This window comes from Eumetopias jubatus, unplaced genomic scaffold, assembly GCF_037043125.1.
Source record: "Eumetopias jubatus isolate StellerSeaLion01/CBP00866 unplaced genomic scaffold, mEumJub1_p1.0 scaffold_11, whole genome shotgun sequence".
Classification (NCBI taxonomy): domain Eukaryota; kingdom Metazoa; phylum Chordata; class Mammalia; order Carnivora; family Otariidae; genus Eumetopias; species Eumetopias jubatus.
Genome location: NW_028274817.1, coordinates 122233571 through 122377749, shown reverse-complemented (window position 1 = coordinate 122377749; position 144179 = coordinate 122233571). Strand labels below are relative to the sequence as shown.

The 144179-nt window shown below is 41.5% G+C and overlaps 1 pseudogene; it reads right to left on the bottom strand.

The window, feature by feature from the left end:
• Positions 1-72543: 72543 nt before the first annotated feature.
• LOC114218056 (trifunctional enzyme subunit beta, mitochondrial-like) lies at positions 72544-131490 on the bottom strand (annotated as a pseudogene).
• Positions 131491-144179: the final 12689 nt, after the last annotated feature.

The window sequence follows — 144179 nt, the reverse complement described above, 5'->3', positions numbered from 1 at the left end:
TCCCTGAGCCTCATTGTCTCGTCACAGATGAAGGTGTCCTCAGCTCACCCTCTGCATTTTAAACCTGCTGGCCCATACAGAATCTAGTCCTTACAATTTGAGAACTGATGCCCGTGAGACATGCCTTATCTTAGCATATCTGCCTAAACGTAGAAGTAAATGCCTTGGGGCTCCTTGCCATACTACTCTGTGTCTTATATTTTACTTGATGATTGCATAATAAGATGGTTCATACCCTCATTCGTTAGACGACACTTAGCAGGGTGTGTGTTGAATGCTGTGTATTATTTTGATTTGCATATGGCTTCTGAGGGTCCATTGGTTTTGTTCTTAAGATCTTGCCGTAATGATTCCTTTTTTTTTTAAATATGGAAGATATTTCATTATTTGCACACATGAGGAAAAATATCAGAGTCTCAAGAATGCTTGTGTTTTTATTTTTCATTGAATATATTGACATAAAATATTAGTTTGAGGTGTACGACATAATGATCCTATGTCTGTGTATACTGCAAAATCCTCATTGTGCTCTCGTTAACATCCATCACTACAGATTGTTACCATTCTTTTCTTGTGATGATAATTCTTTTAAGTTTTTATTTTAATTCTAGTTAGTTAACATGCAGTGTCACACTAGTTTCAAGTGTGTGATCCAGTGATTCAACACTTTCACACATCACCCAGGGTCCATCCCGACACGTGCCCCCCCAACCCATCACCCATCCCGTCCTCCCTGGTCACCACCAGTTTGTTCTTAGACTTAAAAGACTCTGTTTCTTGGTTTGCCTCTCTCTCTCTCCTTTTCTTCCTTTTGCTCATTCGTTTTGCTTATTCCATTCCACATGTGAGTGAAATCAGCTATTTGTCTTTCTCTGACTTATTTCACTGAGCATTGTAATGTCTGGCTTCATCCATGACCTTGCAAATGGCGAGATTTCATTCTTTTTTATGTCTGAATAATATTCCATTATATATATGTGTGTATATATATGTATGTATGTATGTATGTATGTATGTATGTATGTATGTATGGCTTTATCCACTCATCAATCGATGGACTCTTGGGCTGCTTCCATATCTTCGCTTTGTAAATAATGCTGCAGTAAACGTCAGGGTGCATGTGTCCCTTTGAATTAGTGTTTTTGTATTCTTTGGGTGAATACCCAGCAGTAAGACTACCGAATCATAGTGGAGTTCAATTGTAAACTTTTTGAGGAACCTCCATACTGTTTTCCAGAGGGGTTGCACCCGTTTGCATTCCCACCAAAAGTGTAAGAGGCTTCGCCTTTCTCCACATCCCCGCCAACACCTGTTTTTTCTTGTGTTACTGATTTTAGCCATTCTGACAGATGTGACTTCTCACTGTGGTTGTGATTTGCATCTCCCTGATGGTAAGTGATGTTGAACATCTTTTCATGTGTCTGTTGGCCATCTGGATGTTTTCTTTGGAGAAATGTCTGTTTATGTCTTCTGCCCATTTTTTAATTGGGTTATTTGTTTTTTGGGTGTTAAGTTGTATCAGTTCTTTATATCTTTTGGATACTAACCCTTCATCAGATATGTCCTTTTCAAATATCTTCTCCCATTCAATAGGTTGCCTTTTAGTTTTGTTGATTGCTCCTTTTGTTGTGCGGAAGCTTTTTATTTTGATACAAACCCAGTAGTTTATTTTTGCTTTTGTTTCCCTTGCCTTCGGAAACCTATCTAAGAAGTTGTTATGTCCGGTATCAGAGAGATTATTGCCTGTGTTGTCTTCTAAGATCTTGATGGTTTCCTGTCTCACATTTAGGTCTTTTATCCATTTTGAGTTTATTTTTGCATATGGTGTTAAAAAGTGGTTCCAGTTTCATTCTTTTGCATGTTGCTCTTCAGTTTTCCCAACACCATTTTTTGGGACTATCTTTTAACCATTGGATATTCTTTCCTCCCTTGTCAAAGATTGATTGACCATATAATTGTGGGTTTATTTCTGGGTTTTCTGTTCTGTTCCATTGATCTATGTGTCTGTTTTTGTGCCGCTACCATACTGTCTTGATGATGACAGCTTTGTCTTAGAGCTTGAAGTCCGGAATTGTGATGCCAGCAGCTTTGGTTTTCTTTTTCATCATTCCATTGTCTATTCGGGGTCTTTTCTGGTTCCATGCAAATCTTAGAATTATTTGTTTCAGTTGTGTGAAAAAAGTCCATGGTGTTTTGATAGGGATTGCATTGAATGTGTAGACTGCTTTGGGTAGTATAGACATTTTAACAATATTTGTTCTTCCAATCCATGAGCATGGACTGTCTTTCTTTGTGTCATCTTCAATTTCTTTCGTCAGTGTTTTATGGTTTTCAGTTGCGGTTATAACTTTCAAAAATTTGTTCCGTTGGTAACTTTCTAAATAAACAATACAGTATTATTAACTATCATCACTATGCTGCATATCATAGCCTCAGGATTTATTTTATAACAGATAGTGTGCCTTTTGACCCCCTTCACCAACTTTAGCTACCCCTACTTCCTATCCTCGGCGGCTCTGTATATTGGAATTCATTGTTTTTTGTTGTTGGGTTTTGTTTTTTTTTTTTTTTTTAATTTTTGGGTTTTGCTTTAGATTTCACATATAAGAGAGATCATGTATTTGGCGGTTTGTGCCTGACTTATTTCACTTTGTGTAATACCTTCAAAACCCGTGCATTTTGTCCCATAAGGCAGAATTTTCATCTTTTCATTCTGTTGCGTATGTAGATCCCATTGGCTTTACCCATTTATCCATCGATGGACACTTACGTTGATTCCATCCATAATTGTTATTCCTGAACTATTACTGTGATGCTGTAGCTAATGTCTCGAAGATATTCTGAGCTCCAGTGCTTGCCAGTCAGGTGGCCCTCGTCAGTTTACCTCCTCAGGACGTTGGAGGGTTTAGAACAGTGACTAGTGTGTTATAAGCTTCATGTTGGTGCATGCTTATGCTCTCACCCATGTATGCATTCATTCATTTGTGGATTTGATAAGCATTTGTTGTGTAACCTTTATGAGCTGGTTATGAAGATTAGACTCTGTGCTGTCTTTGAGTTTGTCATGTTGGTGTAGGGAGGATGGTCTTACAAGTGGTGGGTAATGAGGTGACTGTAATGTCAGCCATGTGGCAAAGCCTTGGGAGTTTTATGGAGAGGGCTATGATATCCACCTGTGCAAAGGGGCATCCCCGCAGAAAAGGGACCATTTATGAGGCACCTGGAATGATCAGTCTGGATTCTCCACATCCTCTCCCTCTGTTGAACCTCACGGGAAATCCTCTTGTCAGATTTCTGTCAGTGCCACAGCTGAAGTGGCTTGCATTGTTCAGGGAACGATTTGACGTGGCATTCACTCGGGTCAATTCACTGTCCCAGTCATTCAGTGCAGAGGGGCTGACTCAAGAAAGATTTCCTGAATCCCGGTGTCCAGGAAAACAGGCTGGTCGAATTCGTTTATCAATAGGAGCATGGTGTGCCATTCAGACGTATGCATTCCTGGTCTCTTTCATGCCTACATTTTATGCATCCCTTGATACATAAATCTTTTTCTCGGATCTTGTTCTAAATAAGAAAAGGGTCTTTCTTGGCCAGTACTTTGGGAAATATTTGGGGATTACTTTTCTGTACTACCAAGCAATGATGCTGTTTGTTGATGGATCAGTCGATCTATCTTTTTATCTATTTTTTTTTCTTTTTTTTGGTACAGAAAACAAACTTCAAACAGAACAAGACATAACATGGCAGAACAAGGAAAATGTCATCCAAATCTGTGACAGTAATGCAAGTATCTTTAGTTTGACAAACAATATATATTTCTTAAGAAAGGACAAAAGCCAGGGCATCACAGTCACTGAGTCTTTGTTCTCAGTGCAGATATGGTGTGTGTCCGCAATGCTGCCCAAAGGTCAGTTCAAATGATAACAACTGGCTCCTTTATTGTTCCTTTTCCCCATCACCTCCATCTTTGTAAATGTTTGTGGGTTGTTTTTTTTTTTTTTGCAGTGAGGAACAAAATTCAGATAGTGGCTGAGGAAGTAGTCCTATGAATCAGCTAAATAGAGCGGTCTTCCCAGGGATAGAGCTGTGAGATGATTCAAGCCCTTTGCAGGAGAGCAGTCCTGTCGATGGGGACTGGGGAGATAAATCTGTGCAGGTTTACACCTCCATCATTTTGAAGTTGTAAAGAAACAGGCTTCTGACCTTTTGAAGTAAAGCCAACTCATCAGTCAACCAAAACAACCCATGTACCAACTCCAAACTGGCACCCTCTTGTCTTTTGTAGGGAGGGAACCATTAAGAATCTTGTTTGCGTTTACCACCCCCTCCCCAAGATACTTTAATTCCTCTCAAGGTATATAAACTAACCTTTGTAGATATTAATTGTGGAATATTCACTCTGGAAGGCAGTTTAGAAATCATTTTACTCAGGCTTCTCCGTTTACAGAAAGTTAGATGTCATTAAAATAAATGTCACAGGCAATGTAATTTCTTGGGGTAAATCGTGTCAAAAGAACCTCGGTTAACTTGGCAAGGCCAGCTTAACCCTTCGGGACTGTGGCACCTACACTTTAATCAGCCATCATGAAGTGTTGCCCACTGGTATTTACTTCCAGATGGGCTTTTGTCAGCATGTGAAGCTTTTCTGTGGCTCAGTGTCTCAGGGCCAGTGGTTCATCGGCGGACTTACTGGTGTAACTGGGGAATGGATTCTATTCCGGTGTCCAGCCCCTGAGATGTGCTCGTGAATGGGTAGCTGACATTTCAGGGGTACGGTGATTGCTTCATTCTCAAGTACCAGTGTCCTGCGCCCTGTGCCGGGTTGGTATTAGTGAATTTCGCTTCTATAGGTTCAGGATGTAGCTTGTAGTCCTGGGCACTTGTGACATTTGGGGCTGGGATATTTTTTGCGGCGGAGGAGGGCAGGGACTGGTCTCTACATAGTAGGATGTGTAGCAGCATCCCTGCCTCGAACTTTAGGTGCTAGTTGTGCCCCACCACTCACGGTGTGACTGTCAAATACGTCTCCAGACCTAGTGTAAGCAGTGCATCATCACACCCAGTCGGGAACCACTGGTTTACCCCCATGTGACCAGCTGTTGTTTATGTTCTTGGACAAGTGATATATTAAAGCAAACAAACAGAATCACAGAAACTTCTGTTCTAACGTTTGGAAATGTAAATTGTGCGCAGACGTTTGCTTTGCAGAATGGAGACTCTGTTGCATACAAAGACGTACATGTTGTGTGTATGCGGGTAGGGATGAACAGGAATAATCTCTTTTCCTGTGGACAACGTGTTGAGTAAATGATGCTCTCATGTGTGAATTACTCCATCATGTGAAGTTATAAAGGGGTTTGGATGAAACTGGTTATATACAACCAGCGCTCCCCAAGCTACTGTGTGCTAGGTTCTTAGGAGGGAGAGTGAGGATTATTTCTGCAGCCCGGCTGACTTGAGAGAGTCTAAAAGTTGACATTCCTTCCTCTGTCTTCATGTTCGAGAACTACTATGTCTCCTGCCAGGAAGAATTACACTGGGTGCTACTCTATTTCCTGTGGGTGCTTTTGTTTCTTTCTGAACTCGGTGTTTTTAAAAATTATCACGGTTATTGCTAGCGCTCCCCCATCCGTGTCTCTGTAACGGTCATGAGCACGCTCTGAAGGCGCACACACAAGTTGTATCTTCCCACAGTGTAAGCCCCATTCAGTCCTAAAGCAAGGTTAACATAAATATAAAGCAGGTTCAGCACTCTAGACTCAGTGAGTTTTCACCATGTGGTTAACCTGGCTTCTTAACTTTCACACAGTGCAGGACATAAGACAAGTTATACAATAAGCAAGGTAACAGACTTAAGGAACCACATGTGAAGTCAGTCTGTGGGTGCCCAGTTGAGATACTGCCTCAGTCCGGTCCAGGTCAGCCCTCGACACTCACTGCTTACTCTGAGGATCTCAGTTCTGTTTGGAGATCCATCGGCACAGCCTTTCAGGGACAGTTGCCTTTTCTAAATGAGCGGTGATGCCTGAAGACTTGGACGGTTTGCTGCAAAAACCCTTCCTTTTGGGGGCGCCTGGCTGGCTCCGTCAGTGGAGCATGGGACTCTTGATCTCGGGGTTTTGAGTTCAAGCCCCACATTGGGTGTAGAGATTATTTAAAAATAAAATCTTAAAACAAAAACAAAAACCTGTAGTCTCCATTTTTAAATGGATTTAATCAGTCTTGGGCCCTTGCCGGCGTCCTCTTCCTATCACGGGTTCTGGGGTGTCGGCTGTTGCTGGTTTTGGCGATAACCTCCTACCTTAACAGCTTGCGTCATTGCCTGACATAGACCCCCTGCTTGACATGAGGGACTACATCTTGCTCTCTATGTTCTCTCTCTCTCTCTCTCTCTCTCTCACAGACACACACACACACACACACACCCCCCAAGATCCAAGGATCTTCTGGGTTTTCTCTTCCAGTGGAAGAAAATTAACTGGATAATCGTGTCAAAGTGAGATCTTAGTGATAAAGCATCAGTCGTTCCAGGGTATTGTTTGAAAAGTGCTTCAAGGCAATTCTTAGCCAAGGTTAGGTTAATTCAAGCAAATAGGTAGTAAGTACGTACCTTCTTGCACACATGAAAAGCAAAGATCAACAATGCCTGGAATTACCTGTTGTTAGAGTTGCTCTGGTGTGGGGATGTTATGCAGCAGGTACGTTTGCCGGAAGCAGATGAAGGTGAGCACTTGGTCCCCCGAAGCCTAAGGAAGGCTCTAAATGAAAAAGGGGTGGACGAGGAATTGTGAACCAATGTTTTGAATATAATGGAGTGTCAGAATTTTAATTTCTAAACAGTACAGTGTTGCCCAGGAAAACCTGCTGCTTGTATTTGGTACAGTGGCTATTTAGATGATGCTTTAAGCAACTGGCTGTCTTGTATCAATTACTTGTACATTGTCTCCCCTCTGGTCCAGTGTAGCAACACGGCTTTGTTTCCCATTTGAAAGCAGTTGGGTCTATTTTGAATTTGGATTTCCGTCCCCTAATTGTGTGATGTGTGTATATGTGCCTGTTGTTTTCAGAAATGGAAGCAGGCCAGGTTTGTACATTCAAATTAAAGGCCAATAGCGTGATCACTCGGGAATTACGCATTTTTTTTTATACAAGCAGTTCACGAAGGAGTCTTATATAATTTAGTACTGCCTGCATCTTTTCTCATTGCACAAAAACAAATGTTATGCTAGGTCCTGTTTGTGAAGTGTTTTGCCTAGTCGTCTCTCCTCTACTGAGAAGACATGAAAGATCGTGGCCCCTACTCAGTTAATGCAAATGTGCTAGCTCAGCCAGCTTGACCAGAATAGTGCCTCAGAGCAGATGGTTCCTTCCCACTGAAGACATTTGTCATCACGGGCAGGATCTAAGCACGGAAAAGGAGCATCAGAGTCATGCAGCGTTTGGGGAAAGGATTGAGGTGCACACATGTCCTCACAACACATGTACATGCATGCACACACTTGGGCACATCTATGCACATATCACACACAATATAGCCAATGTACAAGGCATGCGCGTGTGCGCGCGCGCACGCACACACACACACACACACACACACACACACACACACACACTGCTTTTTTCTCTCTCCCCTTAAAGGATTCTCTTGAACATAGAGAATCTTCTACCTGCTAAGTTCAATGGCTAGAGCCATGAATCAAACACATAAAAGGTTAACAAGAGGGAAGAAAAGATATTTTTAATTCATTTGCATTCACAAAGACAAATGTGGCACCCGGAGCCATCCAGATAATTGAGGTGTGATGCACCATTTTAAGGCTGAACAAATAGGTTAGGGCTTGGGTGGGGGAGGCAGGTTTGCGGGAGGGGAGGAAGCAAAATCTGGCAAGTAGGGGCTGCCTTGTTATGCAGAATAGAGTCTCTTCAAGGAGAGAAGAATTGTCTCCTGGACTAGCTCATCACCTGGTTTGGAAACATCTTTACAAATGGAAATTTCCTTTATAAATGGTAATTTCCATTACCAAAGGGGAAATTGAGACACCCTATACTGAGGCTGATGGAGGTAAAATCTTCTCCTGTGTTTCCTGGGTCTCAATTGCCCTTAGCCCCAAATAATCCCAAAGCCAAAGAGGCATGAATCTATGGGGGTGGTTTATTGTGGTACCCTTCAGACAGAAGGAAAAAGGTATTTTCAGGTGTACCATGACCTTCCCAGGAAAACACAGTAGAAAATACCAACTGTAATTGTTTCCAGTTTTAACAAACTCTGGGGGGAGGCCTGGAGGGGTCGGCTGGCTGGGGATCAGATTGGGACCGAAATAGCTTAGAAGAGAAACAGTTGGAAACGGACATCATGAAGCTTGGTTGTGAAGAAGGGTTGTTTTGTCATATGCTGAACTTTGAGCAAACACAGAAGGATTGAGTTTGTTCTACAGTTAACCGTGAGAGCTACTTGGCCCTTTGAAGGCACGCCTGTGGTTGAACACGGCAACTTAGAACAAGAAAATAACAGCTAGTTGGCAGAGCAGTAGGCACTCCTACCATAATGTCTTTGTTTTTACAAGGACTTTGTATTTTTCTGAAGCTTTTGCTCTACCTTTCAGGATTGACATTTAGTTACCATGTGCAATCCTACCCCACTGCTGCTTTTACTGACATTTTGAATTTTCCCGTTGGCCTCTATCTGCCAAGCTTTTAAACAAAAGCATGGAGGACATTCAGGCAGGGGGTCATTGGATGTTGGAAATTTTGGAATACAGCAACACGGGGAGGCCAGGATGCATGGTTAGAACAACGCGTCCAGAGGGTCTATCAGCTGCAAGGTATGTAGAGGCAGGTTATATTGGTGTCAGCCTCAAGGAGACTTCCAGAACCTTAATCAAAGGTCATTCAGGACTTGACTCCATGGCTTGGAAGTTGTGTCGCACCAGAGTTTCGGAGTAAGGAATTCAGAGAGAAATACTTCAGGGCTCAAAGTTTGGCTCTGTCCTATGTCATCCGTGTATGAGAATAACCACTTCATGTAGACTGGTAGAGGAATTAATGAGACGACATGCTAGTGACCATCACATTGTCAATGCTAAGTAGATCCCATGTTTGCTGTTGTCATTACCGTTTGGGTTATTAAGTCCCCTGTCTGTGGTCATTGAGGATGGTCGTGGTAGTTAGTGCCGTCAGAAGATAAGCCCTCCAGGGGTTGTCAGGGACTTCAACTGACACCACGCTGTGAGGATACAGATCCTGGCATTACGGTAAAGCTGCTAGTTAGCAGCCCCGCAGATTTCGGAAGGTCGCTCTAGATGCACTGGCCCAAGACTTTTAAAGTTGCCTCAAGCTGTACCCACACCTGGTCCAGATTTAAACGTCTCTCTGCTTAGAAGCAGGAGAACTGATGAGGTTCTTTTTTTCAGCAATGGTTTGATTGCCAAAGGTGAGGTGCCAGGCGCAATATGGAATAAGGAGGGATTTTGTTTGTTTTGTTTGGGGTCAAGTCGGAGAGGAGTGTGGGGTTTCCAGTGCCCTGGGGCGATCGCATCAGGTTGTGTGGTGGAGGATGGATTAAAACGTTACTGTTTCAAACATGTTAGTGTAGCATAATGCTAATCATAGATCAGAGATTCATTCCTACCTTCTGGTCAAAGGAATACTCTCAGATTACAAGCAGTGTGTCTTCGTAGGCTCTCAATACTGCTTCGTTGGAATGTCTCTTTGTTACTGCAAAGCAACGGTCGAGAGAGATGAGAGTAATGTCTTCCTACCTTTAATTCTGGTTAAGGAGTAAATAGAAAAGGACTAAAATGACCTACTTCAAGAGGAATTAAATGAAAAAAAAAAAAGTTTTCCAAGTTGATATTTAAGAGAAGATTGAAGAAAACACAATTGAATGGGGCTTTTCTATTAGACCTTACATTTAGTGTGAGAGATGCCAGGAATGAAAAAATTCCTAAGAGGACAGTTGGGGAATCAGAAGAAAGTCGTTAGCCAGGGAACACAAAGAAGGTGCTGGTGAAGATGGCTAAGCTGTTAGCCGTGGCGATCCCACGGAACCTACCAGGACAACGACGGCCCTTTAGTATAAACTGGTACTCGTGGGGTCTGCTTCCAAACTACCTGGACAACGGGAACCCTTCAGGAGGAACTGCTGCCCGTGGGGGACAGCTTGGAGCCCGGCAGGACGCAGCTAGAACTCCCCGGGATGGCCTGATACCCATGGGGACGGATTGGAATCTACCCGGACAACTAGAACCCTCCAGAAAAACCCGACACCCGTGGGGATTTGCTTGGAATCCACCAGGGCAAATTGTAGACCACACTTCTCCAATGCTCCATCTAAACTTGAGAAGGCTGGGATCTGCAGAAGCCGGTACTAAGTGTTGGTTCTGTGTCCAACCACACACGGTTTCACGGAAACGTAGGTGAAATGGTCCCGTCTTGTTATTTGTTTCTTTATTTGAGAGATGTATTTGTTTTGAAAGATTTTATTTATTTATTTCAGAGGGAGGGAGAGAGTGCGAGTGTACAAGAGTACCAGGGAGAAACAGCCTCCCCACTAAGCAGGGTCAATCCCAACACCCCGGGATCATGACCTGAGCCCCCTCAGCCAAAGGCAGAGGCTTAACCAGGGGCCCCTAAATGGTCCTGCATCCATCCTTCCAGGTGGACGTGCCCATCGTAAAGGAGTCCTTCTTAGAACAGGGGACTCTGTGCTGTGTTCACTTGAAGTACAGACCAGGACTTTTCCAGGGTCACTCATGTGTTCCTTGTGCTAGTGACTCACACACCGGGGTCCCCTCTCTATTAAATGGGGATTATTCTTTTTTATTCTGTAGCGTCAGGTATAAGTAAGCTTGCTGAAATACAGTGACGGTTTTTTTTTTTATTCTGACGACTGAGCACACCATGTTTATTAGCATTCCCTTGTGTTCAAACTCTAGACAAACATTTTAAAATACAGGGAAAAACAGGCCAGGCAGATATTACCTATCCACACTTCCTATAAAGACTTTACCCACCCACAGATTTTTTTTTTTTTTTCTTTCGGGGAAAGAGGTTTTGCTAGCAAAGTCTGACTCTCTAGGTGATGCTGGTCTGTTGCTTTAGGGATAAAGATATTGCAACAGAAAGTGAAATAAAAGACACTAATGGCTTCTCTCTGTAACTTTGTTTTTTGAAGAACTAATTATTGCAAAATTGGACATTCATAGTAACTTAATATTCTGATTTGATCACACTTTAGACGGTTTTAAGAGAAACATTTTTTTTTTAAGAATTTGTTTATTTATTTGACAGAGAGAAAGAGGGAGAGAGCAAGCCCAAGCAGGGGGAGTGGGAGAGGGGGAAAGCGGGCTCCCCGCGGAGCAGGGAGCCCGATGTGGGGCTTCAGGGGTCATGACCTGAGCTGAAGGCAGACGCTTAACCGCCTAAGCCACCCAGGCGCCCCTAAGAGAAACATTCTTAATGTTATAAAGAAATGACCATCTTGAAGGCGCTGTAGAGATTTGCCTCCAGATGTGTTCATTTACAGAACATGGATTCAGCTACCCACAATCATTTCATACTTAGTATTTGATTCTGGGCATGCTGAAGGAACAGAATTGTCTTCTTGCGTCTGTAGTCTGCCCTGTGTTTGCTAAATGTCTGAAGGTAATGAAAAAGTACTTTGTGTCACAAATGGCATCCCATGATTCCTCTCTCTCTCTCGTTGCGGAAGGGGGCCAGGTAGTACCTACTTAACGTATTCAGGTACGTAGCATCTGAATAGAGCATCCCATATTTTGTCTGGTAAACAGAAAAGGGAAGAGGGTTATTAGGATACAGTTTTGTGAGTTTTTGACAAACAGCCTGATTCGGCACATATTTTGCCAGGTCTGTCCGTTTGAAATACTTTTGCAAGTGGAACTCGCTATATTTTATGTGCGCTTAGTTTAAAAGTGGAGTGGGTTTCCTTGAAATATGATTTCCAAGTTTTGAACTCGTTATGCGTGGATGCACTCCATTCTCCCAGAGAATGCCCTCCACCTGAGACACTGATGCACACAAGATGGGGGCCACTCACGTGGCCAATCTCATCTGTCTGGATGAGTCAGTATCTCCATGGAGATACCGTCTTATGAACGGTAATGTCATCTTTACGATAACTCTTCTGCAGTGTTGTTTTTCTTCTTAATACTCTTCCTTTTTAGACTGCATGGGAGAAACCATTACCCCCCTCTCTTTTTTATGCAATTACAAGATTCCTGGCCTCAACGATTAAATTTTCTTTTTTATCCCCTTTATTTGAGTCAGTCTCTTAACATATGACCATGATGAAGAGTGTAAACTATGGGGACACCTGGGTGCCTCGGTCGGTTAAGCGGCCGGCTCTCGATTTCGGCTCAGGTCATGACCTCAGGGGTCACGGGATGGAGTCCCAGGCCAGGTCTGTGATCAGAATGGAGTCTGCTTGTCCTTCACCCTCCCCCACGTCCCCTCCCTCCTCACTCGCCTGATCACGCTTTCTCTATCTAAAAAATAAATAAATCAAGTCTTCTTCTTAAAACCTGTAAAGTGTGGGGGCAAAGATTCTCTCCTTCAGCAAACTCTGACCAGACCCTTTTGAGTCCAGCTAGGCTCCGTGCTTGGGCATGTCCTCCAGGAGCCCAGTATTGGTATAAATCATTTGGTTTAGCCAGGATCCCTCATTTTCCATGTCTGTTTGACCTTCTGCATCCCCATCATTCCCCAGGGGCTGTGTGATCCCCCTGGTCTGCTTGTAGTAAGAATCCGGTTCGGTCACTTTAGCAAAAATTGCCCTGCCTCGTCCGTAATTTTCTGCCCACCGCTGCCCCCTCACCCGTGCCACCCCACCATACTTTCCTGGTATGTGAACTTGAGTCCAGTCTCCCTCCTCTCTCGCAAAACCCCATTGCCGTGGTTTGTACCCCGATCACGGCAGTCCTGAGTAACGTCTCCCTTACCACTGTAACACATCTCAGGAATAATTTTGTTTTTCTTTAACAATCTCTATTGTCCTAACCCATCCTAACTTGGAACAGAACAACCATATCATCCAGCCATCCCACTTCTGGGTATATGTCCAAAGGAAACGAAACCGTTATCTCAAAAGCCTATCTGCACCCACATGGTCCTGGCAGCATTGTTCACCATAGGCAAGGTTTGGAAGCAAGGTACATATTTATGGACGGATGAGTTGATCAAGAACATGAGAGAGAGAGAGAGAGAGAGAGAGAGAGAGAGAGAGATGAGCAACTATGATCCAGCCTTAATATAGAAGGATATTCTGTCATATGCAGGCACATAGATGAACCTCAAGGGCATTATGCTACGTGAAGTGAGCCAGACAGAGACAGACAAATGCTGCGTGATGCCACTTATATGTGGAATCTTTAAAAAATAAATTAAAAAAAAATGTTAAACTCGTAGGCACTGACAGTAGAATGATGGCTGCTAGGGGCTGGGGGCGGGTGGGGAAACAGGCAGATGGGGAGTAAGGTCTGAGGATCTAATGGTTAGCGTGGGGACCTTTTGCATCACTGAAGTTTGATACCAGAGTCGATCTTCAGTGTTCTCACGCACATGAAAAGTAAATATGTTTGTGATGTATGCAGGGGAATCCTTTCAAAAAGTATTTGGTATCAAATCATCATGTTGGAAGCTCTAAATATCTTACAGTTTTATTTGTCACTTATGCCTCTGCGAAGCTGGAAAAAATACATTTGTGTCGTATTGACTGCATCTACTAGAACATTTTATTTCTCACTGTAAACAGTCATTTTTTTTTTTGAGTCAACATAGAAGAGTAACTTACATTCAGCATTGATTTTTCGACTTGAGAAAGAGAGCAAAATTACAGCCTTACTTCGGGGAAAATCAAAGATAAAGACAAACAAGCTGCTTCCAGATGACACATGCTGTCTTTACGAAGCCACTTATTTCAAAAGCACAGGTGTCGCAGACGGTGTCTTCGAGGGCTGGATGTGAGGAGCCGTTTTATTCAATTTATTTACTTACCTGTTTCCTTGAGGGCAGCATAGAGTATTCGTTTTGTATACTCAGTCTCCACACTTAATATATAATAAATGATTCTTTTTCTTTTTAACTCAACGTACTTTAGGAGCTGTTCTCATGAGCGTCTTCTGCCTCGAGTACGTGTTGGGAGTTTAGCCTCTACCATCCAGGTTGAGAGTCTCTTGAAATTGAGTGCTGAGCATGCATACATACAGAAGGGACTCAGTCCATGTCATTCAAATGAAGAAGTGGCTGATTGGAATCCGAGGCAGGGAGAAGAGCCAGCGCAGAATGATGGCGGCCTGAACCAAGGCCATGTCTATACACACGAATTGGAGGGAGCAGGTACGAGACCTCATCCACGGGAGAAAGAATAGACTCAGTTCCCGCTTTTCGTTTATCAAACGGGGGGTGGGGGTGGCGAGGAAGAGAGGAGTCCGTGATGAAGCCGTGGTTTTTCCCCAATCTGTGTGAAACGGAGATGCTTTCTGTCCAGTTGGAGAGCGGGGAAGGGTAGCCACGTGGAGCCCCCCGTGATTCGCATGAACACGACCTCTCGGCATAACTTCAAACATGGCTCCCAAGTACAGGGGAGATTTTGGGGAAGTTGGCCGTTCACCAGCTTGTAGGCTGAAGAAGCTGGTCAGCAAGACAGCAGGATGACGAGAGGATCAGAACAGAATACCGTGAACCTGCATCCTTTTGGAGGATCTGGGAAGCTTCATGGGAAGAGGTGGATGGAAGGGAGGGCCAGGCAGGAAACTGAAAAACGACCAAAGTAGGTTTCTTTCTTTCTTTCTTTCTTTTTTTCTTTCATTTAGTTTATTATGGTATAATTTGCGTAGGGTAAAATTAACCCTTTTAAGTGGTCTGTTTTGTGAGATTGATGTGCAACACTACTCTGTCAAGATACAGAACAATTCTGTGAGCACTCCTACCCCTTCCCCACCCCACCCCACCCCCCCAAATGTCCCTGTAAGCATCCGCAACCCAGCCCTGGCCACCACAGGTGTCCGGTCCCTGGCCACCACAGGTGTCTGGTCCATCCTCCAGTGGAAGGACATGTGGGCTGTGTCTGGGCTTTTGACCCTTGAGTCACAAAAGTGTCATCGGTAGCCCATGCGGAAGCTGTTTCAGTGCAGGGGTTGAGATGAGACCAGAGTGAGGTAGGATGAGCAGCTGATGGGCAGGAGTGAGGAGGAGATGCTTGTTAGAGATTCATATCCTAGGAAATTTGGTTGTGAAATGAGAGATAGCCAGAGAGCCGTAGTTCTAGTGATAAAGACAGTGAAAGGTAGATTTTGTTATTTTTATTGCAGGAAAAGGAAAGGTATTTGAGGAAATGGTTACCTTAAGGGCAATTACAAAGGTTATTTGTTTGTTTCCTGGGTGTTTTTGTTGTTTTGTTTTGTTTACTATTACATGGTACATACACACCTGAAAGATCAATCGAGCAGTCCGAAAAATTGTCCGAAAAGAGCAGGGCTCATGTGAAAATATGTCAGGAACATCTTTCTCAACGCCTTTGGTACTCTGCATCCTGAGTAATAACAAAAGTAAATAAAATGATAGCAAGACCACTAGGAAATAAAAGACATTGAAAGTGCTAATTTTAAACAGATGCAAAGATGAGTGTAGAATATTATTGAAAATTAAAGAATGATATCTTTTTTTAAAGATTTTTATTTATTTGAGAGAGAGAGCGCGCACAGAGGGAGAGAGAGGGAGAAGCAGACTCCCCGCTGAGCAGAGAACCCGACGCGGGGCTCGATCCCAGAACCCCGAGATCCTGACCTGAGCTGAAGGCAGACGCTTAACCGACTGAGCCACCCAGGCGTCCATGAATAATGATATCTTGATGGGAAAGGATGTAGGGAAGGATTTGGAAGACTAGAGTCTGGGAGAATGAGTTGATCAGCATGTCTGGCTACCTGGGCCAGAAAGAGAGTTTGGGGTGAATGGAAATTGTTTACAGCTCTCCTTTTTTCCTGTGTGGTTGGTTGCTTTCCGCTATGTTAGTGTACTTTGTATTCTTTTGCTGAGACTCAGTGGTATGAAACATTAATCTCTGGAATAAAATTCATATGAACCAGCGCAACTTCTACATTATACTGGCATTCCTCCAATGATCAGTGGCATACAAGCTAATTCATGATGCGAAACGGTGTGTATCGGTAGAAAGAATGATGTTCAAGGTATAGGCGAGAAAAGTTTTGAGTGAAGTTGCAAATAATTCAGGATCTGATAGAGTCCGTACCAGTAGTTGTGATTAATTCTTTAACTCTGAAACCTTCCTAGGAAGCTTTGAGGTCAACTCTCGATTTTACAAATGGATGATGTTCAATAACTTAGAGATTGTCACGTTTACCTCCCACGGTTCATAGGCAGCATTTTCCACGGTCGAATTCGGTATCTACCGTTTTTCTAAATTCTCGGTACATAGCTCATCACTGCATGGATGCAATGGCACACAATACACACATGTTGGAGAAATCATAATGTGATGAGGATGGACAGATCATTTCATTATGATCCTCTCTAAATGAGACTTTCCATTTATTCTATTTCTCACATATCTTCTTCAAGAATAAACCTGCATTATCACTGCTAGCTTGTCAGGCAGAACCAGGCAGCCTTGTTCAAAATACAACACACCGTCTCAAGCCGTGACCCCAAACTGCCTCGGCCACAGAATGAAGGGCCGTGACTGGAGTGAGGTTTATCATAGATGTGGCGATGTGTTGTCAGTTTCGATCTTGGCTCCAGGAATTTCCCTGTTCAGTCTTCAGGATTAAATCTGGAATACTGTTTCATAATGATCTGTTCATGCATTGACATTGCCCATTAAAGATGCACTTCAAGAGAGAAGGATTTTATCCCCTTCATCTTTGAATTGAGGCTCTAGTCCCCTGCCTGGCAGCTAGAAGTTGATGCACTTTGTGCTTATTAGATGAATGTACGAACAGGAAAAGCCGGATCCAGTTGTTGTCCACTTAGTGTTAATTCATTTAGACTGAGTGAGTGCGTTCCACCTTCACCACACCTGAGCACCGTTGGTAGGCATGAAATGGAGAGAAACTGGGGCTATTCGAAGAAATGCAAATAGAGTCTGGGGCTATTCAAAGAAAAGCAAAAGCCAGCCACTTGGTGCCGACATTCGTACCCATGGGCGGTATGAGAAAGAGGCTCAGGTTCCAATCATGACGGCACTGGTGTTCAGCTGCGGGACTTTGGGCATGTCTCATTGTCTCCTCCTCAAAGTTCGGTCCTTGGAACGGCAGCATCTGCATCACCTGGGAGCTTGTTAGAAATGCACACTCTCCGTCTCCACCCCTGATTTGCGGAAAGAGAATCTGCAGGTGACCTGTATCCCAGGTGATGTGTGTGCACAGATATTTTGAGAAACATGCCTAGACTGTCTTCGCTTTAGTTCCTTCATTGGTAAAACAGAGGAAAACATGGACCTATAGAGACATGAAGGTTACAGAATTGCATGAAATGCTTAACACCTGGTGGTAGTATAAAAATGAAAGCTATTAATAACAAAATAAGAGTAAAATGTTGCAGTAAATGTGTTACATGTTGGAGTTGAACAGAACTCTAGGGAAGAACAACCCCCCTTTCTCTTCTCTCTGCCAGACGATACCCATCGAATTCTAGACTTGTATTTATCTTCAGTCATGGCAGTGGCTGTCCATTGGAGGGCATTTCGGCCAGGGGATCTCTGGCAACGTCTGCAGATGTTTTTGGTTCCCATGACTGGGTGGACTTAGCATCTAAGGGGGTAGTGGCCAGGGATGCTGCTAAAATAAACATCCTATAACACACGGGATATTTACCTACAACAGAGAAGGACCCAGTCCCAAATGTTCGCAGTGCCAACGATGAGAAATCCAGAATTACTATAATCTAGAAACATTTCTTTGTAAAAAAAAAAAAAAAAGAAAAGAAAGAAAGAAAAAAGAAAAGACACATTTGCAAGTAAAGGTCTTCGAGTAGGGACACAAATAATTTCTAAATGTCCTCAGTCATCAACCATGAATAGCATCATGCACGTTCCTTTGTAAAAGGAATCGAGGAATGAATCAGAACAGTCATGAAATAAATTTTTCCCCATCTCCAGATACAGGCTGTTCTGTTGTTTCAACAAGAAGGTTAACGTGGTAGATTTCTTGTGTGCTAGGAAATTCTGGTAAAAGCCTGGGATCGAATATTAAGGCATTTCATGTGGCATGTGTCCAACGCTATGATGTTACCCACCAGAGCCTGTGAATGAAACACTGAGGCCATATTTCAAACGAGGACTTGGTCCTTTAAGCACAGCATACTGCTAATGATAAAGAAATGTCCAACTTGTATGTGGTAGGAAAATATCAAGTGGAGAACTATTTCATTTACAACAAATGGTCACATTAGTTCTCTGTAATAAAACACAGTCTGGGTCATAAAAACACACGTCAGAAGAAAAATTTGCCTTAATTTATGACCTTAATTTTGTGTCCAAATTTCCCTTGCTATCCCTTTTTATTAATTTTATGTTTTTTATGGTTTATTTATAAGCAGAATGCTGTCCCCAAATAGATGACCTTATTTACTAGTCAATCAGTAAACTGTACACATTGCTTTAAAATAAAGAATTTTGTTGGGAATAAATCTAGGTCTCCCAAGAGAGCATTGGTAGGTTACTTCAGCTAATACAAACCGTGCACCCATGAATCAATAATGTTTGCTGGTTTATGAGCCTTGCAGAGCACACACTCTCGTTTTTCCTGCTCAGCACATCGCTGTCGTAATAAGTTGGTAATTGGTTTGTCCTATTATACTCTTTCTCTAGTACTCTTGGCAATAATCACATATAAATCCATAGGCTTATGGTTTCCTTTATTAATACATTTTTCATTAGTTTAACTCATCTTTCTTTTCTTCGTTGAAGAGCACGGGCAAAAATAATCCCAACATTCAAACTTAGCACAGATAATGTTTGTGTTTTGTATTCACATTTCTTTCTTCTGTTCATTAGTCTTACTTATTTCATTAGTCCTTGTATTATACTTACCATCTAAAAAGACATGATTTTTCCTTCTGCAAATGATTCTCTGGAATAAAGTCCCAGTACGGAGCACTTCCAAGTGCCAAGTGAAGAGTAGCATCACCATAATATAATGATCCTTTAAAAGATGAAAAAGGGTGTTGGGAAGGAATTTGAATAATTTTTGTACAAAGTAACATTTCTACCATATAGGACACCCGACACATACATAACAAGTGAAATGAAATGTGTATTAACATAAATGTAAAAAGGAATTGCAGGATTTTAGGTAAGAATATGTAGCATTTTGCAAAGGCTCACGATATTTCTCTATCAATATTCCCCCTACCTTAATAGCTTAATAATCTTAATAATCTTCAAATTACTGGGTGCTTTTATTTATTAGATTCTGCCTGTCTCTCTGTCTCTCTGCGCATGACAGTCCCTAATGAAACATTCAGAAAATGTCTGTTTTCCTGGCTTGATTCCTGACTCTGAACTTGTGTGATTCAGACATTGGACTACTAAATGTTGAAGCGACTTCTGCGCCGAATACGCTTTCAGCAACACTCTTGTGAGGCTAAGTCTTCCTGTTTACCTACACTGGGGGCTGTCGATGGTCATGTTTTAGGTGTTGAGGGTGCTTCGATACTCATGGGGAAATGTGATCCTGGTGGTCTCGGTGAATGGAAGACAGCCTACCCCCGCCTGGGCGTCCCTTACAGGGTTCAGATTGCTTTCATAGCCTCTTCCACCAAGGAGAGAACCCCTGTGAATACATGTGCTCCCTACGATATCGAGAGTCTTGAATAGGTGGTGAAGGAGGCAGGTGAAGAACATGATATGTCACCTGCAGGTTCCACCTGCTGTATTTCCCGTCTCGTTCTGTCTTCTATAGTTACGCTTTTTAATTAATGCCTTATTTCCTTGTCCTTCCTTCTGACATGGTAGGCCAAATTGGCCGTGGTGGTTCAGTGTATCCAGTACTTCCTGTGTTGTTGAAGATCAACACGGGATCCAAATAAAGCCAGAGAGGCAAGGGCCATCCGTACAACATCCACGTGATGAGGCTCTAAGTTGTCTCCTCCCAAAGAGGAATTATGCAGGCTTTTTTTTTTGTACATGAACTTCAACATGCTGAGGTCGGGGAGAATTTTAAAAATGTGTATATGAAGACAGGGGTTTTTCTGGATAATAAGATGCAAGAAGTTTATTTTATTTTATTTTAAGTCATCTCTACACCCAGTGTGGGTCTCGAACTTACCACCCCAAGATCAAGAGTTGCATTCTCTACTGACTGAGCCAGCCAGGTGCTCCCAGAGACAAGGACTTCTAGATGAACTTTTGGTTTGGATCACATATCTATTTTACCTTATCCCACTCCCGATGAGACCATCCTGACTTTTTTGGGTGGAGGGGGTTGCATTGGTATCATGGAGGAGTGAACGTGTTGTGTAAATTAGAGCAGTTGGATCAGCTCTTTTGGAATTCTGGATGTCAAATAGAGCAGGAAAAGGGCCTCAGCTGATCATCCCAGGAACGGCCCTCAAATGAAACACTGAAATAGTCAGTCCCTGCTGTTTGCATTCTGGAGATGTCTCTGTCCTTGTGGGATGCTGGCCTCAAATCTCTCCAGGCTACTAGTTAGCTCACTGGTTAATTTTTTTTTTTTCCATTTCTCCCTTAAGATAGCTAGCATTTTTTTTTTTTTTCTATCACCGCAACAAATGAGTAAATCCAGATGGACAGCCCTCATAACTAATTTCAACGTATCTTGGTTAGGTGTGTAGGAAGTACTTCAAACGGATTTTCAATCAAGTTGAAAACAGTGGACTGTGTACTTTCCTGTTGCATTTCTTTTCCACTGTTAAGGGGATCCAATACAGAATATTACTGCAAAACTTGTATTTATTATAGGAATTGTATTTGTAACTGTAAAGGTTTAAAATAAAAATCAGAGCATCTCTATTATGTATATTCTCATATCAGATGACTCAAAGCAGAAGACACGATGATTTCTTTAACACTGAAGCGTTGCATTTCATATGGGAAATCCAATTAGTATTCTCATGTTCAGGTCACCCACAGTAGAGTGTGGTCGGGCGAGGCATGAAGTCAGAGGCAGAATAACGGGCCTTCTGGTGATGGGAAGGACAGGAATGATGGAATAACGGGCCTTCTGGTGATGGAGGGGCCAACTGCTTGTGACAGGTTGTCAATGAGGCCGTGGTGATGTACATGGTCCCTGAGAGAGGACCATCACCACTGGTTACACTTGAATCAGAAAACCCCTGTGTGTGCATTGACCACCACATGGTCAAGAATTAGATAAACATACAGATGATGGATTCATGTTGTCCACAGCCCATGATAACTGATTTCTATGCAAATCGGTTTCATGATGGCTAAGTACATGGAGCTGATTGATAAGGATGGCTTTTGTCTTGGGAGTTTTCACCTGATGTCGTTCTGTTTTACAAACATCCCCCCGCCCTGCGAACGTTTGGAAGGCTAGGCCCTCTGGAGTTGCTCACCCTGTTCCGAACTGAACCAATAGGAAACGAGCTTGGTGAATGTTAGTTCTTGGAGGCCATCCCCTATCACTAAGGCTGGCTACCAGCCTTCTTTTGGGAATGTGTTCCCCCTTGCCCCAGGAAGAGCTACAGTACTGTTCCTGCCAGCTCTTCTATCCATGATTAATGACCAGGACAATGCCCCAGAACTCACAAGGAGCATGCATTTATTTTAGGAAACAGAATGCTACAAAGTTAAGGTGCTCTCCTCAGGAATGCGCCCTCTCTAAGAAATCATTGTCCGGTGATAATAAAATGAAGAGTTGAAAATGTCAATGTGAAAAGTGCAATTGACTGCTGATAATTGGATATTGATGAATTGATTATGATGATACATGGGCCGCAGAAGTGTTCTTTCTGTTCTGCCGCAAAACCCTGGAACCTAGGTCTCTTCCCCTGTAGTGAGCGGTATGCAGATGAAGAAGTTTACGAGGCTTTCCTGGTCATTATTCACTTGGGTATCGTGACATATGTCAAGCGTATGTTTAATTAGGTCAATTATAACTAAACACAGATACACACACACACACACACAAAGAAAAAAATCTCTGATTAAGCAAGTGTCCACTTTAGAAAACTAAGGTAGGCTTGCGTTTGTCATCTCTTTCCATTTTATAGTTGTTTGGGGTTACCTCTAAAATTTTGTCAGATTTTTGCCTCATGAAAATTAACGTCTCCTCGTTTAGTATTTTTTTTTTAAACTAAAATTCCCATGACCCCTATGAGTTATGAATCTGTTTCTTTGTACTTCCTCAAATGGATGTAACTTTCTTGATTAATACGTAGGGCATCTATTTTCTTTAGAGTTAAGACTCGTCAAATTTTAATGTTTATGTGAGTCACCTGGGGTCTCCTAAAAACCCAGATTCTCCCACTGGTAGTTCTGGGGCTGGGCCTGAGATTCCGTGAATCCATGTTCTCTGTATTTCCCTGCTGGTGCAACCAGGTCCTTGTTGGAGTGGGGCTTACGTCGGGATCAGCTCACTTCTTCTGCAAAGTGCCAGATAGTCAACATCTTCGGCTTCATGGTACAGATCCTCCATGTCCTCACTCCGTCTCTCTTTGTATCCTGCAAAAGCAAACAAATGTGGCTGTATCTCAGGTTTTATCTAAAGACCCCCAAAATTTGAATTTCACAGAATTTTCACATGCCACAGAATATTATTCTTTTAAAACATTTTCAAACACTTAACAATGCCAAAGAAATAATAATAATAATTCTCCGCTCGTGAGCTGTGTAAAATCAGTCCGTGGACCAGATTTGGCCCCGGGGCCAGAGTCTGCTGATCTGTGTTTCCTGTCAGCATTGGGTATTAGACTGAGCTGTTTGCAAGAAAGAGAACAGGCCTGTCTGAATAAGGAGCCCTGTTTTCTGCTGTATCTTCAGATGCTGCAGTGTGTTGAGAGTCCTCTAAGAAGAGCCAAGGAAGTAAAGGATGCCATGTATATTTTTACAAATATTATCCTCATAATCTGTCCTGGGAGAGTAGACACCAAGACCACACATTCGTATTTCCAAATGTTTAACTTCTAGATATCATGTTTAATGCAGATATCCACCATCTGTTGAATTGTTGCGTATCTTTTTATGATGCTGCAGATGGGTGGGACATAAAAAAATACATTTACCAAGATTTATAGAAATTAGTCATTGTCTAAACAGGATGTAATTGGCGATTTAGGAGCTGACTGTAATTCTTCATCACATTTCCCTAGGTTCGTACTGCTACAGCTAAGGACAGAACTAAACCTTTCCGTAAAGCATTCTGGAAAAACTTTGAGCCTCAGGTGGTGCACTTGGCGTGGGGAAATTGGAAGGTTCTGTTGTGATGTCATGGCAGCGCTGGTTGTTAACTTCCAAGGCCACGTAATGTCATGGCTTTCCAGGGGTAATGTAACTCGGAAGTCTCAGGGAAGAGTGTCCTAATCCTGGAGGAATAAAAACCGTGTGGCAGTTATAATCCCAGTATCCAGCATATGGCATGCCATGCCATCAAACCTAAAATGGCACTGATTGCAAGTTGAGCCTTTATTTTATATACCACGAAGAAATTGTTTTTAAAACCTCACTTGGACTATCACAAGTCCTTCCGTTTTAAGACACGTGCTAATTTTAACTGCGTTCCTTAGAATCAATGAAATATAGTATTTAAATGCCAGGTGATACACAGGTGAGAGTTATCTAATTTCAAATTCGTATGAGATTATGACCAGGGTAATCCTGATTATGGCACACAAACCGTTTTTATTTTCAATGCTTTATTTCCTTCTAGTTGTACTAATATGATTGTTTCTGGGGAGTATATGGCATAAGACACGTCGAATATCTTATTGGAGCTTACACAGTTATTCCGTGAGCTGCCAAAACACATGTGAACATATGTATCGAATGCTTTAAAGACCACAGCATGTGCGCCTGATCGGGCAGGAAGATTTTCCCCACGGAGGACTGGGGACCCAGAGGCTCTTATGGAAGCACCATCTTCCTCGCGAATGTTCCAAGCTCTCTGTGCTTGGGGCTTCAGGTTGGTAGAAGTTGAAAGAGCATGGGAGGTGGCTCATAGCGTGGCTCAGCTCTTTGGCTTCCATCCCTTCCTCTGGCCCTTGGTCACATGATAGCCAGCAACGCGAGGTTGGAATTGGGTCTTGCCTTTCACAAACAAAAAGAGAAAGGTGTTTCCTCCTCAAACTGGAATCCTTGAGGTTTCTTTCCTCTCCTCCTTAACCGACACGCTTCTCATCTACTCTTTCCAAATTCTATCCCAATGGGAAAAGATTACCAAGATTTAGATGATCATGGTCTTTTCCTGCCTGGATTTCCATACTTCTTCGTCCCTCTGCAATGTCTTTTAAGTTCAGTGACAAGGGATGGGCAATTCTGAACTTCATTCCCTGTGAGTTTATGATGGCACTCTTTAAATTACTCAGAGTAATACTTCTTCTCACACTGGGAATATTATCCTTGTTTTAATCTCCTAGCCTGTTGTCGTTCCTGATGGAACTTGTAATATTTATCAGCTCGGAATTTCAGTGTCATGGGCCTGATGCCCGTTTAAGTTTAAGGGAGGAGGTGTTTTCGGACAGTGTGCACACACGTTCATGCATTCCATCCACGCTTCAGGTTAAAACCCCATGACTGTGAGAGAAACAGCAAGCTATAAATAGCCAGCCCTGGAAGAAAATTGGCTCATTTTAACAAGTTACTTGTAGAATAGATGAGACTGCCAAAAATTCTGGAGCGCTTTTGCCTTCTCTTTTCCCCATGGTGCTTTCTGAATACATTTTATGTTTCTGATCCTGGGATGCGAATAAAAGCCCATCATTGCCAACAGGTGGGGAACCAGCCAGGCACGCAGGCAGGAGTGGTTCTCCCTGCTTTACTTCATGATTGAAATGTCCCACTGAAAGGCTCTGAAGCCTCAGCCATCCCAACAGCTTGGGATTGTGCTAATCGCATTCAGCCTGTTGCTTGATTTTTTTAAAAAAAATAATGAATCAATTATGCAAATGTCTTTGTAGGGCTCTGCATCACAGAAATCGTGTCTCTTGAGGCACCACAAGGACAAGTGCATTAACGCAACAATGAAGTGTAAAAAAATGCAAGTGTTGATCTTGTATGTAGAAAACCCTAAGAATTCCATGCAGACGCTGTTAGAACTAACAAATGGATTCAGCAAAGTTGCAGGATGCAAAATCCAGACACAAAGATCACTTGATTTCTGTATACTAACAATGAATTCTCTGAAAAGGAAATTAGGAAAATAGTCCCATAAACCAAAGAGATGGAAGGTTTGTACACTTCAAACTGTACACTTCAAATTGTTGAATGAAATTAAAGAAGACACAAATAAATGTAAAGTCATCCTGTGCTCATGGAGTAGAAGCCAATATTGTTAAAACGTTCATACTACACAAAGCACTCTGGATTCAGTGCAATCCCCATCAAAATTCCAGTGTACAAGTAGGACATCAGGGGCACCTGGGTGGCTCAGTTGGTTAAGCGTCTGACTTGATTTTGGCTCAGGTCATGATCTCAGTCAGGGTTGTGAGATCGAGTCCTGCATCCAGCTCTGTGCTGGGTGTGGAGCCTGCTTAAGATTCTCTCTCTCCCTTGTCCTCTACCCCACCCCCACCACTCACATGCTCAATCTCTCCCCCTATCCCTCTCTTATAAAAGAAGGGAGGGAGGGAGGGAGAAAGAAAAGAAAAGAAAAGAGAAAATAAAGGTAGGACAATGAAACCTAAAATTAATATGGAATCACAAGAGACCTCAAGTAGCGAAAACATTCTTGATGAAGAACAAATTTGGAGGAGGACTTCCTCACACTTCCTCATTTCAAAAACATATTACAAAGCTACTATAATCAAAACAGTGTGGTCCCGGCTTAAAGACAGACATAGAGCAATGGAACAGAATTGAGAGCCCAGAAATAACCTGGTGCATATGGTCAAATCATTTCCAACAAGGGTGCTAAGACCACACAGTGGGGGAATGGACGGTCTCTTTTTAACAGACTGTGCTGCAAAAACTAGATATCCCCACGGAAAAGAATGTAGTTGAAACTGTTTCTTAAACCCATATGCAAAAATTAGCTCAAACTGGATTAAAAACTTAAACCTAAGACTTAAAACTATAAAACTCCTAGAAGGAAATGTAGAGGAGAAGCTTCATTACATTGCATTTGGTAATGATTATTTTAGCTATGGCATCAGAAGCAGACGAATTAAATGTAAAAACAGACAAATGGGACTACATCAAACTTGTAATCGGCACATCAAAGGATACACTCGACAAAATGAAAAGGCAACCTACAGAATGGGAGAAAGATTTGTAAATCATACATTTGATGAAGGGTTAATGTGCAGAATATATAGGGCTCCTACAACTCTACATTAAAAATAAAACCCAAGGGCGCTTGGGTGGCTCCGTCAGTTAAGTGTCCAACTTGACCTCAGCTAGGTTGATCTCAGGGTTGTGAGTTCCAGCCCTTTGTTGGGCTCCACACTGGGCATAGATGCTACTTAAAACAAACAAACAAAGAAAAACCACACCAATAACCTAGTTGAAAAAATGGTCAAAAACTTGAATACACATTTCTGCAAAGAAGATACACAAGTGTCCAATAATCATATGAAAGGGTGCTCAGCATGACTACTCATTAGAGAAATGCAAACCATAACTACAATGAAATATCATTGCATGTCCATTACGGTGTTCAATATTAAACAAACTCACCGAAAAAGTCTTCAAGTGTTGGGGAGGGTGTAGGGAAATGTGAGCCCTTTTGCGCTGTTCAGTGGGTGTGTAAAGTGATGCAGCTGCTGTGGAAAACGGTATGGGGAAACCTCAAAAATTAAAAAAAAAAAAAATAGAAACATCGCCTGATCCAGAAATCCACTTCTAAATATTAATATCTAGCAGAATGGAAAGCAGGATGTCAAAGAGATATTTGTACATCCATGTTTATTACAGGATTGTTCATAATATCCAAGATGTGGAAGAAATCCAAATACTCATCAATAGATGAATAGATAAAGCAAATGTGTTGGCTAGAGACGCAATAGAATACTCTTCAGTCTTAATAAAAAGAAAAATCCTGTTTCATGCTTCAAAATGCATGATCCTTGAAGTCATTATTCTAAGTGAATTAAGCTGGTCACTAGAGACAAACGCTACATGAATCCACCTATATGCGGTGTCTCAATGAGTCCAATTCAAAAAAAAAAAAAAAAAAAACAAAGTCAGGTTGTGGTTCTGACGGGAGGGGTACATGTCCAGTGGGAATAGAGTTTACGTTTTGTAAGGTGAAAACTTCTAGAGATCTGTTGCACGACAGTGAATGTACTTTACATATATATGGCACTGTCCCTGTAAAAATATGTAGCAAATAATACAAAATACTAAATAATAACATTGCAGCCTTCACACTCTGTTTATTTCGAAGTACCTTTTTGAGTCACACAAGGATTCCACACTTGTCTTTGGAAAAAGGTTTAATTATTTAATTACCATGGGAGTCAGACAGGTCTTTGGGGTATGTTATTGAAGTCTTCAGCGCTTTCCTGAAGTCTGCAGTTCTTTCTGGAGAGCGAGATTGCTAGTTTCTACCTGAAAATTTGTGATTCTGGGCACTGTAGCACGCACTTGTCTTTAAAGGCTTCTAACAATGCAATTTTTTTTCCAATCTTATTGAATTTACAATAAATACGCCAATTCAAAGTTTTACTTTTGATTTTTTTATGATATGTCTTTATGCAAATATATAACTAATTTTGAGAAGAATAGTTTTTCTGCATCTACTTAGCATGACCAGAAAGTAAAAACAGAATTTCTTATGTCAGTTGTGAGGGGGAGATATTAGTATGTATCATTTGCTTTAGTTTGGGTTTCTCCATAAGTACACATGTTGATTAGTGTTCAGATGAAGGGGGTTGATGGAAATCTAAGGCTAGGTGAATGAAAAAAAATGAGACAGGGCTGGAAAGGCAATTGGTAAAGCTGTATTGTCTATAGATAAATACTGAGAATCAAATCTATCATTTTATTTAAAATTTTCTACTCCCTACATTTTTTAAGTATAGAAAAAACCCCAGGGAAAACGTTTAATTTTTTTTTAAAGATTTTTATTCATTTATTTGAGAGAGAGAGAAAGAGAGCATAAGCATGGGGAGGGGGAGAGGGAACGGACTGGTAGAGGCAGAGGGAGAAGCAGACTCCCCGCTGAGTAGGGATTCCCAACTTGGGACTCAATCTCAGGCCCCAAAATCATGACCTGAGCCGAAGGCAGACGCTTAACTGAACTGGGTCACCCAAGTACCCCTGGAAAATGTTTAGTTTAATAATACAGTTTTCTTAACCTAGTATATCTAAAATACTATTTCATCATGTAATCAACATAAAATTATTGAGGTGTATCATGTACATTTTCTTTATATTAAGTCTTCAACGTTGGTATGCATTATTTTTTTTTTAAAGATTTTATTTATTTATTCATGAGAGACAGAGAGAGAAGCAGAGGGAGAAGCAGGCTCCCCGCCGAGCAGGGAGCCCGATGTGGGGCTCGATCCCAGGACCCTGGGATCATGAGCTGAGCCGAAGGCAGACGCTTAACCATCTGAGCCACCCAGGCGCCCTGGTGTGCATTTTATATGAGAAGCACGTCTTGGTTCAGATGCTGCGCGTTTCAGGTGCTCGGTCGAGTTGTGCTTTGTGGCTACCCTGTTGGGTTTCACAGAGTAAACCAAGGTGATGCTCAGCCACCTGGCTCCATGGAGGTCTGCAGCTTTACTCCTTCTGCGGAAATGCTGGGATCTCATGTTAGAGTTGTCCTGTGAGAGGGAGCAAGGGGGCTCTGCTATCCATTTCTCCGGCCCTGCTTTGTAAACAGTTATGCAGGGTTGAAGATAACCACGTATGCCTTTGGAGAACACTTTCATTGTTTAATTGCCGTTGGAGCAAAATAGCAGTGCTGCGCACCAACTGAGGTCTGTAGGGCCATTTTAGACCCATTACTCATGTTCTTTCTGCAGAAATGGCCTGTTTTTTTCTTATTTTAAGATTCCTAATTCTGAGGACTATAGTACCCGCTTTCCTTTGGGGGCTACCAACAATGCAAACTTGTTGCAGTTCTATTAGAAGTGCAACAAATACGCCAACTGAACCTTTTTTTCTTCTCATTCTTTTTCATGATAGAGTGAATCATAAATTGGGCTCACAAATAATCTTTATATGGTTTTGTCTTTTAGTGCATATGTCCAAGTGACACAATCTCTTTAAATAGATAGAATAACAAACCAAAACACTAGGTCATAAGGCTGAGGCTGTGACATCTCATATATTTTAAAAACAACTATCGGGGACGCCTGGGTGGGTGAGTCGGTTGAGTGTCTTCTGCCTTCGGCTCAGGTCATAATCTCAAGGTCCTGGAATCGAGCCCCACATCGGGCTCCCTGCTCGGCGGGGAGACTGCTTCTCCCTCTCCCACTCCCCCTGCTTGTGTTCCCTGTCTCGCTGCCTCTCTCTCTCTGTCAAATAAATAAATAAAATCTTAAAAAATAAATAAATAAAGACAACTGTTAATTTGCACCTACAATTCTTAGTGGACTTTTGCGGCAGCTCCATTTCATTATTTACTTACTTACTTACTTACTTATTTACTTATTTATCGAGATGCTTGGGAGCAATTGGTTGTTTTCCTTAAATGATGTGTAGGACCTTCTTTTATGCATGCCGTCTAGTTTTCCTCATCCATGTTTAACGGAGAGAGACAGAAGAACCAAGTTTCTTAACCCAGAGCTTCCAAAAGCAAACCTTAGGCAACATGTGGACTGTCGCTTTCTTGCAAGCAGCCGTCCAGGCCGTGGAGGGAATAGCTGGAAGGAACAGAGGCAGGCAAGGTTGAGAAGCAGGTTATTTTTTGCATTGTCACCTTGCCTTCTTTGTGCCCCCAAGACACAGGGCTGGAGACAGAGTCGAACACCAGCATGCCCCAGGACCCGCAGGACACGTCATGTGGACATCATGGCATGTTTGTGTTTGGGAACAGGTGGAGAAGGTTCTCCTGATGTCCTCCCTTCTCCTGTCTCCCACTAGTCCGTGGTGCCCCGTAGAGACGTGCCCTCCGCATTTCCGGATTGCTTCACTGGCCCCTTGAGACGCTGCTGGGCCCCGAGGCGTCAGCCTCATCTGGATACGTGGGCAGTGCCTGAGATTGGGCACGTGCCTTGGGGGTCAGATGGTGGGATCAGCCGTGTCTACCAAATGTTCGGAAAGGTCTGGAAGATGCAGAAGGCTTGAGGACGTCTGTGGGAGCATCACGGGAGTCTTCCTTTCTGTCACCCTTACTGCTGCTTGCAGCGTATTTGGCACAGGTTAGAAACGGAGGGTGCTCTGGCTTAGGGTTAGCGTGTCATGTGGACTAGCTCCCTGTAATGTTTGCTTTGCTGTAACTGGCATCTGTTTCACCTGTAAAAGAGGCTTACATAGGGGGTTAGGTACAGGATTCTGAGAGGATGCAGAGTGAATACGTAACGCGATGAAAACGCGTTTTCTTTTTAAATGTAAAGGAAATACAAGATAACAAAGATGTATTTTAGACAACAACATAAATTATTATCACATCTAATCCTGTTCTAAGATATTTTCACAGTGGCATGCTAATTTTTACTCACCTGAGTATTAAAGTTGTATTTTACACCTACTCCGCGATTCAGAATTTCCGAGGAATGTTCTGAAAATATTCTCAATTTGCTTTGGATTTCCTCCAGTGAAGCCAGTAATTAGGGCTTGAACTTTCCAGTCAGGTTTTGGCTTGATTAAACAAGTTTTGGGGTTAATTCAAATGTGTCAGAATATATCCCCCATCTCCCTCTTTTCCTAGGTTAAATGATATCTAAGACCAACAGGAGATTAAAATCTGACATTATCAGACTTTATTAAACTATATTTCATGTCAGGCATGTGTCTTGGTCGCAGTTTTTTTTTTACTATAATTAATAATTTGTCCATGAATATCTTCACTTACTAAGACACTAAAATAATTCCTTATAATGAATCATCTTCATTTTGGAAATTAAGATGTAGGTTTGCCTGTTGATGTATATTTTCCTGATGAGCACATGGCATTTTGATTTTTAAAGACCTTTAATTGACCTTCTAACATCGTATTGTTTGGAATATCTTACTGCTGTAGATGGAATTTGTTGGAGGAAAAGAGGAGTCAAGACCTTCAAAGTACTCACCTTAACAGCGATATTCCCAATCCATTTGAAGAGCTTTGTCATTGACTTTGCTCATGACTGCCTCCCAGGTAGGGACTAAGGAGAGTCACACTCCATATCCACTTATGCATCCGAGAAAGAAAGAAAAAGAATCACGGCCATATCGTAGAGCCCATTGGATTCACTTATTTGGCTCATTTCCCCTTATCCTTAAAATGGGTCTTTGGGAAACTGTAAATACACCTACACATATCTGACACATGCATACTGTCCACATGCACATTCCAGCCTGCCCACAGCAGAGCCTGGGGTCCTCTGCAGAGGAAGCATGGCACCTGGCCATATGCCTGAATAATAAGCCCTCTAACTAGCATCATCCGTTACAGTTTACAAAGTGTTTTACCATGCATATGGGTGAGCATATGTATCCATTTCTCTCTAGCTAACCTGCTTGCAAATATCTTGCCCGCTGTCCTATTCTGTGCTAGAGGGTATAAATCTGCAGGTGAGGGAATATATCCATCGCTGAAACCCCACACAGACCCTATGAAATGGTATCTGAGGTAAGGAATTTCTTCCTTGAATCCTAGAGAAACCCTATGAGTCAGTCTCTTGGTTGAGGAATCTTAAGTTGCACTGAAAGTACGTAACTTGTCCAAGTTCACCTTGCGTATAAATGGTCACCGAGGGAGTTAACATTGGATTTCTGTCTCCTGATTTGGCCATTTCGGTGGGACTAATCTATACCAGTGAATTGTGACATAACAGTTAATAAGAAATCATCATCCCAGTTAGAATGAATTCTGCCACGAAACCAAGACATCCCTGATGACAACTTAAGTCGGAAGATGGACTTGGAAAGCAGAACTTCCTTTGAAGTGAGGATGCAGTGGGATGACTGCCAGGCATGAGGTTGTCCCTAAGGATGGATGTGTTTCCAACGTCCTTTTAGGATTGAATCTGGACTTGCTTTCACTATAGCTTCTGGTTCACCCAAGAGTTCAACAGAAGTTCAAATCTAAATCTAAAGAGGTGTAACAGTGCCCGGAAATCATACCCCTGAACGCACCACGAAATGTCTCACACTGGTGCATCCATGCTGGATGGTACCAATAGCTTTGATGACCTCTGTGTGAGCAAGCCAGTGATTGAGACTATCTAAAGACAGAGTACTGTCCAGTATCTACCGCCACAGTAGAGCTATGGTACTGTTTAATTCACCACCAGAATCAGATGGCAGAAGTCAGACGACCCAAAGTCTGGGAGTTACCGACCAAAGAGGAGCTAAACATTCTTTTGAAGGGGCTGCTTGGTGAACCACATGTCTATAATGTTGGCCTTCCTGCCAAGAAGAGAGGTAACCTCTTCCCAGGCATTGAACTTTTCAACTCCTGCCACACCTAGGGATAGCGATGGACAGCTAAGGCACTGTGTCCTATCAACTGTTTAATCCGCAACATATTTCCAGTCAGATGTAATATTTTAATCTGGCAGTCACAGGCACCGCCAGGATTGTCTCAAAAGGCTAATAATTGGAAAGTTTGCTTATGTAGTCATTTGCATCATGGAATACCCAGGTCAAATCTTGCACGCAAGGAGTAACACTTACAGATCTCTTAATTTAGTTCTGACACCAAGTGACCTCCCATTTTGCAGAAATTGCAATATTTATGGGAAGGGTGGATTGTAGATTGAATAACTCTACTGTCCAGCTGGGTAGCGGGAGTACTTGTAGGAGATAGAAAAGCCATATCCTGGCGCTGGGATGAAGTGTATGTGGTAAAATGATATGACGAAGGGTTTGGTGTCCAGGCCTGAAGGCTGAGATGTTAGGAAGATGCTTTGTGAAGGAATTTCCCGGCCTTCTGATCTGCAGTTAAGCGGGAGGTCCTAAAAGGCATGGATTTAGGAGTTGGCCAGGCCTGCAGTTGAATGTCATTCTCCATCCTGGTTGGGGCTGGGGACTGCCTAGGAATGGGTTGCTGTGTTGTCAATAGATACCCATTCCAGATTCTTGGTGATGCCAAATTAACGTTGGCCATCCCTCAGTGGTGCACACTTGCATCCGAGGGTTTCAGAGTTTTCATTCCCCTCTACCCTTGAGGCTATGTTCCTCATTGGTATTATAAGGGTAGTGGTACATCACAGGGTTGTTGGTGACAGATGGAAAGAGGAAAATATATCCATGCCACTTCATTGCGGAATGTGATTTATAGCTGCCATTCAGTAACGTTGGGGCACTTTCTGATTGTTTCATGTGCTTTCACGGCACATTGCACACCCCCTGGAAAACCACTTATTTCAATCCATTGAGGTTCTGTTATTTACAAATGAAAAGCTTGGTTTCAGTACGTACCAATGTCTCTTTCTTTCTATTCATTATTTGTGTGGGACTTAGTAAAGCCATTTAATGGCCATCCTTTGAAATGAAAGATAAATGGCCTGAATTTATATGAGTACATTTCACTATCTTAGGATATTAAGTCCTATAAAAATTTGTCTGTAATAGTTGTTTCTTTATAAGGAAAAAAATTAAATTAATAAATATCATTACAATGAACTATGCCAGACATATGATTTCATACCATGACTGTGTCAAACTACAATTTATTTATGTGCCCTCTTCTTTGAATGGTCATTTTTTTTGGTGCTGTAGATTGAATAAGTGTGTGTCCCACCCCCCCTTAAGGTTCATATGCTAAAGTGTGACTCCCCAGTGTGACGGGTGGTGTTCGGAAATGGGGAATTTGGGAGGTTTTAGGGTTCTACTACGTAACTGTTCTGGGGTGAAGCCGTGGGGTTGGATAAAAACACTTCTAAAGAGAGGAAGACAGAGAGGATCGCTCTGTCTCTTGGTCTCTTCTCCATCATGTGTGGATACGGCATGAAGGCAGTCACCTACCAGCCAAGACTATGTCCCTCACCAGAACTTGCCCTTGCTGCCACCTTGATGCTGGACTTCAGCCTCCAGAACTATGATAAATGAATGCTTGTTGCCGAAGTCACTACTAAGTCTGTGGTATTTGCTATAGCAGCCCACGCAGACTAAGACAGATCGCTTTCAGCTTTTTTCTGTTTTCTTTATGGTGTGCTGTTAGGAATAATGCTGCATACAGCATTATTTATTTGTTTATTCGACAGAGAGAGACCCAGCGAGAGAGGGAGCACAAGCAGGGGGAGTGGGAGAGGGAGCCGGACAAGCAGGGGGAGTGGGAGAGGGAGAAGCAGGCTTCCCGCGGAGCAGGGAGCCGGACGCGGGGCTCGATCCCATGACTTGGGATCATGACCTGAGCCGAAGGCAGACGCCCAGCGACTGAGCCACCCAGGCGCCCCTGCCTTGTCTACTTTAGATAGGAGTTCATATCTGCTAGTCCATACCCACCCTTGTCTGGGAGGATTTTGGTGATTCTTGGTCCTTTTTACACTTTCAGATAAATTTTAAACGATTTCACTGAGTTCTATAAAATCGCTGTTTTTTCCTTGCCCCCCTCAGTCGTTTTTGTACTTGAGATCTTCCTTCTGGGAGCATTTTTCCCTCTTCCCTAAATACTTCCTTTAGAGATTTCTTTAGCGGGTCTCTATGATAAATTGTTACAGTTTTTGTGACCTAAAATCTGTTTCTATCTTGTCCTTGAGAAGATTGTTCTGTTGGGAGTGCAATTATGGGTTGTAGTTATTTCCTGGGTGATGTAAGGCATGGTTTTCACTCTCCTCTGGCTGTCCATGATCCTACTGAGAAGTTGGTTGTCAGTGTGCAGTAAACACCTTGTTGGTTAGTGTGTGTGTGTGTGTGTGTGTGTGTGTGTGTATGAGAGCCTGTTTTAATCTCCTCTTCGACATTGGTGCTTGTGGCGTCCGCCATTTTCATTACTCTCTCCAAGTGTGAATTTCTTGTCTTTTTTCCTGTGTGAGTTTTGTTGGTCGTCACTGAATCCGGTAGACCGTGGTGCGTTTCATCATCTGTGGGAAACGCCTGTCATTGTCCTGACAGTCCCAATTCTCTGCCCGCTCCTCCGGGAACTCCATTCCCTGTGTAGTAGACCTTCCCATGCTGTCTTGAACCTGTGCCACACAAATTTCATTGTCTGCGTTCCTTTCCATGCTATCGCATCTCTCTTCCATTTTTAATTTTTACGTCTGTGTCCTTTGCTTCTTGGATGCAGCCGTCCACAGATTATATTTTGCATTGGTTAGGAGGTCAAGACCTCATGTTATGGTGCAGACAGCTGGATTTCCTATCCTGGTTCTAATACGTATTAGCTGTGTGACTTTAGGGCAATTACTATCTATCCCATAAGGCTGTTGTAAGGATTACATGAGTTAATGTGTTAAAATTCTTAGATCTTTGTCTTGCATGTTGTAAACAATACAGAATTTTGGCTATTGCTTTCAGTTTCAAATATATATATTTGTATAATTTTGAAGCTTCTTTCAACTCCTTTAGTTTTTTTTTTCCATTTTAATACTACTTGCTCCTTATTCGTGAGCAGAAACATTTCTTTTTGTTTAATGATACTGTTTATTTTTTATTACTTTGTATTGGGTTGTTCCAATATCTAAAGTATTTGATTCTGCCATTTGTTCATTTTCCGGACTCCTGCTCATTCACCTGGTTCCTGCTTGTATTCTGTGGCTTCTGACTATGACCTGTGTTGGCTGGAACTTTATATAGGATAAGTCTTTGTGGACTGTGATTTTTAGTCAGCTTCTTTATGGAAGATTTGTGTTTACAGTTGTCGGGGTCCTGGAGGTGTTAACAACCTAAACCCACATCAAATTATATTTCTGAGCTTGAAGTTTTTTAACTATACAATTGGTGTGAATTCACACCAGAAACCTGTGGGAATTTTTAGGGAGGACACCCCCCCCCCCCACCTCAAATGCACCAAGGCCTATCTCAGAAACAGAAACATTCTGTTTTCCCTTGATTCCAATTTTTTGTTGTTCTGACTCACTGACAAACTGTTCACTTTTTTTGCTGAGATGGATGCATTTCAAGGGTTCTGGCCTTATCCTTGTCAGGACCTAAGACATTCTCTCCATTACCTCTGCAGACACTAAAATTAAGGCTCTTCCTTGCTGGGATGCACAGATAACCTAGTGGCAGGGACAGGGATTAGCACTAATTTACTTCTCTTGATTTTTTTTCTTCTATTTTATTTTATTTCGCTTTTCAGAATTAATCTTTTCTGTAAACTCATGTGCATTTAAAAGGATGCATTAAAGTATTTTATCTGGTGTTCCTGGATGCTTTATAATAAGAGAGAGTTTCAAAATATGCACCATATCGCTAGAATTGGAGCATCTAATAATTGAGTAGAAATCCATTAAAATATTTGTTGAATTTTTATTGAGTTTCCCATTTTTCTCTTCCAGCAGTTCTCCATCGTGGGCATATGTTCTGATTCTTCTTCCCGATTTTGTTCTTGTTGGCTGTTGGTCCCTTTAGATGGATGTCTGCTTTTCTCTGTAGGCTTACTGGGCTTCTTCAGGTGTGTTCTTGAAGTATCTGCCCTTGGACGATTCAGCAAATAGTGGAACAATCAGGAACATTTTAGACAGCTCTTCAAGGTTTAGATAATTTCTCTACAGGTGAAAGTCTGCTGACCTTGGGGTGAAATATAGCATGGTTTTCATTATTTAATGTGCTTGCATGTCACCTAGGGGTCTTGTCAAAATGCAACAATGATTCGGTTGATCTGGAGTAGACCCTAAGATTCGGTGTTTCTGGAAAGGTCCCAGAGGTTCTAAACTTCTTGGACCAGGCAGCACACTTTGCATAGCAAGGGGTTAGCAGAGAAGGGTAAAGCCTTAGGGAAGCTGACTCTCAGGGAAAGACATTGTTCCATGCTACCGGAATGGGGATCAGAACTGACCTCCACCAGTAAGCAGGATAAGCAGTGTAATATAATGAAAAGGGTAAGAACCCTGAAGTGAGGCAAGCCTGGACTAAGGAGATATTACAATTGGCAATGGACATGCTTCCTCTACGCCCTAGCAAAGGTGAAAATTCCACTTCTTTATCCTTGTCAAGTTATGCCTAGCCCTGTGACTTATCTTAATTGATAAAATGTTGACCAGATGCCTCTCTCTCTCTCTCTCTCTCTCTCTCTCTCTCTCTCTCTGTTTAGGATCACATTCTTGCCACCCCAAAACTCCTGTTTCATAAGCTTCATTGTGACGAGCTCCCAGATGACTTACATGTGTGTTAATGTACAGAGGTGACATATGATCCAAGCAGGTGGTCTAGGCAGCTGCTGGGAGGAGCTGAAGAATTGCCTCAACTTTCCATAGGGAAGAATTAGATGTGTGTTGGTTGAACTGCTGAGATTTGAAGATTTCTTATTACCATAGCACAGTCCAACCCATGCTGATTCACAGACCCAAAACTACTAAATCTGAAGCTTCACCTGGAAGGGTTGAAGATATTAACTGAGTCAACTGAGCTCAATCCTTTTGGGAAATGGAGTCCGTGATCTTACCAGGTTGTTATGGAGACTAGTGTATTTGCACAGGTGTATAGATACATAATAGATATATAACAGGATAAAAAATATAGTAATTATTTTTAAGTTGCTGTTGTTCTGTAAATGGTCAGAATTCTAGGCCATCGGTCAACAAACCACAACCTATCAGGCCAAATCTGGCCCTTTCCTTGTGTATGTACAAAAACGTTAGTGAAATACAGATTCTCCGATTCATTATAAATCATCTATGGCTGCTTTGTCATGACAGCATCAGGGGTCAGTAGTCAAATCCTATTACCCACTAAGCCAAAAATATTTACTTTCTGAACTTTTACCGAAAATCTTTGGTGACTCCTCTTCTAGACCTATGTCCTATGGCACAGGGGTTACGTGTGATTTTCTTGCCAAATGGACATCTGGACTCCTTCTGGTTGGAGGAAGGTGGAACGTGTGATGTTTGTCAAAGAGAATTGGGTGAGGCCAGGACACCAGAGATTTAACAACCCTGGGTCACCTCTTGGGTTAGATCTGATATGGTATTTATGTAAAATGGGGTTTACTCACCGTGTCCTCTGATACGTGAAATATGATGCATGGGTTTTAGTATAGGAGGGAAGAAACATCCCTCCTTACTTAGATGCTCCTTCCCGAAGAAGAAAAATCAAGAAATTGACAGCCCACCTTATCCCTCCAGATGGCAGATTTCTTTATAATAGTTATTTTGAAAGCCACGATTCTATTGTTTTCCTACTCTAAAAGACAAGGGCTCTTTAAAAGAGCCATTAGCAGGCTCTAACACTAAGAACAGCAGCAAAGATTTCTTGAAGGAGCTGTATCAAAAATATGGCACAATTTTAGCGTTGTGAAAGCAAAGAGCAGTAATTGAAAACTACAAAATTAATGGCAGGGGACATGCCTTTGGGCATCTCTCTCACACGGGCGGCTGGACTTCCTGCTGAATCAGCTGAGTCCTTCCCGTTCCCACAGTTTATGGCCAAAGAAATAATGATATGTAATGCCAAATCTAATGGAGGATTAAAATACAGCTGCAAGGGGGGGAAATGGCAGAAGGGGGTAAGTTCCTTCCAACCTTGTAGATTGGATTTGTGTCCACAACATGAATCCTGGCCATTAGCCCCTTGGTGTGAACAATGCCAGCCAACATAAGGAGATAGGATTTTGTTTTCTTTCTTTCCTCCTTTTTTCCCTTTATTTCATTTTTTCCGGGGTCTGTGTGAGGGGAGAATTGCATATCCTAGAGCATATGCAGTTCTTTTTTGGGCTGTGAATGTAAATGGCCTTCCCATCCCTTATCAAGGAATGAGCAAGGATGGAGGCTAGACGTGTGGTATGCTCCCCTAGGACACCGAATCCTGTTTAGATTAAAGGATGAGAGTGGGTTGGCGTTCACCTGAACAGCAGTATGGACATACAAGAGAAATTATTATCTCTTGCTACAGAGATTCTCCAGAGCCGCCCTATGCATTTTTTCTTTTTGGCCCTGAATTTTTGGTTATTCCTTGAATTTCATGAACCATGACCAATTCTTGCCAATCACTTTTCTTTTGCTCTTTTGTAGTTGTGAGTGGTTTTACTTTATTGGCTTACCAACCAATGATTCCTATCTGACACGCATGGGTGTCACATTCTTCGATTTTGTTCTTGTTTCTTCAGTTCTGTGGTCTCTAGGGCCAAAGTGTACACATACATAGCCACTATTATAGGCTGAATTGTATCCCCCCAAATGCATATGGTGAAGTCCTAACCCCCAGAACCTCAGTATATGACTGTGAGGTAATTAAAGTAAAATGAGTTTGCTAGGGTGAGGCCCTAATCCAACAGGACTGGCACGTTTATAAGGAGATGAGGTTATAACTCAGAAGTGCACAGAGGGAAGATGATATGAAGACCCAGGGGAAAGATGGCATCTACTTAGCTGAGGAGATAGGCCTCAAGAGAAAACAACCCTATCAACAGCTTCATTTCAGAATTTTAGTCTCCTCATCCATGAGAAAATAGATTTCTGTTGTGTAAACCATTTAGTTAGCGGTATTTTGTTATGGCATCCCTAGAATTGTCTTTAGTATAGAAGTACTTACATTAATGGTACAGGAATTGAATTAGGAGAAGTGTGTCAAAGGATCATACTGCTGTCATGCACACTTAATGGTCCTACTTCTAGTATTGTTGATGTGCCTGTGTAGTTCTGGCTTACATCGGAAATGAGTGTCTCAGTGGATGTCATGCTAGTGCCGTGCGCTAAGGTTCACAGCTATCAGGAATTCTGTGGTGAAATGAAAGTAATTCTCTGTGTGAGTAGAAGGCTTCTGTGTGAGTTCCTTGTTCCTTTCCCTTACTTTAAAAAAAAAAACAAAAACAAAAACACAAACTCTCTGGAAAATAGTGTGTTTTATCCTGGCTTCACTGGAAAACAGAGCCAGGAGAAAGGATGATGTTTTGATGTTTTATTTTGAAGGTGCATCCCAGAGCAGGGAAGGTGAGGGAAATGAGGATGACGACATTGCAGGATGATGTGTTAATGCACTGGCATCTGCTCCCAATAAATCACGAGGCTGCGTAGATGACAACTTGCGTCTTGTTAGAGGTAATGAGAGAATTTTAAACAGGTGACCTTGCTCAACCTGGTTCATAGTCTACAGCGGGCAGAACACAGAAGCCAAGGAAAGACTGCACCGTAGGGAAAACATGGGGAGGAATTTATCCGTTGAGTTTCTGTCTTCTCTCTTTCACTGGTGAACATGTACCCCGTGGTATAGAGTTCACTTTATCATCTAGCCACGAAGAGGTGAACTCTGGGAGATATGCACTTGCTTCCGTTCTCACATAGCATTCTTCAAATGTTGCTAGGACTGAAGTAGAACAAGAAGGTGATGATCCACGAGACCACTGAGGTCACCAGAACCTGGAGAGACACACAAGATCTGAAAGGTAAATAGCAGAATTCAGCGTTTTCAACATCACTTATATTTGAGTCGTGAATGTAGTTAATTAAAGGAGTAGGCAGTATAGTTTCTACAGAAAATTTTTAAACTAGAAGCTTACAAACCAAGTTCTAAGCCTGCCTCTAGAAATACTGCTCATCCTTTCTGACCACATTCTGTTTTCCAGAACTTCACCACATGTCACGTGGCTCCTCCTAATTGTAGGAGTCATGTCATGGCTTTGGGCCTGTATGTAAAAGCCAACAGAGTTTGGAGGACACATTACTATCCTTCTGCAATAGCAGCGTTACTAGGATATTCTCTGTGCTGTACTGTACGTCATACAAGTTGTAGAACAAAGAGGTTGGTTGGAAATACAATGGCATCTCTGGGTAGTGATGTTCTTTCATATTTATAGAACTCTGTCCAGTTTATGCTACCCTCTATAGAAGAGCATTAATGCCATTTGAGAGGGTTTAGGGAAGATTACTAAAGAAGATTAAAGGGGTAAATTACATGAAGATCATTAAAGGAACTGGACCTGATTAGCCCATGGTTAAAGAAATGACAGAAGGAGAGATTTTCAGCTCATGATAATGTGAGCAACAAAATTTAACTTTTTCTTTTTCAAATCCAATGAAAATGGCCAATGTAAGAGTAATCTATTTCTAGAAAGTGGCTATTGGTCCATCTCACATAGAAAAAAACAGATAAGGAAGAAAAATTTCCATCAAACTGCAGTTCACTTGCAAGGGAAGCCTTACCCTACACACAATCTTTTATTGCCTAGTACAAAAGATATTGGTTGCAATCCAGTTATGCCTGAGAGTACACAACACAGGGGAGGAAAATGCCCATCTGATGGCATTTTGTGAGGGGAACAAAGCAACAGACTCTGCAGGGCATGATTTTTACCCTAAGGTGCATGCCTAGTGTATTATATTAAGAGGCTGGCAAAGCTTTCGAGTTGGGACATCGTCAGTCTGGCTCCTTGGAAAGCTATGGTGCCAGTTACATAGGATGTTCTCCATACCCTCCAACCACCAACAGAAACACCAAACTAACAAAATTGTTCTTCATCAGAGAGGCTACCTCAGTCTATAGCAATCCCTCCTTGTTCTGTGGGAAGACTGCCACCATAGGTCAAGAACAGGGGAGATTAAATGGAAATGGTGTCTGAATATTTAAAATTATAATTAGAACAGGGAAGTGTATGTTAGATGTGTAAAAAGGTGGATTGGAAGGTGAAATCTAGAAATTACCCTATAATTCAGATTTTCGAAAAATAAAGAGGTGCAGTTGGTGAGAGGAAGATGTGTTATAGACTGCATCCAGAAACTCAACATCACAGGAAAAAAAAAAAAAAACAAAAAACGATGCAGTAAGGATTAATAGAACCAAAGGTGACTGAGTAGGAGGAGACCTTTAGTTTTTATAGTTAGGTGGGCAAAATGAAAGATACCAATGTATCCCAGTGATTTTCATTTTTAATATGTGCACTAAAAAAAAGGATCCAATAATAAAAGCTTTTTGGCAGGGTAGAAATATCAATAGAAGATGGTACAGAGGAAGAAACTAATCAGACTTTTTTGATAGTAAATTCCAGAACCCAATATAGCAATAGGATTGTGAGAATAAATGGATACGACATTAGATTTCAATACTCATTTTAAGATGCTCATTTATAAGGGTAATAAAAACATGTTCTTAAAGTTTAACAGTCACATTTTTTTGTTGTGAAAGCTACTTCAGAAAATTCTGTAGCTTGTATATATTCATGATAGATCAAACCACTCATTTATCAAGGTACTTTCTTGACTCCAGTAATACGATTATGGAGATAAATTGCATATAGAGCCATAGGAATCAAAACACAGAAAAATAATGACAAGCCAGTGAGGGCTTAATATTTTTGGAAGCTAAAAATTGTGCATAAATCATAATTTATTAAATACAGATCTTCTTTGGGGCATCTGGTTGGTTTATTCGGTTGAGCAACCAACTCTTGATTTCCACCAGAGTCATGATCTCAGGGTCATGGCTTTGAGCTGCATTGGCCTCCCCACTCTGCAGGGAGTCTGCTGGAGATTCTCTCCCTTCCTCTCCCTCTGCTCCTCCTGTTCATGCACTCATGCTCTCCCTTTATAAAATAAATAAATAAAAAATAATACAGGTCTTCCTTGACTTATGGTGGGACTGTGTCCTGCTAAAACTCACCGTAAACTGAAAATATTCTAAGTCGAAAATGCCTTTAATACACCTAACCTCCTGAACACCATAGCTTAGCCCAGCCTACCTTCCATGTGCTCTAAATACTTACATCAGTCTACAGTTGGGCAAAATCGTCTCACACAAAGCCTATCTTATGATGAAATGTTGAATATCTCATGGAATTTACTGAATACTATACTGATTGTGACAAGCAGAATGACTGGGGACAGAATGCTTGTCATTGTATCAGTTGTTGGCCCTCATGATCACGTGGCTACTGGCAGGTGCAACCTCTGCCCAGGGTCACAAGAGAGGATTGTACCACATGTCATCGGCCTGGGGAAAGATCCAAATTCAAAATTCCAAGTATAGTTTTTACTGAATGTATATTGATTTTTTTCAATTCTTCTCTCTTTGTGTTTCTTTCTGTATAGTTTTATTGCTATGCATCAACTTCACTAATCTTTTCTTCTGCAGTGTCTAATCTGCTGTTAACATGCCCTGGTGTATTATCTCTGACATTGGAGTTTTCATCTCTTGGAATTCAGCTTTTTTTTTTCCATTTTGCATCGTTTTTAATCATCAGTGTAACAAACTTACTTTTTGAACATGTGCAATGCAGCTATAATCACTGTTTTAATGTCTTTTTCTCTTGTTTGTTATGGGTTGTCTTCTATTGATTGATTTTTTTTTCCCCATCATTTTCCTCTTCTTTTCTTCTCTCTGACAATTTTCTTCTGTTCTACTTATGCATAAATATGAACAAGAGATAAAACTGTGATTTGAAAGTTATGCTCTTGATTATCCATGCAATTTTGTCTTATTTATCAATATTGAAATAATTATCCCCATAATATATGTAATTGTTAGAAAATATGTAATGCTGAAACATACATTTGACCTTTCAGGAAATACCTAGCCCTGTTCCCCCTACACATACAGCACCCCACAATGCAGTTAGAATTTAATTCTGTGCATGATCATTTCTTTGAGAAGGAACTGTTTACTTGGGTAGGAAATACTGGTCCCTTCCATTCGTTCATAACTCCCCCTTGGATATAAGTCAATATCTTTTTCATTTGACATCTCCAGAGCTTTATTTTATTAACATAACATCACTAAAATCAAGAGCCGTACTTGAAACTGATGTAACTTCAACTCATGACAATAAACTCTAAAAGCAAATTTATTTTGATCTTATAACACAGAACATGTGTGCATTGTAATCATGGATGGTGTGTTTTTAAATTATGAAACAAGTTTTATCAATACTATTTATATTACTTTATATTTTATAACTGGAAAAGTGTATTTAGGAACTGTCTTTTCAGGTTGGCAATGATCGATTCACTTTATTTTGGTAAACTCAATGGAAATATTCTTTGCTTCAATGAAAATATTATAGTGTACGTTAATGTTTGTACATTTGAAAAGAAGTTGTTCTACTGGGGTTTTATTCATTCTGTTCTCTCATCTGGCATTTTACAGCGTTTGCTTTCTCTGGGATCCTTCGGAAATTTTGAGGGGTGTTTTATGGGAGAGTGTATGAGGCCCTGGCTTTTCTTGTTTGGGAAGTAACTACCCATTCTTTTCTCTATAGCCCTGAGAGTGCCCCCCATGTTCTGCTGACCTCCTGTGGCTTGCTTATTCTTGAAGTTGTTTATTATGCCTTCAGATCACCAGCTATCTTTCCTTGTCAGTCTCTAATTCTGTGATCTTTTTCTCCAATCCTGTACTCTGTTTCTTGCCCCTCCCCTTGTGGACTGACAATTTAGATTCATGAAGTATCTTGCATGCATTTCACCTTGCTTTGAACTTGGAATGCATTTTCTTTTTCACCCATACTTCTCACCGGGGAACTCAGCCATCAAGTCCCCTGTTATTTTGGCTTAGATACTTTAAATTCCATTCTTTACCATGGCTTATTTTTTTCATGTTTTGTAATTTGTTCTTAAAACTAAACGATGCCCCCCAACCCTCCTGATGACCACCTCCACACGCTCCCTACCTATAACCACTGTCAAATCTGCCTCTCTAGCATTATGTTAACCATGCATTCACTTGGAGGATTCTTCCACTGTCCTGTTTTCAACCCTAATTAAGACTGAGTTGCTGTTTCCTCCTGTTCAGTCTTATCTCCGTAGACCAATTTTCAGTTCCAAGTGCTCCATATGGAGATACATAGCTGCACTTTGGTGGTGGAAATGTAAAATGTAATGTATGTAGCCCTAAGAATCTGGATGTCAGAATTCAAGACAGGTTCCTATATAAAGCCACGCAGACTTCTGCCCTGACACTTTCTATGCTTGTAAATTCCCCAAAACTTTGGAATAGAGATTCCATTATCTTTTCCTTACTACTTGTCTGAAGTGATGATAAAAATAGGTCTCATTACATGCAAGAAAGTAAGCTGTTATTACTACCAGATGGCTCCCCCTGATTTGCTCTCAATTCACACCAATTTTCTTCGAATTTATGCCCAGCCCTCAACCCCCACCCCATCTTCATGTCTTTATACACCATTACTAGTCTGTAGAACAGCCTTACAAGTTCCACTGTTAATCCTGAATGGTAAACTGAACATAAACATGCTTTTTCAAAACTTTTCTTCTAGTACCATTTTGTAAGAATAATTTTTCAACAGTATATTTTCCCAACTCTTTAATGTTGGCATCTAAAAATTTTTATGTGCTAAGTGCTGGCAAGGGATTTTATTATCAGCTATATTTACATGTAGCTATTGTGTGTCTGTATCTACAACCTATTTCTATAGAAATATTGGACCAGCAGATTCAGCTTTTGTTGATGAAAAATGTATATTATATACTGAAACTTGTAAAACCGGTCCTCCCGGTCTGACCAAAAAGCCAGATTGGACCTATTTTCTATCAAAACGTGTGATTCCATTTTTCACTTTGAATAAATGTGTTGATGTTGTGAGGGAACACTCTCAGTCTTGAGCACTGTTTGAGCGATGAGTCCCTTTATCCTCAAGGTGAAGGAAAACGGTGCCATGAGAAATGTGGAGTGAAGGGGAGATGATGAGGTCTGTCCAGGGAGTGATGATCAGATTACTGATGCCATTTTTATATTCTGCATGGCACTTGGGGAGTTGTGTGGAAGGGGCTGTCTGTGCCAGATCTTTGCTCTGAAAGAGCTGAATTTCCGCTGATTCAATCTGAATGTCCCATTGACAATTCAAGCCGACTCTTCCCCTAACTAAAAGTTCCTAGCATCCTTCTTGACACCTTGACATCAAAAATGACAGCTCAAACATCACCTTGACTAGATGACCAAGTCAAATTCATAGTAAAGATCAAGGTCATTACCAGTGAGAAGTTAGGGTGCTGGCTTGTACTCAATGATATGATGTGAGCAGAAAAGTCCTTCACCTCTGTGGTCTTTAACCCCTGTCTAGTCATGCGGGAAAAAAAAATCGTACAAGCTGGTAATAAGAAACATACTACAAAATACCTGCAGAGTACTTCTCAAAACTATCAAGGTGATGAAATAGAAGGGACATTTGACAAACTATAAGAGACCAGAGGAAACTAAGGAGACATGCAAACTTAATGCAGTGCTGGATCCTGGAACAGAAAAGTACCACAAGTGAAATCCAACTAATGTGTGCTGTTTAGTTACCACAAATGTGCAATGGCAGTGTTTTTCATTGTGATACGCATATCATAGTTATGTAAGATGCTGACATTAACAGAAATGGGGAAACGCATGTGCTAGAATTTTCTGCAGTATCTTTCCAACATTCCTGTAAATCTGAGTTTGTTCTAAAATAAAATGATCATTGAAAAAGCAAACCTTGATTCTTACCTTAGGCATCTCCCTAAGTTTTGCAGGTAGTAGCTTCCCACCCGCCTGGGAGTTGTTTCTCTTATTCCATCATCAAATTGTGACCAGTTGAGTTTCCACACATCACTTGGGGCATTTGTTCTCAAGCTTTAGTGCCACTTAAAGCTCCATGCGTCCAGAGACAGTTGGCTTTTTGCTTTTTTAATTTGGTAACTGCCTCAAAGGATGCGCTCTCTTTTTCATTATCACTTGATGTCCATAGTTTACATTAGGGTTCACTCATGACATTGTGTATTCTGTGAATTTGGACAAATGTCTAATGACATGTATCCACCATTACAGTATCATACAGAATAATTTCACTGCCCTAAAAATTCTCTGTGCACCAACTATTTTTCTCTCTCTTGCCCCCCAACCTCCTGACAGCCACTGACCTGTATAGGTTTACTTTTTCCAGAATGTCCTATAATTGGAATCAGGCAGTGTCTCACCTTTATAGATGGGTTTCTTTTCCTTAATCATATGCATTTAAAGTTCCTCCATGTCTTTTCATGGTTTGGTGGCTTGTTTCCTTTTAGTGCTGAAAATACCCCATTGTCTGGATGTAGTGCAGCTTATTTAGCCATTCACCTACTGAAGGATATCTTGGTAGCTTCCAAATTTCGGCAATGATGAATAAAACTGCTATATACATCCATGTGCAGGTTTTTGTGTGGATTTAAGTTTTCATTTCCTTTGGGTAAGTACCAAGGAGTGTGATTCGTGTGTTATGGTAGGAGTATGCTTTAGTTTTGGAAGCAACAGCCTAGTTCTTTCAAAGGGTCTCTACCATTTTGCATCGTATTTGCTGTTGAATATACTTTTAAATCAGGACCTTGAATGGCATCTGGCACACAGGATACTAATAAGTATTTGTTCAATACTGAAGGATCAGAAGCACCTGGGCTGTGTATTTAAAGTGTTTATTGCCCAGCCAAATCCTTAGAGACTCTGATTCAGTAGGTCTGGAATGGGTCCCAGGAATCTGCCTGTATAATCAGTACCCAGGGAGTGATCAAACCCACGCTTTGAGAAACACTGCTTGATGAGGTCATTCTGTCAACCTTCCCTCTGTTGCCTAGTCACAGAAGATGGTTTTGCCCACTTCTGAAAAAATGGCAGTTCCTAGTTTACCCTATTAATATATCACTGTGTTCTGAGATTGCTACTAGATTGTCTTTAAAATAAAATAGGCTGCTATGCTGGGAGTTGGTTCATGAACTGTGGTTCATTTTAGCAAAAATATTTACTTGAATGAAAATCAGTGTAACCCTAATGTAAATTCTGACTGTAGGATTTTGGGTAAGCATGCAAGACAGCAAGATTGGAAGGGATATATTTTTCATAATATAGACACGTGAATCTTATTCAAGTATTTGACTATGCTTTCCTGCAACAAATTCAAGACTTTACACAGATAAAGGCCATAGGAATAATAAATAGTAAAATAAGGCATTCTCTTATGTAACCGTATGTAATGCATATGATGAAAATCAGGAACTTAACACTGATCCAGTGCTATTCTCTATCTAGAGACCTACTATTCAGACGCTGCCAGTTATAAGAATAATGTCCGATAGTATCCCTCAGTGTCTCTGTTTCTTTAGTTTTCTTTTTTTAATCTAGAATAACTCCTGAATTTTTCCTGTTATGTCACGACATTGGCACTTTCGAAGAGTGCGGGTCAACTATTTTACTGAATGACTTCGTTTTGAGCTTGTCATGATGTCTCCTGATTAGGTTCTGGTTATGCCATTAAAAAAAAAAAAAAAAAAAAAGACTGGATTTTACAGGCAATGTACTTTCCCCTTGACTCAAGGTAGGTAGTGTAAGGGAAGATGGATAGCTGAAATGTGTTGGAAAGCTTTCAAGATGAAATTCTGATTTTCTGTAAGGGGAACAATTTTGCTGAGGAATAAAAGGATTATGTAGGGTACGATTCTTTCTTCATTTTATCTGTATCCCAAAGCGAGAGCATAGGGTGTGATATATCACTGAAATACATCTTTTGGTCTCTTACCTTTTATTTGCCCTCCCTTTGCCCTTTGCCACGCCATCAATTTGTTGGGGAAACCATGTCATTTCCGGTAGAATATCAACATTCTAGAAAGAATGCTTATTACTGTTGTTTTTTTAAAACGGAATTCCTCCCAATAAAGTAAACAGTGCATGAGTAATAGAGATATCAAATCCTGGGCCAAATTCTAGAACAGTTTCTTAAGCACTTGTCATTTAAGCTTTTACCAAAAAAAAAACCGGCATTTGCAAAAATTCGACATGGATTCACTCGACACATTTTGCAAGGTTCTGTTCATTTCTTTTTCTTAATCCCAGACTGATAGTCCCAGAAAATCCCTTAGTCATAGTGTATCTGGTTTTCAGAAGAAGGGTTGGCATAAGCTTCCTGTTTGTTTGTCATGATAGCATCCACCTTTTCTTTTGTGCCTCTCGTATGTGAAGAACTTTATAAATACCATCTGGATCTCCTGATCCTGCAAATCAGAACTTAGGAGCTGGGCAAACTTAGATGCAGTTCTCAGTTTTGCCTCTTTCTTGCTGGGCGAGCTTGGGTGTGTGCATAAACTCCTTGTGTCCCAGCTTCCTTATGTGTAAGATAATGATAATTATTAGATCTGCTTCAGACAGTACACATTTAGTGAGGATTAAGTATTTTGAAAATTAAGTGCAGGTAAAAATCTTCACATGGTGCCTTGCATGTAGTAAATTCTCAATAATTGCTATTAGTTATCACTACCCCCATTGTACAGATGACGAGACTGAGGGTCAGAGAAGCTAAATCTCTGGAATAAAATCTCTCAGCTCCGAGGTCCACTGCCAAGGTCATTTCCATAATACCACGTTGCCTTGTTATGGACTGTTGAAAAGAAAGTATTCTGGAAAACAATTTGATTACACAGTTTTGTTTCCAGTTGGGTAGCTCCAGAGGTTCTAAGATGAAACCCACCAATGCTGAAAGTAGAGTATGTGGTCTGTAATGGTGGTACTGGATCCTTACAACCGTTTTAGTTTTGTGAAAGGGAACTTGGCTGAAATTAGGGTCATTTTTCAAATGCAAAATTGAAAGAAACTAGATAATGCCATAAAGGAATTAAGATTTTAAAAATACAAATAGATTTAAATAAAAACTTAACTTTCAGTTATGAGATTCAGTTATCTAAACATGCAAATTTCTGACTTATTCCCATAAAAATAAAACTTTACAAATACTAGCTAGATTATTTTTAGATTTTGAACTTGCTGTGAAATGTAATAGGGGATTTTTGTGCAACACTGTGAAACCCCTGTCTGCCCTTCAGGGAGTTCTTTGGTCCAGAGTAGGAGAGATTATGGATTCTGCATATGCTATGGGTCCCAAGCACAGGGATTTAATGAGAGTGATTGGCACTGGAGGCCTCCGTGTCTATGGTCATGGTGTAGCGCTGAGCAATAAAAAGCCCCCTCAGACTGTGTGCTCTGATGCTAGCCGCTGGGGAACAACCAGAAAATATGGTTCCATGATGCTGTGTAGAGACCTGCTTGAATTGGGGCTTGATGGTGACTCTACCCTCCATCCTCATAACTAGCAGAATTATATATGGCCTGTCAAGGAGAGGAGAAGCAGACTACAGCATCATCATGGCCACCCAGTGAAGGCGCAGCTGAGGGCTCCTCTCCTTCCTCCCTGACTCAGCGTGAGAGGAACTTGTATTGTACTTGGAAGTTACGCAACGTAAACATGTTCTTTGTGTGCATGGTGGAGGATAAGACTGTTCCAGCCAATGCAAGTGATAAAGGTAGGGAATTAGACTGTCTGAGATGATGTTGTAAGAATAAACTTCTCTGGTGGGCTCAGTCATGTGCCACCATGTCCCTATGGTGTACCCTGATTCCTAGTATTTGAGAATGAGGCTGTATTTAGGGACAGGGTTTTTCAAGAGGTGATTAAGATAGAATGAGATTATTAGTGTAAGCCTTATTCCAGTAGGACTGTCTTTATAAAGAGAGATGAGGACACAGACACGCACAGAGAGCAGACCATATGGGGACGCAGGAAGAAGATGGCCAGCTACAGACCAAGGAGAGGGGCCTCGGGAGGAACCAGCCCTGGCCATGCCCAGATCCCAGACCTTTAGCCTCCAGGATGTGAGGACCCATTTCTGCTGTTTAAGCTGTCCAGTCTACGGTATCTTTTTTATGAGCCACCTAATACAACTTCTTATGTGGCAGTTTTCATAAACACAAAATGATGCCAAGTTTAAACCCCAGTGAGTGTAGGCAAATGGGCATATCAGCTGATTTGCTCATCGAGTACTAAAGCCACATGGACAAAATCGGGGAGGCTGCTGCTAGAGATGAGTAGTAAAGGAGCCTCTATTCCTGTCCTTCTCCCTCACCTCCTTTTCCCCATACTTGCAGGCTCTACGGATGTTTTGCAATATGTGATAGTCACTGATCTAGAGGACGTGGCTGCAAACTGCACCCTGAAGGCCTCCCCCGGCCCCTCAGTTATCAGATGGCCTGGGTGCATTCCACTCAGTTGATTTGAGGATCCTCTAAAGCTTCTAATTCACATTTGTAAAATACTACTCTGGATTAGTGTGTTAGGGAAGCCAAATATCCTGGATACATGACGGAGGGATTTCCATCACTAGACCATCACAGACAACATTGCTTATTTGCACAAAGCAGTGTTTTCACCCATGATGAGTGCTCAAGAGGGGGAAGACGCTTTTCCCACGAATGAAGGTCACACTAGATCTGAGGTGGTAACAGCCGGAGCACATGCAGTCTTCCATTCACGAGGCCAGGGCATTCCTCATGAGGGTAAATGTGGATACATTCATCTCGGGACCACCACTACTGAGCCTTGGAGCATCATTGCCGAGTAATACCAAGCAATTTGATTGTCAACCGTAGAAATGTATAAGTTAATATTCACCTTGGACCCTTGGACCCGGGGCAATAGATTAGTCGCCTAGAGTAGCTATTGCCCTGGACTCTACTGGCACGGGATGTGCTTCACATCCTGTGCCACCCCCTTGGTCCCTAACACAATGGCTGACTCATAAATATATCTCAAATGGGGTCCCATACTACCATGATGAGAAGTTTCCCACATTATGTTTCTATCTCAGTCCTATGGGAGGAAAAGCATGCTGTTGATCCTCAGGAAAGTGCTGTATTTCCTCGTAAACCTCTACAGGGATTACATTCTGACTGTCAGCTGTCACATTCCATGAGCTACTTTCATGACAGTAATGGCGGCCCCAAGTTCATGGTGAAATAACACACCTCCCGTAAAAGGACAGAGGAGGTGGACTCCGTAATAGCTACTCTTCAGTGTGTCAGCTCAAAAAGGAGACAGGAAATCATAGTGAGGTTACGAAGATTGCTTTATGGTGGTGGCCCTGTAATTACCCTAGCAGAACAATCCCTTCCCATCTCTTGGTTCTCACGGAACGATCAAAGTACTTGAACTGAACACTCACAGCTGAACTCCATCTTCCATCAAATCCAATTGAAAATGCCGTTTTGTTTGCTCCTTTTTGCAAAAAGGCCCTCCTACCAAGATAGCTCTAATACCTTTGCACTACTTGTGCTGGGAATCAGTTCAGATGAGGGCTGCAATTATATCCACACGAGTGTAGAATGAGGGGTAAGGGTAAAGAGGGATGGAGACAGAAATACCTGCTTTCACATGCTGTCTTTGGGATAATCACCTTATTTATCTTTGAGATGATTGTGAACAAGCTCAGGTTAGGTAAGGAGGCAAGTTACTATTTATCTGGCAGTACCCCAATTCAGAAAATTCTGGAAATGCATACTTAGTAAGAAACAATTCTATCAATGTCTATTTCTCTTCTCTTTAAATTCCAATGACTAAATTTATTAATTTTCAATTTTGGTCAATTTACATCTAGACTTGACTATTTCTAGGCAGATAGCTACTGTGAAAAATAAACAAAAAAAGGAAATGGTGGTTTTGAAGTAGCAAATTGTTTGATGTTGAATATTTTCTCATATAATGCTATGTTCCATCTTGTAAATCACTTAGGAGTAGACTAACATGCACGTCTGCACACATATATCCCCTTATGATTTATTTAAAAATCTGTCTGGCATTAATGGAAAAGATAATGTATAAGGGAAAACAAGGTATTATCTTGTTTTCCATCATAGGAAGGCTATAATTCAATTCGCTGTTTTAAGTATTTGAGAGGATGTCATACTCTTTGTCAATATATTGCAATTAAATTCTATTTCACTGATGCTATAATTCATTTATACTGTGAAATCGCTGATGTTTCCTTAATTGATGAATCCTGTATTCATTTGAAATGTACATGAATTACTTTTATTTATATTTGAAGTGCTACGGACTGAGTTTGGATTTTCATTTCCTTAAGTGGAAATCTATCATTTCATTACAACGACAAAAATTTATTGGTTTGCAGTACTGATTGCACATAGGGGTGAATCACTTGAACTTTACACGATCCATAGCTGGGGTAGATTAAAGGTGGTTATGGATTTTGTGCAGTTCTCCTCCTCAGATGATGGAGTCCATTTCCCAACCCCATGAATTAGGACTGGCTTCATGGTTTGTTGTCACCGATAGAATGCAACAGAGTGATTAATGTTTCAAGCCTGGAATTCTAGAATTCCAACAGGCTTGCACTTCTGCTCTCTTTGAACACTGTTGCTCCTGGAAGTGAGATCAGATAGGCAGAGGCTGAGGCAACTTTGCTGTCCCAGCTGAGGCCCCAGAAAGTTGACTGATCCCAGAGATACCACAAGCAATCAACATGAGCCATCTCAGCTGAGCCCTGTCCCAAATTAACAACCCACAGTAATGTGAGAAAATAGGTAATTGCTGTTTTAAGCCATGAAATCTTGAGTATGTCACTCTGCAGCAGTAGGTACCTGAGACAGTATTCTCTACCAAACATTATCAGAAAATTCATCACAAAATATATCTATATAAAGGCTGATAAAAGATAGTGACACTAAATTCAAACTTCAGCTAATGTAGAAATTACATTTATATCCTAATATTTGCTCTGTTCTTTGTAAAATAAGTTATAAATTTTTTTCATCATAAACGTACTGGTCAGATAAACAAATGTTTTCATGATGCCAAGTTTCAAGAGGGATTTGTCTTGTGAACAGTCTATATATAGCACGGCTGTATTAAAGAAAACACAATTATTTTTTTTTTTTTACTGTCTCATACTAAAAAAGGCAATTCACGAATAGACAAAGGGAATTAGTCTAACGTGAATGCAGTGAAGAATATTTCTGGAGACATACTTTGACAAATTTTCCAACCTAGAATAGCTAAAGAATAGATAAGACTCACATGGCCCATAAACCACTTTTCACAACCTGTCTCTAATTCCAATTGTGTTTTATGTTAGCAGTTATGATCTAAATTCAACTTTGCACAGTGTGTCCATAGGTGCCTTTAACGGGATTGTTCTCGAGAATGGAGCTCATGGTCTAGAATTGAAAGAAGGCTCCTTATTTCCATGGCTCTCAGGATGTCACGTCCTTCCAGACGTTGTCCAACACCCAACTGTTAACGAGATTTCTCTCATGAAATTGTAGCTATTCAACAGTGTATGCATTTATTCATTTCAGACTTCTTATTTTTGTGACTTTGAGCAGGAGGAGAGTATTTTGGCGTAGCAAATACCGTGTGTTTGTTGTTGGTGGTTGGTTGGTTCAAATTTAAAAGCGTTGGTCTGTTGGTTGTTGTCCATTGGTTGTTTCAAAAGTAAAAGCATAACTTCATCATATGTAGGTACTTCTGGTTTTAAGAATCATGGTCTCACTAGGCAACTGCCAGGGTGAATTAGTTGTGAAGTGCACCCCATGTAGCACATAACACTTGTTCAGTGAAACAATGAAAACCACCTGCTGTAAACAAAGCTTTGTAATGTCTACAGAACCATTGTTGAGCTCTTCTTTCTACTTAGAATTTTCCACCAAATTCCGGTGTTCCTTGAGGTATAGAGATTGGCATCCTGCTCTCGTTCCTTACCCCGTCCTGTAGGCATACCCTTCATGACGTGACTCTGTAGCTCCTGCCAGCATTGGGTTCACCTCTTGTTGGGTTGAACAGAGGTGAGTTCACCCCTGTTCTTGAGCTCACCTCTGTTACTTGGTTTTGCCAGTAGGTGTCAACACCGTGCCACAGCAGAGGTTGGAAAAGTCTGTGCTCTTCTTTGCTCCTGCTCATCTGCCCCATTCTGAGAACACTCTAGAGCTAGATAGAGCTGGTTGGGGCCACTATCTCAGCTGACAGCCAGGCAACTGCAGGCTTGTGAGTGAAGTCAACAGACAGCCCAAGAACTGCCCATCTGAACCCAATCTAAGTGCCCAACCCACAGCCTCAGGAGCGAATAACTACATTTTACTTGAAGCCACTGAGGTGAGGGATGTTTGGTGTGTGACCTTATGGTGGTACTAGACACCCGATTTTTTCTCACGTTTGCCCTTGTTCAATTGACAACACATTGAAAACACCCCATGAGAACAGAATAGAGAAGAGAATGTGGGTGTTCTTTCCCCCCGGCATGTGGTCATCCGCATCAATCCACAGCAATCCAACCACTGTCTGGTTAATCAACTTAAGTTATTATAAATTAGAGAACATCCTCTGCCCCATCTTATAGTAACATGTTAATAATTGTAATCATTATGTTCCCATCAGAGGGACAAAATTCAATTGTGTTTCAGACCACGTGAGATTAACAGCTGCTTCACCAAGATGAAAAGTGGGCTCAGAGATGATCAGTTTTGAGGCATGCTTATATTAGTTCATCCTGGTGCCCTCTGGATGAAATCAACTGATAAAGCAGGAAAGTCTTTAAAAAGAAATCTTCAAGTACTCTTAATAACACCAGGAAATTGGCTGAATAATCAACACCAACATAGAACCCGTGTTTTTGGCACTTAACGTTGTTGCCAGAAGGATAAGGCAATCTAATGGACTTTGGCTGTGGTCTCAAATGTTAGTAGGGCTTGCCTAACATTGGAGCAAAGGATCCTGGGTTCAAATGCCAGAATGATAGTTTATCATTTGGAGGAATGTAGATAAGATCTTTAAAATCTCTGAGTATCAGCTTTTTTCAGAAAAATATGGGGTTATTAATATTACTTCCATAAGAGTGTTGCTTAGAGCATTAAATCCAGAGGTACATTTAGAATGCTTAGCAGAACACCTGGAAGATATTTAACTGTTCAATAAATTATCGTTATTATTATTAAGACTGCCTGCTGCTCATATAAGCCTGAAAATTTGGGAACAGCACTTTATTGAGAATAAAATTAGTGTAGAATCCTGATAAGCTATGCAGAGAAATCATGAATCACAATGTTTGTGATGCAAAGAGTTGCCTCTCTTTGAAAATGGTGCAGATGTTTATTTTTTTATCCTAACAGACTCATGCCCAAGGGATTAGAGGAAGCACAACAAGGATTGAGGTGTCTTGTTTGAAATAGGTTGTGAAGGGGCGCCTGGGTGACTCATTCAGTTAAGTGTCTGCCTTCAGCTCAGGTCATGATCCCAGGGTCCTGGGACTGAGCCCCTCATCAGGCTGTTTGCTCAGCAGGGAGTCTGTTTCTCCCTCTCACTCCCCCCCGCTTGTTCTCTCTCTCAAATAAATAAAATCTTAAAAAAAAAAAAGAAATAGGATGTGAAAACATGGGGGAAAGAGATCATCCAGAGCAATGTTCAGTTAGGCTGATTTATCATATGAATTACAACATGCCAGGTAACATTGCTGATGCTCCCGAATCATTAGTAATTTTTGGAGTTACACGAAGAATTTCAGAACTTTGAAATTACCAACTTTTGATATATTTTAAAGAACAATTCCAATGATAAAAATAATTATATGTTAGGAGAAAAGCTGACAGTAGAGACAAGTGAAAAGAAGAAAAAAATAGAAATCTCTGTTTTTCAGAGCATAAATGTTTTGATGTATTGTCTCCCAATCTTTCTTGATGTTTAAAGGAGAACCACAAACTAAATTCAAAAGTACTTCATAGAAACTAGTTGTTTTTTTTTTCTGAAAAAAGAAAATATGGTGTTACTTCATAGTCTCTAACAGAGAAAACTAAACAATGAATTCTGCGATTCCAAAGACAACATTCCATTAAAATATCAAAGTTCTTGTTTGTACCCTTGGAATTGCTGTAATAGAGCTTGACATTTCTGAATCCTTATTCTACTGAAAGGTGAGAGGGAACTGTAAGCAGTGTCTAACAAAAACAAGATTATATTAGATGGCCCTATATTAGTAGGTTGGAAATGTGCTGATGAAATAAAATCAACAGTATTTTGAGTAAAAATAGAAGTATATTTTCTGGTGTCTCTACCCCCCAAAAAAGCCCAACTCTGGAATTTGCTTTGGTTTTAAGTTTATGGGCGCTCTGATTTAAGGAAGGGATATTTAAAAATGATCTCATAACACTTCATATCAACACAATCCATGAATCCTTATGGTAGAAACATACTTATTTCCTGATACCGATTTTAACTAGTTGTGTAAGAATTGACTTTTAACTTCATAGTTATACTCAGAGTCCTTGTAGGTTATGGATCCAAAAGGGGGTTGGATGCAATAAAGTCTGACTGTAGCTAAAAGGCTGTTGGAAAGCTCCATGGGTAATTGCCCTTTCAGGATTTAAAGTTGGCTCTGCATCCTGGATTGAAGTAGATGTCCTAAATTGAAGTGAATCTCTTGGGCTCCTTGAAAAACTACATCTTTCCATGGACTCATATACCCTGGGTGATCGCAGACCTTCCTGGGTGTCTTAGCTGATTGACAACCACCCATCAGCTCAATGATCCAGCTCTGAATGTGCATATGTGCTTGCATGGTTCTGGACCTGGCCATACACAGCCCAGGACAAGGAAACCTTTTAAGTACGTAAAGGAAATTGCTAGCAAACCACTTCTGTGACCCTGGACCTAAGCCATATTAAAAAAAAGAGAAGCCTATTTATCATCTCTACCACCTGTGCCTTGCAGAGGCCACAAAATGACTGAGGAGAATCTTGCAATGCATGTGCCAAACACATGAATTTCCCTTTCAATTCTCTGTAGAGTTGATTTCTAAAGATACAATAGGAAATAACAGAGTGATGAATCGGTGCCTGGCAGATCCATAAGTCTTAACACAGAGGAATGACTGGTAGTCTGCCAGATGATGGAGGAATTCCCCTTCAAATTATTGCTTTAACTCAGATTTACAAACAGATCTTAAAAATACAGAGGGGGAGGTCCCAAATCACCGCCTTTCAAAGTTAACAACCAGAGAACTCATCATCACATTTTTCTTTCCCAGAAAAGACCTCATTTTTGCCACGTATTAATTAAGTACTTACTTGAGTCATTACGTCTTTGCTATCAGCATGTCATGATTTTGGCACTTCCTAATTGGTGCCCACCCACTGCATTGAAATTTCACCATTTTTTACTTCAGTCAGCCAGATGACTGATTTTCTCTACAAATATATACAAGCATTAAAACTATGAGTTGATAGCAGTGGTTTAATGGGATTTCTCACACCACATACCAGTATTTCAGTAAGGAACCCCATGTTTTATTTCCAGACTGTGCTGTTTGCTCAGTGCAGATGGATGAGTGAAAAAGAAATGTGACCACTTCCCTTCCCACAAATTACATTGCTTCCATAGCTGGCTCCTCTATTTTGTTGTTTTTAATGCTGTTGCTATGCTCACCCTAAAGGACAGATTTTAGTATGAAAGGAAAGTCTGGGTCTGCGCTTTGAAAAAGTATGTGGAAGAAGAAGGTGACAGGTGTGTTCATTGTAGCATAAGCATCATGGGGTGTCAATGACCAGGCATCAGCCCTTTATGGATATGAGATCTCCTAACTTACTCGTGTTCCGACAACCCCTTTTGGGGTTTTCAGTGTCCTCCTCGCCCCACAGTTTTAAGGCAATCATGATTAAATGGGGGAATATCTGGGATACTTCCGTGCATCAGGTGAGGTGATGACGAAGTGTTATTTCGGCAGCGTTGGGACAGGTGGAGTTCATTAATCTAGAAAAGGCAACTTTTTTTTTTTTTAAACTTTAGTTTCTTTTCGAGAGAGAAAGAGCATGTGTGAGCAGGGGCAGAGGGAGAGGGAGAAAGAGAATCTCAAGCAGGCTCCACACTGAGCACAGAGCCCAACGCAGGGCTCAATCTCAGGACCCTGAGATCATGACCTGAGCTGAAACCAAGAGTCGGATGCTTAACCAACTTGAGCCGCCAGGCATCCTTGGAAAAGGCAGCATCTTGAGGTTGAAATAATTGGAAGTCGCAAGGTGGAAGAAATTATTGTAGGCTGTCGGTTTCCAGAGGGCAGATCTAGATCTCAGAAGCATAAGTTACCAGGAGGCAGAGATAACAAGAGACATTAAAATATGCTAGGCGTGAGAATTCTAAATATGCTACTGTTTCCGAAAGAACATTCTTTAATATCATTATGACGTATATTGAGTTTTCCAAACATATAGTTGTTTCCTCATAATCGTAATTTTATTGCCTTTCATGTTGTCTGCCTCTTAAGACATGTTCAGTAAGTACTATTACTGTTATTCCTGATGTCGGTATTCTTATTATCAATTCAGAGTTTTCCTAGGTATTAATAAAGTCTTGGTAGATGCAGATCATATATCACTTGCTCACTTCATTATCGTCAGTACAAAGCTTATTCCTGACACGGTAGACACTCCATTAATGTCTGTTCAGTAATAAATAAAAGCAACCCATTGAAAGCAACATACTCTTTTTGGGTCTGATGGTTGAATAAGTATAAAAAGACAATGGAAACCATGTAGAGAAAGCAGTATATGATTATATTAGGAACCGCTGTGAAACAGTCACTAATACTGAGCAGTACCTTTATTCCCGACAAGAGTTTTTTGTAAATCAAAGGAGGCCTGTTGCCAACATGCACTGTGTATTGAAAAATGGAGACGTTCACAAAGATGTCAGCTGGGTCCCTCAAGAGGGGCCGAGGTGCTTCTATTTAGATGTGTCGGACACCATGAAACCCCCAAATGACTTAGAAGAACAGGGTTAGAGCTACAGATGTGTCATTTTAATCTAAGAGGAAATGCAAATCCTTTTTTCCTTTATTAAAAATGTGTGTGATGTAGAAAGATTTCCTTACGTAACTAGATACCGAAGAGCAAAGACTATCTGATAGACAAGTACTTGGGTTTGGGTGAATTAGTTTATAGTTTCCATTGGTTATGAGTCTGCTAGTTCATATATTAATCTGGGTATGAGTAAGCTAGTCTGTAGGGTTCACTAGATTTGAATAAGCTAGTTGACAGACTCTATTGGGTATGCGTAAGCTAGTCTGTAGACTTCAGTGGTTATCAGTAGCTATGCTACAGACTCCATTGGGTATGAACAACTAGTCTATAGGCTTTGCCAGGTTTAAGTAAACTAGTCTATAGACTCCAGTGGATATGAGTGAGGTAATCTATAGATTTCACTGGATATGGATAAGCCAGTCTACCGAGTCCAATCAGTATTGATAAGCTATTCTATAGACTTCACTAGGTATAAGTAAACTAGTCTATAGACTCCACTGGGTATGGGTAAGCTAGTGTATAGATTTCACTGGATACGGATAAGGTGGTCTACAGACTCCATTGGGTATGTGTAAAGTAGTCTACATTGTCCATTGAGAATGGGTAAGCTAGTCTATAGACTTCACTCCATATAAGTAAACTAGTCTGCAGAATCCACTGGATTTGGGTAAGCTATTCTGTAGGCTTAATTGGATTATGGATAAGCTAATCTATGAGTCCATTAAGAATGGGTAATCTAGTCTATAGACTTCACTGGGTATAAGTAAACAAGTCTATAGACTCCGTTGTGTACGGATAAACTAGTCTGTAGACTCCAGTGGTAAGCTAGACTATAGACTTAACTGGGTATGGATAAGCTAGTCTACAGACTCCATTAGGTTTGGGTAAGCTAGTTTATAGACGTCCCTGGGTGGCATGTGCACAGTAGCCTGTGGACTTCTTTCATAGAAATAGAACCATTTATGTGGAGGGCAAATGCACAAGTGAGCGTGACAGAAGCGTCACGGATGGGCCAGTACTCTTGAGAACAAAGACCAGGGTGAAATATCATCAGTGTTTTCCACGAGTACAGGCTTGCCTCTGTTTTCCATGTGTTCTCACAATCACCGAGTCCAAAATTAAGTGAAATAGAACAACCTTGTAACTAGTGCTTGCTCATGGTTTAAGGAATCAGAACCACAAGCTACTTCCTGATGTTGCTTCTAGTAGCAAGTAATAGAGATGACAGTAATATTATTAAGTCATTGTGACAAGTCCTTTGGCTGATGGGGTCTCAGATAAAGTTTTCTGAATATGTGTTTGGTTAGAGAATGATTCTTAGAATTCAGAATGATTAATGATGTTAAGGGTTTAGAAATACCTATACAGTTTGTGACAATCATTTAGATGATTTTATATAAGCATACAACTAATTCAAAGGTTTTAATAGAAGACAGAGGCAAATTTAAATACTCAGCTACCTCTGTAACATAGGTATTCTACCAATTTAGTTTTAAAATATATGTAATAATTTGATTAATACATTACTAATATTGATAATTATAACTAGATAGCAAGTAATGAATTAGACATTTAAAAGTCACACATTCTAAAATTTTAATTATGTGAGTCATAACAAAAAATTGTAATAGGTTGGAATTAGTCTTTCATTGATAACATGTCAGTGATACTTTAGCTCACGGAATTTTTTTCGTAATTTTTGCTTCTCTGTCGCTAATTGTTTTCTCTGACAAACCGAGTAAAAGAATATTAAACATAATAAATGTGAAGAAACTGTATTTGGATCATTGTCAGGGTCTAAGAAAAAGTCAAGAAAATCTGAATGTTTATTTTCTTTTTCACAAATGCTTCCTAGTAATGAAGTGTGTTCCTTGGCTAAGCCTTGTTGAAATGACAAGTTCTTTACACCTCTGTTTTAGAAGGGTGTTGTCATGGCATTTTAGACTCTCCAGTTTTTAAGTTTTGAGACTTTCTAATTGTGTAAGCAACCAGGCTGCGCAGTCCATAACAAAAGGCAGGGAAAATTCAGATGGCAGCGTTTATAATACAGCTGGGCAAGGGCTTTGTTTTATATAAAACTGCATCCTAGACTCTTCAGTAAACAGAAATTATTATTCTTTTACCTGCTGCAGAAAGATGGAAGTTGTTTAAAATACAGTATACCTATTACATGTTGGAATTAAGCATCTTTTATAACATTAAAATATCCTGGGGATGGAGAGAGTCCAAATCACTGGACTCATTTCATGGTTTCACTGAGCCCTGACAGATCCATTTAATATGTGAACATCATTAACGTTAACATTTCTCATGCAATTTAAGGCTCCCACCATATAATATAGGGACAAAGTCCCGATTTGGACTTGGAAAGATAGTTAAGAAAAACCATTAAGATTTAGGAATAGGAGAGATTACAGTGGTCACTGAAGTAGTATGAAATATTCTAGAACATTCTCCATTTTTAAGCTACCAGATACTTATGGAGTGAAGTTCACTACAAATGTGCTGGGCAGGTTTAGATTATTGTTTCGGAACTCACGTTTGTATACTTTATCCAATATATAGGCAGAACCTATAGAGACACAGCTCATTTTTTTCCCCAGCCACCTTTCTACCATCTTGTTTCTTGTGAAGAACAGAAGTTGTGACGGCAACATGGAAATCCATTGGACATGGACTGTCCCTGCCTTTTAGGCACTTAGTCCTAAAATAACACTTCCTTTTCTCTCTTTTCCATATGGAACAGGAACATAACTTAGGGCTATTTAGAACCGAATGTGCTTTCTCAAATACAAAGACTGAAGGCGTTCCTTTTATGCAAATTATCATAAATACTGCCATAAAATTTTTCCAAACTAATCTTTTTATCTCTAATATTTTCTACTGCAAAGAGTATGTTTTTAAATCATATTACAGGGGGCACCTGGATGGCTCAGTCAGTTAAGCATAGCCTTAGGCTCAAGTCATGATCCCAGGGTCCTGCTCAAGGGGGAGCCTGCTTCTCCCTCACCTCCCCTTCCCCCCTCTCCTTCCTTCCCCTCCCCTCTCGACTGCTCATGTCTCTGTCGCTCTGTCTCTCTCTCTTAAATAAATAATATCTTTAAAAAATAAAAAATGAATCATATTACAGGTCTTTGGTCTTGTAATCAAGTCATCAAAAGAATGCATCCACAAAGGATTTGACTTTAGGCACTTTTGATTGTGTCTATTAAAAAAATACTAAGAAATTTGAAATTCTTTTATCTCACTCGTGTTTTAAATGGAAATATGATTGTATTTAGAAAAGGTAATAAAACCTTATAACTTGCCTCTCGGAAATGTGAAGTAAGGTACGAATGACTCACCTTTCGGAAGGTGATTTTTCCTCGACTTCATTGTGCCTGGATATTCTCATTCTCGGTCACATAGTTTGTGATGACATTCTTTAGGCATTCTTGCACACAAAAGGATTTAAGATTCCTATCACAGAATAATTATTATTCTGTGTTTAAAGATCCCTATTTCAGGGCGCATTCATTGCAGAGTCGATACTAATAGATCCTGCACGTGTAATAATGCAGTTAATGAGAATTTTGTTCTCTCCTGGAATGATGAGACAAATTTTGAGAATTTTTCCCCTTGGTGCTTCCATTTGCCTATCTTCATAAATGAGATGTCAATAATGAGCTATTGGGTTTCGTTATTAATATGGATGACCCTCTTGCTTTCAGCCAATCTTAGGGGAGAATTACAATCCAAGAACTTCTCCATGAATAAGCAATAGCCATTTGGCAAAGTCATACCACACCTATGTCACTTCATCTCCTAGTCATAGTTGTGAGTTCACGTCTGAATTTTCTTCTGCCAATATTCAGGCATGAGTGGGATGGGAAGGACACGAAGGGGGTGTCGCGGAGGAATGCCGTACTTCAGGTAGGTGAACAAACGGGATCTTGTGTCATCTGTTCATCTTTGTGCCGGCCCACTTTTCCAGATGGTTACGGTACTGGTTCTAGGCACGAATTATAACGGGATGTCAACTCGGTTGTCACAAATGTAGTTGAAAGGAGACTCATTAAATTGATAAACTCAGAATTGTTTTCTTTAGTTTATGTTCCCTCTTAAGGAATCAAGCAGTGAAATAATGCTCCATACACAATGGAACCACTGATGTGGTCTGTTTTGAGGACAAAGGATATTTATATATGACATATATGTATATAATGTGTATGCATATGACATGCGTGCATATAGATCATGTATATTATATACACAGTCATATACATCATGTTCGTGTATGTATATATGATATGCTTTTATATACACATGTGTATTTACATGATACTGAATTCTACCTAACCCAGTAGTTTAACGTTCCTTTGGTATAATGTTTGTTATACCTATTTCAGTTTAGACTTCTATTTCATTTTGTTTTGTTTCTTGTTTCTCTTTCTCTCCTCTCTCTTTCTCCATTAACTCCAGTAACTTCAGTGAAGATTTGAGAGGGTCAAAGTCCTAAAATGTTATGATATTTAAATCTAAGCATGTAAAAAGATTCTAAAGAGGTGTAGAGCTTACTTTTTTGCATAATATGTAGAACTTACTTTTTACATCATACTTTTTACATAATATTTTAAATAACGGTGGATTCGGTTATTTGATCAGTTCAGTTAAGCCAACTTTGCTTGGCTCATTGTTGCATTGTTGCATCAAGAATGAAAACATGTTTACAGGTCTCTTTGACTCTCTGGACTCGGGGATGAGCATCTGAACCATTCACCTTGTGCTGTACCTGCTTGCATAGCGTAAATGTAGACGATTTAATAGAAACTTGTCCATCGGAACTGAGGGTGTGGAAAATTCACATGCACCCTTCTTAAATTGACAGCCGTATGCATTCATAGTAGTTTGCATAAGAATTATGTGCGCTCCCTATAAAGAGTGTTACTTTCTGTCTTTGTGTTCGTTTTCACTTTATTCTGTTGTTTTTGTTTTTACATAGACAATTCATCTTAAAGTATGAAAGAAAAGTTCTCATTATATGGGAGGCTTGCATTTGCATGATTTTGAAAAAGTAACCATTATCCTCATGAAGTGTGTCACATTAAATACAGCCTTTTCACTGATTAGATTGCCAGCGAGTTTCCTTATTTTCTGTAGCTCTTCTAAGAGTGGGTTAAGGGGCATGATAAACCTACTGAAATCCTGTTTGAACTGGAAGGGCTAACCGCGAGCTTAGGGTTTGTGTGGTTAAATTGCTTTGTTTCTTTGAAATGCATAGATGGCACGTTGGGCCGTGTTCTTCCCTAGAAACCTCGAAGTAAGGAGTTCTGAAACTTGAGGCTGGCGGTCCCCCCAACCACATCCCATTGTGGCAATTCAGGAGGTCAGGTGTCTCAAAGAAGAACCTCATCTTTCAAGTGTGATACTGTGTCAGATCATGAGCATTACTTAATAATGACTAAGGCGTGAGCAGTCAGGTGAATGGCTCAAATCTTTTATCAAGGGCCTTAGAAGATATTTTATTGTGAAAAGGTCTAAAGATGCACAGAGGGTGGGGATCCAAGAAATGTTCCTTTCGTTGTCTTATATGTGATTATAACATTCTAGACTCTGTTTTGAGGACAAAGGATTTTTATTTATTTTTTTTTAATTTTATTATGTTATGTTAGTCACCATACAATACATCATTAGTTTTTGATGTGGTGATCCACAATCCATTGTTTTCGTGTAACACCCAGTGCTCCATGCAGTACGTGCCCTCCTTAACACCCGTCACCAGGCTAACCAGTTCCCCTCCCCCCTCCCCTCTAAAACCCTGTTTGTTTCTCAGAGTCCATTGTCTCTCATGGTTCATCTCTCCCTCCAATCCCCCCCCCCCCCCGCTCATTTTTCCCTTCCTTCTCCTAATGTCCTCCAGGCTATTCCCCATGTTCCACAAATAAGTGAAACCATATAATTGACTTTCTCTGCTTGACTTATTTCACTTAGCATAATCTCCTCCAGTCCCATCCATGTGGATGTAAAAGTTGGGTATTCGTCCTTTCTGATGGCTGAGTAATATTCCATTGTATATATGGACCACATCTCCTTTATCCATTCATCTGTTGAAGGGCATCTCGGCTCCTTCCACAGTTTGGCTATTGCGGACATTGCTGCTATGAACATTGGGGTGCATATGGCCCTTCTTTTCACGACATCTGTGTCTTTGGGGTAAATACCCAGGAGTGCAATTGCTGGGTCATAGGGTAGCTCTATTTTTAAATTTTTGAGGAACCTCCACCCTGTTTTCCAACGTGGCTGTACCAACTTGCATTCCCACCAACAGTGTAAGAGGGTTCCCCTTTCTCCACAACCTCGCCAACATTTGTTGTTTCTTTCCCTGTCCATTTTTGCCATTCTAACTGGTGTAAGGTGGTATCTCAATGTGGTTTTGATTTGAATTTCCCTGATGGCTAACGATGATGAACATTTTTTCATGGGTCTGTTAGCCATTTGGATGTCTTCTTCAGAGAATTGTCTTTTCATATCTTCTGCCCACTTTTTGACTTGATTATTTGTTTTTTGGGTGTTGAGTTTGAGAAGTTCTTTATAGATCTTGGCTACCAGCCCTTTATCTGTAGTGTCATGTGCAAATATCTTCTCCCATTCTGTGGGTTGCCTCTTTGTCTTGTTGACTGTTTCCTTTGCTGTGCAGAAGCTTTTTATCTTGATGAAGTCCCAAAAGTTCATTTTTGTTTTTGTTTCATTAGCTTTTGGAGATGTATCTTGAAAGAAGTTGCTGTGGGTGATGTCAAAGAGGTTACTGCCTATGTTCTCCTCTAGGATTTTGATGGATTCCTGTCTCACATTGAGGTCTTTCATCCACTTTGAGTTTATCTTTGTGTTTGGTGTTAGAGAATGGTCGAGTTTCATTCTTCTGCATGTGGCTGTCCAATTTTCCCAGCACCAGTTATTGAAGAGACTGTCTTTTTTCCATTGCATGTTTTTTCCTGCTTTGTCAAAGATTATTTGACTGTAGAGTTGAGGGTCCATATCTGGGTTCTCTATTCTGTTCCATTGGTCTATATGTCTGTTTTTGTGCCAGTACCACGCTGTCTTGGTGATCACAGCTTTGTAATAGAGCTTGAAGTCGGGCAACGTGATGCCCCCAGGTTTGTTTTTCCTTTTCAACACTTCCTTGGCGATTCGGGGCCTTTTCTGATTCCATACAAATTTTAGGACTGTTTGTTCCAGCACATTGAAAAATGTCATTGGAATTTTGATCGGGATGGCATTGAAGGTATAGATTGCTCTGGGTAGCACAGACATTTTAACAATGTTTATTCTTCCGATCCATGAGCATGGAATATTTTTCCGTCTTTTTGTGTCTTCTTCAATTTTTTTCACTAGTGTTCTGCAGTTCCTAGAGTATAGATCCTTTACCTCTGGTTAGGTTTTTTCCAAGGTATCTTATGGTTTTTGGTGCTATTGTAAATGGAATCATTTCTCTAATTTCTCTTTCTACAGTTGCGTTGTTAGTGCGTAAGAAAGCAACTGATTTCTGTACATTGATTTTGTATCCTGTCACATTACTGAATTGCTGTATGAGTTCTAGTAATTTGGGAGTGGAGTCTTTTGGGTTTTCCACATAAAGTATCATGTCGTCTGTGAAAAGAGAGAGTTTGACTTCTTCTTTACGAATTCGAACACCTTTTATTTCTTTTTGTTGTCTGATTGCTGTTGCTAGGACTTCTAGTACTATGTTGAACAATAGTGGCGAGAGTGGGCATTCTTGACGTGTTCCTGGTCTTGAGGGAAAGGCTCTCAGCTTTTCCCCATTGAGGATGATATTCGCTGTGGGTTTTTCATAGATGGATTTTATGAATTTGAGGAATGTTCCCTCTATCCCTATACTCTGAAGAGTTTTAATCAGGAAAGGATGTTGTATTTTGTCAAATGCTTTTTCTGCATCAACTGAGAGGACCATATGGTTCTTCTCCCTCCTGTTATTAATGTGTTCTATCACATTGATTGATTTGCGAATGTTGAACCACCCTTGCATCCCAGGGATAAATCCCACTTGGTCGTGGTGGATGATCCTTTTAATGTATTGTTGGATCCTATTAGCTAGGATTTTGTTGAGGATTTTGGAATCCATATTCATTAGGGATATCGGTCTGAAATTCTCCTTTTTGATGGGGTCTTTGCCTGTTTTGGGGATTAAGGTAATGTTGGCCTCATAGAATGAGTTTGGAAGTTTTCCTTCTGTTTTTATTTTTTGAAACAGCTTCAGTAGAATAGGTATTATTTCTTCTTTGAATGTTTGGTAGAATTCCCCAGGGAATCCATCAGGCCCTGGACTCTTGTTTCTTGGGAGGTTTTTGATCACTGCTTCAATCTCGTTACTGGTTATTGGCCTATTCACGTTGTCAATTTCTTCCTGTTTCAGTCTTGGCAGCTTGTAGGTTTCCAGGAAGGCCTCCATTTCATCCAGATTGCTCAGTTTATTGGCATATAGTTGTTGATAATAATTTCTAATAATTGTTTCTATTTCCTTGGTGTTAGTAGTGATCTCTCACCTTTCATTCATAATTTTATTAATTTGGGTCCTTTCGAGGACAAAGGATTTTTAAAAGCCAGCATTTTTATCTAAAAGATTTTTAAAGGAAAGTAAAAAAAAAAAAAAAATAAAGGAAAAATCCTTTCAATCATATATACTATATTTAGCTAATTTGTATTGTCGCATAGGTACTATTGTTGCTGGTCTAAATTTTAGAATATTGATGCCAACATTGAAAGAAATGAGTATTTGCAGATTAAAAGAGACGCATTTGAGAAATTCACCTCATTTTTTTTCCTTCTTTTCCTTCCCCAAGTGCTAATAAAAGTTGAGATAAATTTTTAGAATATGGGTTTTTTTTTTCCTGCTGCTACTGTTACCATCTTTCACAGTGGTGGTATTTCAAACTATTTTTGAGATTTTTATTATGCCTATGGGGGATATGCAGGAAAAAATAACTTAATGTGATTTTGTCTGTTTCTTTTCTGAAAACTTCAACAGGTGGCTCATCAAAGGGACGCTTCATTGTAATAACATTTTACTGTGGTACATTATTAGTAGATGATGGTGTGAGGTGTTCATTTCTGTCACAGTCAGGGAAACCATTTCCTTGCTGTGCTCTCAATTTAACTTAAATCTTATGATTTCATGTTTTGAACAAACACGTACTTAATTTCTGGCACTCACTCCCTCCCACTGATAGCCCGATGCCTGGCGGCTGTGATGATTAATTCATACAAAGATGGCCAGAGGAAGGCATTAAGTCAAAACTTAACTTGAGGATGGTTTAAATCACTTAGAGCGTAGCAACATTTCCCCATACATTTAAAAAATATCAGTAAAAATAAGTAATCTCATAGAGCCAGATACTTGTGTTTTGTTTTGTTTTGTTTTGTTTTGTTTTTGTTTGTTTTAATCACAACCACAGAGGTTCTTCATATTGCGTTCGGCATATACACGACAAGAATCTGTCCTTTGGGGAAGATGTACATTTTGACTTATTACTCAACTCTTCACGAAAGAGGAGTTAAAATATAGAGTGACCTGCAGATACCTGAGATGCTCCTGAATCCTGTGAAGTCTTCCAGTATTTCTTTTAGGGGCATGTCTGGGTGAGTTGGCAGCAAACACACGTTCTGCACAAATCTACTTTTTGGAACACGTGGTTGTACTGATGGGGGAAAGGCAACAGATGTTGATTCTGAAGAGCCCAGCACTGTCGCATCTGATGTTAGGACATCCGTGCAAGGTGGTGACGTCAGCCTGCTGCATCAGCATCAGGCACGTTGTAGATATTCCCTTCAGCCAAATGGCTTATGACAACTTCACACACATCTATTCACTGTCATATTTACATCCAGTCTTCTGTATGTCCGGGTCAGCTTTGCAGCTTCATATGGAATCACCTGGAGAAAAATGTTCTGGGCCCACATAAAGCTTGTGTCTACACTGAGGGCATGGGTTGGCATCCTAGCTGGGATCTTGCCATTTGGCTTCCCTTTCTGAATCCTCCCTGTACCTACAGGGGATTCCTTGTGGCTTCCCCATCACTTATTCATAAGGCTGACAAGGCTTGGGCCCCTGTCACTTGATCTCGCATACTGCCTGTCCTTGGTGCATGTGATGTCCCCCTGTGTCAGCCAGCCGGGCATCCTCAGAGTCAGGCTCCATGCTATAGGAGAAGTTTGTAGTGCACACAGCTCCATATCCATGCCCCGACCCTAGCCACACCCTCAGAATAACCCCACCCTCAGCATTCTTCCCTCTGCCCTCCCCTGCAGCACATCCTCTCTACATGGGTTCCACCGGTAAACCAATATTTGGAGCTCTGCCTTCACAAGAAATCACCTGCCTGCCTGCCTGGAATTGAGCCCACATGCTAATGTCTCCTTGTACACCTAATTTAGCCGAACACCCTTTGCTCATCTTTAAGCTGATGACCCTAAAGAGAGAGCATATCCTCACTGTAATGCATGAGAGCCAACTCTACAGAGCTGGAAAATTCAAAGTTTAAAGTGCTTAAGTCTGGCATTTCAATAAAGGACACCTATTTAGTCCTACACAGATAATTGTCGATAAATCAAGGCTTGAAAGTCCTTGGAAACCTATGGGAAGCAAACAATTTTATTTAAAAGGATTCTTTTAAGGTAAATATGACCAAAATAGGGGATGATGTCCTGAATAGACACACACTCACACACACACATTTGATTAATGTGACATAAACATGTATTATAAAATTAAACAATAAATAATTATTTGGTAATAATGAATAGGAATTAACCTCTAAAGTCACAAAGGTCCAAAATATGTGCCTACAAGGAGCGTCTGCATTGTTAACATCAAAAAAGCACACGGTGTAACAATGTGTATGGAGTGATTAGATTTACGGGTTTTTCCATGATCCATTTACAGAATGCTTTATCACATGATTCTGCTGATAAGTCCTGGGAGAGCATGGCGGTGGGGGGGGCGCGGGCAGGGTCACTACTTGCCATTATCGGGGGCTTTGGTCAAAGCCCAGGAGCCAATCCATGTCTGGGGCTCCTTTGTTTCCTCCAAAAATCTCTCTCTGCTTTTCTGAACCTCACAAGGTTATGATTCTGGTTCTTGTGCTGTGTGTGACTCACTCAAGGTCTCCACACGTCCTCACATGACTGTTCAGTGCTGGTGGACAACCTGAAGAGGGGCACACTAGTAAAATGATGTTAACGCAGTGGGTCGTCCCCAAATCTGGCAGGACATCCCAGTTAGCTCTGGATTGTTTGAAAGTCCCCACTACAAAGCTCTACCCCAGAGAGAAGGCAGTCAGATCGCTGAGGAGAATCAGAAATCCAAATGTAGAGACAAGGTCCAGTGCCCTATTTGGGAGCTGGCTGTGGTTTAAGTCATCCAGTTGTCTCGGTGACCTCCTCCATCCACATTGGCTGTTACCTCTTAACTAATCAATCTGCACCAGCAGTAGGTTGGCGGAAAGGCCTGGGAGACCAGCCCAGGTTTCCAGTCAAAATACACATTCAAATGAGTTTGGGTAGCCACCTCCTGGAAAATATGGAGGCAGACCCCTAGTGACATGAGAGAGTAGGAAATGGTCCAAGACCCTCCGCTTTGGGTTCAGACACCAATCCCAATATTGGCTATGTGTCCTCCTGCAAAGATAATTCACATCTCACTTTTTTTCTCTACAGATTCCATGTTACTTCAGTGTGTTTCTGTGAAGACGAAATATGCAAGAAATGTAAAAAAACAAAAAATCACAGCACCTACTCAATAAATATTAGTTACTCACAAATCCCCATCACAGACTTGGGGAAGTTAGCTGAGACCTCCCAATTCTCTTTTTAATAAGAAAAAAAATGAAATATACTATATAATTTATTTCTGTTTTTTCTCTAATGATTTTTCACCTCATTAAGGTTAAATGCTAAACATTTGCTCTAAGTTTTCAGTGACATTTAAACTGAATTATCATTTCACTAGTAAGCTTCCTTAGGCACATTGGTTTGTGTGTTATAGAAAACACTTATCTTTAGGTCACAAATAGGAAGGAGTAAAATTTGGAAATGTTACAAAGACGATTCCAAATCTCAGCTAACCTCTTTCCCAAATTGCAACCACTCAGTTAGTCTTTAATGAAGATAGAGACCAAAAACAGTTGCTTAAACGTATCAGTGCGTGATAATCTGTTCACTAAGAAATCCCTCCAAGAGCAATAATGGTAAGCTGTGATTACTGGAAAGCTCGGAACACTAGCAAGGCTTAATTCCAAAATATTTCACAGAAGGCCACAAATTGTGTTTTCCTAAGAGGAGCTGGGAGATCCAGATTTCATTTACCCTGCCTAATGTGAGTGTTCCATGTCACCTTTTTTTTTTAAAAAAAAGATTTTATTGATTCATTTGAGACACAGAGATACAAAGAGAGAGAGGGCAAGAGCATGAGCTGGGGGAGAGGCAGAGGGAGAGGGAGAAGCAGACTCCCCGCTGAGCCAGGAGCCCAATGTGGAGCTTGATCCCAGGACCCTGGGATCATGACCTGAGCCGAAGGCAGATGCCCAACCATCTGAGCCACCCAGGCAGCCCCCATGTCACCTTTGTTTCTCTTATTTTGGATAAGCTTGCACTGATGTAGCATGGCCCTGCGCTCCATCTGCACAGGCAGCCCCTAAGCCTTACATGATCTCTTGGCAGCCACCTTGACCAACTGGCAGCCATTAGCTCCAAAGTGGTGTCCCAGGGACAGCCGTCCACTCCAGTTGTTAAACTTCTCCAAAGGATGTGATCCAACCTTGGTTTTTCTTTCTGGGTAGTTTTGTGCAACCCAGTCAGAATCCACGGCTTTAAAATTAGCCAGCATCTGACTTGAGAAGAGTTCATGAGACTCCAAAGCATCAATATCATTCATTGTTCATACTGCCTTTTCTAGGACTTTTGGATATGTGGGTCCAAGTTAAGGTTGATCTTTTGGATCCTGAGAAACATACACAAAACTCTCTCCCGTATGCCTTCAGATGATCATGCTTGGCCAGAGCTTTTTCTTTTGCTGTAATCAGCATTGCAGATCCACCATCAGTCAGGAGAGAAGAATTTGCAGTCATCTGTGTGCCATAGGGCTTGATGAATGCAGCCTTGAGTGTGGCCATCTGCTCAGGAGAGGAAGGAGAAATGCCATCATCTTTGTGAACTGTATCTTTTCCTGGTACTTTGGAGGGTAGGACATCAGACAGGAGTCCTGTGCTTTCTTGGCCAAGCTGTGTAAGCACAGGGTGTACTCATCCTGGTCCATTTGGGAAACAGCGAAGGCAGTGGCCAATCCATCTGCAGAGTGGCCCATTTTCTCATTGGTGGAGGACTTGGCCACTGCGGGGAGCTCTGATGATGGGAAATTCGATCTGAAGTTAGAGATTAAAGACACTCGCTGACCCACAGTCTTGGCTTCATGAAATCAGGCATCATGTTCCTCATTTTCCTTGAGTAAAGTCATCAGACATTCACTGTCATGACCACACCACCCTGCCCAAAAGCTCTCAAGCCAACACCTGTAGTCTTGGGCTTGGTGGGCAGAAATGCAAGGCATGGTGACAGTGTGAGCAGGAGTCTCATCAGGGAAGCCAGCTGTGAAGGGACGTTCTCTAGCCACACCACTAGTTCACTTCCTGCATAACCAGACGAAGGGTGATAGACACAATGGACAACTTCCTTTGGGACATTGGTTCTATGTCGCAAACTTGAAAGTGCTGTACCGGCCCAACCACGTGTGGTCTTTCTGTGAAGTGCCTGACTGCAAAAGTGGAATGTGCCCAACATCCACCACCACAGTACTCCTTAGAGCGGGTCTGGCTAAGGTTTTCTTTGATTTGGTCTCGGCAGCTGGAGCACCTCTTGCCTGGAGGAACAGCACAGAGGTCTTGCAGAAAATCGGAGGGCCCATTGTGATGTCCTGGGAAGATGTTTTAAATGTGCTGGGACTAGACTGTAATTTATTTCGTAAGCCAAAAATAAAGAGGGGGACGTTACAGTCTGAATCTGTTTCATACGTAGACTACTTTAGAAGTATTTAAATAAGCTCCTTTGGACTTTGAGTCTCTGTAATGACCTAACACTGTTGAATATTTAGCAATCAGTGGTGATTATTGGTTGGTCCATTCAACGATTGGGAATGATAGTCATTCTGTTCATGATACCCTCTATTCTCGAACTACTGTTTTTTTTTTCCTTTTTTTGTCTTCTTATCTTATAATAAGGTGGCAAAATAAAATAGATGCATTTTCCTATGTTAGAATAACCTCAACCTAAGCTTAAAATCTGACCCCTGAACCTCGGCATTCGTAAGTCCATCCTGCACATACACACATATATACACACACTTATCAAAAGTTGATGGTCAAAAAAAGAATTTGATGGTCATTGGCTTATTCGTATGTTTTTTTACTTATGTAGAGCTATGAGTGAACATTTGGAATCAGCACTGAAGACTCATTAATGTCATTTTTTGGAATTTTATAAAACTTCCTGATAATTACTCTTTTCCAGTCTTTTGATTTTCTGCTTCTGGAGTTCTGGGTGACAAATACGCTTTCTTTTCATTTGTTTGATTCATATATCTGGTTTCTGTGCTTCAGTAAAAATGCCAACTGAGGGGTTTTTTTTTTTTTCCTTCTGTGAAGAATTTTTGCAGAGCTCCAAAGGAAATATAGAAAATACAAGATAAGCTACTGCATGAAATAAAATTCATAAAAAGTCCTTCCTGAGTGGTTCTCCAAGAAGCATCCCCTGCAACTTTCTGCAGAGTGCTAACTTTATCTCTTTGATTCAGTGGTACAAGCCAGCCTCCACTTTCATCCTGCAGATGTAGGGTAGTTTACTTTTCAAGTAGGTCATAAACCACCCTGTTTATAAAGCACTTAGCTACACTGCACAATACAAAGAACAACAATGTTAAAACACACAGAAGCTTTTCCTACAGAATTTGAGATTTAAAAGCATCACAGCACAATGAATCATTCTCAGAAATCTGCCTTGCAGGATTCGTGGTTTAAATGAAAGAACAATTACAAGGCCGAGCACTCCAAAATTTGCCAAAATAGGCAGACTTCTGCTCTCCCGTCCTGTTGTATTTGATAAGAGAACTGAATACAGCACTGGCTTTTACTGTTCTATATCACATTACAAAAAAACAATTATTAACACCAATTGCTCAGTTACCATGTTTCAACATATATTAGCCAATCATCCATCAGTGAAGTATTTTGATGTTAATTTTGAACCAGTAAACAGCAGATGTATTGGGCATGATTTGGAGTAAGAGCTCCCCAAGGGTTTCTCAAAGTTGCAAGCGTTGACATTGGGGCTGGATAATGCTTTCTCCGGGGCTGTCCTGTGCTCTGCAAGGTATTGAGCGGCATCTCCAACCTTGAACATTTCCATGAATGTAACCTAGCATCCCTTGTCTCCGTTGTGATAACCAAAAATGTGTCCAGATATTGCCAGTGATCCACTGGGGAAGAGAACTGCCCTTGTTGAGAAGCAGTGTAGTTCTCAATTTCAGGATTTTTAGCCAGAGTAATGTTCAACCCCTCTCGGTGATTTTCCTGCACAGCCTGATTGGAGAACCAGTGGCCCATTTGTTTGTGGCTCAAGGTCTGGTCCCCAAATCAGGAGCATAACCTCCGAGCTTGTTAGGAATGCAGATTCTCAGGCCTACAGAATCGGAATCTGCATTTTACCTGCCTGTCCTTCAAGGAAATTCTCTCTCTTCTCTGAGAATTTTTCCATAACTCTCAAGTCCTGCTTGTGTCGGCAGTTTGCGGCGGGGCGGGGGAGATGTGTGGCTGGAGTGTTGGAAGCTGGGGCAGAAGCCATCGCAAGATGGAGAGTAAATCGAACTTTCTCTAAAGAGTTTGTTACTGTGAAAGACTCAAGAGACTGTGCTGGTTCTTCTTGGATAAGAAGTCAGGAGAGGAGCTGGACAAAGCAGAGAGATAATGGTTCAAAGTTTCTGAATGGCCGTTTGATAAAGACCTTTCAAGTGGCTTATAAATGAATACCTACTTTACTGTCTAATATTGCTTTTGTATATATGTATATATATATGTATATATGTAACTGGGAAATAACCCAAAAGAATGAAGAAGGGAATTAAAAACAACCCCATGTTAATGGATAAATGAGTGAGAAATGTTTTTGTAAACTGACAGAACTAATGCACAGCCATTAAAATGATAATCCCTATGTTTATATAAGAACAAAATATTTGTGTCCATTAAATGACAAAGACAAAACTCAAATTTTATTCATGGCAAGATTGCAGCTGTAAAATGTATGCCTGCATGAAGAGGAAATGTGAATGAAAAACAAAGGATAAGCTTTATTGTTTAAAAAACGAGATTGTGCACATTTTTAGATTTTTGTTTTCATAAAGTGAGACAATGGATGAAAATGTGCCTGTGTTTCTAGCATCCAGGAGACCCTAAATACCGTGTAATTTTACATAAGGCTTAGGTGGCACTAATTTAGGTGTTTTCTCCTTTTAAATAGTTTTCAATCCACTGCAAAGAGAAATACAATATAATGGTTTCAAGTATACCCAGGTGCAAGAAATATGAAACGATTACTTTGTCTATAGAATCAGATGCGTTTAGGGTCCCTGGTTAAGATGCTGTTTATTTGTGTTTTCGTTAACAGAAATGTGGATGTCAATAGCTTGGTCATGTCTGCCTTCAGAGCTTTGCTGCAGTTAATGTGATTTTTTTTTAAACTAGGCAGGCTCTGTAAACCTCTACATCTTCATGCATGAAATAGGTACGCCTGTAACACAACGGGTGCCAAGGTTTTGTTAACATTACAGGGAACACTTACACCCAAAGCTTAGTGCAGTGCCTGGCAAATTACTATCACTTAATGGATACCAGTTGTCATTCCTGTTGTTTCCATTTTATGTCACCAGCAAATTCCCATGTGAAAAGATAATTATATGGTTAATGTCTCCTTTTTACAGATTTTCAGTTTCAGTGTTTTATTATGGTACATAAGCATTAATATTTGACTTGTATTTATTAATATGTTAAGTGTCAAGACATACTTAATAAACTTCTAATTTATAAAGATGATTTAATGAAAGTGATAGGAGAATACCCACAGATACTTGAATTACTGTTTAAAATTTTGGCTGGATTGGACACAAAAAGACAAAATCATTTGTTAAGAAGTCCTAATCGAAAAGTACATCTGCCTAACCCAGTTTTCATGAATTTAGACTGCAAATTGTTTTCTCTGTTATTTTTTTTTACTGTTATTACATTTAGATGACCTGACCTATTGGAATTAGTTAAAACTCTAGCAAACTAAATCCTTCACAACTTTGATACGGTATTTTTTGTTCCCTTGGAAATGTGTTCCTGGGAAGATGGCGGCACCACACTGGTGTTCAGTGCCTACTTCCCATTTTAAAGCATTCAGTTTCCTCAAGCTCAGGATTCCTCTCCTGTCATGTAACCCACAGCACCTGTAGGCTTCCATCCCAGCACCTCTGCTTCACCCTGAAGGACACTGGGGCAGGCAGAACTGATGAAAATATGGTAGTATTTCTCCTCTTGCTGTGTTGTGAATAATAATCTTTCCTTCTTCTCTGACCCGGGATCTCTCGTCTTCTGCCAACAATCATGCAGCTGTGGCAGGTAGCCTGTTGACTTGCAGGTAGGGAATGATCTCAGATCCTTCAGGTCTTGATGTGTGCAGGTGTCAGCATCTTTAAATACTCAGAACTAGATGCTTGTATGGCACTTAGGCGTAAACATTCTCGATAGTCAAAAACTCCACTTGGTCCTAATCATGTCTGGGTTCTCCTTGTGAATACTTTCAAATCCACTCAGTTCATGTTGTTTTATACTACTTGCATTTTTAAAGGATTTTTTAAGAGATTTTATTTTTAAGTAATCTCTACAGCCAGTGTGGGGCTCAAACTCACAACCCCGAGAGATCAAGAGTCATGCTCTACTGACTGAGCCAGCCAGGCACCCCTATACTACTTGTTTTTTTAATTCTAATCATCCATGATCAGCTGTTTGGTCCGGTAAAAAAATTTGCATGTGAGTGTGTGTGGGTACATATGTGCATACAAATCAATTTTCATACTTTGTGTTTTGCAAAGCCTAGGGATTTTTTTTTTAAATTTTCTTAATACTAATTAGAACAGTTCTTAACCTTGGCAGTTGCACCTTAGCCCAAAGGAGGGGTACATTTATTTATTTATTTTTTTGGAGGGGTACATTTAAAAAGTGCCAGTGCTTCCATGGAAAAACTGTAACAAAATCTCTTGTTAAATTTTCTTATGTGATTTTTAACATGTGTCCAAATTTGAAAAGCACTGGACTGAATTTACAAAATGAGATGCCTTGCCATGCCTCCCTTTTTTGCTTCCTGAACTTTAAGACATACACAGATCAGCTGGCAATCTTGTTAAGGCTTCAGAATGTCATTTGGTCAGTCTGGAGTGGGAGCCCGTACTCTGCATTAATATCAGGCCCACAGTTGAAGTCATTGCTCCCTCCCCAAGCTGAAACTTGGAGAAGCAACATCATCGTGATAATTCCTGTCAAATATCGTGAAAGCAAAACAGTATAAAGCAAAACTTAACTCAATGATCAAATATTTCACCTATGGAGATGTAGAACATGCTCTTAAAGACCTTTTTTGAGAAGATCAATGAATGAAAACCAGGGTCTAAGACAAAGAGAAAAATAGCTCTGCTAGGAAGTGAGCAAACCATTGCTCTCTATCCAGTGCACTCTCTATCCAATGCACTGAGTTTTGTTACGTAAATCAGTGTCCGCTACAGAAGGAAGCTCACAGAATTAGAAAGTTGTAACCCGCTGAAGGCCCCCTGCCTTGCCTTGGCATTTATGTAGCTGAAAGGGGCCATTAGTCTGGGAAATGGTCCTTTGTGTGGCATGATCTTCATTAAGACCGCGTTGTCACTTCCCTCATATTTCTTCAGTACACCGTCCTGGAGAGACAAACATTGAAGTGAATTGTACCATGACACTCTTACCATGTGGGCCATTACAGGTGGTCTTAATGTGGTTTTAAAAGCAGAATAACTGAAACACAGGAACAGTATAAGGTCTAGAAATTCTTACTCTGTTCATTTCTTCCCTAAACAGTGAGTCAAGTTCCAAAGGCAGTGTAAAACACAAATGACACTATGATGTAGCTGAAATCTTATTCACACACACACACACACACACACACACACACACAGAGGAAACAGAGATGAATCCACAAGTATAACTTCAGGTATGGGTATGGCCAAAACACAGGGTATGAATAATAAACTAAGTGTATTAACTCAGAGACATGCATACCTGTGTTTTCATTGATGGGATGTTACTCAAGCTTGGGTTATAGCAGTGACGCAGAATGTGTTGTTCAAAGATGGATAGACATGCTATAAAATGTTGGTATCAGACTGTATATTCAGAAGTCCTAAGATTTATAGAAAGCTGCGAACCTGACCTAGAAAGTGCAATATAACCCTTTAAGATCGAAATAATTGGACAACTGTGTAACTTGGTGTGATAGGAGCTTATACCAATGGTCAATGTGCAGTGAGTTCATATGGGAAATCTTTTCTTTTCTTCTCTTTTCTTTTTTCTTTTCTTTTCTTTCTTTTCCTTTGTCTTTTCTCTTCTTGTCTCTTCTCTTCCCTTTCCCTCCCCTCCCCTCTCTTCTCCTCTCTTTTCCTCTCCTCTCCTCTCTTCTCTTCTTTTCTTTTTTTTTCATCTCTACACCCAACATGGGCCTGAACTCACAACCCCGAGATGAAAAGTTACATTCTCTCTCGACTGAGCCAGCCAGGTGGCTCCGGAAAATGTTTCCTAAACACAAATTCACAAGTGACCTTCACTATAATGACAAGTGATAGAAGGCTACTTTCTGTGACAAATAGAGCATAAGAGAGTCTTACTTGCTGAGATTTTGACAAAAGAAATGGAAATGAAATAATATTTATATGTTTGGACACATACATATATGAGCGTACATGTATGCATGTTTGCAAATATGCCTGTATCATGTGTATATATATTTATAATCATATATGCACACATCTTTGTATGCATATATAGAAATGCACATACATTTTTTTCTTTACACATGTCATTTTTGAATTTTCACAAAACCTCATGAAACACTTCCTTTATGGAGCCAAGGGAGTGGAGACTCTGAGAGCTTAAATAAATTACAACGTGTCAACCAGTTAGTAAGGGACAGAGCTGGAAATTAATCGACTATATATATATATATTTTTTTTTAATGTATTATGTGGGGGTGCTTTGGTGGCTCAGTCGGTGAAGCATCTACCTTTGGCTCAGGTCATGATCCCACGGTCCTAGGGTCGAGCCCCATATCAGGCTCCCTGCTGAGCAGGGAGTCTGCTTCTCCCTCTCCCTCTGCCTGGCACTTCCCCTGCTTGTGCGCACACTCTCTCTATCAAATAAATAATAATAATAATAAAATGTATTAAGTGAATTTACCAATGTACTTCCACTGCTTGATTTGACCAATGGGTTCCTACACCACAGATGGTATACGCTATGGAATCATAAACAAAAGGGGCCTGTGGTATAAAAAGAAAGTAATCATTTCCCATGCTTATACCAAATGGGCAGTGCTGTCCTTAGGGAGGAGTTGCCTCTTGTCCAGGACTGGATTTATGATGAGGACTTGTCTCTAACCCTACAGACAGTGCTGACAGTTAGGTGTGACTATTCTCAGTTTGTCCGTGAGGAACGGCCCGCGAGATGGTAAATTGTCCCCTGGTCAAACAGCTAGCAGGCGGCAGATCCCCCTGCCCTCGAGGCTGTCTGGAGGTTCTGTGGGCTGCCCTCTTCCTTGCCCTGGGGTTTGCATTTCGTGACACCTGCACACCCTTTCATGTAGAGAACACACCCATCCCCATCACCCGTTGGCCCTGCCCCAGCCGTCGTTTCTTCCTCATTTCCATTCCCCATCACCAGCTCTGCACACGGATTCAGATCTGTGTTTCTCTGGGGGCAGCGACCAGTTCCCGTTAGTTGCCCTAACAGATTTGCAAGATTGCCTTTACTTTGGGGCCCTGCGTTCACCCAATGAGAGTGGGGGATCCAGAGCCTCAGTTAAAATCAGAGTGAGATGGCTGGGCTCAGCATCCTCTTTTCTGTCTGGCAACATGGTCCTGCTCAGAGGAGTGATCAATAATTACGAAGATAAGGTGGCTGTGGCAGGTTGCAGCCTTTCAACTGATCAGATGCTATTCCGTGGACAGTTCATCTGGCCCGAGCCACAGACCTCTCTGTGCCGCCCTCTTCATCACCGTCTCACCGAGGATCCCTTACTTCCTATCCGACAACTTTCATTTTTATTTTTATCACATCGCAATATTGAACTTACTTGGAAAGTGGTCTGTAATTCTGTTAGTGATCCTTATGTGCGTCTAGACAAAACATCCTTGCCCCAGCAGCCCCTGAATTGAGATATTGCAGTGGGTCCAAAGATGAGACTCCCAGGGGCCTGAAAATGGATAAATAATCAGTTCCCAAGCTTGGTCCTGCATGAAATACTTTGACTTCAACTAACCTATACTGAAAGCCTCTTTGAGTGTTGTCATTGGAAAGGGTTCATGCGCAGGCATGAGGAATGGCGTGGAGTATCATGTTACGGCCCCGGTTGGTATATATTGCTATGGTGTGGCATTGTTAAAGAGTTGTTAAATAGTAAATAAAAGAGTGGAGAAGGCATGAGATGAAATTGGCTCGAAACTCAGGGAGTGTTCTTCCACTGGGTGACATTCTTTGCACTCTTGCTATGTGAGATGTGACTAACTAGGACAATATTTTTGTTTTTATTAATCTGGTTCTCAGATCCCTTGAATAATACATTTCAATTGCAATGTCTGGCCAAATCAGGCTTCTTCAGTGGTGTCATGAGAATTCCTGCCCGTGTCTAAGTCCTTTTGGGCTGCTATAACAGATACCACAGACTCGGTGGCGTATACCCAACAGAAATTCATTTCTCGTAGTTCTGGAGGCTGGAAATCCAAGGCATTGGAAGATTCACTGTCTTGTGAGAGCATGTTTCCTGGTTCGTAGATGGCTGTCTTCTTGCTATTTCCTCACATTGCAGAAGTGGTGAGGGAGCTCGCTAGGGTCTATTTAATAATGGCACTAAACCCATTCTGAGGGTTCTCTCTTCATGACCTAATCACCTGCCAATGCCCCCACCTCCAAATACCATCCCACTGGGGAAAGGGTTTGGAGGGTCACGAATTTTCAGGCTGTAACAGTTCTTAAGGCTGAGCTGGGCTCTTGGCACCATCCTGACTGAGGATATGACAAAGACATGGGAAATGAACTGGGAAGCCTACCCCTTTTTCCTGATAGACTGCAAGCAGAATTGTGTCGTGATTAGAAACCAGGACCCTCATTTCTCTCAACTCTTTTAGGATGGAGCTATAGAAACATTGAGATAGTATGACAGTGCCCTGGAGTGCTGGATCCTGTCTCCGTGGTGTCTACTGGGACCATGACAGGCTCTCAGAGAAAGCCAATTCTCACAATGGCTCGTAGTCTCACTTGGTTACAGGGGACATTGTCTGAAGGACCTGTCTTCGTAGGTTGGGGGCGTGGCCTGTGGCTCATGTGAGCCTTTGTGGGACGTGTAGGGAATGGAGAATTTTATGCAAGTGTAATGAAGAGATACTGAGGTGCGGAGACGGTTAGAGGGTCAACAGAGGCTGGGGAGAGGGAGGGAAGTCTTTCATGTACAGCTTGGAAAGCAGAGACGTAGGGCACACCCTCCCAGCGGGACAGATTCCCCGGATACGTAACGGAGTCCAAGAGCCAGACCACACAGCTTTCTTCTGCTGCAGAGAAGAGTGGGAGCATTCAGGGAACCCATGTGGATCTAAGTCTTCCTTCTCCCGAGCACCATGAGGTCATGGTAGTTTGCCTGTAGATGTGGATGTCATCCTGGTGAGGAGCAAAGCATGGGGCAGTGAGGATATAAAGACTGAGCCTTTACCCAAAAGCCCAAGCCATACAAGAGACGGAATGGAAGAAACTGTCATGTTCTGGTTTGATGGGTTGAAAGCGTGTGATCATCTCCCTCTCTTAACGAGGTGGGAGAGATTAGATCAACTTTTTGACCAATCAAGAAGTCATACAATTTCTTTGCGCCTCTGAGTATAGAATGAGAACATTTTCCTGTGGAGTAGAGAGAGTGGGATGTAGGTTCCCAATCTCATTCTCTGATATTATGCAACTGTGCAAACTATAAATCAACAAATTGCTTTTTCAATAAAGCCCACAAGGTAACGTTGGCATTTAGGTCGTTTTCATGGAGAGATTGAAGAGAATTCAGAGTTTAGTCATTTACTGTGTTTCTAGGGGCAGAAGAAGGGCGACCCTTCAGACGCGTACAGGAATAACTCTCTGTAGGCTGGGGAGCGAGTGGTGAGGGCTGCCTTGGCTAAGTTTACCTCGTACACCTCTGTTCTTTCCGCTGGCTCCGGGCACCACAGCTCCCAGGCAGGCTTTATGACAGATGCACTGCAGTGCCGACGATCAGAGTGAACACTTAGGGTTGTATTATTAAAAACATATTTTTGCTGGAGCGTTTACGAAAATGAAACGTCTTGCTTCTATTGGTCTTAGGAGAGATCTGGCTAGTTTACAACATCACAATTACAGAACTTTGGAAACACAATAATTTACCTGTGCATATCAGTGGTCCTCGCACCCGGATTTCTTTCCTAGGGTGTGTTTTAAAAATGCATGGCTTGTATACGAAAATAATCTCTTGAAAGATTCCTGCAAGTATTTAGCTTAAACACACGATGATTTCCAGAGCTGTGTTTTTTTATTCCCCTAATGGTTGAATTGCTAAGGGAGTCTGTGCCACATCCTCCACATCATAGTTATAAACAGAAGCCCTTTATCTTCCCAGATCCATGCTGGGGAAGTACTCTCTTTTGATTACATCCCCCTTTAGAGGGGGCGGGTCATAAGGGCCTTATGCAATTTTAAGTTTTAATAATTGTAGATGAACAGAGGATTGATGCAGATACCTTAATCTGATTGTTCATTCATCAAAACCCAATTCTTTGGAGGAACTCTGGGTCAAGGTCACCAACTCCATTTACAAAATGGTTAAACAGCATCCAGGGAGCATTTCGCTGAGTCATAAACTTGTCCATTGGAAACTTGGAAAATTGGGAAGAATGAGTCAAGCATTTGCTCTTAATGGAACATGCTTTTATGTAAAGAATGAGATTGTTTCAATCATATGCACACATGAGTTTTTAAATCTGAAGGTAACCCAATAAGTGCCCCGGGTGGATTAGAATGTTGGGGGATTTCTTGATGGATTAGGTCCAAACATTTTCCCTTCCCAGAGAAACATTACAGTATATTTCCTTATAAAGTTGCTTACAGGTTTCCTTTTCATATGCTTCATCTATCAGTAATGAAGTTTATTTTAGATATGAGAGGAAAAGTCCATGTGCTTTATTTTTTTCTATTGATCACCAGTCATCCCATCACATTGATTGATGAGCCCCTCTGTTAGTGGAGGATCTGTAGTGCTACCTCTGTATTATGTCACGCTTCCATACATGGATTGGTATATTTCTGGATCAGTTCATTCCTTCTCCTCCAATGATGAATTGTCCATTTTTGAACCAACCATTATCAGTGACTCTTGAATGTACCTAAGGCTACTTTAAGGTGTTTCTCTATAAACTTCTACTAGCGTGTTTAACTTTCCTGGGTACTACAGATTTTATGATAAACCGTAATTTTAAAAAATATTTATTCCAAGTCATTTCTAATATCTTTAATTGTCCTTTGACTTTTATATTGATCTTATGGTAGCCTAACTTGTAGAATTCTCTCATCTGTTCAGTAACTGGTCTGTGGATTATTTTGGGTTTTCCACAAAGCAATCATTTCATCCACAAGCCGTAGCATTTGTTTTTCCTTGTAATCCTTACCCTTTTAATTAATGCATGCATTTACTTTATTCTGTTGTACGTGGCCTTCCATGCAGAATACAATAGAAACGATTTCTGTCTTGCACTTCCTATGAACTATACATTTGTAGTAGTTTATTAGGTAAGATGTTTCCTTTTTCTCGTATTTTACTGATGGTCAGTATCATGAATGAGTGTTGAATTAAATGTTTAATAAATTTGCTCTAGGGAGATATGACTTTTTTTTTCTTAAAAATATCATGTTTGGGGGCACCTGGGTGGCTCAGTCGTTAAGCGTCTGCCTTCGGCTCAGGTCATGGTCCCAGGGTCCTGGGATCGAGCCCCGCATCGGGCTCCCTGCTCTGCGGGGAGGCTGCTTCTCCCTCTCCCGCTCCCCCTGCTTGTGTTCCTTCTCTCTGTCAAATAAATAAATAAAATCTTTAAAAAAAATATATCTGGGTGTGCCTGGGTGGCTCAGTCAGTTGAGCGTAGACCCCTGTCAGGCTCCCTTCTTAGCGGGAGTCTGCTTCTCCCTCTGCCTCTGACCCTCCCCCCCACTCATGCTCTCGCGCTCTCTCTCTCTCTCTCTGTCTCTCTCAAATGAATAAGAAAAAATCTTTAAAAAGTAAATACCATATGTACAACTTGTAACCAATAAGAAGTTAGGTGTGTAATATTGTGAGTTCATTCCAGTCCTTCTGAAGACTAAAAATGAGCCTGTTTTTTATGAAGATACTGTTGAATAGATAAAAAATTGGCAATTGATTCTTAGGAATTAGGCTGTTGTTCATAGTTATCAGGACATATTATTGATAATTTGTTACTGAATTATGAGATAATAATGTTTTCACATTGCAGTTCATAATACTGAAATGGATTGGATTAGTGGTATAGCATTTAGATCCCTCCAGGCATATTAATTGACTTATCTAATATCTTGAATGACACTGATAAATATCGGTGGGTAGAATCACAAAATTTCAAAAACAGCGTGTCTTGCATAAATCTGTTACAGTATCATGTCAGTGCAGTGTTCATACAAATGGCATGCCTTTCCCAAGGGACGCCTGTTCCCTTAAGATAGTGAGTGCCCCAAAACATTGTTGCAGACTGGACACTGCACAGAGCAGAACAGCGCCGCTGGACTGAATCAGGTGGCTTAGTCCATGAGGAGTCATGGGATAAATAAGCTTGACCTTCAAGTCTGTGTTTAGGATGTAGCCTCTGTTTAAGCCTGCTCCCTGCTTTCCACTAGGCTGTATTTGTTCTCTGGAATTTCCAGCCCTGCTGCAATGTGCTTTGGTGGCTAGCATCCCATGGACATAATCGTCTTCCTGGAAGACACCCCCAAGGTGACTTTCAGAAAAGGCTACGCACAAATTCAGATCAGATGGGTAGGCCTCGCTTCCCAGCATGTCGGCTGTGTCACAGTGATAGAAAGACCTTCTGATCTTCAGGGTGAGAATGTGATCTCCCGAGAGGTCTTCCATCATCACGTTGTGAAGTCCTCTGTAATTCAGCGGTCCCCAGGTCTCATCGGGGCCCCCGTTCAAGACATGTATTTACTTTTTAAAAAAAAATATCTCTGTGTTTTGTTCGACTCCCAAAGAGCTGAGTCTTCTCCAGAATGACATGATGACTTTGAATGAGGACCCATTTGGGCAACATCGCTCTTTATGGTAACGAGCAAGAGGACACTCTGTTCATTTTTAACAGCCAATTACTTGTTCGCAAGAAGTGAGTTCATGTTCTTTCCAATTTGTTTCATATTGTGATGAGGAATTCAAGTTTGCTATGCAGACGGGAGTCACGTACCCAGGCCTGTCACGCCTTTTTACATCTGGAGAGATGCCTCCATGGTGTATATTTAAGGGAAAAGTGTAGATGACTATTCCCTTGGGACAGACAAATTTCCATCTATTTTGTGCGAAAAGAGGCCAAAATACAGATTCCATGAACTCCTTTTCTTTTGTTGACATAGGGCCCTTGTTTCACAGTAAAATAATGTATTCAAGAGAAGCAATGAGTTGAAATGAAATTCTCAGGGATTTCCTGAGGTTCTGATTTTAAATTTTTCCAAAGAACCATAGTGTTGTGAGGAACTCAGTGTGTCTATTTAGATCATTAAAGAGAAAACCTCAGCTGCTGGTGACAGTGAATGCCAACCTTTCTTCACTCCTCATTTCCAAGGGCTTTTTTAAAAATAAATTCTTGCAGTTTCATAAATTTGCATCCCGATAATCCTGCACTGAGAGTAACAATAGTGTGGAATGTAGACCCTCTTTCATGGAACATATATTTTCTAGGGTACATGAGATTTTGGGGGTAAAACATGCAGATAATTTCCCTCCAGCATTTTCCCAAGGAGAAACAGGAATCGTTTTAGGTTTATGTCCTAAGAGCTTGAAACATGAAGAAGTCAGATTTACGTTGGTTAGGTACCACCCTCTGCTTGGCCATGATCCCAAGCTTTGGGACTATTTCTATGTGCACAGTTTCCTTCTAACGAAAGACCTCTTTCATGAAGCTTACCGGTAGAATTTTTTCTAACACTATAGTTTCATAAGGACTGGGTGGTAGAAATACACTTAAGAAATCACTGTCATACTTGAGAGGGAAATTGAGACAAAGTTTCTTCTCTTTTATGACCTGTGTGCCTGGAGCTCAGGGCTAAGTTTGTATATAATTATAGATTCTTGAGCTTATTTTTTTTTTAATATAAGTATTTACTCTTTAACTTCTTGGCTTTTGCCTTCTTAGTCAATTCCTAGTGGTTTGGGATTTCCTCTATCCAAATCATTTATTATTGAGCATTTTCAAATATTTGTATTATAAAATATTAAAGAGATCACTTTATAGTTTTACAGTAAAATAATATCACTTTACAGTTTTTGAAACTTAATCTAACCTTCATGTTTTCAAGAGTGCTAGGCCAGACACCAGCAAATGTTTTTTTGCATCTGACCAGAAAGAAGATTCTTTCCACTTTGGGGACCTAGATTTCCCCATTGCCACTGCTCTTTGTTGTCTGTTGTAAAGCCGGATTTAGCCACAGAAAACACTTAACCAAACAGGCACGGCTGTGTTCAATAAAACTCGATGTATAGACACTACATTTGCATTTCATATAGTTTTCACATGCCATGAGACAGTGCTTCTTTTAACTTGTTCCCTGATGATTTAAAAATGCAAACCCCATTCTTCGCTTGGAGGCTATACAAAAACAGGCAGTGGATAAGTGGGTCGATTTCCCAATCCCATTCTGCGTCATACCCGGAATTGAAGTTGATGAATTGCCCGCTGTGGATCATAACTAGCACCTACCTTGAAGAGGTGCCCGTTCTGGGTCCTACCTACTGTCGTACCCTCTAACTAGAAGGGGGGCCCTGACAATCCTGCACTCAGCACTCCCGAGTTTTTCACGCATCTGGACAAATCACAGAGACACATCGACATTGTCCCATGTATTTAGGTTGATGGGACATTTTAGTTTGTTTCCTTGAGGCAGAGTACCTGGGAGTTATTGAAGAACACGTTTGCAAAGGATAAACCACGTATGCTATAACACAGGCAGACCCTTTATATTGATTAAGAATCACTAAACTGGTATTCAGTAACACCAAAGGGCAGCTTGGTGATTTATTAGGATGATGGGTTTTTTTTTTTTTTTTTTCATAAAACAAAGAAATCATTTAGGTTTACTTAATGATAGGTTCATTCTGCCTTCTAAAAAGAAATGTATGACCTTGAATACATTGCTCTTGCATACTTTTCTGGGAATTTTTCAACAGTCTTGTGATAAAAGTTGATTTCCAGCAGACCTGAAGTGATAAAGTTCCCCACACAACCTTCACTCTGTCATTGCGAGAAATCTGTTGTCTCCTCCTCGCACTGCCATGGGATGCTTCTCAAATATCACCAAAGACTTCCTGATCGACAGTTTCAACAGAATGTTCTCATTTCTCCTCATACATGATAGAATAATACAGTCAGGCCCACGATTGAACCCTGTGGTTATGGATACTGTCACCCCAAGTCCAGGTGGGTAAGGCTGGTACAAGTTTTTCAAATGATTGCCTCTGAACATCAAATTCATGGTTTGAAGATTGCCCACCAGCCCCACTTATCTACTTAATGAGCATGAATTGATTACCGATTGTATGCTAGACTTTGTGCCTGACTCTACAGAAACCAGTATTTCTGCTGTTCTCTTACACATTAATAATTAACATGGAAATACATTCTTCATTTATTTGGATATCATCTTGAAAAAGCATTGGGTGAGCTTCTGAGTCCAGTTTAGTATTAAGTTACAATTGTGTAAATCAATCGCAATCTAGACCTGCCATGTTCAGACACCACAGTGAACACTTGGATTTAATTGTCAAGGTTTCTGAAACTCTCCAGATGATAGGTTCCACATTGCTTAAGCAAAATGCATTTTAAAGTTCTATTTTGCCATACATATCCAAATTGTGAAATACGGTAACTGCACACACTTTCAATTAACTTACTACTTTACATGTGAATATAAGATGAAATAAATTGAAGCTGATTATTTCAATATGTATTTTTCAATGTGACTGTAACTCTGGCATTTAGACCGAGGTAACAGACAATTAAATACCCAAACATGACTACTGCATACATTTAAATGTGAAAATTAACTCACACAAGATAGCTTCAAACACTGATTGCATCATCTGTAAATGACTATAATCCAACTGCATAAATATTGATGAACTTCTCAAGTTTGGAGTTGCTACTGTTGAATTTTAGTACATTCCATTTGCATTTCTAAAATGGAAATTCTTCTGTGGATCTTGGGAAAGTACCATTATTAAAGTGGCCCAAACAGGTCACATGCAATAATGTAGGTGAAAGAAAGAGCAGATGTGTGAATAGAATGATGCTAAATGAATTTAGCTCAGTCTCTTAAGTATGCCTGAAAAGTCTTTCTTTTGTCAGAACCCACAAACATTGCCAGAGACAATTATTTCGTTCGAGCACACTCTCAGCAATCAGAATTAACTTTGGTTATATTAAAAATTGAAAGCGCAATCTACTTACTATGTATTTCAGAACAGCTCCTAAGAAAGTTGATCCTGAATGGTGGGTGGTTTTGCCAAAAATTCAGGGAGTCGGAAGAGCTTAGACCATTATCAGCATGATACCTACCTCAGAACAAACAAGGTGTTATTTTCATAGGCTACAAGGTATGTGAAAAAGGTAGTTTTCCTCTCACTTGACTTTTGAAGCACCCATCCGGGGGCTGTGAAGGGTTTTGTTTGGTTGGTTCATGCACATGGGATGAAATATTTGATGAAGTGTGCATTTCATGTATAGATGTATTCTGAAGCTGGAGAGCTAACACTCAGGCATTGCCTTAATGTGCTTGTTTGTTTTTTTGTTTGTTTGTTTTGGCTCTAGAGGTGGGAGCGTGCCAAATGGGTTTCAACATTCGTTCTGCACATTTGGGACAATTTCCATGTATGGCCATTTTTCTAGGCAGAGTTACTCAGGGACAGGAAAAGGGTAACAGAACCCTTTGTTTTTTCTGTGACAAAGGGTTCAGATATATTTTTTTTTTAATTTTTTATTGTTAATGTTAATCACCATACATTACATCATTAGTTTTTGATGTAGTGTTCCATGATTCATTGTTTGTGCATAACCCCCAGGGCTCCACGCAGAACATGCCCTCTTTAATACCCATCACCAGGCTAACCCATCCCCCACCCCCTCCCCTCTAGAACCCTCAGTTTGTTTTTCAGAGTCCATCGTCTCTCATGGTTCGTCTCCCCCTCTGACTTACTCCCCTTCATTCTTCCCCTCCTGCTATCTTATTTTTTTTTCTTAACATATATTGCATTATTTGTTTCAGAAGTACAGATCTGTGATTCAACAGTCTTGCACAATTCACAGCGCTCACCATAGCACATACCCTCCCCAATGTCAATCACCCAGCCACCCCCTCCATCCCACCCCCCACCACTCCAGCAACCCTCAGTTTGTTTCCTGAGATTAAGAATTCCTCATATCCATGAGGTCATATGATACATGTCTTTGTCTGATTGACTTATTTCACTCAGCATAACACCCTCCAGTTCCATCCACGTCGTTGCAAATGGCAAGCTCTCATTCCTTTTGATGGCTGCATAATATTCCATTGTGTATATATACCACATCTTCTTTATCCATTCATCTGTCGACGGACATCTTGGCTCTTTCCACAGTTTGGCTATTGTGGACATTGCTGCTATAAACATTGGGGTGCACGTACCCCTTCGGGTGCCTACATTTGTATCTTTGTGGTAAATACCCAGTAGTGCAATTGCTGGATCGTAGGGTAGCTCTATTTTCAACTGTTTGAGGAACCTCCATACTGTTTTCCAGAGTGGCTGCACCAGCTTGCGTTCCCACCAACAGTGTAGGAGGGTTCCCCTTTCTCCACATCCCCGCCAACATCTGTCGTTTCCTGACTTGTTTATTTTAGCCATTCTGACGGGTGTGAGGTGGTATCTCATTGAGGTTTTGATTTGGATTTAAGGGTTCAGATATTCTTAATACTTTTTTTTATGTGGACCTCCCGTGGCCATCCATGGATGTATATAGACATGCACAGAGCCCTAAACAGAAAGTACTTCTCACTCCTATCCTCACCCTTTGCATCTCGAAGCTGTTCTGCATTGTAGACAGACTCGAGCATAAATTAAACATTACAATCTCAGGTTGAATTAATTCAGCCAAATGGACATACATGGTTCAGTGGGTGGCCAATGTGGCACCAGCTCCCACCCAGACATCCAACCCAGACTCACTGGTAAGAGGCAATTGGGTGGAACGGGAAAGAATGTTACCCACTGGAAGATGTAATAGAAGAAAGTCATAGCATTTTAAGTAAAATGCTTCACTCTGGGAGAAGGAATGTTGTACCTGACACCCTGTGGATGCCAGGAGGAACCCTGTGTCCACACACATGCTGGTTGGGAAGGATACCATTTGATTGTGGAAGGTCTGATGACAATTTTGGAGAAAGTCTTGGCTGGGTTTCTGGGGTGGGGTATTGACAACACTGGACATCCTGCTGATCTTTGTGGAGCTCCAACTGTACGATGGGACATCAGTGTGGAATTTAACAAGCTGGTGTCACCCAGCCCATATTCATACCATCCCCACAGGTCAGTTAGTAGGTATTCTCTGACCCCAGGAAGGAGCAAACTGATAACACTGGGCAGCTGCTTTTCCACTCACCCTCAACCGGCCAGGGCTGGAGTTGCTATGAAATGTCCCAGCTTCGAGGTGGCTGGGTGGCTCAGTAGGTTAAGCGTCTGACTCTTAATTTCAGCCCAGGTCATCATCTCAGGGTCGTGAGATCGAACCCCGTGTTGGGCTCTGTGGTCAGTGTGGGAGCCTGCTTAAGATTCCTCTCTCCCTCGGGGCCCTGGGTGGCTCAGTCGGTTGAGCGGCTGCCTTGGGCTCGGGTCAGGATCCCAGGGTCCTGGGATGGAGCCCTGCATCGGGCTTCCCGCTCGGCGGGGAGCCTGCTTCTCCCTCTGCCTGCCTCTCTGCCTACTAGTGCTTCCTGTCTCTCTGACAAAATAAATAAATAAATAATCTTTAAAAAAAAAAAAGATTCTCTCTCCCTCTCCCTGTGCCCTATCACCCCATTGCTCGCGTGCGCATGCTCTATCTTAAAAAAAAAAAAAAAAAAGTCCCAGCTTCTTGGCCCCTTCGTTGGACAACTTTGAGACCTGTTCTACAGTCTCTTGGTGGATTGAGGCCCTGTTCTCCACAGGGATGCTCACTTGTTAACACAGGCTTTATTGACTTTTCTCTCTTCCCTGTCTCCCAAATCCACGTCCTCCTGGGGAAGAACCACCTCCCAAACACATGATATATGTCCTAATCCTTGCCTAGGCATTTGGGTTTGCTTTTGCAGGAGTCAAAATTAAAACGGTTCCTGTGATTGAGAAGCAGGACCCTCAGCTGAACCAGTGAACATCTCCAGTGAGTTCTAGTACTACTGTCGAGTAACTTTCAAATTCATACTCAACTGAAAACCGCATTTGAAGGAGTCTAAGGTTGTTGTCCGCTAAACTGGTGAATCTACACAATAAGTAGAATCTTGGTCCTGAATTTTACGAGATTCGATTCAAGCTTCTGTATTATCATTTAACAGCCCCCCCCCCCACAACACACACACAGTATCCACTGCTTTGCTCCGTCAAACGGCCGTGGTGTTATCTACTGTCCGGTCGAAACATTAATTGTATCATGTTCTGATTCTGTGGACCAAGCAAGTAAGATCAATAATTTTCTATCTGGGCTCCAAAGATAAGACTTTGGACTGCAGTTCCTAAAAGTTGACTGCTTATTTAGTTCCTCAAGAAAACACTCAAATCCTCTGTAATTCTGCTTCCCTGGGCCAATTCAGCTCTTGGCAGGTTTTGGGGGAAATGGCCCGACAGCTCTTGGCATCTACGATTCAGTGGCCTGCACCGAGGGAAGGATGCTGCTCATTTTTCTAACCCTGAACTGCAGGATCTAGACAGTCAACAGTTAGGATTTCCCTTGGATCTTAATCTAAAGCTATTGATAAAATGAGATGTAAAACTATTTAAAAAGTCAATAGCAATAGTAAAAGCTAAAAATTGTTTTTAATCCTTGAACATTTGAGAGCGCAAGGGAAAATCTGTCTCTCAGACCCAATTTCCTGCAGAGCATAGCAGGAGACTTGTGTGACTGCGACGTGACTCCAGATGTAGACTGGTAAAACCATTTTCTGGGCATAGGTAATTAGAGAACACCCTGCATGCAGCAGTCAAGGCCATTCAGGAAAGGGATGACACACAAATTGGGCCCCTGTGCTACAAAGTCTGGGTTTTAACATCACACTGAACTTTCTTGAATTAAGAAAAAAACTACATTATATTTTAATTGTCTCTTGGCTTCTAGTTTTAACTTGTAAAGCCCCTAGGGCACTGGAGTTAATCAATGCGTAGATATTTTTGAACGTAAGAATGCAACGTGAGTGTGTGTGTGTGTGTGTGTCTTTCATTCCACTTTGTATCTTTTTACTAATCCCTGATTACTCTGTTGTACATAGAGTTTCTTTTACTTAGTCCTAGTGATAAAACAGAAAAGAGCTTCCTCCCGTTTTTGTAACAGCAACACAACTAAAGGAACGAGAAGCACCAGACACTCAAAATGGTGAACGTGCTTTTTGTGCTTTGTTGGAGGGAGTATTTAAGGAGGCATCGCCATATACAGAGTTATATGTAAAGAACACAGTGTGGAAACTAATGGATTTATTCCAACAATCCCAATACTGTCTCATCCGCCCGATTTCCTCCCTTGTGAGCTAAATAAATGCATTTGGGAATAACACTCGGTATCCCAGACAATCCCCGCTTCAAGACTTGAAATTGAACTTTTACTTAGTAGAGTGATATTAAAAGGTGATGAAGGTAAAGGCTTGTGAGTGGAAAAAAAAAAAATCTATGGATGCCAAGTACTGTTGTGGACAGCAGCTGGATGATAATAAGAGGAGTAATTGGGTTGTTTCCTCTCAAGCATTTACACTGACATTGTGTATGTCCTTACTAACCTATAAGTGGCACTTTGTAATTTTCCATCAAGAATTTCCCACATTTCCACCTTGCACGTGTGCTTTAATTTCTGTGAGTAAGTACCCAGGACACTTCATTAGAACAGCAGTCTTGTCTAGGGGAAGTCCCGTGACACAGCACTCAAAACATAAAGTGATAAACTGACCTTCATTATCTTTCTAGTGTATTTGACCAGAAAATGGTTGACCTAAAACTAATCTTATCTATTATTTATCATTCTGTGGTTGCCATGAGATGGCCTCATTCCCAGGTCTCAAATGTTGTAAAAATGGTTTGTTTCTTCTGGTACTTCTTTTCCCATCCTCATGCCTTCTTATAACGATCAATTTTATATAAAAGAAATGGTAGCTTCAGTGATTTTTAAAATGAAGAATTGGATCTCTTCTCATGCCTTTTGTGACCAAGAATCTTAGGTTCATGCTTAATAACTTTTACTGTCAAGACGTTCTTTTTCATCTCAAACCTACCCTTCCCTTGTTGGCACTTAAATGCACTGATTCGTGTTCTGTGAAGATGAAGAAGAGCTGCCCAGAGTTCTCCCCGTAATAACCCTCCATTTGCTTGATGACAAGTACCGAGTCAGCCTTCTGAGGCAATGTCTCCAACATTCTTTGCCTTCCCTCAATCCCACTGTCACTGTTGCTCACGTAGGTTGTCCTAGACCCATGCGGAGATGTTACAAAAGTAGGGGGTGAACTGCCTTTGCACTTGTCCTTGTCCGGGTTCCTCTCCCCTCTCTGGAAATGGTACCTTAGAGAGGTTGGCCTGTCTGTTCAAGCCCAAATTGTACGAGTGTTGCTCTGCTGGTTGTAGTAGGCTGGCTGAAGGTCATGTGGCCAATGCAGGTTGGACAGTCATCGGATTAATGAAGGGACTGAAATTGGGAGTTGCTATTCAGAGGCAGGCACTTTTGGTCCCTGGGATGTGCTTGTAGCTCATCCCTGGGAGATGTGCCATCCTCTTCAGTTGTCCTTCTGTCTGGGCTTTGGGGTGTTTTTCCAACTATTTTGGTCAGTCAGTGAGAAACTTAATCCATATTCACATTCCCATTTAGGGCTTCAGGCAGCAAAAATTGACATCTGCTTCCTGAAATTCAAAGTATCTTAGAGGTGTCTGAGTGGCGTAGTCAGGTGAGCATCTGACTCTTGGTTTCAGCTCAGGTCTGATCTCGGGGTCCTGATATTGCACTTGGCAGGGAGTCTGCTTGAGTTTCTTTCTCCCTTTCCCTCAACCCTACCCCCTGGTGTCTCTCTCGAAAATAAATTAATTAATTTAAAAAATTATCCTAATACATGTTTCAGTGACCCACATCTCAAAGAAAAAAAAAGTCAGCCTAGGGTTCTTGTGGAGAGATTGGGCGAGCACAAAACATAGCTCTCTGTTATTCTGGAGGAAGAGATGGTACTCTCCAGATCACTACTGTTGACTGACCATCAGAGGTGGCATGAATGACACTAAATAACTTATTTACACCTGGGTCTCCCCTATTGGCTGAGGTGTTTGCAGGAAGGGATAGGGGCTTATGCACTTCGGTTTTGCAGGTTCCCAGCAGATGTTCCCTGAATGAAATCTTTAACAAGTATAAATACATGAGTCCTGCCCTTTGCAAAGAAAAGGGAATTCCAAGCACTTTGACTGAAAACCCCATAACCAAAAGAAGAAATAGCCTAGTGTGTGCAGCATGAAAAATATTTACAGTGGAGATCTCATAGCTCTTGAGAGCCTACAGTAAGGAACGAGGTGTGCTAGATGGTTTTCGGACGTTCCAACATTAGTATCGAGAAGAAAACTACAGGCACAACAAAAGCAGGTAAGCCTTCTGGACATGTTTGTATGCAGAGGGGAGAGGGAAAGGTTAGGTCAAGAATAATCGTGGGGAGGTAGCCGTGGCTTTATATCTCTCTCCTCCTACTTTAGCGTTATTATTGTTTTAGTGCTCCTCGCAGTGTACCATGACTTCATTTGTACTTATTCATTGGTTGTGTTTTGCGTCTCTGCATCCCATCTGACTCACAAGGCCCAGGATCATGTCTGTGTTGTTCCCTCTTGCATCCACAGACCCAGAACGGTGCCCGACATATGGTAGGACCCGAGAGTTCTCATCGAATGTGGTATGTCGATGGTTCCAGTGCAGAACGAGTAAGGATTCTGTCCGGGAGCTTTGTCTCCTCACAGCCTGCTGCAAGGAGGGAGTGAGATTGGGGTCATGGATGCAATCACTGAGCTGGTACAACAGGCATGTCAGTCTGTGTAATTTCTTGCAATCCTTCAGCAGCTTCAGCAAATTCCCCTTGTTCTCTCCGAGGAGAAAGGGGTTGAACAACTGGGGAGAAGTAAGAGGGAAAACTCCTCTGGTACCATTGCCCCATCCGCCCAATCCCCTTGGGAAAAAACCAAAATAGATTCACCTTTAGGGCCACTGCAAAGACCTAGACTAACTAGCTGGGTCCCTCCAGTGCTCAGAACATTTCCCCATCTGCTTGGGCGTATCTGGTCATCTGTCAGACAAGGACTTTTGTTTGGGGAGGTGTAGGTAGATGCCATAGGAAATAATAGCCTTCAGTTTAAAAATGTCACCATGAGACAACACCTTTTTGCACCTGTTGTCTTTAAGTTGTCATCAGATCAGTCGCAAATAATAAAAAGGACACTGGCTGCTTTGAACCCCAGCAGCAAATAAAGATACAAGGAATGTCCACTTTCGGAGCTGGGGTAGGGGCCACCTCCAAGGGGGGATAATGCTTCCAAAGCTCTGAAGTCTTGAAGTGAAGCTTGTGGATCGACTACACAGTGATGCAAGGGATTGTGTGCTCAACGGAGATGTCCACTTAGATTAACATTTGTTAGATTGACACGCATACGGGTACCACCATCTGAAATTATTGGTGAAGATAGGTTTCTTTTTTAAAATAACTGATTCCTTCTTTTTCTTTTTTCTTAAAATATCTTGCGTTATTTGTTTCAGAAGTACAGATCTGTGATTCAACAGTCTTGCACAATTCACAGCGCTCACCGTAGCACATACCCTCCCCAGTGTCTATCACCCAGCCACCCCATCCCTCCCACCCCCAACCACTCCAGCAACCCTCAGTTTGTTTCCTGAGATTAAGATAACAGGAGAGGAAGAAAAGGGGAGTATGTCAGAGGGGGAGAGGAACCAGGAGAGACGATGGACTCTGAAAAACAAACTGAGGGTTCTAGAGGGGAGGGGGTGGGGGATGGGTTAGCCTGGTGATGGGTATTGAGGAGGACACGTTCTGCGTGGAGCACTGGGTGTTATGCACAAACAATGAATCATGGAACACTGCACCAAAAACTAATGATGTAATATATGGTGATTAACATAACAATAAAAAATTAAAAAAAATAAATAAAATAACTGATTCCTACTGGAAACTTTATTCCCCAAGGGATGGTTAATTGTAGTGTGTTTATTCTCTGAGGCAATAATGTTTAGGACTTGCCTTGCTTTGATCACACAAAGGTCACAATTCCTAAGTTTTTGCTGATGAAGATATAACTCAGAAGAATGAGTTGGCAGAGAATGAGTTGGAATTACTATCAAGGGTGACGGATATTTAAAAAATAAAATTATTCAACATAACATTTCTATGTTGAATAATTTCAACATGCATTCCCTGTAAAGAATACAGAAAGGGGTATATGAATATAAAAATATTTTAGAAACGGATAAAGATGATGTCATGTTAGCTGATCCTGCATTAATCATTATGTCACAGTAGATGTAAATCAAACCCTTACCTTGCACGCACTTCAGCTGAAGCCACAGGGATGTGCCAATTATTTCTCATTAAAACTGGAGAAAAAATTAAAAATGTATTTCTGCACTTTGGGTAGCTAATGATGAAGTAGGAAGAGAAAGGGTGGATCCAAGTTCAAAGAACAGTCAAATCACTCTCTGGGGAAGGAAATGTCGGGGATACTGAGACACAAATGCAGCTGAACCCACTTGGGGTTAGTGAGTATTTTGGAAGGAAGGCAAAGCCACCTAGAAGCTTAAGAGTTTCATTGTGCAGTTGCAGATCTATGTTCAAATCCTGGCAGGGCAACATTGGGGAATGTTGAGTGAGAATTGTCCGATATCCTTAAGCTCCAGTCTTCTCATTTTTTAAAAAGATTATTTATTTGAGAGAGAGCATGAGAGCACAAGCAAGGGGAGGGGCAGGCAGAAGTAGAGGGAGAAGCAGACTCCCTGCTGAGCAGGGAGCCCGATGCAAGACTCGATCCCAGGACCCTGGGATCATGACCTGAGCTGAAGTCAGACGTTTAACCGACTGAGCCACCCAGGCGCCCGAGTCTTCTCATTTTTCAAATGTATATTTAAAAGGTGTTCAGGGGCACCTTAAGTGTCCAACTCTTGGTTTCGGTTCAGGTCATGATCTCAGGGTCGTGAGATCGATCTCCGCATTGGACACCACGCTATCCGTGGGACCTACTTAAGGTTCTCTCTCTGCCTCTGCCTCTGCCTGCCACACTCTAAATGAATGAATGAAGGAATGGCATTCCTTTATAGGATGTTGTGTGTTAAATGTAATAATGAATATGAAGCCCTCAGTAGAATTGTAGACACACCCTAACTCAGAAGATCGAATCTCTAATGCCAGGAGGCATGACTCCAGATAACAGAACTAAGGGAGGTTTTGGTGAGCCAGAATGTGAACACTCCTTTAAGAGGGAGCCGCTGGCCATCAGCTCCAACCGCTGACCTCCAGGCCACATACGTCCAGATATTGCCACATCTTTAAATGACTTTCCAAGAGCAGCTATAGCAAATTTGGGCTATTAATGTGATTTTTTTGTGTGTGTGTGTGTAATGCTTGCAAGTGATTTTTTTTTTTTTTTTTTTTTTTTTTTTTACAAACCTTGTGCTCGGCAAGTGAACACCTCTGATTGCTGTGAATATCTATCCAACCACAGTTCAGGAACTTTATTAAAAAGTATTTTCTCTTACGATCATTTTTACTCTGCCAGCCTACTATGATGATGGATATCGTTATGATTATTTTGCCTTTCTTTTGGTAGCAAAAATCTCTTTCTTTGGAGATACAGAAACTGTAAGAGAGAAAACATAATACATACTGTCATAGAAAGTTTAATGTAGAAAATCAGTTAATAAAATCAGTATATACAATTAAATTTAAGATATCAATGTTTTATAAATGTACTATGACGGAAGGGGATTGTCTTTCCATTTTATTTTATTTTTTTTTAAGATTTTATGTTTTATTTGAGAGACAGAGACAGAGATAGTGAGAGAGAACACGGGGAGGAAAGAGAGAAGCAGACTCCCCGCTGAGCAGGGAGCCCGATGAAGGACTCTATCCCAGGACCCCGGGATCATGACCTGAGCAGAAGGCAGGTGCTTAACTGACTGAGCCACCCAGGCGCCCCTTCTTTTCATTTTAAACACAACCATGTTGTGTGTTCTCTGAAGAGCTTCGCTTCGTGGTATTCCTATCCGAAATGGATTTCAGAGTAATGTGGGTAATGCCTCGAGAGAGTTTGTTATGTTATTATTCATGAATGTCATCATCATCATTACATGTAATCAGACAGCTAACCTACTTATGTATGTCAAGTCTCAAAACCTGCTTTAAATATTTCACATTTCCTCAAGGTTAATGAACTTGACACCAAGTATGCAAATTAAAAGTTGTTAGGCATTTGAAGAACTGAAAAATGATGTTATATCCAAGGAGGCTTGCTGCTGTAAGGGAATAAAAGCTTCTGTAGGGCAGTTGTCATGTGCCTCCTATAAAATATGGTGCTGTTGTTAAAAAAAGTAAGTTACTAATTTATTTTATTTTATTTTATTTTATTTTATTAATTTTCTTTTAAGTAGGCTCCATGCCCAGCGTGGTGGAGCTGATTGTGGGGCTTGATCTCACGTCCCTTACATCAAGACCTGAGCTGAGATCAAGAGTCCCACACTTAACGGACTGAGTCACCCATGCACCACAAGCCATGCGATCCTTATACTTACCCTATAAAGCCAGTGATACTTTGTGCTCGTTTTACCAAAGAGGAAACTGAAGTGTGTAGAACTTAAGGAACTCACAGGTAGGAAGTGGGCGAATTGGAGTTTCAACCCAAGGAGTCAAGGGTCAGGGTCAATGCCCTTAACTGTCTTCATAAATTGGTTTTCTAGAGCTTGTCCTACTAGTGTGTCACCGACTCTTCAAGCATAGTAGTGGAAGTTGCAAGATGCAGATGGATATTCATACCACAATGTGACTTCCATAAATGATATAGTAATTCCTCACGCATATTTATGTGCATATTCTATGTCTTGGCAGATACTCGGTACACTCCTAACTGTAGGCTTTGTCTTCCACATCTCTCACCTTTACTTCTGATTTGTATTTCCTTTTTTCCTGGCAGGAGAATTTCTTCAGCATGACTGTTCAGTTTTCCATGGTATCTTTCTCTTTCTATGTCTGCTTGTTTTTATTTGTTTATGAACTCATTCTTTTAGATCCAGACAGCCAGTGTAGATTCCTAATTATAAGTTTTGAGAAAAATTCGTATAACTTGTGAATTTTTTCTCCTCTATTGTCCATTATTTTCACTGGGGTAGGAATTATGGGCTCCAGATATGAGACTCAGGCTTATTCCTGTGGCTGGCATGGGCCATGGAAATGAAACACACTCCCTTTTTCCTTGCTTGCAAGAGGTGATGTCTTGAACCCTACTTGTGGCAACCTGTGGGTAACCCAGGTGGCTGTGGAGGGCCACGAAGACTTTCCTTTTCATACATCAGGCTCTGAGTGAGGGAGATACCATGGTGACCCTCCCCTGTTTATGTGCTAAGAGGTGTCTTCTGGGCTTCTGTAGACGTGAGAAGGTCCAGGATCTATCCAGACTGGCAGGTGGCCTGTGTGGCTCCTTGGGGCTCTAGCACACAATGGAGACTGTGCAAAAGAATCAGAGAAGTCAATCTGGTGCCCTTATACCTAACCTTCAAGGATATATTATCTTTCTTCTAATTCACTAGCTTCTGGCTTTTGCATGGAAGCACAGATAATAAACCCCCAGCACCCACCATGTGTGTTCTCTCCCTGGAGACCTCAGAAACATCCACACTGTAGGACCACACACTCTCCATACTTTTCCAACATGCTCCTTGGGCATGGTGTTACTATAGGGACAGAGATGGAAAAGGCTGTGGTCAGTTCCTTCCTTCCCCAACCCTAGGTAAACACTTTCAAGTGGCTACATTGTCCAAATCATATTCTAGGAAATTAATATCACATCTCCCATATTTCTGCATCTATCACATGCTGGTCATTTTCAGCACATGAACACTCCCGTTCTGCACACCACAGTTTGGTTATGCTTGTGATGGATTTGTACAAATATGAAACTGCATCAAAGGCCATAGAATTTTATACATTTAGATACGTGTTTCCAAATGGGTTTCTTAATAAGTTGTACTGATTTATAGGACCACCAATATTGTCCAGTTCCTGGAACCTTTAATCTCACCTGTTAGAGCATATACTTTCATTGATTTAAAAAAAAATTACAGATGGGGCCTTTTCCTCTCTTACTTTGTAAAATACCATCTAGTTCCTCGTAAAGTTTGATGGATCCTTATCATAAAAAAGTTTAAAGTACAGAAAATGCATGAGCAACTCTCTTCAGCCAAAGACGTCCCTTTTTATCCCTCATTTGCTTCCTGATCTTTAAAGACTTTGCCTCCCATGGGCTTCTCCAGGTTCCTTTTTCTCCTGCAGATTTCTAGATTCCTTAAGGTATGTATAATCATTCCTCCCACCACAGAGCCCACAGGCAGTTGATTTCTCCCAGGAACCGGCCCCTTCCCCAGTTCCTCTCAGAAGCCTGCCATCGCTGCTAGTCTTTATTTACTTATTTATTGATTTTTTTGCTGCTAGTCTTGGGGCTTAGTTTTGGCAAAAAGTGACCATTTCATTTTGCATAATTTCATAATGAATTAGAAGAGCGATATTTTGCGTAGGAGGTTTTCAGCAGCAGCTGAGTTTATGGCTAAAAGGGCTTTAATACAACCTTGAGACATGGGATGAATTTCTGACACTGCATTTGAGTGTTCTGATCGTATTTGTGATCATCATGGTGTTGAGCGGGAAAACCTAATCCGGTGATCCGTGCTGACCGGTGAGAATGTGTTCCCTTTGGAAATATTGAACCTTCTCTGTTTCTGATTTAAATTATGTCTGGAGCTATTTTAGTCCCCAGGCCACTGAGTTTCAATGTGAATTTTGTTTCCAAGAGTCCTCGTGGCCCAAGGGGGCACCTGCTCTCCATATGAGCGTGTTGATCCAGTATACGCGCGTAAGATTCCGCTGTCAGACCCCCAGACTTCTGTAGCATCGTTTTCTTTGGTCTGTGGCATTTCCTTTCTCTAGAGGTTTTCCTGAAATATCGTATGCGTGTGTTTTTCACAGTGGCACAGCTTAACCCAACTCATACAACAGAAACAAGATAGAGATGGAGAGACTAACCAAATTACAGAATGGTTATACGGTGGTCATCTGGAACCCATTCGGCAAGATAGGCTTCCTTCTCTGTTAGAATGTACCAATTTGACATAGCTGCTCCAAGAAATCTGGAGCTCGTTGCCCTACTCCTGTAACATTGCCGTTGGCCTGGAATACAGACACAAATATTTATAAACGCGCCCCATCACGGTTCCCTACACGGTTCACATCACCCAAACTCTCACTAGAAAATGTAGATTTTACTTGCAGAGTCCCAGATGGTTTACCAATAACTGCCATCTTCTGAGCCAAGTTCTCCAAACTGGCATAGAAACCATATATGTGATAGTTTTAATCCTAAAGCAAGCCAAATAGAAGACTGTGGGCCTCCTCCCCAGCATTAGGAACACGATCGGTGCATCTCAGTTGGATGGGCATACATCGGGAGATTTTTCAGAAGCATGCATTTTACTATGTTGTTTATACTCTAAGGGAAAGGGTAAGTAAACATTTTACCTGAAGTGCTATTTGTATTCTTGCCTGACAGAAATCCCAAGAGACAGCTTTGAGATATAGATACATATGTTGAGCACAGGAGCTTCTTTGTGTTTCAGAAATCATGGCAGGAAATGAGCCTCTTGGTCGTGCTGCTCTCCGAAATGCAAGGAGGTATTTGGAGAGGATGAAATCCCACGCTTTGGTTTCAACTAGTCTACCTTTACCAAGGGGTTTCTCAACCTGGCACTATTCATGCGGGGCCTCAATAATTCTTGTTGGGGTAGGGAGGGGCATTATGTGTTGACCAGCATCCATAGCTTCTACTCACTGGGTGCCATTAGCACCTGCTCTCTCTTGTGACAAACCCAAATATCCTCAGAATTTGCTAGTTGTCCCCCGGGGTGGGTGGGGATAGAGGAACATCACCCCTGACCAAGTCCCACAGCTTTAATATATGCTTCTTCAAGAATCACACCATGAGCTACTCCTTGGGACTTTATTTTCTTCTTACCTGTCTGAACTTTGGTATCCAATATGGTAGCCACCAGCCATTTCTATCCATTTAAATTAATTACAGTTAATTACAGTTAAAAATCAGTCCCCTAGCCACATGACCATACTACAGAATAGTTCCTTCATTACAGTGAGTTATATTGGACTGTGCTGTTCTAGAGCAAACATTCTCAGTGGGAGATCTCTCATCTGAGAGGAAAACAAAGATTCTTGGGGAGCAACGAATCTTGGTATTTATCCAGCACAGATATACACAGAGTACCTAAGCATATGAAAGTTCAATGCACACACAGCATAGATGGGGTATCAAAATTATATGTAATTTGGGATTACGGAAGATGAAGTTTGAAAAACCTTTTCAGGAAAAACATTAGTGGCCCCCCCCCAACAAAAGGTGAGAATGCACAATAGCTGCTTTAATATAACTATGATGAAGACGCTCTTCTTATTCATTCATATATTTATAAAGGCTTTCAAATAACTTAAGGTAACTGAACATGTGACTTTCTTTGAAAAGCAAGCAAGCAATTCAGTGAAATTTTGCAGAAGAATAGTTTGAGATGTTAGAATCTCCTCTGTCTGCACCATTATTATACAAAGGGACCCTGTTTGAAAACGTTAGATGTATTTTGTATTATAACTACTGATTTGCTATGTTAACCTTTTAAATTTAGTAAGAAAAGAATGTTCTAAATAAAATAGTGCTTTGATGTGCTGTTAATTCATTCAATGTAAACAAAAAAGAATGTACCCAGCTCTTTCAATAGAAAGGTTATTGTAATGGGCATGGATAATTACTGCCCACCTGAACTTGACACCTGAAACCCTTCATGGGCTTGCAAAACTGTTAGTTATTAGGTTTAAGGGAAGACCGAGCTCTGCTATTTGCTTTCAAAGCAGCGAGCTCATATCCTGGCCTGATCAACCACAGACCCATGACCTAATATTAGCCGCTTGGATGTGCCCACCCAGGAATTTATATCTAGAGCAGTCTACACTAAGTTGTTGGGCAGTTTACAGTTTTGGTCGGCTACATCATTTTTTTAAAATAAATACTTCTTTTTATGTTCCCCAACATCGATAACTGTATTTTGTGTCCAAGATTCTTGTCTAAGTATTTTCCATGACATGCATCTCTGGTAGGAGTTTTACTTTTTTATTATACTTGTATTTTAAAAAGTTTCTTGGGGGCACCTGGGTGGCTCAGTGGGTTAAGCATCTGCCTTCGGCTCAGGTCATGATCCCATGGTCCTGGGATCGAGTCCTGCCTCGGGCTCCTTGCTCAGAGGGGGTCTGCTTCTCCCTCTCCCTCTATGCTCATGTGTGCTCTTTCTCTCTCTCTCTCTCTCTCTCAAGTAAATGAATAAAACCGTTTAAAAAAAGTTTTAAGTAAACTCTATTCCCAACGTGGGGCTTGAACCCATAACCCCAAAGTCAAGGGTCTTATGCTCTGCCGGCTGAGCCAGCCAGGTGCCCTTCTGGTACAAGTGTTCTAATGCCTTTGCTTTGCAGCACCATGCTTTCCTGAACTCTGCCCTGCAAGTTGTTGCCAAGACAGCCTCTCTGAATTTTGTCTGTGTCTTCTCTGCTAGACTGCCCTCCTCTCTTTTTACAGCCTGGAAGGTTCCTCTGGGCACAGAGTTAGGGCAGTCGTCAGACTCAGCTTGTTATTTTCTTCTATCAATGATCACTTTTCTGTCCTGACCATTGTACAATATCTGAATATAATTGTTTCATACATTTTGTCCAATTTTCTGGTTGTTTATTGTTTATTCCTTTTTGGGTCTAAGGGAGAAATCACACCCATCCTCATATATATTATGATGTAAAGATATAATCAATGTCAGTATTGATATGTCTGAGTGCCATCACACATTTTTTCCTGTTACCTAAGATAGCCACAGCAGTAACTCCATAAGTCTCACTCTGTTCCTTTTCTACTTATAGAATTTTAGAATATGGAAAAACATCTTCCTTAACATATTGGTGCACTTGTTTATCGGATGTCTTGTCCTTAGGGCACTTTATGTGTACAGAGTATGTGCCCTTAAAATGTGGTTAATTATCTAGGTGACGTAACTTTATCTCACGAATTTGGGGACTGATCATTTCACGGTTAAATTTGTAAATTTTACCCCATTTTTTAAAAATACCAGCTCTTGAAGGATTTTTCCTAGGTGTAATTTTGACAAGAGGATAATTTCATATTGTTCATAGATAAAAATAACAAAACACTGAAAGTTCAACTGGATAAGGTTTATGCCTCAGAAAACATTTCTCAGGTTATAGTATTGTCATTGAAAGAATCCTGCAGATAGCCATTGGACCATCAGCAAATACTCTGGGGGCACCTGGGTGGCCCAGTCAGTTAAGCGTCCGCCTCTGGCTCAGGTCACGATCCCAGGGTCCTGGGATCGAGTCCCGCATCGGGCTCCCTGTAAGTGGGGAGCCTGCTTCTCCCTCTCCCTCTGCAGCCCCCCATGCTCTCTCTCACTTTCTCTTTGTCCAGTGAATAAACACAATCTTTTTTAAAAAATGCTCTGTATGGTTTTCCATGTATGCAGAGTACTATCCAGCGATCTCACACAGGTCACAAAGATCACTTTTGAACATTTTACCTCTTCTATAACGTCATAACCAATCCTTGGTGGCATGGAAGAAATACAAGACACACACATTCATAACATACTACCTAGGAACGTGAATAAAAGTTTCTCTGTTTCAAATTGTGGGCTTGCTGAATTTTCAGGCTTTATGATTGGGGTGTTCTCATTACTTTACATCTCCTCTGTTTGCTCATTCACTGGAATTGAGCCATATTCATGTTGTCCTCGGACCCATCAAAGTGCTCCATCTCTCAGTGTGGCGTCTTAGAGCAGTGACTGGGCTCTTTTACTTCTGATCACGGTTCTTGACATTTGTTCTTATTCTTATTCCGTAGCCACGGTCCGACATCCTAAAGCAGTGCGTTATCCCGAGGGAATAGACAGAGTGAGCTGTTCATCAAGATTTGATCCCAAACGTAACTGAAGTGTATCCTTAAATGACTTTTAAAACCTACTTGAAGTTCGGGGCCATAAAACATACTTATTTTTGATTCAGTTCAAAATAAAAAAGCCTATAGAAAATGGAAAGATTACCACAGCTGTTTTTCAAATCCTAAAACTTTAGATTACCCTATAAATTTTAGATTCAAGGAAAAGCTGGGAAAATAGGTTACCAAAACAAGTCTCACGTCTAGAATTCGCTTTCGAAATACCTGCCTAAGAAAATAGCGTGGCTGTAACTGTTACTTCTTTTGCATGGGCATGCTGCTCTTTTGGAGAGATTCCTCTTTTGAAATGCATGGAAGTCTTTCTGAGACAGACACGGTACAGCAGAAAGAGGTGCATCTAAGACTTACCTTTTGGTGACTTGGACACAGGATGGTGCCAGCTAAATTTCATTTTGGACCATTAGACTGAGGGTAAGGGAGAGCCCTGCCCTTGTGATCACACTTAAGTTTTAGCATGGAGGTCGCATCAGGTTGCTTTCAGGATTAGAGGTAAGAAAACTCTGCAATCATAGGCGACAAGTCTTGAGAATTAAGAATGGACAACAAAGGAGGGGAACAAAGGCTCAGACACCACTTATTAGGAGATCCTGTGGATCCGATACCCAAAACGTATAGGCTCCAATGGAGACCGATGGCTAGCCTTTCCGGGAATTCCCCTGTGCATTGACGATACCCATACTGTGCTGTCCCTTTTCACAAACCTGAGACCCAACCACTGCCTGCATTGACAGGTTGGCTCTTGAGCCACATGAGCATCCTCTCCCCCAGTCATGCTTCCTGTGGGCATGTCTCGATATCAGAACTGGCACAGAACAGGAAGTTTCCATCCTTGATGGGTCCCATCATTCTTTAGTCCAAGAGAATTGAGAAAATAAAGGTTGAGAAAATATTCTAAGATAGTGAAGATTACGCGAACGAAATGATTTCCTAACTTCGTAGCTGGAAACAATTATATAGAGTCACTCAACTGCTTGTCCAGCCAACAGAATTTTCTGTATTTCCCATGATTACGTTAGTTGTTTGATGAAGTATCAGGGCTTCATAAAAATATAGTTTACAGTTAGACACTTGGATCAGAAGGAAAGAGAGTGAAAACGGGGTAACCTGTGAAAACCTTTCTTAAGGATTGGCAAGCATTGGTCTTAGGCTAGCAAGGTAGACATTAGAGCACTATTTCTTAACTGGAAGCTACTTTCTCTGCAGAGGACATCTGGCAATGTAGGGAGACATTTGTGGTTGTGGTATTGGAGAAGGGTGCTTCTGGCATCTGGTAGGCAGTTTCCAGGGATGGAGCTACACATTCACACGATGCACAGGACAGCCTGACTGACCACAAGGATTATGCGATTGACAAAATGTCAATAATGCAATGCCAAGGTTGGGTAAAACACTGCATTAGGCAATTCAGTGGCAAGATAATGAAGCTAGAAGTTACCTTCAGTTCCCTTCTGGTAGGTCAGTACTTTCTAACTTCCTGCATTGGCAAAGGTGTAGAATTTACCAACATTCCCTTCTAGAAAATCATGGCTTGTAGTCGTAGGTGCCCACTTTAGCCGAATCTGGACAGCAAAGGAGAGTTTATTTAAGTATTCCTAATATTTAATCCAGATGCTTCCCACACTCACTCCTCCCTTCCCATCATTTATTAATTGAAGTGACTTCTGCAGTCTGTACCTTCTCTGTTCCAAGCTTTCTTGAAAGGCCCTTCCCAGGGGCGCCTGGGTGGCTCAGATGGTTAAGTGTCTGCCTTCGGCTCAGGTCATGATCCCAGGGTCCTGGGATCGAGTCCCGCATCGGGCTCCCTGCTCCTTGGGAGCCTGCTTCTCCCTCTGCTTCTCTCTCTCTCTGTCCTCCTCTGTCTCTCATGAATAAATAACTAAAATCTTAAAAAAAAAAAAAAGAAAGAAAGGCCCTTCCTTCTAAGAGAATCTTACATATATTTTTAATCCTTGGCACCCTGAGTTAAAAAATATCCCATTGATTTCCAGTTGAAAGATGACCATTTGTTACATCCACTTGTTTTCTTCTGAACATGCCCCAGCTCATGCTGTGTGTTCCTCAGGAAAATGTTGGCTTCTTCACGGGTCCAAATGGCATCCAAGTCTATGTCTTCTTGAGAATTCCGTGAAAGTTCAAACCTCTTCCTCCCCCGATCTCCGCAGCATTTTGTTTTCTACGGTAGGTCATTCACATGTCTTGTTTTGCACCTTGGACCATTAACCTGTTGCACATTGCATTGCTCCTCAATGAGACTCTGTGTACCTTTTTCAGCTTTCTTTTCTAATGGTGACTAGGTTTCTGCCATGTGTGAGTCATGGAGCTTTGAGAAAAGGCAACCCAGATGGTCATCTTCAGCATCTCCCACAGGAACTAGTTCAACATCAGGACATAGTAGGTGTGTTCGTCAAGGCACACCTGTGGGCAGGTGGCGGATCCTCTTTGGCCAACATTTTACTCTATGATATATATTATATGACATAGGTGTAATATACATGTAGATCATGTATGTTTAGACCGTATGTATAGCATATATGCATATGTATAAGATATCTGTATGCCACATATCTTTATAAATACACCTATTATGTGTGTTTATGTGTATATATACACACCTATGATATATATGTGTGTGTGTGTGTAATAGATGTATGGCATACATACAGCTCTGTGTGTGTTGAGATATATATATACATTCCTGATATATACATATTTAAAGACAGGAATCATAGGGGCGCCTGGGTGGCTCAGTCGTTAAGCGTCTGCCTTCGGCTCAGGTCCTGATCCCGGGGTCCTGGGATCGAGCCCCGCGTCGGGCTCCCTGCTCAGCAGACAGCCTGCCTCTTCCTCTCCCTCTGCCCCTTTACCCTCCTCATGCTCTCTCTCCCTCTCTCTCAAATAAATAAAATTAAAAACACAAAAACTAACACACTAAAGACAGGAATCACAATACAACCTATGGGAGGAGGAAACCTCGAACCTGTAAGCTCTCAGAAATAGCAGAGCAGGTACTTTACTTCATGACCCTGGCCTGCGTTAAGGGGCCTGTGATGTTTTACCTTCCCTTCTGTCTTCATTTCTGCTTCTCTTTTCTCTGTGTGGATGTCTCTGTTTCTTCATTCTTACAGCTCACATATGTCTGCCCAGATTCCACCTATGTCATAGGGCCTCTGACCAAGCCCCTGGTGTCCTAGGTGAGCTAACTTCCTTGATGTTGTCCACTTCTGTTGACTTGGCATTTGTAGCAGGGTGAGCGGAACTAATGCAGGCTGATGGTGTGGTAAAGGAGTATGTTGAAGAAACACTGAACAACTTGCATAATCACCAGGAAAAGTGGAGAAACGTGCTTAGAATGTGGGTGCGAATAACAGGAATCCCTGGGAGATAGGTCCTGCAGACGGGGGCACTGCCAGAGTCTGAGGAGGACTGTCTGTCTTCAGCACGGGGTGTGGATGATGTAGCTATACCTCCATCCAAGAAGCATGGACACGAGAGCTCCGTGGCGAGCAGGAATTTTCTCTGACATTCCTGATTTGGGATCCCTGTTGTGAAACTCAACATCCTCCTGGTAGGTGTCTGGTCACATAATCAAACTCTGTCTGAGAGGTGGAGGAAAGAACCACACGTTATTTTGTTTTCTATGGTAAGAGGTAGACTCTGCTACCATGACAGCAAGCATGGTGGGGGTATCTCAATATAGGAATGGGGTTTTGTGCCAAGTGATTCCGTTTGGCCCACCCAGATAGTTCAGGGTAATCTCACAATATCCAGGCCATCTGGAATTCCATGTGCAACTTTCATTTCCCTCTGCCTGGTAATGTAACAAATTCACGGTTTTTGCAATTAGGATGTAGACGTCTACCAACCACAGTGTCTTGACTTAATGATATTTTGGCTTTATGAAATGGTATTTTGTATAAAGAGACTTAGATTTAGAATAAGAAGCATGGTCTTACATGCTGACTTCACTATTTATTAGGTGTGATCCGGGTCAATGAATAACCTTCTCAATTAAATCTTCAGTTATGAGGATTGTACCATGTACTCCAATGTTGTTTTGCTAATCTTTAGCTAAGTGGTGTCTGCAAAAGGGATTTTGTGTGGCAGTTCTGCATGATGTAGGAACCAGATCAATCTTGCTTTGAATCATGACTGTCCCTCTTCCTAATTAAGGTTAATAAGTTCCTGGGCCTATCAATCTCCATTTTCTCATCTGTATAATGGTTACCTCCTCATAGGACAGTTGGGGGAAGTGAGTGAGGCAGTTGAAATGGAGATTCTAAGTGTCTCTCTTGGTTCATAGTGAATATAACACCAGAAAATACCTATGTGTATTTAGACAGCGATTTCTCAAATGTTGCACTATTATCTTTGAGCCTGGGTATTTCCGCAGGGTAGAAGGGGCATCCCTGTGCATTGTAAGATGTTTAGCAGCATCCCTGGGTCTTCACATTAGGCCTATAGCCTCCTCCCCCCTCAGCTGTGAGAACCACCTGATCTCCAGACATTGCCAAATGTTGTCTGTGGGGGCGATTGCCACCCACTTCTGAAAATCCCTTCTCTAGACAAATGATGTGTTGGATAACCATATGTTCTTTACAATATTTAATTGTAAGTTATACATTTAACTCATATATAAAAAAAAAAATAAGTGCTCATATATCTGCATGCTGTCTTACAAGTAGATCATATGTAATATGGGCCACCTCCTCCAGGCATGGAGAGAAAAGAGTAAATGTGACTTCTTTTTTTTTTTAACTTTGAGGTTGGTGGCAGATAAATACCTGATTTATTCAAGGCCAAAGAGCCTATGCTAAACATCCCATTTAGTTTGGGATATTCTTCCTTTTTTAACTTATCTACATTCCTTTTGAGGCAATTACCACAACATTCTTATCAGTTTAACTTAATCAACTGTGTACATTCGTATTTTGTTAGAATAGAAATCCAAAATAACAAGAGAATGGGCAAAACTTCTTTTTCACTAAAACCTATTACTTTTGCCCTCATAAAGGAGCCTCAAGCTGTGCCTGCCTAAATGCAAAGGGTACAGGAAAGCGAAAGCATGCTCACCATTTTAATTATAGGCTTCTTGGGGAGTGGGGTGACAATGACCCCACCTTTCCACCTTGACCTTAAGGAATATATAAATTAAACACTCCAACAGGTGAGAAAGCGACAGCATAGGGAGCTCCTCAATTAAATTTCACAAAGTTGTATGGATTATTGCTTAGGTTCACAGTATGAAACAGTTCAGAAAGATCACCCTCCAGTCGGCTTAGCAAATGGGAAAATTTTGCCAACTGTGAGATGGACATTGAAGTTGTCACTTTCTGACTGTCCATTTACATTGATCATGAAAATCTTTCCCCGTAACTTGGGGTCCAGTGGATCAAAAGGCAGAGGTGAGAATGTAGACTCCGCTGAACTTTACGACACAGTCTTCAGAATTAAGAAATGGCCAGTCGCCTAGATGATGTCCAGACATTGGCTGGGAGGCTAGGACACATCCCACATTAAAGTTGGGTGGTTTTTAACTGCAGAAGGATGGAGAGCTTCCAGAAAATACTAGACCCTTCTTGGTTTATCCAGATGTTCATTTGAAGAGTAGACCAGGATCATAGGGCAATGTGAAATAGATGAAGCTGAACAGGGACTTTCAAGGATGTCCAACCGAGAAGATATAAGGTGACCCAAACAGGTGTGTGTGGGCACTGAGAGACAAGCCAATAAGCTTCCCAACTGGTAAGGGTCTCAGTGATCAAGTCATAATCCAGGGAGGTTACACTGTCTCAAGGGAATGTGATCAAGTGTCTCCCAGAAAAAGGTCATGTTTAGGAGAAAAGAGTTGGGACCCTCGAAAGGTTACCAACAGTGGACATAAGTCGAGCAGGAGGTGAAGAAATCACGTGTAAGAACAAGGGCATCTTGGGAGTCATCTGGGCTCAGGAATAAGGGGCCTGGTTTTGAGCCTTGGATCACGAGATCCGCGCTAGAGTTGCATCCAGAATTCAGGGAAACTCTCATTTCATCCTCAAGATGGCGTTTGGCAAACTGCCAGAATTTTGTCTTGGGAGTTGTCTGGGGGCATCAGAGCCTCAGTATGGACAGCATGAACTGGACTTGCATTTAGATCTCAACCCAGAGACTTGAAAATCAGTCTGCTAAAAACACGAGGCTGCTAATGGCTCAGCATTTAACAAAGGTCTGCTGTTACCTTCAGATGAAGGCAACATCACTTTCCCACCTAATCCTTATGTGAACTTATTTTCCAAAACAGACATAGCCTTGGGTAAGATTTTATTTTTAGTATCATCTAGACTCGAGATAAAGCATCCTCTGCATAGGATTATAAAAATAGAGAAATCCAATATCAGTGTGGGATTTTTTTTTGTCAGTTAAATTATTAGTATTATTCTCATCTCTCAAATAGGAAAGTCAAAAACTGTAAATAGGCCAGAGTCACTGAACCACAAAATGCATTCTGAACGAAAATAACCTTAATTATCTTTCCAGGGGAAAGTAAAAATAATTAGTATATGGGTGTTTGTCAGATATCATCTATAACGGGTCTTTAGACCGGCCTAATAATAACGGTGTTGAAAATTAGAAATGAAGAAGTTCATTTGATAGTCGACAGAGGAGGAGAGCAGTGAAGAATCCATTAGCTTGGAACAAAAGAAGATACATGCACGTTGTCCCTACTGCATTTACGCGGTAGGCTAACCCTTCATTTTGTCCACTGAAGAGGATTTCCTGGCCAACAGCTCCAAGCTTCAAACTAGCAGCTGTGGCCTTCAGAGAAGAAAGACACATGCTCCAAATCTCCAGCTTCTCCTAGTGGATAAATCGCAGCCAGGGCTACCAGGAGCCAACAGGAAGTGAAAAGGCAATGCAAAGAGGCACCTTCCGGGGGAGAAATGGAATTAGGTCAGATTTGCCATCCACCTGACCCTTGGCAAAGTTTGGGTTAGCAGATTCTTGGAGGAAGAAGCTAGTGACAGAAGGGGGTTTAGTCTCTGTAGCGTTATCCTTGCTCACTGCCATGGTGGCAGGGAGTGTACTCACTGGTGTCATCTCTGAAGGTCAAGTCTTGGTCACGTTTTTAGAGAAAGGCAGCTTTTTTGAACCTATGTAGATGTACCTCAAGGCAACAGCCTTCTTGGGCACTGGAAAGGCAAGCAGGACTCTCGAATGCAGAGAGGCAGTCAAGATCATCCCAAGGTCATAGATATCTTGTGTCAGCACAGTCTGAGTCAGAGATGCCCATTCTTCCTGAGGCCACGGCCCTGTAGTGCCTCAGGAGCTGCTTTGGGGATACTTCTAGGGTAAAAGAAAGACTGAACAGTTTGGGCCCACACAACTTATGAAGAAAGTACAGGGGTGCCTGGCTGGCTCAGTCAGTAGAGCACGTGACTCTTGATCTTGGGGTCATGAGCTCAAGCCCCATGTTGGATGTAGAGATTACTGACTTACATACATACATAAAGAATGTATATACTAACATTGTACTCAACATTAAAATATATATATATATGAAAATTTTAAAAACACGTATTTTTACTTTCTTCTTAAATGACCACATCTATTTAGTAATGTGTATGCCTGTGAGTCACTGCAAAACCTCACAAACTTTGGAATCAGCTTGAACTCACCCAGCCTGTTCCACTTGGATTTTTCATAGCCCCAGACTCAGCTTTGTAGGAAGGTAGCATGATTTAATGTTGCAACTCAGAACACCTGCCTGCCGATGGTTTGCTGACATCTGACAGAAGTCAAGTGTTTCTGCGTTCCCCTGAAAAATTTAAAATATCTTATGATGCCTCTGTAGGTCATAGAGCCTCTGTCGACATGACCACTTAACTCTGCCACTGTAGCATGAAAGCGCCGTAAACAGTACATAAACCAGTGGGTGTGGCCACGTCCTAATAAAATCTTATTTGTAAATTTGCTCATGTTTCGTTAAAACAGGCAGGCTATGTGATTGATTTGGCACATAGGCCATAGTTTGCCCACCTTTGTGCAAACACTTTCTGTCCTGTGTTGTATATGATTGTCTCAAGGGTGGGCACTGCCATGAATCCTCATTGTTTCATTTAATTCCTGTAAAATTCCCAGTGTTACAGTATCTGCATTCTAGAGGAAGGATTTGGGCCTAGAGATGGACTTGCTAAAGGTCGAATGGTTAGCCATGCCATGTGGCCAATACCTAGGTTCACACCAATTCCAGCGAATTGGCAAAGCCTCAGGTCTTTCCTGTCCACCATATTGAAACGAAGTCCAGGCCTAGGTTCCCAATCACTTGCTCTTAAACTTTGTTGAGTACATTAGCTTCTCTGGGATACATTCATGATTTAGACAGAGCTAGTCATTTTCTCTTACCCTTCTGGGGACCTTCCAGCTATGAAAGGATCACAAGTGTGAAAAATTCTGGAAAAGCAAGGGATATCGAAGTTGTAAGGTTCTTGCTCTCAAGAATGGCATCTTCATTCCTTTTTTCTAGCCCACACTGGTTTTTGCACACAGCTGTCCATGCTCAACAAGTTTTGCAAACAGTTTTGTCAAAGGATTGTTCAGTGTTGTTATTATTCACACCTCGATGTCTCTTCTTCCTCCATAGCGCTGAAGTTTATTGATTCCTTGTCATTTCTAAATTTTTCATGTTTTGACTACCACAAATTCTTCTCTAGGGTCCGTTTACTCCTCTGATCATAGTTTGGCTTACGGGGACCAAGTAAGCTATCTTCCTTCAGTTAGACAAAACAATTTTCTATTTCAGAAAATATTCCATTTCTTTTAGTCTGTTCTCAGAATACTTTTTTTTTCTTAATTGCTCAGAATCCTAACAGCATACAACTGAGAGGAAATACCACAGATTGCCAATTCCATAATAAGAAAGTAAAAAAAAAAATTCACACATAAATCCAATTAACATTTTGGTTTGTAACTTCACTAAAAGATTGGGGAGATTACTACAATACATTTTTTTTATAATACTCTTCACAATATATATAAAATGAATATAGTTATAAGCATAAACCAGATATAATTAGAGAGGTTTTCATTCTAATTAGATATTTAAAAATTTGTTTGCAAATGCCTTCATTTCTCACATTTATTAATAGCAACTGTTGGATTCACATCCTTGCCCCATTCTTTTTAGAACTCCTGTGTAAGTATAAAGAAGTGAATGTTAGTGTATAGTGGCAGTGATATAAGCATTTGGAGCTCCCCCCAAAAGAAAAGAAGAATAAAAATGAGAAGGAGGAAGAACAGAAGAAGAAAAAAGAAGATGGGAAATGCAATGGTAAATAAATAGCCACACTGATTATCTGATGCCCATTGCACTCAATTTATTACAAATGCTGAGATTTTTTGAAAATGGCATAGATATAGGCCAGTGCCAGTGTTCACTGCTAAATTAAAATCCTCCCTTGGTCAGATTTCCATCACACAAGGAATGCCAAGCACCCCGGTGTTGGGAATGATAGCTGAGGGGCGATGGATGGCTCTGGACACCATCAGTCCTTAGCAGCCATACCCGCCGCCCCTTTTGACGAATGAACTTGTGTAAATCAAAGGCTACTCAGAAATGAAACGCCTTTTGAATTTATATCTTTGTGTGGGGATCAAAATGCATAGAATAGTGGAATGTACCTGGGTGCTGATGCCACCCACTGTTGTAGTAATTTGGATCAACAAATCTAAAAAAAAAAAAAAACAAAACAAACAAACAAAAGAAAACCAGAAGTTTTCATTCGCTTTACTCTCCTGCGATTGTGCCAATAATAGAATAGATTAATATGAATGATAAATCAGAAAATGGGTTTGGGGTTTGAGAGGAAGTTTATAAATGGCAGTCTGGGAGGTAAATATTTTATCTGCATAAATGAACCTTTGGTGACCAGCCTTTCTGGAAATTTGAGGGATGGAAAAAATGGAAGATATACACTTCTGCATCGTGCCGAAGAGTGATCAGTTGGATATGTATATTCGTTCCACACACTTGTACGCAATGTGTACTGCGTGTAATGCAGAATTAGGAAAGAATTAGAGAGAGTAGTAAATACTTACGATCTTCTTAGGAAAATGGGGGTTGGATTTGTGAAAATTTCTAAACATACAAAATGAATGAGAACATGGTATTATGAAGTCCCATTGCTGAGTAAGAAAGCTGCATGTATACACCATTTCTCCCTATTTCCGTGCTTCTTGCCATATGACTTTGGAGTTCTTTTCCGCTAGAGACAAAGTACGTTTTCCCATCCCCTTGTTGTGCTTGGTCATGTAACTTGTCTTGGTCAACGGGGTGCAAGAGAGGTTTGCCGTGTCTTTGTGTGATGAGGTGTGCCCATTGCAACTTTTGCCGCAGCCATGAGAAGAAAGTTGCCCAGCTTGCTGGTCCCTCCAAAGACTGTGTGAAATATCAGAGGACTGCCCAGGGAAGTGCAGCCGAGACCCACTGACCACCAGATGACCCACAGATACATGAGAGAGAATAAGCAATTATTCTCTTAATTCACTCAGGGTTGCAAATTTTGTTACATAGCAAAAGCTGACTCATACACCCATAGGTGCATCATCTAGATTTCACTAATACCAGCCCTTCTGACATATTGTATTTCATTTTTAAATTAACTTTTTGAAGTAAATTATAGATAGCATTGCATTTTATTCCAAAAATATCTTTTAGGGGCGTCTGGATGGCCCAGTCGGTGGTGTGTGCGACTCTTGATATCAGGGTTGTGAGTTTGATCCCCACATTGTGTCTAGAGATTACGTAAGAATAAAATCTTTAAAGAACAAAACAACAAAAATATCTTTAAAAAAATAGGAGTATCTCCCACCAAAATCACAATACTATTTTCATACCTAACAGTGAAGTAGTTTTCTGAAGATCATCATGCCATATTTAAATTTCCCCAATTGCCTTCACATAGAGGGTTTATAGATGGTTTGTTCAAACCAGGATCTAACCAAAGTTGTTTCTTGAAGCCTACATTCGTTACCCCAACCTCACCATTTTTTAATGACACTTGGCATTTGAGAAACAAACAAGTTAACTAGAGTGCTTTGGATTTGTCTGATTGTTTTCGTGTCTGTTAACTTGCACTGTCTCCCACATTTCCTAATTATGGGCAATTATACAGGCTTTAGATTTAGTGTGAGCATTTCAGTCATGACCCCTTCCTAAGCAGTGTTGCTTAATTACATCTGGTGGCCCACGGTGCTTGGTTGTCCACCACCAAGATTCTAAGACCTACGCTAAAGTAAGTGCATGGGAGCCTAATCCCTCCATTATACACTTACAGTCTCTCCCCGCCCCCGCCCCACCCCACGGTAACCACTAATTTTGCAGGGTGGCATTTTGGCACCATGTGAGGATCTAGTTCCCAGGTACCTTGCTTTTGTAAAAAGTGAACTTTTAGATTTTAGAATACTTTTATATTTTCAGAAAAAATTACAAATATAGCACAGAGTTCCCCTATATGCCACGTCCCGTTTCCCATATTATTAATAACAACTTGTATGAGGATGGCACATTTCTCACAATTAATGAACCGATATCAATACATTTCCAAACGGGAGTCCATATATTATTCAGATTTCCCTAGTTTTTCCCTAATGTCTTCTTTGTGTTCCAGGATCCTATCCAAATCCTACATGATATTTAGTTGTCACATCTTAGACTCCTTTTGGTTGTGACAGTTTTTCAGGCTTTCCTTATTGTCGATGGCCTTGACAGCTTGGAGGAGTGCTATTTTGTTGAATGTGTGTCAATTTGAATTTGACTGAAGTCTTTGCAGTTATTGGTTTTAGGGAGCCAGACCGTAGGGGTAGAGTGTTCTTTTCATCACATCCTATCACAGGTGCACATATGACTTAATGTTGCAAATGTTGACCCTTATCACCTGTCTGAGTTACTATTCGTCAAGTTCCTCTGCTGTAAACTTACCTGGTTTTTTCCTTTTTTTTTTTTTTTATCTCTACCCATACTGTACTTTTTAGAAGGAAGTCACACTGAGGAAGGAGGGAATTACTCTCTACCTTCTTACAGTTGGAGCACAACATAAATTATTTGCAATTCTTATGTAAGAGTTTTGAGTATTCTTACCTATTTATCAAATATTTTTCATTTATATCACCACAGACTCATGGATATTTATTTAATAATTTGGGTTAATAATCCAATACTACCTTACACCAAAACAAATGATGTAATATATGGTGATTAACATAACAATAAAAAATTTAAAAAAATAATCCAATACTACTTTATTCGTTTTGACCATTAAACTTTTACATAATAGTTTTACCATTCACCGATCTTTGCATGATCTATGTATATTAGGAACTTACAAAAATATTTGTTTTAACTCTATCATTTCTTATTCATTTATACCATGTACCTGTTCACAAAGAAGCATTTTGCCTCCTTACCTAGGGCGACCTGATTCCCTGAAATAAAATTCCTAGAGAGGCAGAGCAGAGTCTGAAATGCAGCTCTTCAGTCACTAATTTTCAGAGTAAGGAGTTGGTGTAGTGTTCTACAAATATCATATTGATAATTCTCTTCTTAATCGGAATTTATTTACCAATTATGACATGGAAGTCACTGCACATTGTTTCAAATACCCCTCACAAGAGCCATATGAAAAAACTGAGTGCATGGAAGGTTCACTTAATTTGCGTGGATTACCAAGAAGTTCAGAGGCCTTAGCGCCATGATGGAAAGACAAGTGTGCTGCTACCTGGACCTTCGACCCCACAGCCATGCTATCAGAATCTGTGATCTTAACATCCTTGCTATACAGCACCCAACACAATCATAACCCCTTCTTTTTACTTCTTACTGTTCTCCTGAGGCTAACGAAGGATAGATTTCAGCATCCTTACTTGGGTCTCCTCCAAGGCTCTAATATTTTTCTCTCTTTTGTTATAAATCCCCCGCATTTTCTAAGCATTAGGCTCCATGTAGATCTGCCTCTGCTTACATCTTAAAATATCTGTAGAGTGTTGAATGTTTTATTCCATAAAATTATTATTCCCTCTTGTCTTCCCTTCCAGCTTTTATCCATTTAAACTGAAAGAATGCCACACCTCCTATCTGTCGTTCTCACTTCTCTTCAGCATTTCTCCTTCCCAACATACACAGAATCAATAATTGGCACAGAATTGGGAGTGTTCCTTTTTTCCATACAAACTAGTCTTGCAGGTATGGTGGGGCCGCGGCAGAGGGCCTTACTCGCATTTGCCATAGCTGTGGATGCACAGTGCATGCACATAATAAAATGCACATTGCACCAGACTCTTTGCCCCCATGTCTGTGTGGTTGTCCCATGTTTTGTTATGAAAGAAAAGAACAACGGAATATTGGCTTATAATAGTTGACAGCTTTTCTCATTACATAGCTGCTTTGGGTGCACATGGCCGGGGGTGGGGGGGGCGGCAGGAATGCCTTTGAGAACTACTATGTGGAAGTATGTTGTTAAGCAACAACAAGACAACCGAGTGAATGTTAAAGATCTAACTGGCTTTGTGAATTGGGCAGCCTCCTATCTAGCAAGGAGAGGGCAGCGCCAAATGGATACAGACGATGAAAGGGTTGTAAAGGTAGAGGGGGAACAGAAAAAAGGCCATTACTGGCGAAGAACCCATTGTTTTAGGCAAGGTTGCCCTCTCAAGGGGAACGAAAGGGGCTTATCAGCGAAATTCCTAACACTGACTAGGAGGATTCCCGTGTTCATTCGTTCAAGATTCCACTTTGGGGGCCTTCAAAATGCCGTTTAAGTAGGCATTAGGTCTTGGTTTATGGACTTTGGGCCTTCGCCCACGCCATGCCAGTTTGGACCTGTGATTTTCTTTTTAACAATGTTAACACAGCTCCTTGACTTCGGAGAAGAGGGACCATCAGGGAGAATGAGGAAATGGCGAGTCTGGTTCTGTTTGCAAGTGCACAGACCCTGCAGCGTGTCAGTTTGCTCAGAGCTATTAAGAAAGCTCAGGGATGCCCAGGTGTGTTTGCCAGAGCACAGGACTGACCTGCTGTTTCTCAGTCGAATGCTCTATCATCAGACAGACGCGAGTTCGCGAAATTAGCTTTTCCTGGAGCTTTACCCACCTCCTGGTATGTTTTGCAGCCTTTTGATAACACGTACTTTCATAAGCCTGGGATGGAAAAAATGCTCTCACACAGCTCCAAAAAATTAAAATCCGTTCCCTCCCTCTCACAAAAGAGTCTCCTGAAGAGAGAAGCGTTAACATAGCGTTCGGACCTTTTCTGACTGCAAGGGGTGGGGGGTGGGGGGTGTTGGTTGGTATTTAGCAGCAGTGATTGGCAGTTAGGAGAAGGGCTTCGTTCGGCTAAAATTAGGCTTTTCAAATCAGATCTTAAAATACGACTAATTTATTCACTCATAACGTTTGAATTAAAAGATGGTTAAAAAAACCTCAAATCAAATAACTGATTTATTTACTCATACAAATGAATAAATGTCATACATGAGAAATGTATTGACTCACATCTTTTTCTTATTTTTATATCTCATTTATTTTTATATAAATATATATAATTTGGATTTCATGTGCATAAAGAATATTTGTACAAAATATATTCCTAAAAATATTATTAGATATTATTATATAAAATGTATACTAAATATATGCATATTTTATGTGTATAATACATATTAAATACTTATTGTATACATTTATTGATTTTTTCCATATTTTTGTAGGTTCTTGTCTCCTATCTCTTCATCTTTGAAATGATATAGAAAACTCTTGTGTGATTAAGGGTCAGTAGGACCCCCGGGTGCCACAGTAACGAGGCCTTCATGCCTGGTGCAGCCAGATATTTAAGTTACCGACAGCCTGGGTACTCCCAAGTGTAGCCTAGTGGCATCCATGTCGCCGAGCCTGTCGGAAATACAAACTCTTGGGCCTGACCCAGACTTACTGAATCACAGGGTTCGGTTAAACAACAGCTGGTGATACCCATGCACATTAACAATTGAGAGCAACAATTTAGACCACGGCTTCTCAATCTTGGCTGCATTTTAGAATCCCTTGGCGATCTTGCAAAAAACTCTGGATGCCTGTAGGATGAGTACGTCCTGAAGACCTCATGCCCAGCTTGGTGACTATAATTAGCAAGACTGTATTGTATACTTGATATTTGCTAAGGATGGTTCTTAATTGTTCTCGTCAAAGCAAAAAATTAGCTCAATGATCATGGTGATGGATATGTTTATTAGCATGATTGTGGTAAACATTTCAGTGTGTACATATATCAAAACGTGTTGTGTACCTTAAATATATATAATTTTTATTTGTTAATAACACCTCAGTAGAGTTAGGGATAAAAAGACTGATGCTTGACCTTTGGTTGCAGATACTCTGAATTAATTTATCTAGGGGTGTGTTGTGGGTTAATGAGCCTTTGTTAATGCTCTCCCAGGGGTTAGTCTAATCTGAAGCCAAATCTAAGAACTCTTGAGCTAGACCTTTGCGCTTATGCCTCTTCCTCTTTGTTTCTCAGAGTGTGATCTATGCGCCATCTACCTAAGAACCAGCTGGGAGCTCTTTAGACATTCAAAATCTTAGACCCATGAACATTAAATTTGAGTGGCATGGCCCTAGGACTCATTTAACCTTGTGAGGACCTACCTCCTGAGTCTTTAGGATTTTCAGATATGCATTTGACTTGGGGGTTATTCCGTCTCTGTCACTTTCTATTTGGGGGATAACTGAACTCAGACCTGATAACCTGACTCAGACCTTCTCTGTTTCGGGCCTTAATTCTTGTTTCTTGAGCTAGATTTCTTTGCACTTCAAGGGTGTTTCTTACCCCATGGGGGAAAAAAAAAATGAGCCCTGTGTTTCCTTAGTAGGTTCTTTGCTTTAGGGTATTTTAGCTCCAAAGTTCACTGGATTGTCCTAGCAGCACAGCAGGAGAGATCTCAATTACCAGACAAAATGGTCGGTCAGACATGTTTTTGGAATCTGGGATGCTTTAAGAACTTGAATCAGTACAACATTCTTCCCCTGTGATGTTAAGACAATAGATTAACATCCCAGCCAGCTAACTGCCATTGGTGTAGAGGAAAGTCCATGATAAAGGGCCACATCAACTAGCCCTTGCTTGGCTACTTGCATTTACATGTCATACACTATTTCTGCTGTAAAAATATAGTAAAATGTGGATTTCTAATTCAAAAATAGTAGACTCGATAAAATTTAGCTTGTTTCCCAACTGCTGATGGATTAGAAAGAGAATAGGATTGGTTTAATTTACGAATGATCAAAATGTGGCCCTTTTATTTTTCCCAGTGATTGATTCCATCCCGAGTGCCTTGGGTTTATGTGGTAACGGATTATTCCTTTTAATGGAAATAGGGAGAATCAGACAACACAACTGTCTAGGTTAGGATTTCCACTGCTCCTTTACCTTCCCCCAAATTTCTGCCAATCGCTCACTCCAGTTGTCATTTAACTTATTTATTGGGATGCATAGGGAATGTGCTCTTGGTTCTTGTGGATTTTCTTCTTACTGCGGATTTCATAGGGTAAGGAAGTCCACCTACATACACAGTACACACTGAAGTTTATACTCCAATGAAGATGAATTGTGACCTCTGAGTTGTTGCCATTTCCAATCAGAAACACTACACTGTATTGGAAACTGGCCTGATGGTTTAGAAACCTAGGTTCTCTACAAACTGCCTTCATCACCACTGGATCTTTGAACTCAAGGAAGTCATCTGACCTGTTACTGACATTGCCTATCCTACTTCTGCCAATAGCTGGGTCTTACAGTCTGCGAGAAGACTGTTCACACCAGGTACATACGTGGATCTTCTTAGACACTCTCCTCTCCTACCTCCCAATATTAAGATGGCACTGAAAGTGATGTGCATATAAACATATATTTGAAAATGTGAGCCACCATTCTGTGGCAGCTAATCTAATAAGGCTGCTGTTTGCTTAATATAATTTTATATTGATAAAACAATAGATGGGTGTATGTATTTTACAGAAATGGAAGAGAAAATATAGCTACAAAATTAAATATTCACTAACGGGGTTGATCTCCCTGATTCAGAATCACAACTAGCCTGATCCTATTCCTAAAATAAAAATCTTGTGTGACACATTACAAATATTTGGGGAAAATCACTTTCTGGCATCATTTTAACACATGATGTTTTCATTGGAAGCGTTTGAAAATGTGAAATTCTTCACGACTGTCACTGGACATTAAATGATCTCCTATCTATGTATAATACTAGTGCAGGAGGCTGAAGATGGATCAGAAATGACAGGAGAGGTGGTAGTAAGTAGCTTTCTTAGGAATGATTGCCAACGAATACCCTGGAGGTTCAGGAGAGGTCACATACTGTTTCCCATTAGAACGAGAATACTGATTTTTCGGTTAGGTGCAAAATACCCGTTCACAGCTCATTTTCACTGAAAACTTGTTCATTCTAATTTCCTAATCTAGATATTTTACCGTGTTCACAACAAACCTGGGGGATTTTTACCCTGGTTTCCACGGAGCTTCCGTAGACCTGGAGTCTGAATTCCCATTTATAATAATCAGCCGTTTTTCAGTGAATTCTACAGGGGACTTTTGAGAACAGTGTGAAACTTCCATTTGAATAATTTGACAAAACGACATTCATAAAAAATAGATGAATCAAGAACAATATTGTTGAACAAGAAGGGTTCATGTTTGTTTCTTTTTCATGGAAACTCTTGGGACTGTAATATCCAGGGGTTCCTTCCTTTGCAGAATGTACTTGTGGAATTGCTTATTTACTCTCCACCCAATCCATTCCCTAAGGCCATCTTGATTTTATGTACTCTATATGCAAATATAAAATAACATGGTCTGGGTGGGTGATATAGGCAGTAAAGGAGGGTTTTCTTATTTTCAACCGATACTGCAAGCTCCAACACATTTTCTTTTAATCTGACTTATTTGGTTTGTCATATATACGCATCAGAGAATTTACTCTGTGAACATAAAACCTTTGTTTATAACATCCACTGTTTGCTCACCTTAGTGAGGAAGTCAAATTCACGACAGTAATATCAGTATCTGTTATGTGGTGACTGGTTTATTTCACGTAGCATAGTGTCCTCAAGGTTCATCTGTGTTGTACCATGAGTCAGAATTTCCTTCCTTCTTATAGCTGATTAAGATTCTCTAAGGGTCTCCCGTGACTTTTAACAGGAAAGGCACATCCTGAGATCAATACTTTACAACAAAGTGGTGTCAACAGGACTCCACCTGATACGAGGTGTCCCTCAACCAGCCGTCCTTCATGTAACACACCTCCAGTGCCCACCTTGTCATTCCCGCGCATGCCACTTCTCTCTACTCTTCGGCGTTTTTGTCCAAGTCAACTTCTATCAACTAACACTTTCTTCCAATTTATTTTTTGGCCATTTCATTTGATCCTTTTTGGCCTGCCATGAACCATGGGTAACTAAATCCCTGGAACTCTGCACAGGCTACTCTGTTATTCACATTCCTTCTGCCATAAAAATCATATCTGGTAAAGAGTACTGCAACATGATTTCTCCTGCCTATATCTGAGTCTGGGACAGTGCCCCAGAGATCCTGAAGCACGATTGCAGATTTGGAGGATATTAGGTCAAGAGGTACAAAATAATCTGTTGGAATTAACCAACCGAAACTCAACACTGCATCTACTTTGTTGGTGTCGTATGCATACTTTTTATCCTTCCCTATGATGACTGAACAAATGGATCCTGAGAAACTATCAGTCCATTCCCCTCAACTTCTGGTGTGTTTTATGCATACATACCGTGTTACGGAAATGGAAAAGTATGAGAAATGGAAAGTCTGAGAAGAGCATAGAGTGGTGGCAGGCATAATTTGAGATTTGTTAGGTATACTCTTCATTTTCTCCTTAGGGGAAGGAAGAGACCAGAGAGCTGAAACAGCTGGCCGTGTTCCTGTGATTCCCAGTAATCCTGCGTGCACGTTCCAGTGACTGTTTCCATGCACATGTGTGCTTATGTGCAAGTCTACTGAGCGTGTGGCTCACTTGGTATGTGCCAGAGTGGTGTCTTATTTACAGAAGTACAATCCAAGCACAAAAACTCACTAAAAAGGAATTCCAGGGGCGCCTGGGTGGCTTACTCTGTTAAGCCTCCGACTCTTGATTTTGGCTCCAGCCATGATCTCAGGGTTGTGACATCAAGCCTCACGTCGGGCTCCACGCCTGGCGTGGATCCCACCTAAGATTCTCTCTCTGTCCTCTGTCCCTACCTGCCCCCCTCTAATTAAAAAAAAAAAAAAGAAAGAAAGAAAAGGAATTCCATTCTTTGTGTCTCTCCACAAATATTAAGAAGAATCCAGTGAATGGAACATTTTTATTTCCTGAATTCTGCCCCATTCCATATGATGGACCCTTTTTTTTCACCAACCTTCTCCCAAACCATCCTTTTTTGCTTTTCCATACTATTTGAATGCTATTGGCTTCTCCCAGCTCACGAATCTACTGAGTCAGAAGAGAAGGACACATTTTTATTAGAATCACCCAGGGCGATTTTTTTTTTTTTTTGGCTGTTTTCCTTGGTTTAGGTCCCTGTACTCTAGCATATAGCTTAAAAATCTCATTCCCTAGCAAACTGTCAGAGGCAAAATAAGAAGAGATTAGCTAAATTAAGCAAATGAATAGTTTTCTGAAAGATGAGCCTGAAGGCTGTCCGTGAACAGACCAACACACCAGTAGGCAAAGTCTTGGCTTTCAGGGTCTTTAGTTCTGATGTGAGTTGCAATTTGTCAAGTGCAAGGACCTGAGGCAAGTTCAAGAGTTTTCACAAGATCTGAGGCTTAGAGGGATCACAGATGTCTTAGTGAATTGAATCAGGATTTAAATAGCTTCCTACCAGCTGGAATCACTACCAGGCCACAAGGTCCAATAGGAGAGGGTCAAAGACACACTTGAAAACAAGTATAAGATGGCCTGAAACCCAGGAAGAGAACCTTGCTGTTCACTGAGAAGTGTCTTTCACCCACCAGGACCTCGGGGACAGAAAAACAGGGGTCCCACAGTGATGCCGGGCAGAGGTTGTCCTGCGCTGCAGAGAGGAGGGGAGCATGTCTTGGATGGACACGGAAGCAGTGCCAAGTCCAGTTCACCTCAGAAAAGAAAGGTCATACCTTCGTGTTGAGTCAGAGCAAAGGCGTCCAGGGGCCAGACGCTTGCAAACAGCACTGACGAAAGCACATTTTAGCTCAGTGTCGGTGGGAGTTAGGATCAGAAACAGGAACAGAATAACAGAATAACGGTGTTATTCTGTAAACATTTTTTTTTTAATTTCTAGCTTCCTGTGGAGAATTTCATGTTTACTGTTAGCTATCTCATAAAAGCTCTGCTTGAACATTTCCGAACTCGTCTACCATCAGCTCATCGGAAAGATAAGAACTCAGGCAAAAGATACCGACAGCCTGGAACTGAGTCTCCTTTTCCGAGATGAATGCTGCTGGGGTGAATATACCAACCTTCCCTCAGGTGGCCCGAAGGGAACTTCAAGAGAAAACAGACTGTGGATCTGTGGCACAGGGTAAAAATAGTATCAAGTATTTCATTATTTAATAAGTTGAAGGTATGAGTTGACCTCATAGAGAGCTGGGTAAGATTTCAGGCTTCATTCCCGGAGAACAGTGTCTGGAATTAAGGAGGTGGTGACCAGGCTGTGCCCAGCAGGCTGGGATACACCCGTGGGCTTGGAGTCAATCATGTGGCCAAGGACATAGATACACTTGAACACACTCAAGAGACATTGACTGCATTGGGTATTGGAGTAGCTACCTATCTGTGGTGACATTGAAGGCTCTGAGAATCTTGGTCTTGAGAGCAAAGTCACTGGAGGAGTTGTGATTCCACAAGAAAGACCCCCCCCGCCCCCGCCGCCCATATGGGAGAGAATTGTACAACCTGAGGAGCTGAGCCATACTTGATGAGAGGCAAGGGGCCCTAGTCAAGTTGCTTAACTGTTGAAAGGTTGGTTTGTCTCATCAGTTGCAAGGGGAGTAAGAAAGCGTACTTTAAATGGGGTTTTATCATCACAAAGGTCAGAGGACCTGCCAAGGAAGTTCTGTTTGATCTTTGGATTGGTTCTCTTACACCTGAATTGAGTGAGGACTCTGTCAGTACTCAGTGTCTTCTCTTTATCTCCTTCGAAAAATGACCCAGGGAGGGTTTAACATTGAATCTGACAATACAGTAGAAGCTCTGGCCTCATACTCATAATGGATCCTCTCCTAGCCTCTCATCCAGTGTAGCCATCAGGATAGATGAAAAGGAGTTCCAGAAACCTACAAACCCTGGTGGGCAATGCCTGTCTAGATTTCTAGTTACGGGGCTCCCTGCCTCTCACACTGAAAGGAGCACTCTGGTCCGGAATCCTGAAATGGAAGGGATATCGCAAGTCCTCATGAGAGCCCCTCCTTGGCTCGCGCAGTCAGGGAGAGGGAAGGAGCGGGGCCTCGGCGGCAGTGTTAGGACAGAAAACCCTGTCTGTCCCTTGTCTCCCAGACAATGGTTTTGGTCATTGTACCATCCACTTCCCTATAGATAGGAGCAAATTAGCTTCCAAAACAGTACACCCTGTGGGAAACTGACTTGAGGGTCAATAGTACGCATGGATTGACTCAAGGAGTAGTCATGCTGCAGAAAGGGTCGATGCTAGTTTTCTTCCCTTGACATGTTTATTAATAATTTAGGCCACGGGGAAAATAAGATGCCTTCTGGAACTGATATGAGTTGTAAATTTTTGCATGTCGGCAAGAAAAGTGAAATTAAGCCAAGAGATTAAGATGTTAGATAGTGACATTAAAATAATGTTACATGCCCTTTAGCACAGGCAAATAATGCAAGGTGTGAGGGTAATGAAATACCTATATGTCATTTTTGCTTTTTATTGTGGCTTTTGTTTATGGTTGGTTTATACTGGTTACGTTTTTATCTTTAAAGAAAGATACCCAAAGTCCCCTATCCAAATGAACATTTCCTTCAAAGTAGTCAACTTCCACCTACTTACTCCAGTAATGTTTAAAATATTTTTTATGGGGCGCCTGGGTGGCTCAGTTGGTTAAGCATCTGCCTTCCACTCAGGTCATGATCCCGGGGTCAAATAATTGGGCTCCCTGTTTATCAGGGCCTCTGCTTCTCTCTCTGCGCCCCCCCCCCCCCCCGCTCATGCTCTCTCTCTCTCTCTCAAATAAATAAATAAAATCTTCAAAAAATATCCTGTGGAGCCTAAGGCGTTTCCTTTAAATATTCTTATTGCCCGCTCCTTCCCTCTCCCTGACCGCGCGAGCCAAGGAAGGGCTCTCATGAGGACTTGCGATATCCCTTCCATTTCAGGATTCGGGACTAGAGTGCTCCTTTCAATGTGAGAGGTAGATGACACAAAATATGGCAGTGATCTTGTAAACTGAGGCGCATGCTTTGAAGGGAAGGCAGTACAGAGGGAGAGAGATCAGGATGTGAAGTTGGGCCACTGTGCTCTCATCTGTCTAGATGACCGTACGTTATGTTGAATGCAAAGCAGTTCTAAAGGTGAACGTGACCTGGGACATGTGAGTCAAACCTTTATCTGGCATTGTGTAGCAGTGAAGTGTCTGTCTTCTGCCTCAGCCAAAGGTACTGCAATGCAGTAACTCCGTCTCTTTTGATGTATATATAAGGTCAGACAGGAACCAAATCTTTCCAGTGTTGTTGTGATTAGCCAATATGTAAAAGAGTGGTAGATGTTTCGGACGGATGTGAGGACAGGCAAAGGATGTCTGGTGATCTGTCCATTGTAGGTACTCTCCTCTGTATTTGGTGCAAAGAAGAGGAAAAGGGAAGCCTTTAGACCCAATGTCAAGTCAGAGAGACAGTTGGAGACTTCCTGGGTTTTCTTTGACACAGTGATGCCACCAGGTCCCAAACCATCGGGAACTTCTGGGTCAAAGCCAGGTTGAAAGAGCCTATGTTGATGGTCTTCATGCAGGATGGAAAGAAAGGGGGAACCCGAGCAAGTGTTGAGAGCCATAAGCCCTTGTTCCTTCCATTCACCGGTGACTTATCCCTAAGGATAAGACTCATATGACAGACAGTTGACAAAGTAGAAATCTAAAAAACATATTGACTCTCTGGGTGGACATATAGGTTTCCCGAGTGGGAAGAAATGTGCAAGGTGGTGGTGATCTATAACATGTAACTGGGAGAGTGAAAATATAAGAATATCTACAGAAAATGTTTAGTCTGGACTGCATAATTTTTTAAATAAAAGTTCCCAGGTTTTGGTATCCTGCAGCTAAATTCATCTCTGGATTGTTCTTTTACTCTAATTACTTCACATATTGCAATAAATTTACATGCATATGGTACAAAATTCGAAGGTACTGAGGGGCATATAGGGAAATGTAAGCCTCTGTTCTGGATCTTTTTCCTCTGCCACCCAGTTCCAGCCCCCGAAACAACCATGTTGCTGGCATTGTGGAAAATTTACATTTACCTCATCTTATCCTGTTCAAATCAAATCAGGACAAAATAAGGATACCCATGGAGTCAGCAAGGGAGTCATCGACTTACTGTATCCCTTTCTGCTGCTTCACAGATGAGAAGCATAAATGCTGGGGGTGTGGGGGGCGGTGTGGTGAAGAACTTGGAGATGAATATAGATGAAAATCCAGGAAGCTCCCGTGCAGCCCATCATCTCGAGTTGCAAAATGCCTGCAGGGAGTCAGTGTGGAGGATGTGGAATCATCAATCTCATCTCCCAGAGCAAGTGCAAAACCAGTTTTTTAAGGTCATATAAAATATTAACAAGTTGGTGCATACATTTATTTGTCTGATGCAGAATATGAATGGCCCACGTCTTTGTTGGTGCTACACTGGCACTCATCTGCGATGCTGCCAAGGGGCTATCACCATAAAAGAAGATTCAGGAAATGTACATGAGTTTGTTAGGAGACAGGAAAAATTACTGGGAAGTGTCCAGTATCCGAGATTCATCCCAGAAACGTACGTGGGGCAGATGCTAGGCCGCTGTGGGTTGAGGACTCAGAAAAAAGAGCAAGTCATTGACAACTCTGTTAGTGTTTGGCTGTGAAGCAGAAAGACCTAGCTAGAGTACTCATGTGATCACAGGAGTGGTTTTTTTGTTTGTTTTTGTTTTTTGTTTTTTTTAAATGAGAGGCTTGAACATCAGCCTTACCTCTTGCTACCACACAACTTACTGTTGGAGTAGAGTGAGTTTTTGAAGGAGTCACACATGGCCACCTCATCTTCAGTAGACACCCCACCGCCTACAACTATAGTTACCTCTTCCCTTGCCATGATCCGGGTCAGTGATGATTGAGGAAGGGCTAATAATCATAGCTGGTGTTCACTGGATATACCCTGTTGTAGCTAATTTATGCACACTATGCAATGTCATTGTCACAAGAATCCAACTCGGTATTATTAGCTCTACAGCAGGTGCAACGAGGTACGAGTCAACTGAGGTTTAGAGAGAGTAGTCAATTTTCTGCAGGCCACCAGCCAATAAGTGCCAAGGGTGTTATCAGACCATCAGATCCCTGCAGCCTGGTAACAGAAGCCACCACGCTATTCCCTCACTCCTGTCTGCGACTCACAACGATATCAAGAAGTGGGTGAAAGCATGCAGAGAGTGTTTGATCATATAGACCAAACCTCTGTAACCATAAAGTCCATGAGTGTAACAGTTGGGTCTAAGTGTGGTCCTATGTCTCTGCAGTTCCTTCTCATTAACATAGTTCATTGTAAATACAACAAATCCTATTATCATTAGCTGTGGCTCTGAAGATTCCCGTGGTTAGCCAGTGTGCAAACAAACTGAAAAGAGCGCAGGCTTATCCAGCGTGTGCTAACTGTGAAGGGCTCAACACAGAGGAATCTGTTCTCCTTGATGCGAGAGGCAGGTGCCTAACTCATAGAGGAAGGGATCGGTCAGTGTGAAGATTGACTTTTATGTGTCAGCACTCTGGTGCCCAGAAGATTGGTCAGACTCTGGTGTAGATGTTGCTGTTACGGCGGTTTGGCCGACGTGAGGAGTATCAACCGTCAGCTGTCTGTAAGGAGATTAGCCTGGATAATATGAGTGGACCTCATCCAATCCTTTGCAGACCTTAATTGCCAAAAAGTGAGAGTCCCTAGAATAAGAGATTCAGCTTCAAGACTGCCACATAGAAATCCTGAGTTTCCACCCTCCTGGCCTGCCCTACTAATTTCGGCTCCCTAGATCATACAAGCCTGTTTCCCAAAGGCACATCTCAGTATCTGTGGATCCACTGGTTGGAAGCTAGACAGACCTCAAGAATCTATACAGGTATGTATCTCTCTACTTATCTGCCCACCTGTCATCTTTCGACCTAGCACCTGTCAGTCAGTCAGTCGGTAGATCTATCACGTATTTGTCTATCATCCATCTCTCCTGTTGATTTCGTTTCTCTGGAAAACCCTGGCTGAGATCCAGTCAGCGTGAAGAGGCAGGGGAAGATCAGGGCGAGCTCACAGATTACACTCCTGTTTCCACAACAGCTTTCTTTCCAGTTGAAAGTGGCTTGATTACTCCTGTCAGGGGCTTCTATCTGGGCAAGTTCTCAGTATTTCTTCTTTGATTTCCGCGTGCTCTTCTCTTTCTTTTGCGATTCTCCATCTTCCCCATCAGATATTTCTTTTTCTCTCCTGGTCTCGTTGCTTTCTTCTTGAAATTTCATCAGTCATTCTACATTCTTTTTTTTTTTTTTTCTTTGAGTTTATTTATCTAAGTCATCTCCACACCCAACATGGGGCTCGAGTTCCCAACTCTGAGATCAAGAGTCGCATCCTCTCCTCACTGAGCCAGCCAGGCGCCCTGGTTAGTTCTACATTCTTTTAATTGCGTCCCCAGACTTGTGCAGTACGCCATCCCTCCAAGAATCACTATGCACCCATCACTTTGCCGTACCAGTTAAGGAGCATGGTTTCCCGTGATCCCCAGAGGTGAATGCATGCTTTGGCTCCAATGGATTCAGGTGATAATTCATGTCCAGTGGTGTTAATTCGTTATGCAGTTCATACCTGAATTTTGCATTTATGTCAGTCTGGTACCTACCTCTCAGCTACCCAGCCAGGCATGAATGCTAAAGGACTTGCCTTATTTACCACAGCAACACCTAATGATTGTTTTATTATAAATGTCTATTATGAATGTCATCTGTACCTTTGGATTACAGACCTAACAGTTAACTCAGAAAGTTAATGTTTACAAAGGTAACATAGCTCTATTATTTTATCAAAGGTCACTCAATAAACTTCAGTAGAGGTTTGGTGACAGATAAATCTCTTTACAGACACATGGCTCTTGCAATTTATGATTTGAAAGCAAAAACAACAGTTTTAATCTCTACAAATGTCTTATGTTATTTTCATGCGATATTCCATAGCTGAGGAAATCTTTACCTTTTTCCTGTCCAGTTGGTGTGTGCACTTTAAGTATTAGTGGAAGAAACAGATCCCTAGGAGAGAAAGAACGTATATTAAAGAGATGTGTGAATATTTAATAATAAAGGTAGGAAATATATTATAAAATAAAATAAGTTTTGTTTCCTAAAGTGTCCTTTTTCTTTTAAAATCTCCTTTGTGAATCATTTTTCTTGGTTCCCTGTGCTGCTTAAATTTTCTCTGATGTCTTTGCAATGATATTGCTCTGCAGATACCTGAATTATGTCGGATCTACAGATCACATGAGTATGTAGCTATAGCAACGGACAGGCCAGGTAATGGTTCTGATTTTATATAGATTCATGAGCCCTTAAAATTAGACCTTTTCCATTTTAATGAGAAAAAAAAAAAGGAAAGGTTTCTACCCTTAAGAAGTATGTATACTTTCTATTTTTACCCTTTACAATCGTATGTACAAATGATTGCTTTACAATTAATGCAAGAGGAAGATCCAGTGAAGAAAATGTAGATTCTATTGTGAAAAAGTCACGAGTATAAATTGTACGTCAAAATAGAAGATTTGTTAACCTCACTATTTCACATGAGTGGAAAAAGTCGCTCTCAATTATATTACAATCTGAAGGTCTGTGCAGGTTTACTCCTTTAAAAATTTGTACGATGTATGAAAGACAGCTTTCCTTTTGCAAAGATAACATTTTGCTAGGCGGTGTCTAAATCTCATGAATTCTCAATTAGATCAGCAATAATGAGATGCTATCTTCGGAGAGGAATGTCTTAATTAGTGAGTGCAGCTTAATCCGGTGTTTGTAGACGTAGAAGGTGTTTGTAGAAGCCTTTATATCGCGCGTGGAACCTGCATTACACCTGATCGCCTGTACCTCTGATGCGCAAGGAATTCTCCAGGGTGATACAGCAACACTATGGGATGCTGATGTAAACTTCTGAGGGCATCGAGTATGGTGCATGTTTTCCAAGGTAGTAGTTAAAGCAAAAATATTAAGAGTAATAAAGTACTCCTGCTGTGACCAACCCATTCTCCTCCTTAAAAATTGCCAACTAAGATAATAGATAATATTTAATTTTTAAATCCTCTACCCATTCATGCCACCCTAAGTCATTCTCATCACACCCTCCTCTGAATCACGCATTACTTTTTGTTGTTGTTGTTGTTTAGGATTTTATTTGCTTATTTGGGAGAGAGAGTGGGGTGGTAAAGGTGCAGAGGGGGAGGGAGAAGCAGACTCCCCGCTGAGCAGAGAGCCCCACACGGGGCTTCATCCCAGGACCCTGGGATCATGACCTGAGCTGAAGGCAGATGCGTAACCGACTGAGCCACCCAGGTGCCCCCAAATCATCCATTATTCTTAAGAATCAATATTCACAGCAGAAACTTACATGTGTATTACCAAAGCAGAAGCAGGTACTCTCAAAAGAACTACTTCATTTTATGATTCCAACTTTGTGACGTTCTGGAAAATGCAAAACAATGCAGATAGCAAAAATATCAGCAGGTGTCAGGGATGAGGAGGGGGCAGAAATACAGCTCAGAGAGGTTTGGGGGGGGCATCAGATATACTCCGTATGATATTATAGTGATGCTTATAATCATTATAAATGTGTCTAGATGCCCTGAATGTACAACGCCAAGAGCGAACTCTAAGGTAACCTGTGGATTTGGGGGGATCCTGTGTCAGTTAAGGTTCATCAGCGGCACAAAATACGTCACTGTGGTGGGGATGGAATACGCACAGGATGGGGGAAGGGGGTATGGGGAAATCCCTGTACCTCACTCTCCATTTTGTTGCAAACTTAACACTGCTCTTAACAAATAAGGCCTTAAAAAAAAAAATCAACATTCACTTGTGCTTGCACCCTCGTTGCACATATTCCATGGATGCTTCTCAATTCCTGTACCACTGGGTCTCGTCAGTACGAGTATCGGTGCGTGGACTCCTCCAAACCTCTTGACGTCTTACTCATTCTGTTTGCCACTCAGACCTGAGGATCGTTGGCCTGAGGTGGCGGAAAACGGTGCCCACACAGCTGGAGTTTTATCATTTTATGATAATGTCTGAGGGTCCTTCCAGCTTCAGAGTTCGGTGTCTAAATTGTCTCGTGGAAAGAAAGTGAAAGGGCTCTCTCCTAATGAATCCATGAACGGCTTTTCCTGGGTGAAGAGAAGCCGGCCCCGTGTCCTTAGAGAACTGACAGATTGAGGGAGCCAGGACTTTCTATAAAAAAGTGAGTAATGCCAGAGAAGCGGCGTGGATTCCCTCGTGGATTCCCTCCTCTCTTTGGGGCCCAGGTTCTACCGCTACTGAGCAGTCATGTGGCGTTACAACGGCCTTTTCCCCATGGAGGGGTCACTGGGTCTCATTTGCACGTGTGCTAATTTTTATAAGCCAGTGACCATTTCCTAGACGAGAGCTGTTGGCTGCACCGTAAAATCAACAGGGGAACTTGAAACACACTATTGCCAGATTCTAACTTAATTGGCTTGGGGAGACACTGGAATTTCTGAACGTGATTCTAGTGTGGTGATTGTAGTGTGCCGTCAAGGTTGAGAACTCATGGCTTAGGACTTGGCGCAAAATCACATTACCGGATGGCTTTGCAGTAGAGCTCCCCGCCTTACAGGTAGATTCTTGGGAGGTAACAGTGGGTAGTGATAGGGGGAGGGACCAAGGGTATGTCCAGAGCTGGAGAAGCAGGCTTTAGGGAAGGCTTCAAAGCCTCTGTGGACTTCAGGAGCACCTGAGGCTTTTATAATTGCTGTAGGCAGTGATGGAAGAGGGAAACGTTTTTTTTTTAATTAAGTTTTTTATTTTAATTCCAGTAAGAGAGAAACGTCTAAAAAAAAAAAAAAAGATAAGGGCATACACTTTCCTCCAGCATTTTATCGTATTTATTTCTTAGGGGGGTGGGGGGGGCAGAGGGAGAGAGAATCTTAAGCAGGCTCCACACCCCACGGGAGCCCATCGCGGTACTCGATCTCAGGACCCTGAGATCATGAACTTGAGCCGAAATCCATAATCGGGTGCTTAACCGATTGAACCCCCCCCCCCCAGGCGCCTCAACCTGCAGCCTTTTGTACTTTTGCTCTCTATCTGCCAGTCCTCATAGTAGGGGACATGTGACTAGGCAAGGTTGCTGTTTACTTCCAACCGTCCACGGTCGTTGAGCGGGGCGATGGATTCTATTTTGTGGGACACACGGCACCTATCACGGGTCGGCATCAATAATCATTCTTCAAGGTAAACAGGGAGTCCCGATTTTTAAATTCTAAATTAACACTTGACATAAAACACTTTCATCAACAGTCACCAGTGAGCTAGCCCTGGTTATTGTTAAACTAGTTCCAAATTATAGATTTTACTCCTCTGCAGTTACGTAACTGTCATGATGTGTGCGGGCTACATTTCTTTCTGCATGTCCGCTGTTCCAGTGATTCAAATGCATGGTTTCTCTTTAGTTTGTAAACTGAAGCAACTACTCAATGAGTTTCCCTGCCACCTATTTATTTGCTGGGCTTTGTAGCTAGTATGCGATGCCATCTCTCTACAGGAAATGGATATTTCTTTTCCAACCTTAAATAATTAACCAGTGTGATTTTCCACCCTCTTTTGCTGCCTGAGCACATCCCAGTTGTGAACACCCGTTTTGTTTTCTGCGACATCTTTCCCACCTGCTCTCCTCATGCAGTGAAAATCACATGCTGAAGTAGATTTCAAAAAGTATATGGTTAATTTATTTTAAAATCCTCTCTACTTTCAGAGAAAAAGCTTTGAACTATAAATCTATTTGAGGGAGGGAGAAAATGCAAAATCAATTTTTTTTTTCCCTTGGCTTTTATGCTTCAAATCTTAAAGTCATTAATTTTTCATTTTCATCCTGAAAGCGTTTTCTTTCCCATCCATACAGTGCCCCAGCATAGCAGGGAATTTTAAGCAATGGAGAGAAAAAGTTTTTTGTTTCTCTTTTTATTCTTTTAATAACACGGAGTTGAAACCATCTGGTTAAAGACAGGCTTTGGGAACGATCGCGTTATGGACCTTGCTCACAGCTGTCTTTGCTATGTATTATTTACTATATCGTACATGGGAATATGCATTTCGTGATTGCAGTTTTGGAAACCGATTTTCAAAAGGATGTTTTGAGTCGGCGTTCGGCTTCTAGGGAATCACGTTTCGCAGCACACACATCCGCAGGTCCCCCTCGCGCACTTTCTTCGTGGTGCACAGAGCTGCCTGCGGGGCGCTGGTCCAAGCCGTCTGCTCCTTCCTGGCACGTCCCAGAGCCTCGGAGCTCCCCGGATCCTGCCGATCCCACTGGATGCCCAGCGATGGAGAAGGAGGGCAGTGAGTGGGTTCGAGAACAGACCATTTAGGAGAAAGGAGGACGTGGCCAAGCTCCAAGCAAACTAAGGAACCAGTTGTCTTGCCTTTGGCATGTCCCCATCTCTTCCCTGATTTGCTCCTTCCCCAGCCCTCCTCCTGGCTCCTTGCTCTGGGTCTAGGATGCTGCACCAAGTGTCGTCCTCTGTTCTGCATCAGAGACGCCTCGCCTGAGCTTCCTGCCTCCGGTGCACGTTCCTCCCACAGGTCCCTCCCTGTCCCAGGATGATGCCGCCGTCAGGCTAAACTTTCACAAAATAACGTCACTGAAATAATTGTAAAGAAGGCGAGCTTCAATCGTAAATTAGAGTAAATGCGTATAGCATAATTGTTAGCGGTATTTCAGACCGTTCTCTTACTGTTTGCAAATCTTTTCTTTCAAGGCTTGTTGGCAAGGCCATTTCCCCCAAATTGTGGGCTGCTTTGCTTCCAACTTCATGCCCCAGCCTTGTTGGAAAGAATCTGTCCTGATTGAGTGCTACCCTGGCTGACTTGCTTGCCTCTTTCCTTCCTTCCTTCCTTCCTTCCTTCCTTCCTTCCTTCCTTCCTTCCTTTCTCTTTTTTTCTTCCATTGTGCATTTGATTCTGCCTGATAGAGTTGTTTGCATGTCCTGATTTCTATAAGCTACTTGACGGCAGAGTTAAAATTGTACATGATCTCACCGTTTTCCGACAATTCTGATAGAGATAGCAACTCCCTTCTTTACACAGAGATTTCTCTTGGAAAACCCACAACGTTCAACCCCTCCCCGTCCCTCCATCCTTTGCCACCCCACACTGAAGTAGAAGACTGGATTTGTTTAATGTCGGCATCCCCAGGCATAGAGACCTGAATTAAAAGTATGTTGATGTTGTGCATTTGTGTGTGAGTTGACTTTTTTTTTTTTTAATGCACAATTCGTTAATTGAATATTTGCAGTTTAGTGAAACTGTTACCTTTGTGAAATCGTTTTCGTCCATCTGGTGAAATATCAAAAAATGTCTACTTAAAACTTATGCTTACCTAAAAATTCGATTTAGGGCCACTACGTGATGTAAATGGACTGCAGGAAGGTAGGGCTTGCTGCTGCAAAAACAAGGGTTTTATTCCTTACAGCACCTTGAATAGTTAGGTTTTTCTTAATCAGGTGACTGATTTACCCTCTCTTCCTATTTTTCATCTGTTACCTGAGTCATATTGAGCTACTTTTAACTCTAAGTTTATGCCAAAGCCCTGAAATTGGGAAAGAAAAGCGTTGTACTCACAATGTCTATTTTCCCAGAGTAGAGGGAAACTTTTGCTTGTAGACGTTTAATTTGCAAGGCACAATTTATAACACTATAAAGAGACGTTTCTCTTGAAACCGAGAGCCCTATCATTTCTTTTCTCCTTCGACATCTGCACAGTGAGAGTAAATATTTCTTAATTTAGAGGAAGGTGAGGCTATTTTTCAAGTGAATCCCCTAAATTAATCCACAGGAGTAGGCGTCCTGTCGTCCATCACACGTCCGTCTTAAATATAGTACCTACCCAGAGGAGGCAAACACAAAAATAGCTTAAGATTTAAATAGGTGATACTGTTTCATATAGAAAAGAGGAGTCTCATCGGTGATGTAAAAGTAGCTGTTTTTTATACTTCTGGATTTGCAGTGGCTTTATTTTTTTCATAGAGTTCCTTTATTTGGTATGTAATTAATGGAGAGATTTAGCTTTGCCCTTCAGAAGCTTTTCATTTTTCCAGTAGGATTGAATCACTTGCTAATAATGAACCGGTGCTATATTTTTGGCTACCTATCCATCTATTTTCTGTCTAAATCACTGATTTATCTATAGCCTGTCTCGTGCTAGAAGCTTTGAAGGTGGCAACCTGTATTAGGAAATGGTCTCCTTATTTATTTATTGCCCTCAGTTTGAAGATTTCAGACTCTGGCAACATGAAGGTTAGGAGGTCCAGGGATGATTCTAGATGAGAAATGTGATTCTAGTCATATATTCAACAAAATAGCCAGGATCCAAAATATTCCGGGTAGATTTACCTGTCGTTATGTGCACAACAGGTGGTATCTACGTTTTGATAACAGACCCACAGGGCCAACCTATACTGGCTCACTCTGGTGCATTGAAGTGGCCTGTAAGGTAGAGGGATTGTGTCTCCTGTGCTTCCTGCCTTGGTGGGCTCAGGCTGCCATAACCAAATTCCACAGACTTAAACGACAGAAATGTCTTTTCCCACAGTTCCGGAGGCTGGAAGTTAGAGATCGGGATGTCAGCATGGTGGGATCTTACTCCGTTCTCGTTGCTACAAGAAAACACAGTAGCCTGGATGACTCATGAATTGGCATGAATATCTCCTCCCCGGTTGTAGAAGCTGGGAAGTCCGAGATCAAAGTGCTGGGCTGATTCAGTGTCTGTCTAGCGAGGAAGTCCTGGTTCATAGATTTCCAATTTTCTCGCTGTGTCCTCCAGTAGCAGGAGGGAGGAGGGAGCTCCCTGGTGTCTGTGGTCTCGGGGTGGAGCCCCGAGACCACATCACCTTCCTAAGGCCCCACCTCCATGTAGTAGCACGTTGGGAGTTAGGATTTTATTATTTATTTGTTTGTTTTTATGTAGGCTCTACACCCACTGTGGGGCTCACACTCACGACCCTGAGATCAAGAGTCGCGGGCTCTACCCACTGAGCCAGCCAGGCGCGCCGGGCGTGAGGATTGAATATATGACTTCTGCGGGGACGCAAACATTTGGCAGTTGACTTCTGGTGTGAACGCTCTTCCTGGCTTATAGACTGCAAACTTCTCGCTGTGTCCTCCTGTGGTGGAGAGAAGCAGCTCTGGGGTCTCTTCCTCTTCTCATCAGGAGGGCCCTGTCCTCACGACCTCATGTGAACCTAGTGAGATGCCATGGGCCCATCTCCATATAAGATCATGTTGGTGGTCAGGATGTGAACATACGGATTTGGGGGGCACACAGTTCAGTGGGTAACACCTCTGATTTTGTCCGCAGAACATCTGCACATAGGTAAGGGGACACCATTCCGCTCATTGCACATTTTCTGTAGTGCTTCTTACCCAGATGCATCTTTTTCTCTTGTTTTTTTCTTGTACAGTTGCTCTTCAACTGGGTGTCACAGCTCTATGCTAAAAATTTAACTAAGTACTCCATTACTGAGATAAAATATATTTAAATATATTCTTTTATTTTTTCAAAGAAAATACATCACATGTTCAGTTAATAAAAATACTCCTTGACCACAGAGAGGCTGTTGAGAAAGACTCACAAAGGATGAGGTGGGGTTCAGTTCTCCGATCAGGAGGCTCAGAAGCAGGTTCTTTCATTATTTGCCAACACATCCTCTTTACAAACATAGGAATATGTTAATTGAATGAGTGCAATCTTGAGAGGATGCAGGGATGAATATCTTTAAAACACACACACAGACACACACACACACACACACACAGGCATTTCTTAGAGAAATCAATGCCTACCTTGCATGTTGAGGGATTCTTCCAGGTGTTACTCTAGCTGAATAATACACCAACATGTAATTCATGATACTTGAAGGAAAATGAGCAAAGTAATATTATTGTGCATGGACGCTGCCTCTCAGAGATGCAAGTTAACCTGTGCTCTTTTTATCACTTGGACGGAGCAGTAGCAAATATCACCCCTGCACAAAATACCACTCAGTTAAAATGACTCCTGGGGGAGAACGTTTGAATGATTCGGAGCCAGTGAAGGTTCATGATGTGCGAAAGAGTAAGACAGACATGGAACCAAGTGCACAGGTGTGGGAGTTCATATTGAAAACCATCAGCGCAACAGGTTGGATGTCTGCTCCCTGGCAAGCCCCCAATATCGCCTGTCAATCCAGACTCACTGGGACTTGGAACTGAAGAAATGCCAGTGAATTTCGGCTTAATCAAGAGTGGTATGCCTTTGAAGAATGACACGTACAGTCACTAATCCACTTATCTCCCTTAGTCCTTCAAATAAATGCTACTGTCCTTCTGTCACTTCCTTTGGAGCACCACATACCGTCAATGGAATTCATTATAAAGGAGAAAAGCTTTAACCATGCTGTTGCTTACTCATACGCACATGAAGAAGGACACTGCCTACAACGTGTCCGTCTTGTTTGACAGTCCATGGCGCTGCTCATTTCCAGGAGCAACAAGAGGTGCACGTTCCCACCAGCTCATGGTCTTGAGAGGAGCTGAGAAGTTGGTTCCTACCCCTTCTAGTCCAGTAACACGCGTCACCATATAGAAAGCGTCCAGTAACACACGTCACCATATAGAAAGCACACCTCCAAGAAAGCATATCGCACACGCTCAGCAGAGCAAAAACCTGAGCTGGACTCCATGCTCCGGAGGTTCTCATGCTCTTTTCCTTTCCCACCAGCTGGGGCCAGCTCTGTGTGTAAATACAAGAGAGTCCGTTTCCATATCAGACACACCTGGTTTTACTTGTGGTCCCAGTTGTAACCTTGGGAATCGACTCAACCTCCGGGGTTCAGTGTCTTCCTTTGTCAGAGTGATGTGTCAGTGCCCACCTTTCAGGATGAACTGTGAACATTCCCCAGTGGACATACATAAAGAGCTAAGCAGAACATCAGGCCTTTGAGAGGTCTGAATGAATCAGGAGTGCCTTTTCTGTACAGGTCTCCCATGGGGACATGGCCATCTTGATCAAGCCTTCCCCGTCAGGCATAATGGAAGTCAAAGCTCCCAGCCCCCAGATGCTCCACAATCAGAACTATGTTGGCAGAGCATATGGCAGTGGCCCTTGGCTCTATTTGACTGCACAAAGGAGTTTGGAAACCTAGCTGTTTTCAACCAAGTGGAAATACATTTTATTGTGACATTGCAAAACTCTCCCACTCCGGCAAGCACCAAATCCTCAAATGCGTGAATTGCCCACAGGTATACAATTATATATTATCCGATTAGTATTACTCCTTCATTCCAAAAGCTTTGCTTCAAAGGAAAATCCTCCAGGAAGGGAATTCTACCTCCGAAGGGGTAAAAAGCCAAAGCCAGAACACATGAAGCTTGAATCTATATACAGCCTACAAATGATGGTGGTTCCCTGCTTAGCTGAGCTCTATCTTCTGTGCCTGGGTGTGTTCATAGTGTCTTATAATTTGCCTTAGCTGCTTGTTTTGGTTCAAAGTCTTATGAAAACTGCAAGAGGGATGGAATGTGGGTCTGAGCACTTCACATGCCCAAGGGCAGGGGAACTTGAAAAGGAAGTACGCAGTTTTACTGCCTAGTTTCTAGCCTGTCCTGATGAGGTGATCTTGCTTGTGCATCTTAGTGACCAGGTGAGATCATGATGGCTTCATTATTAGCATTTGTGGCCCACATGCCACCTTGCGGGTGATAAGCACCAGTCTGCTAATTTTCTCATAGAAAGCAAGAAGAGACCGTGTTTCCTGTTGGAGGTGGGCAACAGGTGGTCTGGCTCATTGTTCTCGCTCACACTTAATGGTTTCCAGATTCAAACCACCCTATGAGGTCTGCTGAGGGCTGTGGAAGGTGGATCCTGTTTAGTCGACACATAATTTACTCTCTTATCTTGTCGTCAGTGATTAAAGCAGAACTCAAGCCTTTCTCGGAGTTCTTGAGCCCAGAGCTGGCCCCACGCTGGGGCCAGGGAGGACACACTGTATTTTCTAGAAGGAATACTGACCAAGGTTCAGATGGTTTTCTCGAAATCCAGCTCTTTCTTTTCTCCCCAAGCAAATTTCTTTCTTTGTTCCTGTTCCCTAACTCAAGACCTCAGAACACTTTATGGTTCTCCTATGTGCTTGGTGTATAAAGTTGCACGTGTCACTTTACCCCCTATGCTGAAATTTTTGAATCTGTGCAGTTGGAACGGTTTCACACTCGGAGTCCTTTCTGACTGCTGAGCTCACTGTCAACTGCCCAACCTGCATTAATTCTTTGTATCTGCATGACAACCACATTTCATAGGCATTCTTGTCTCCCCATCTGTGGATGGGAGAATGGAGAGACCACCTGGTTAAGTAACTTGTCAAGCATGTTGCTTGGATGGTCACAGTCACATCTGTCTTCCCAAACTCTGGGAGGCTCTGAATGCCTCCTCCCTCCTCATCGCCACGGGAAAGCATTAGGACAATTAAACAAGATAATGGATGTAGTGTATATATAGCAATCACAAAA